This window comes from Varroa jacobsoni, unplaced genomic scaffold (genome assembly GCF_002532875.2).
Source record: "Varroa jacobsoni isolate VJ856 unplaced genomic scaffold, vjacob_1.0 scaffold_663, whole genome shotgun sequence".
Taxonomy (NCBI): domain Eukaryota; kingdom Metazoa; phylum Arthropoda; class Arachnida; order Mesostigmata; family Varroidae; genus Varroa; species Varroa jacobsoni.
This window is the reverse complement of record NW_019213565.1, coordinates 114616-258794: the sequence shown is the minus strand read 5'-3', so window position 1 is coordinate 258794 and position 144179 is coordinate 114616. Positions and strand designations below refer to the sequence as shown.

At 39.9% G+C, this 144179-nt stretch overlaps 7 protein-coding genes and 3 long non-coding RNA genes across 27 annotated transcripts; 4 read left to right on the top strand and 6 right to left on the bottom strand.

Moving 5' to 3' along the window:
• Positions 1 to 8228: 8228 nt before the first annotated feature.
• Positions 8229 to 12458, bottom strand: LOC111262437 (uncharacterized). Of its 5 annotated transcripts, none has more exons than XM_086969131.1 (5): positions 11476 to 12183; positions 10512 to 10530; positions 9379 to 9403; positions 9051 to 9062; positions 8229 to 8813 (listed from the first exon to the last, which is right to left on the bottom strand). In XM_086969131.1, the coding sequence occupies exons 1-5, from the start codon at positions 11574 to 11576 to the stop codon at positions 8437 to 8439; spliced, it is 534 nt and encodes a 177-aa protein (XP_086825257.1). In that variant the 5' UTR covers positions 11577 to 12183; the 3' UTR covers positions 8229 to 8436. The 5 variants fall into 5 exon arrangements, 4 of the variants coding, with proteins under 4 accessions (XP_086825257.1, XP_022692437.1, XP_022692438.1 ...); XM_022836702.2 differs by having other exon boundaries at positions 10512 to 10632; positions 11347 to 12182; XM_022836703.2 differs by having other exon boundaries at positions 10512 to 10632; positions 11897 to 12182.
• Positions 12459 to 25516: 13058 nt separating this feature from the next.
• On the top strand, positions 25517 to 29916 carry LOC111262424 (uncharacterized). 6 transcript variants are annotated; one of them, XR_015311911.1, is made up of 4 exons: positions 27208 to 27490; positions 27761 to 27854; positions 28524 to 28913; positions 29219 to 29916. XR_015311911.1 is itself a non-coding variant. In XM_022836671.2 (3 exons), the coding sequence occupies exons 1-3, from the start codon at positions 25704 to 25706 to the stop codon at positions 29239 to 29241; spliced, it is 540 nt and encodes a 179-aa protein (XP_022692406.1). In that variant the 5' UTR covers positions 25517 to 25703; the 3' UTR covers positions 29242 to 29916. The 6 variants fall into 6 exon arrangements, 3 of the variants coding, with proteins under 3 accessions (XP_022692406.1, XP_022692404.1, XP_022692405.1); XR_002681604.2 differs by having other exon boundaries at positions 27209 to 27490; positions 27761 to 27836; XM_022836671.2 differs by lacking the exons at positions 27208 to 27490; positions 27761 to 27854 and adding an exon at positions 25517 to 25795 and having other exon boundaries at positions 29184 to 29916.
• A 722-nt stretch (positions 29917 to 30638) lies between these two features.
• LOC147753200 (uncharacterized) lies at positions 30639 to 32678 on the bottom strand. The gene is made up of 3 exons (XR_015311913.1): positions 32306 to 32678; positions 31559 to 31664; positions 30639 to 30758 (listed from the first exon to the last, which is right to left on the bottom strand). It is a non-coding gene; the product is annotated as an uncharacterized LOC147753200 (long non-coding RNA).
• A 1891-nt stretch (positions 32679 to 34569) lies between these two features.
• LOC111262422 (DNA excision repair protein ERCC-6-like) lies at positions 34570 to 46167 on the top strand. Of its 2 annotated transcripts, none has more exons than XM_022836664.2 (15): positions 34570 to 34906; positions 36203 to 36317; positions 37669 to 37843; positions 38363 to 38520; positions 38782 to 38967; positions 39303 to 39430; positions 39559 to 39700; positions 39903 to 40095; positions 40467 to 40625; positions 40884 to 41065; positions 41678 to 41916; positions 42487 to 42727; positions 43049 to 43365; positions 44384 to 44468; positions 45042 to 46167. In XM_022836664.2, the coding sequence occupies exons 1-15, from the start codon at positions 34815 to 34817 to the stop codon at positions 46065 to 46067; spliced, it is 3438 nt and encodes a 1145-aa protein (XP_022692399.1). In that variant the 5' UTR covers positions 34570 to 34814; the 3' UTR covers positions 46068 to 46167. The 2 variants fall into 2 exon arrangements, with proteins under 2 accessions (XP_022692399.1, XP_086825260.1); XM_086969134.1 differs by lacking the exon at positions 34570 to 34906 and adding an exon at positions 35309 to 35391.
• On the bottom strand, positions 40473 to 50277 carry LOC147753199 (uncharacterized). Its single transcript, XR_015311912.1, has 3 exons — positions 49044 to 50277; positions 41589 to 41823; positions 40473 to 40561 (listed from the first exon to the last, which is right to left on the bottom strand). It is a non-coding gene; the product is annotated as an uncharacterized LOC147753199 (long non-coding RNA).
• A 408-nt stretch (positions 50278 to 50685) lies between these two features.
• On the top strand, positions 50686 to 64142 carry LOC111262423 (chondroitin sulfate synthase 1). 5 transcript variants are annotated; one of them, XM_022836666.2, is made up of 14 exons: positions 50686 to 51177; positions 52110 to 52207; positions 54742 to 54992; positions 55335 to 55450; positions 56197 to 56303; positions 56697 to 56910; positions 57509 to 57638; positions 58022 to 58092; positions 58604 to 58842; positions 59327 to 59527; positions 59914 to 60005; positions 60215 to 60377; positions 60613 to 60797; positions 61307 to 63095. In XM_022836666.2, the coding sequence occupies exons 3-14, from the start codon at positions 54841 to 54843 to the stop codon at positions 62112 to 62114; spliced, it is 2478 nt and encodes an 825-aa protein (XP_022692401.1). In that variant the 5' UTR covers positions 50686 to 51177; positions 52110 to 52207; positions 54742 to 54840; the 3' UTR covers positions 62115 to 63095. The 5 variants fall into 5 exon arrangements, 3 of the variants coding, with proteins under 3 accessions (XP_022692401.1, XP_022692400.1, XP_022692403.1); XR_002681602.2 differs by lacking the exon at positions 52110 to 52207 and adding an exon at positions 63304 to 64142 and having other exon boundaries at positions 50689 to 51177; positions 61307 to 62638; XR_002681601.2 differs by lacking the exon at positions 52110 to 52207 and adding an exon at positions 63218 to 64142 and having other exon boundaries at positions 50689 to 51177; positions 61307 to 62638.
• A 12549-nt stretch (positions 64143 to 76691) lies between these two features.
• LOC111262440 (mite group 2 allergen Tyr p 2) lies at positions 76692 to 83537 on the bottom strand. The gene is made up of 4 exons (XM_022836705.2): positions 82987 to 83537; positions 78404 to 78511; positions 77887 to 78068; positions 76692 to 77106 (listed from the first exon to the last, which is right to left on the bottom strand). The coding sequence occupies exons 1-4, from the start codon at positions 83069 to 83071 to the stop codon at positions 76951 to 76953; spliced, it is 531 nt and encodes a 176-aa protein (XP_022692440.1). The 5' UTR covers positions 83072 to 83537; the 3' UTR covers positions 76692 to 76950.
• Positions 83538 to 91125: 7588 nt separating this feature from the next.
• Positions 91126 to 100215, bottom strand: LOC111262450 (uncharacterized). Of its 3 annotated transcripts, none has more exons than XM_022836732.2 (10): positions 99122 to 100215; positions 97591 to 97889; positions 96658 to 96901; positions 96246 to 96488; positions 95712 to 95914; positions 95201 to 95430; positions 94325 to 94550; positions 93857 to 94111; positions 92973 to 93473; positions 91126 to 92639 (listed from the first exon to the last, which is right to left on the bottom strand). In XM_022836732.2, the coding sequence occupies exons 2-10, from the start codon at positions 97849 to 97851 to the stop codon at positions 92571 to 92573; spliced, it is 2232 nt and encodes a 743-aa protein (XP_022692467.1). In that variant the 5' UTR covers positions 97852 to 97889; positions 99122 to 100215; the 3' UTR covers positions 91126 to 92570. The 3 variants fall into 3 exon arrangements, with proteins under 3 accessions (XP_022692467.1, XP_022692469.1, XP_086825245.1); XM_022836734.2 differs by having other exon boundaries at positions 96357 to 96488; positions 99122 to 100209; XM_086969119.1 differs by lacking the exon at positions 97591 to 97889 and having other exon boundaries at positions 99122 to 100210.
• A 5787-nt stretch (positions 100216 to 106002) lies between these two features.
• Positions 106003 to 128470, bottom strand: LOC111262438 (run domain Beclin-1-interacting and cysteine-rich domain-containing protein). Its single transcript, XM_022836704.2, has 9 exons — positions 127991 to 128470; positions 113188 to 113356; positions 112728 to 112934; positions 112192 to 112534; positions 111752 to 111964; positions 111142 to 111321; positions 110717 to 110891; positions 109781 to 110025; positions 106003 to 107138 (listed from the first exon to the last, which is right to left on the bottom strand). Exons 1-9 carry the CDS (start codon positions 128018 to 128020, stop codon positions 107090 to 107092), a joined length of 1611 nt encoding a protein of 536 aa, XP_022692439.1. The 5' UTR covers positions 128021 to 128470; the 3' UTR covers positions 106003 to 107089.
• Positions 128471 to 128599: 129 nt separating this feature from the next.
• LOC111262439 (uncharacterized) lies at positions 128600 to 139362 on the top strand. 2 transcript variants are annotated; one of them, XR_015311908.1, is made up of 4 exons: positions 128600 to 128848; positions 129034 to 129355; positions 136469 to 136534; positions 138425 to 139362. It is a non-coding gene; the product is annotated as an uncharacterized LOC111262439 (long non-coding RNA). The 2 variants fall into 2 exon arrangements; XR_002681608.2 differs by having other exon boundaries at positions 128600 to 129355.
• The last annotated feature ends 4817 nt before the right edge of the window (positions 139363 to 144179 follow it).

Sequence of the window (144179 nt, the reverse complement as noted above, 5' to 3'; positions counted from 1 at the left end):
TCGAGTGCTTCGGCGATGCTAACTATTTTTCGGGGTTTCGATACTTCATTTATTATTATGTGCGTATCAAGCAACAAGGTGCCGGCAACCCCACAGAAATATTAACCAGTAACTTCTGTCGGTGCGGATGAGCGAACACGGGGTGGTCATCAACGCTCCTCGTGTGAGTAACCAGCAAATGCAAAGTAGTGAAATAGATCCGGGAAGACTGATATTAAGAGAGTACAAAATATCACATGAATGAACTGCAAATCGCTCATCCGACATTACTTTGCGTTCTAACAAATGGTTCCGATTAGTGCCCCTGCTCGATTGAAAACAATTAACGTATGAGCGATTAATGGAGGCACCTTGATCATCATTAGCGATGCGTAGCAGTAACTAAGATAACAAAAAAAAGAAACGGTCAGTAGTGGCATAACATCTAATGGCCGAAGTAATCAACTAATATTATAGCTGTTCCTAAACAGAAGTAAAGCGTTATAGCCTACACTTAAGTTTCCACCTTTTCGCACTACTAAACGCGAGCCGCGCGACGAAACGTTACAGATCATCAAAAGACTGTTTCCATCGGACCTTTACGGGCTTTGCAGTAGACCTAACGAATTCAGAGTGGCTAAAACAGTTGGGTCAAGATACGCAGGCGACGTTCTTTGAGCCAGTATGGTGGGCGGCAATTCTATCTGCTCATCGTCCAGTTCGTATATGCCGCTATGGGATGCCGTAGGTACACACAACTGCACCGCGTCAGAGAGTAGCCTCTTCGGATCGGATTGAGTTCCGATGGCTTAACGCGCGATGCGCTCGAGCTTTTCGTTCAACCTCAAGAGTCGTGCGAATTGAGGATATATCCTTCTCCATGGACTCAGCGCCGCGTCTTACTCTAGAGTGGTTCGGGAAATCTATAACAGTGTTTTACCAGTCGCCACAAAAGAAATGAGACTGTTAGTGCAGATTTTTACTCGTCGGCATCCTAGTTTGGTGTTTTCTGACAGGCAACAAAAAACGAAAACTAAAACAAAGTCCAATGGAGCATAAACGTAAGGGAGATAAAGCCATGCCGATGGAACTTTATTCTACATATAACGGCGTTCCGACATAAAGGACCTATTGACTTACATTCAATCCAATATCCGTTTGTGTACAATAGCATCATTAATTTTTATACGGGGTTCATCATAATGACACGCCGATCGAAAGCCAAACAGTACGTTAGCGCCTGACAGATTGTCTTAAAAGCGCGATCACAAAAACGTCACTTTTAAGTAAATGAAATGTCACGTATAATAACCTATTTACATTCATAGATGTATGTATCAATATCTATCTATAGATTGCGTATATGTTCACAGGGCTGTGCTTCTTTCATCGAGCCTGTGACTTATATGTTTTATAGGCGTTTCATTTGTCTATAAATATTGCTGCTATATTGTTGCTACGATAAATCTCAGCAACGACAACTACGCTTACTTGTTAGTACTTTTATAGGGTATTTTTTTTCTGATTAACTGAATCTGTTAGCGCCACAGGATTGGCCTTGTGCAAACGACCCGCTGTTACCGCTGCTGCTTCGTCTTCATTGGGTATCACCATTGCCTTAAGGGGCCCACAAATTCTAAAATTTCGAATTCCGCTAGGTACCTGTACGGCTAACCGCTGTTAAATTATAGCTCGACTTGAGCCGGCGTCTTGTTAGCGCGATCAAATATCTAACTATCTTAGACATCGGGAGCGTCAGTGACGCCTTCTTGTCGCCGTTCCCGGTGCCGTATGGAGTAAATCGAGCGAACGTCGAAGAATTGCGCCTGAGTTTCGCAGTCAACGGGACGTACAGCTGAGGCTGGTCGCGAGCCTCAGCAGGTGCTTCGCCAGTAGGTACTGGTTCGAATGCAACTACTGACATGAAAAACAGCGACCAGAACAGAAACGAAGAGGAAACAAGGTGTACTAAGGAAATGTGATGAAATCTTCACCCCACAAAATGAAGCTTAAGGCTTAAGTGATGTCGCCAATAATTTCACTGATAAATGATTCTTGGTCAATCCGTCGAAACAACGGTATTGTATTCACATTTCGGTCAGGGGGTTGCCGTAATTCTCATGTGATACAGTATTTGATACAAGAAATATGACGTATGATTTTGCCTTAATACGTCCTTAGACGTTGTTTTAATTCAGCGAACAAGGCACTATTGAGGTGGGTCGATGTTTTTATGGTGTGAATTTCATAAGGGGAATATTGTAAGCGTATGATTATTGCGGTATAGACTGCGGAAATCGCATACTTTTCCCATTGACTAACCTAGACACACTATATAAAATGTAATTGTCCTGATTAAAAAGAAAAGCCAACCAGAAGGAACAAAAACTCGGCGCCATTTTAATATTAACTGTGTCTTTCCTGTCCTACAATGCACATCTAGCACGACCAGGTTCACGTCTTACTGCCACTAAAAACGATTACTAAACATCATTATAATGAATCCTGCACGCATCGCTTTTGAGCTATTTCGCGCGTTCTTTTCCAAAATCGGTCTTCCAAATCAACTAGCTTTGTAAAAACACAGCCTTTTCTATAGCCTTTCTTTTCTAGAAGAGCGGATCTTCTATTGTTAGTGATTCTCGTAGTAAAATTTGCTTGATGGATGCGTATCGCATCGTAGACAAGGGCTGTTCTACGCATACTACCACATCTATCATCAGCTGATCTAAATCGACTACTTTACAATACTCCGAAACATTGAGAGCTGGCCACGTCCGCGGCCTCAATGGCACCACCACTACCTTTCTACGAGGTGTGTCGTCTGCTTTGAGTAAATTTTCACAGTTTTTAGTCCTTGACTTTCTTCACATGGCCAAGTACCAGTTTCGGCGAAGACTACGTTCTTACGTATGTATGTATTTCGTGCGAGATGATACGTCACTGGGCCGCGTACAGAATCCGTAGAGCGGTACGACACACGTTTGCTCAGTGAAGTAAAATGCCTCTTGCCCTTCCCCGTCCCAGAGAGCTCGCTTTAAACGCTACCTGTTTACTTACAATTAAGTGTTGACTTGGTTCCTTTGTTTTTCCAAATAGACCAACCTGCCGGATATCACCCAAAAGAGAAGAAAGAAGCTGACGCCGTGAAGACACTCTACGTACTACTTATTGTGCAAACGGTTAAGTCGCGTCATGTGCGTGCCGAACGACAGTAATGTCGGTGCGTTGACACTATTTCTGTTGTTGGTGGAGTCTAAGTAGGGAGCTGTCCCGGATACGTGTTTATGGTAGATTTTCGTTGATCTGTATATGTTTGCTGGCCATATAGCTTATGCTGGCTTAAGTTAGTTTCGAGGAGATAGATAGTTCGAGGAGGAGGAGGAGGCAGGGATCATCGATACGGCGCGAAGGACGTGTCGGACGTTGATCTACTTCTCGCGGTATATCGTATCATATTATACCGACATAAACAAATATGCAAAACTAACAAAGCTTAATGCAAATTGTCCTTCACTTATTGTGTTCGTATCCAGCGTTGCGTCAACAAACTTGCCGAATGTCTAGTTAAATTAAGCGTTAACTAATAACGCTTGGAGTGTTGAAACGACGACGTCCAACCAACTGAAGATTTTAAAACTAAGATGAAACGATTGCGTTCACGGGTTAACAATCGTTATTTAATTGGGTATAAATTATGGCAACTATCGACATGAATAGCGGTAATAGTTTTTTTTTTCTTTTTTTTTTTGATATATTTCTGTGTTTAGTTAGATCCCACAATGGGCTAGAAGCTGTTTCGGGTTAAGTCGAAATGGTCAAGAACTTTGCTTCGGTTTCAATGTTCAGCCAATACCCAGTTTTCTCTCTTTCTCGGAAGTACGCAAAGACCTTTTGATATATTGGCTGGACGCGCAATCCGCACGCTTGTTAACCGACGCTGGTCATTAATATGAAGACGTCGCTCTGCTAATCACTTCGCGTGTGTCGTTCCTGATAAAGCGTATTCGTTGAGGTGACGAACGATCGTCGATCTGTCTTGACAAGTTCAACATGTCGTTCAGTCGAGGCAGCGGACCGCCTCAATAACACACAATGTCGAAAAAAACAACAGAGGAAAAATTGCATCGATTCCTCTTCATGTGATTCGTACTAAATAGAAATTAAAACATTCTCGAGAATGGAGCCGCTCTTGGGCTACGTACAAGTGGTGATTGTTTGATGTCTTTGACCACGATACAGTACATTCTGCTCTGTGTGAAGGTAGCGTTGGTAAAGAGCTTATTGAAGGGAAACGATATCGGCGCCAAGGTCCAATAATGGGGTCGCCTAATAGGATACCCAGTCGCGTGAGGACACCCGACGCGTTACAAGCTCTTGAATGACAGTTAACGTTTCCGAGATGTCGTCGACAGTGAATCTGAAGTAGAAAACCGTCGTCAACATCTAAGGGCGTCAGTCCCTAGGTGCAGAAGTCAGATAAACGTATTCGACTAAGTTTATTTGGCCACAGATTATATATCATACTGCGCTCCTGCTATACTAGTCTATCCGTAACCTTTACTTTAGTACCGTTCCTTCAATAATAGAGGATCGCAAATAACGAAGGCCGGAATCGGTCGGCTTGTGCTGTCCTTCAACACCCGTTGCTGCCAAAAAATGGCACCAGCTCTTTTTACAGTGTTCGAAAGCTACGAGAATCTTTTTCTTTCCACAGCAATGCTTAACATTGGTTTTTTGCCGAAGCGCGTACGCCACCGTATGGAATGCATCGAGAGTGAGATCAACGTCCGGCAGACCGTAAGAGGCGCAGCGGTCAAGCAAAAAATAGTAGCAGGCACCCGCTGATCCTACGACCAGATAACCGTTCAGAATGGAGGCAAATCGCCAGCGGAAAATAACAGGTTCGAACATGGTTACGAGTGCAATGTTCTTGCAGCAAATGAAAACGACCGTCGATGTCGGCAAGGTTGTGGTTAGTAATGATGACGTTACTAATGAGGAACGAGACCGCTTTTTTGAGAAGAGAGCGATAGAAATCGATACGATTGGATCTAGTGATCACGATATGACCGCGTTATTTGAGGCTGACGAAAACGCTTGTTCGGTGAATGGCATCTTTCTCAGTGGCTGCAATCGGAGCACGGATGCCCCATGGGGGCAATAAATGCGGACAAGCTGATCTTTTTTTCAGTTAGCTTCTCAAATTGTCAGTCGGGCCAGTTTACTTCAGCCAAACAATTGTTGAGACCCTGATGAGAAAATACTATCCTCGTCGTATGTATCTATGCTATTGGTACCTGACAAAGGCAAATTTATGATAACAAGCCATTGCACAGATATATAAGTAACAGTATACATGGTGTATTGTAGGATGGTTAATAACCAAGCTCGATTTTAATGTGACATTTAATACAGGAGGCGAATATATCTACCTAAGCGTTTCTTTGAATAAACCCTATGTGCTTGAATATTTGCTGGATCAGCCATTTGGTTCAATACACGCTAACTCGGTCCATTCCTTAGTCATCAATGCATCTGTATCAATCTACATTTTTCAAAGTACTTTATGCAAGTCAAAATACTTCGATACTCAATGTCTCTAAGACCAGTTCCCTGTTCCGTTTTAGATCCGACGGCACAAATCTGTCTGTTACATCCATCTGACATGCACACATACCCCAGGCCCACAAGTCAAGTAATTCACTGTCAACAAGCACACCTAAGAAACATACCCCATTAACAGTAAACCAGAATACGCAGCTTCTTCGAATATGTAACATTCAAACAATTTTTCGACAAGCCAGTTTCCTTTTCGCACAGCCACTCTCGTTCTGTCCAATATATATATATATATATATATATATAGGTAAACGTTTACGCTATGGACGTCGCGTTACGACGCTCGCGTGGCCTAACGCCGCAGCTGCGCGCGTCCAGCTGTCTTCGTCAATAAGGCCTGCCTGTGTGCCTATTTGTCCGTTTGCGTTTTTGGACGCCGTAGTGGTCCAAGCCTACGCTGTTGTCGTCATCATCTGCAGCAGTAGCAGTCTATTCGGCCGCAAGCGGTGGAGGCTGCAACGTCTATCGACTCTAGCCAAGTGCCGCGAGCTGGCACACGCGCAAGATCGGCCCGACGCGAACATAGACGGAATAGTGCACAAAGCGGCACAAAAAGAAATATTCATTTATAAAACGACACCGGGCCCGCAGCTATCGACAAAATCGACGCACTGTCGGCCAGGGAGCTCAACGAACGGGTACATCGCGCCCGCTCGTGGATGATAGTAGTAACCGTAATGATAATGGGAGTAATGGCGGCAATGACTCATAATAAGATCGAAAATGTGCAACAGCCGAAGACAACGGCGGATACAAGAGACTATAAAAAAATCGAGATACTCTCGGTTTTCACGAGCATTTGATGAAGCAGGATTATTTTTGTGCCAGAAGTAAAAAATGCCGTTATCGAAGTACTGATATGCATTACTGTCAGGTGCGTGTGATGTACTATAGCTTAAAGTGTTTAAATCTAGGTTTCTGAATCAGATCCGTCGGCCAGCTGTAAAAGTCCGCCTATAAACTTTCGACAAGAGGATGTATCTAGTTGAAATTATAGAAAAATTATTAGTTCGTTAATGATATGAAAGTATTGTGTTATTGCCGATCTGGCAGACCGAAGTAGCACTTAATGGGAATCTTCGTCTTCACTACATCAAAGAAGCAGATTTCTGTCTTGTTGGCATACTTTTTGGAACCACAAATAAGCTGTTCGTTGGGTTGGTCAGAATGGTTTTGTCGTTACTAATTTCATTACTAAGATAGCGGGCCACGTAGTAGTAAACATAAGTCAAGGGTCTTTGCTACCTCCATAGCAAACGCCTTCGCGAAAATCTCGCTCCTCAGTAAACTGCTACCATAACAACAAGAAAGATCGATTTAACATTTGCTATGGGTGTTTCGTTAAACAATTTAACAACAGCTAGACCCATCTATGATTGTTGGCCTAATTATTAAAGGGCTTTCAAGCGGTGTTCAGATGTTTCTCCTATCCTCTTAATATTCCAGCCCATATGTGAGCCTTCTTCCCAGAGTCATTGCCTAGGTTTAAGGGCGTATCTTTTGCTTTTCAATAATAGCCGTCCGGTCACTCAGCTACTGAGTTGCGTACTCGTCGATGTACGTAACGCTCCTCTAAAAATACCGCTCCACAAAGACATTCTCTCGGTTCACCTCTTTCAACGAAATGCGCGCTCGCCATCGTCAGCCGAAACTCACTAGCTAGGACCACCCAGGCAGTACTGAAGGCGAAGACCAAACGAGACTTGACAGCAAGATTCTATTTCATCAGATTAGCACTCCGGTGAAGCTCGCCTTCAGGGTTCACTAGAGCTAACAACATAACTGTTGTCGACTGCTACTGGCAAAGACCTTATTGAGACATGGGCAGGACTCGACAACACGACGGTCCTATTGTTGTTAGTCCTAGTGTTAGGATTGCAGCCACCAGTGTGCCACCGACGACGTTAAGCATCTCGAAACATCCCGAAAAAACATCGAAATCTGCCATTATGTTAATGTGTGTTGATTGGATGTTGTCGTCGACAAGTTATGAAGTGGTGTCTTTTGTTGTGTCTTCAGTAACAAAAAATAACAATCACAGTAATAGGAACATAACTAGATGCGACACATAGACGCATGAAGAACAAACGAAAAGTAACATATATAAACATACAAAAGAATTTGAGCGAACGTTAGGCGATGCCGAGACTCTTAAGTCAGCGAATGTCATTAAATTGGATTGGTCACGAGTCGATAGAACGATATCGAACAGATACTTTGTTTTGGGTTAACGGCAAACTACTATATCTGAGCTACTGGCGACCTAGTTGCAACGAGTAACAACGTAAGTTCTTATAGCTTGTATATAGCTGGATATTTAAATAAAATGATATAAAAAGTGTGCTCCGCTTAATCTAACGCTGAAGCTTATTTATGATTTTATATATATATATATATATTATTAGATAGATCGCGGAGAGGACACCCATTTGTTTCGTCCATAGAATCAATGTGTCAGCTTTTTTTTGTAATTGTCACAGTTTGATATCTATCTATTGCTAATCTTATTGACTAGTTAGGTTACGTCCCCATATTTAAAAGTGAATTCTAGCACATAGTCTCAACCGGCGCCGACACAGATACGCTATCACCAATAACTAGACAATAAAACAAAGACAAATGCCGAGGAAGGTTGATAAGCCTTGAACGGACGCGTTTTTCTTGTTATTATTAGCAATAGTTGCGCGATTTGTTATGCGCCAACGAACTACCGACGCCGTATAGATCTTCAACGTATATCAACGTTGTAATTCTTCCTTCCGTTGAAGCTCGAAGTCAGATAGCTACATGAGCAAATTTTGTCTCTAGTCGAACGGTTCCGATGTTGGAGATCGATTACTGCTGGTAACCGCAGTCTTCTTCGCTACTTTGATCGACTGGAATAGGGGGCTGTGATTGTTGGACTGGCATGGGGCGCAACATGGGACCAGGTTTAGCTCGTTTTATACTCTGCTCGAGATTCGGTTTTGCAACAAGCTGCGAACTTTTGAGCCTGCCCAATTCACCCATACGGCACGCGCCCAACGTGCTGCCCATTAGTCGAGACCCTATCATATTAGCCTTCATCATTGAGCCTTGCAGGTTTGCCGTGCTAAGGACAGAACCACATGGGACAGAGCCTTTAAGACGTCTAGCCTCTTCGTGTGAGCTCCCGCTCAAAATAGACGCCACAGATTCATTTGATCTGGAGCCGCGAGTCGATTTTTTTTTGCCTAACCAAAAAACATGAACAGAAATTTATAATACAGTTATTAAGTATTAGGATTACAAATTGCTAGAATATGCATCTTCTACGAACGACAGAATGTTAATGAACAGTTGGAAAGAAGGATACTTCAGACCCTCGCGACCGTCTATAATTAATATCATATTAAGTAAAATAAAAAAAAAAAAGCATTATAACATTTGTGTTAACCTGGAAGATAAGGCATTGGTGGGAAATTACTAACCTTTCGATTTTCCTGTAGAAACAAATTCCCGTATCACGTTAGTACATACAAATACAGAAACGTAGTTAATAAGATCTACTCGGTTAAGTTAGGAACTCCTGATACGGCCTTCGCCGGGTCCAGCATAGAGAGCAGCGCGTCAAGGAAAGCACATGTTTCCTTCTATATCCTTAGCACAATACTAGAAAATCAATTGCTAAAATCGTCAAAGCTAACAAACATGTACAAATGTAGACTGTACAAAAAAAGCCAGGTTGGTCGTGTTATTTTTATTAAGTCGTTTGCACATCGTATATTCGTAGTCTGATCCGAACAAAATCTTTCCCACCTTTGCTGCTTTTCTTTTTCTTTTTCTGCAAAAGAGATCAATAAGAAAGAACCTCGTAAATAAAACAGTGTTTTGTTTCCTCTTTTAGTTTTCAGATATTTTTACTCCAATAATCCGTTTATAAGTTGTTTTCAGCTAAGTTGCCTTGTGTGTCTTTGGAATCAGCTTTTCGCCATTTTTATTGTTAAAATTGAAAAGCAAGGACACGCGATTCAGCACACCGCTGAACTGACATGATCCTTGCGGTCCTTGAACTAATACAGAACTCACGTTGTTATTTTTTTGGACCATGGTCTGATACAATGAGAAGGAAAGGGTACTTTTCTATTAAACTATTACACTAGTCCATTTTTTAGTACGGTTGCTAAAGACGTTTTTTTGCCAAATAAACTATTTGAAATGGATATACAATATGGGCAATAGGGAACCAGGTTAGGAGTCCAGCTAAATAAACTGAATCAAGAGCACAGGGACACACGCTTTTTTGTTTCCGAATCTCTCACACGGTACCGAACAACATGCAGCTACCATGACGGGCTTCAGAATGCTTACACTTTAAGTGAAGGGGTGTTTACGCCAATATAAGTAACGAAAAAGTAGTTTCGAGGGTATATTTGCTCCCGGAGTTATGACAAATCTCCGTTTTAAAACGACCATTTTTATGTATATCGCCCAATTCTATCGAACGAACGAAGCTATCCAACGGAAAGATACGAACAAGTAATCGGTTCCCACGACAACGCCAGATCACACGTAGAGAAAATCGCTAAAACAGCCACGCAGGATTTGGGTGAGACATTTTGTTGCACCCATCATATGCTTCAGACTACGGTCTGATGACATACCAATGGTATGTATACTTTTCCCAACTATTGACAAATTCGTAATCGTCCATCTTGCAATTAAAAAGCTGAATAATTTTTTTGGACGAGTTGCTTAACACCAAACCTGCAAATTTGTCGCGAAGTGGAGCAGATTGAACCCTAGAAAATCTAATTGGTCTCTATATAATAGAATTTTTTTTTTTAGTAGAAAGTGCTAAGCGGATAAAAATATATAAAGATAAAAAAAAGAAAAAAACAATTTGACCGGATGCGAAAATCACAGACGAATAGATTGATCTTTGCACTTACCTCTTTTTTGTCGCGACCCCTGCCCAAATAATACATAAAGAATCATATTAATACGGTTTCGAGTGCTGAGAACGCAACGCTGACTGCTTTAAAGTCATCAGCAAGTCATTGGTGTATCAATCTATAAGGGAATAATTGATTTTCATTATTTATAAACAGATCCCTAATGTATGTAAATGATGAACATTCTGATGTAAGGTCTATCAATAGAATAGTAACCCTTTCATTGCTAAGTTACGTCTAATAGTTATTTTTTGGAACCTCAAGGGTTGTACTTGGTGCCGCGAGCCCGGCACAATACCCATGAAAAATTATTCCGTGTCTTGCATACATGGCACATAATTTTCTAAGCATTTTTTTTATGCACATAATATCTTTATTGTCGTTTGTTTAGTCTGTCCTTGAGATGAACTAATGAATGATTTACCTAAATGATGAACAATATAGCAAGTATTACGATGCTCTTTAGTCCAAACGCTACATAGGACAACACTGGAAAAAAAAAAACGTCTCGAACGCTGTTTAATAAAATATTTCCACATCCGGTACTGCTGATAACAACATGAAACCCAAAGCATGATATTGAGATTTACGGCCAGATGTGAACCCGCACCCCTAAGTGTCATTTAGTTGACATTACTATCGCACCGTCACCCGAAGACACTGAGAGTCTCCCCACTTGATAATCATGCCGACGGCTTATAAATTAGTCGCGCGACGCATACGATGCAAGAACATAATAATACATAATAAATAACAACATAAAATAAAAAAACAGAACGAAGTTGGCCGTGTCACGTTAAAAAAAAAAAGACTATTCCTGATCGAGCATTACCTGTCAGCTAGTGTACTGGACACACCGATCGAGCGCCCCTTTTCCTTTTCACCACTGCTAATTCTGTACCCAGCTTTTGTGCCCCCCCGTAAGTGTTACAATTTCTCGTAGCAGTGTCAACTCGCTCACCAGCTAAGCGCTAAATCGCTCATCTTGGCAAGCGTTTGATCTTCTGTGGTACGCGTCAGCGTGAAAGTCTTGCCGTTCCCACTACAACTATTTACTGCCATTAAACACCTATAATCTGTACCAAAAGCTACACGCAACGACAGCGGCAGCAGCAGCAACAGCAACAACAACAACGGTAAAAGTGGAAGCCGCGTTAGCGGATCCTGAAAAGCCGACTTTCCCTACGAGTTTTCTCAAACTAGTTCTCTTCGGTTGCCATTTTGGTAGGACTGTTTCCTGCGAGAGCTTCACCAACGGTTCGAGACACACATCAGGGCTTCAGGTGACGTCCGCAGGCTGAACCGGAGTTTTCTAAAGAGATTTTGCATTACAAATTGTTAGACCACTTTCGTTGGCTACGTGCGCATTAGATAACACTTACTTGCTCCTTTTGGGCATCGCGCACCAGATGCTTCGTTTTCTCCCAGAGGTAAAGGTTATTCTAGCTGCAGGTGACCAGCATCGAGCAATTCCCAATTATGTTGCTCTTATCAGTAGAAAGCCTAATTCGAAGTAGGCATGCCAAATGCCTTCGTGATGGCACAAAGCTAACTTGTCTGTCTACAGAACATTGGGGACACTCATGGAGGGGTCATCTAGGTTCGAATTCGAGCGGAGACACGGTTTATTTGGTGCTGCTAGAAAGAGCCGCTGCGACCTGGGGCAATTACTAAGGCGAAAGTACCAAATTTCACTGGCAACTTTATTCAGTTTGATTTAGACAGACGTACATAGTTCAGGGGTGCGATCGTTTTAAAATTCCCCTTTTTCTGTTGTTCTCTTCCTAAAAGTAACACAGCCGTCCAGTAAGCAGCTCCGAAGGTTAACGAGTAGTTAGAAAACGTGTATTTTTAGCTAACCTAACCCCTGTCACAGCGAATTCACGTCGCAATAAAGGTGTTATTCTTTTGACGTCTATTCAAAGAGACGTTTGCAAGACAGCGGTGTTGTTGAAGTTGGCTGCTGGGTCCAGGAATGAAATGTGAAGATAGGTCAGTGTTGTGGGCCAGAGTTGACTGGCAGTCAGGGGTGTAAATTCTATTATAGGGGTTGAAGTATATGCTATAAATGCGTTTGGCACAAGGCTAGCCAGTGTAAGCAGAATTGCTAAAGGTATATGTCCCCGATACGTAGACAGCCTATACAAGCCTTTGCGGAAGTCATACATTAATATTGTTGATTCACGTTACTATTACCAATTATAGCGTTTCTAAGTAGTCGCCTGGTTCTAGGAATCCCTGGTTCAAGTCCCCAAACGACAAATCTTACGCAAGCTATGTGGATAAAAAAAAAAACAAAAAAACAAAACAACTTTCTTATATAAACAGTGGCCTACAAAGATTTGCCTGGACTAATTATGTTCGGTAATTCGTAATAATTTTTAGGCTTCTCATTATACCCCGTGTGGCTGTTGGTGTCATAATTTCGTATCAATAAACTTAGTCCCCCATGAGAAGAAGGATGGCAACACTCTGGATGGAACACTAACGATAAACATCTGTTTATTATTAGCTTGATCTTGTAAACATTTAATCTACTGGCTAGAGCATTGTTTAACAAGTGGCATATATGAACTGTATTTGTTATTTGTAGCGCTTTCTTTCTGTTTTAATGCAGACGACCTAAATGGCTTATGCCTTCGAATGCGATGCGACCGGAGTCGGTGATCTCTACCCCTGACCGCTTTTAGCGACGCGGCACCCGTGCAGGCTTACCTAGTTCTAACTTGCAGGGCCTAGTGCTATGACATGCAACCAGAGTTTTGTGTCGTCAGATACAGTGAGATTTAACTTTTTAAGCAAAGTTCATTTTTGCGAATGTTTAGTGTTGCTAGGGCAAGGCATGAGTATGGAATAGTGCGAGATGAATTTCGGTATCAAACACAGAAATTCCGTGGCACAATATTTAAAAGGGCCGTGAAAATAACTTTTTGGCTCAGGTTAGCGTAATTTATATCGCAAAAACTGTTTAGATAAAAAAATATAGATAGATTGTGTAGGAATATTGACGAACGTCAGTCGCATTTGGGGCAATTCGAGAGATGCTCGGAACTATTGTTAGATCCATTACATCCCAAACAGCTGTCAGCTACATCACCCAAGTTAGCACTAGGGCAAATGTAAGTTATCCTGTATTATTAGCGAGCTATTGTTAGCCGAAGACATTTCCAAACCTGTATATCGTGTATATATCAATACTGCAGACAGTGCTTGTGAGCTTTGTTCTTGTGAAGTAGAAATATCTCTATCGTTCTTGATCTCTACAAGATCTAAAACTTCATCATACACACCTGACGACAAGGGCTTCAATTTGATGAAAGTGTCATTCAAGATGTCTCAGATTTTGTCCTCGGGACAAATCTGTACTGTTCCATGGTTTCTGTTGCTCGTTTTTACCCCTACTTACTTATTTTTCTCGCAGTTTATTAAGATAATATCTAGCGAAATCTGTCATCAACGATTAGGCTGAAAATAGCATCAAACAATAATAGAAGCGACGCAACGTTAACGTATGTAGCACAACGTATCAATAATGTACAGTGCTTCGTCTCATTCATTTGCCAGCTGGGATATTCTCATGGCGTGAGTTTTACGTGACGTCAATTGCCGTGCGTAGCGGACGAAATGAGCAATCGTGGTCAGCACCTTTCAGTTGGGGCTTGGGCGTCACCTTCCGGCGTCTTTTTCACTCAGTACGGTCAAGGCTAGGGCGCCCTCTGTAGTCCGTGCGAGGACGCCACTGATGCCTAAAATGAACCCGGTACCAATCTAAACAAAGGTTAACCATAACACTTAACCAACCCAACGTCCACACTATACATGGGCATTGCCATGTTGTTCCACTAGCGAGAGGTAAAACTACGATGCATCAATTGCATCCGTGTTAGTCAAATGCATCGCTTGTTTTGGGCAGACGGTCAAGTACGTATCGTTACGATATATAGGACGCGACAGATATGATTAAACAAAAAAAAAAAGTATCCTTTGAATGTCTACAGGTTCCAGGCTAATTAGTGCTTATATTCGTTTGGAAGATGGTGTGTATTAGCTATGGGGCGTAAAAGCTGGCTTAAGTATCAGCTCAACGTTGCGAATGAGAAACACAAAGAAGGTCATCATATGCTTATTAACTATACACATGGTTTTCCAAAGGTTTTGACAACCTAGGCAAAACTGTACCAATTACATAGGTGCGACTAACTGATTGGAATGGCAGGTCAAGCTCAACAACCTCTGTGGTCGGCTACCTCAAACAGCTCTGAAATTAAACGACTGTTTCGACGCTCCTGCCTTAGCCGAACGTTCTAGCCTCAAATGGCTGGCGACGCTTTCAAGTACGAAATGGAGCCTCTTCATTTGCTTTCGTGGTGAGATCCCAGCGCAGTTGCTGTCCTTAAGTTCAACAGGCCAAGAAGTTACCACTGCGCCATAGCAATGATAATAGCAGAAAACATTATCTTATCTATTATTAGAAACTTCACCAGGCGTATTTAGCATCGTCCTGGCTGCTCTTTGCCATTGATGTAACGACAATGTCAGTTTGTTGACTTTAGTTCAGTTCCGCTGCAGGGAAGAGGGCATCCGTTAAGTAGTTAATGAAAAACAACTGTTCTTAGGGCGATAATATATGTACATATATTTGTCATTATAATACTGTAGCTTCAACGGCTTGCAAGCCCTTTGGATGAAAACCGTTTGTTTAGCTACCTTTGAGCAGTACGAAATATGCTTAATTAGTTAATATACTTATACAGATGACTCACGAGAAAAACAAACGTCTCTTGTTGTTTATATATCAGCGCTATACATTGTGTTACTTGTTATGCTATTAACTATATTATAATTGTTGACTGATGATATGTGGCTTCTTTCATTTTCATCCTCGTAACGAAAACCCGAATGAAGCTCGTTTCGCTGCGAAGCTCGAGACGGTCTGAAAAATTTTCGGCGATGGCCTCCAGAATGCGTGCGCAGTCTTTTCGGACGGCGAAAATGATACCGTTAATGCGAGCATAACTGATAGTGATTTGGATGATTCCAGATTTTCCGCTGAAACCCAAAAAAAAAAAGCAGAAAACACTTATGGCGAATACACTGGAGCTGACGAAAAAAATTCTCGAGGTAAATTAAGCTAAATGTAAATCTACATATGATGAAATATGTTGTTCAAGTTTTACTTGTACCAAGCTGGTACTCCTTTTTCCGTTCATGCAGTGCTAAGTGCAACAATGGCATGGATCTGTGGATTACCTAGCTCGAGTAACTTTCTGCGCAAGACCATGCCACAAATTCAGGAGCTGCATGTTCTACAAAATTGATCTTGTTTATTGCAATTTAGGAGGTTTGTTTAGGCGATCGCTGATTTCTAGTTCGAGACATGCTGGAGTTAATTAAGTGTTTTTTGAGGACACATAGTCAAGTTGAACGTAGAAAATTTAAGGGGGAAAATAAAAAAAAAGAAGGCCATCGTTCTATCTTTATTATCATAGTTTATTGCTTTCCAGTTTTTCAAAGGTTTTCGTTTGTCTAAGAAAATATACGAGGACCTCTGCAGCTACCAACGCGATGGACTTGCCTGGATGCACCTATCGTTCGGACGTAAATGCAAGGGCGGACTTCTATGCAACGAGACAGGTTTGGGTAAAACTATTAAAGTCATTATCTTCCTATAACTTTTTCTCTTTGTCTCTTGCTGCAGTTCAGAATTCGTAAAGTTTCGCATCTCATGGATGTAACGCGGTCCCGACGATGGGTGAAGCTGCAACAAAACTGGTATTTTAAGCCAGCTTTAGAGGAACCACGTAATTGAATTCGGCTATTCACTCCAGAGATCTTTTCAGAGATCGTTTTCTCAAAAAAGGTGTCTATTTGCACAGCGGAAATGATACCTATGACCTAAAAGGTCAGGTCGCTAAAAAGACCTATTTTGGAGTGTTGAGATGTTACCTAGAGGAAGAAAAATGCCACGATATGCAAACAATAAAGGTTGCATGGCTATGAAGCCAAGCACGTGCATCTCATGGTTCCGGTCGTAGTGAAGCCTGATATAATGCTACGACTAAAAGCTGTGAGATCCTAAGCTTAAGGTTGACTAAGGAAAAAAAACCCAATGCACACTGCTTGTGGAAGATCCTTAAACAATGTACACTATTAGAAAATGATATTCAGATCTATGACAACAAATTTAAGCTCGCCATATATCCTAAAATTTGTAACGTATAATTTTATTCATTTCTGTCAGTACATCCTGCTATATACCTATTTGCCATATATCCTATCAATTGAGAAGCTCGTTATTTAGCTATCTTTTTTAATGAATAGAACAATTAAATATATTGTTGTTTTTGGCCAGTTGACTTCTCATTAAGTTTATCATTATGATTATCATTTGACTTGGTCTTCTTAACGACTAATACGTTACTCATGGACAGGTTAACATGAATAGCATGCCCACATGTGTCGTTTATTTAACCGTTGGGGGCATCATTGATTGTTATGTCTCCTTCACTCATTTGATATTGAAGGACAGGGTTTAAACGGTGCGCCCCGCGCCTAAATAAATATCCTTGATTATCATCACGGAATGGAAAAAGAATGACAACTTGTTCTTGAAGAGGTTAGCTTTTTAGTTGTATCGTTTCAAAAGAAAAGAGCATGTTCCGACATTACATGCTCATTACTAATTAAACCTTACAGCTGGGACTTTTCCAGCTTAAATGCTCGCTTTAGTTCTATGGTATCCTAGGTTAACTCGACAGAATGTCGGCAACGGATTCGTGACTGATCATTTTTTTTTTTATGTATTGCCGAACAGTCATCGGTTGTCCAGAGGGTTCATTAGTTTGTATGGTGAGTCAAAAGAAACTCATCGTTTACTAGCACGTATTAGCACTGCACTTTAGTACCTGTGAAGGTTAACAAAGTGGAGACGATCCTAATCCTATTCACTTCTCACCAGCTAAATTGTAGGTCTACTCTTTGGTTTATATGTTTTTGACGATCTCCGAGCGATGAACGCCGATGGCACCATTGTTTTGAGATTGCTGGAGAATCGTGTGAATAATTTCATTATAAAAAATACCGAAATGTCTAGATGGGACCACGTGGTGCTCGACGAAGTTCAACAACTCAAGCACAGATCTATACGAAGTTCTTATAAACGTTGAGTCCTCAAATCGTCTCGTGAGTAGTTGTCTCTACAAAATTGTTGGCTTGGTGATTTCTTCATTTTCGGACAGAACTAATGAATAAGCTATAACCGTTCATATCTACTGATCAAAATAATTGTAGGATAACTGATGTAAAAATGACTTATTGCAACTGGTCTCCTCCAGATATTAGCGGACACTGACTTGCAAAATAACGTATCCGAAGTTTGAAGCTACATTAACTTAGCTCGAAAATTTGAAATTTAATAAACCGCGAAAATTCGGCCAGGTGCACCTCACAGCTCTCCACCTCATTCCGTACATCCTTATATACATAAAGTTTATCCTCATTATTGCGGGGACATTTCATATCAATCTAAGTAAATGGTTAAAGTTGTACGGCAGCTACCGCCGCTGTGTAAGCGGTGCTTCAGGCAGGCGGCTGGCGTTCCCCTCTAGCACGAACGAAGCCTGCGTCTACAGCAGGTTTCGAATCTAGACCCTTTACAACATCTTCTTGGATTTAATAGGTAAGTACGTTGTGAAAATTCTAAGGGGACTGCTGATATCTACTTAATGCTTTGTTTTCGATTCGAATCGTCGTGCCTACAATAGCTTCGTAATACTCGATACACGCCCGACGAGGTTCCCTTGTCGGGCCACAGTCGGGGAAATAACAAATGAACTTATTTCAAATGAGCCGAGAAAGAACTTGCTGCCTGCCGTCTGTTATCTGATCTACAAACAACTGCCAGTAATCAAGGGATAAAGCATGTGGCTACAAAGAAACAATACAATATTTATAAAGACGCTCTAATTATCGTTCTGAATCGAAAACCGATTACAAGACCTCTTCACAGACATCTTCATGCGTATATTTGTTCTATACTTTAGCATTGCTTTTGTTGGTAAGACGGATAAACTTTTTGAAGTTCGATATTATGCATCGCTTTGGACGGCTGTTGGCAGCGTAAAACAAACCATGTGTCTATGTATGTGCTATCCTAAATTAATACCTTCACCCTGACAACTAAGTTCGCCTAAGTGTACTAGGCAGGCACGTTACCCCTTCCGTTGTCGTTGTTGTTGGAGCAATTGTACTGAAGTTGTATTAAGACTGTAAACCTCTTTGTGTAAAATTAGCGATTCATTCGCAGGCACGATGGGTCAACAATCCGCAATGTCATCTTACCGAGAAAATTTTGTATACGTGTCACGCCATACAAAGGACAAAGTGCCCAATCACAAAGCTGGACCCAAATTTTAGACCAGTGGACCATTGACACGCTGTAAGTATGATTTTTGCACGATAAATATCGTTCTCGAGTCTGCTACTTTATTCATATCAGACTGATCTGTACATTAGCATCTGTTGGTTGTAGCTACGTAGGACTCGTCTCATGCTTGAAATTATCCGTTATGATATTTGTGGCCTTTGTACATGTAATTTACATTGCGGATGGTGTAAGATTTATACGGTGTATTCTATTATATAAGGCCATGTGAGTATACGTATAAAAACAGTTTGAATGTGTGTAACTTAAAAACGAGATGTGGTGATTTTGTGGACAACCCTCTCAGAATCACAGGAGCAGGCATATACGGATCAAACTATGGACGAAAGGCACCTTATGCATGATAAAGCCCTAAAAAGGATCGGCGACTATCCGCCATTCTTGTTTTTTGCCAGCAAAACAAAAATGGAGACCAGAATAAACCATACTTACACATCATTTTTCACCTATGTTTTCAGGTATCGCTAAACAAAGAGCAAAATAGCTTATGTTTGAATCACGAGTTCTTTTCTTCTATATCTAGAATGGAACTTGTGTATAAGTACTTCACTTGACCACTCTCCGTTTGTCAAGTGGCATCAACTTAATACGTCGTTGTCCACTGATAACTGCTAACAACGAATAGTTCCAGTGAATTTCTAATCAAAATGTTTAGATCGGCAAATTTACTGTTTAACCATGACGACAGTTTTTAGTTAATGGGGTTGTACAATGTAAATCAAAAGAAACACTTTAGGTAAAATGCTTCTTACCTAGATATGTGCGTTTGCCTTAGACTGCCTTAAGACATTGGCGTATTCGCCAAAGGTGATGGGAACCGGCGTAGGAGCAGAAACATTTGGCTTCTATCCCCAGCTAAAGCTGACAACCCCTTAGAATCATCAGAGTTGAACTGCATAACACCAACGCTTTGTGTAAGCATATATGGCGCATTGTACAGCGTATCTTGTATACGTCAATCTAGAAGGAATGGGGGTGTCACGTTCATAAGACCACCTACGTATCTTTCGTGCGTAACTATTGTTTATGAGAAACCTCTTTCATAGTGGCCTTAAGACCAACCTATGCACTCGCTACAAAGATGATTAGCTCTGAACCCAAAATGATGATCTATAGGATCAGTATTGTGCAGCTGGGCGAGGTCGACAGGCGATTCGTTTCGGTCCATTACCTAGTTTTTAGCCGAAAATAGAGTTATTGACGGTAGACAGCTTTGCTTATCGTTTAAGCGTCGGTTACATTTTATGTTCACAGATTCATTTGGATTACTCTCCACCAGTAATGAGGCCAACGACAGCGAGACCACCTCCGAAGACGCCCATGAAGGTAGTCTATTGTTTTTCTATGGCTTCAGCGTCGAGCGTCTCGTAGAGGAGTGCAGCAAACTGAGGACCTCTCCTCTTGACACTTCTTACTGATTTTGACGCAAACGGTAACTGGGATTTTCAAGTTTATGATTTGGCAGTGCGGCTGGATTATAAATTGCCTTATATATATGAGACCCACCGATGTTTATCGTCATTCAGTTTGCTAACCGCAGTAATACAATGGATCACCGACGGTTCTAAGCGGTAGGTTATATACGACACAGCTGGCTGTCACATAAACGTTGATTTTCAGCGAGCTGAACAAAATCAATGGACGGATCTTATCAGGACCAGATCGGTTCTTTTTGTTGTAGTATGTAAGTTCACTCAAAACGTATATAAGTTACGACGATGGCTAGAATGACGAATTTCCTACAGCAGTTACACAAGTATATTAGTACACTATTAATACAAACCCCGCATTTTAGGACACCTTGCGATTTGTTCGTCGGGCGTCGTCTTCGAAATTCTCGAACGTCTCATGAAAGGAAAAAATCCCTTGTGGACGCATAGATTCATCAAGCAAAGTCGCCGAGCGGGACGTAATAGCCGAAATGTTTCAAAATGACGTTGAATGACTGTTGAGCATGTTTCTAAGCAAGTACGCATGACCATTTATAACACTCGTGTATAATGCCGTTTGAATGGTTTAACTAGTAATCCTAATCGTGTGTTTCGATAATTGGTATCAATAACTGTTTATATACATTTGAAATACGACTATTACCCAAGGGCATTCCCGAGAATAAACTACTTAGCGGTTCGGAGCCCCATAAACAATGCCGTTCCATATGGTCATCGCTGCAATTTAGTGTGGAAGAAGATTATTTTGAAGATTTTGAAGAAAAGCCATCTCTGAAGTTTTTGTTGTATGTTTATACAATACATATACATACAGTGTACATACATCGAATATGACTGTCAAGAGACTTTTGTCCCGTCCTGTATATTAACTCATTGTTGCCCTTGCCAGCATTTTCTCAGTGCGTCATATTACAGATGATATCGGGTTCTATGCTCACAGCGGCTAATCACGCCATTATCTATGATCGGAGCTGGAACTCGGCAATAGACCTGAAGGTCGTCGAGACTGTGCGTGAAATCGACCAAAGAGATAACGTCCAAGTCTATTACCTCGTGACGTGTGGCACAGTCGAAGAAAAGATGTATGCGAACAATCACGGAAGGTAAACCAGCAGTAGAGCCAAAGCGGAGAACTCTTGCGAGGTACGAAATCTCAAAATGTCTCTGGTTAACCTACGTAAATATATTATTAAAACGGCACGTAAACGATGAGTCTTCCCATGTTGATCAGCGTTAGTGGATTCTCGTTTAAGTTGTTATCGGCACATAAGTTTACCTTTATAGTAGTCAATACATGTACGCTGTTGTTTTGTTGGAACTTTTCCAATTGATTTGCTTCTCTGCCTTTTCCCTTTAAAGGTCCATTGACATACCTATAGTACTTAAAACGGGCTTTCTCTTTGGAACTGCTCGTGCTTCTACGAAAATTAAGGACTTGTTGTATTATAATAAGCCTAGCTACGATCTTCCGTCGGTAATGCAGTCGTAACGTGTTCGACTGATAAACTTAGGACACTTACTCATGAGATGGCCTGGGCTCAAAACCAAGCGCAACACACTTTGTTTTGTGTTGTTAAAAGCTAATCATTTAAAGCAGTGCTTAAACAAATTAAAAATTGTGTTAAGCTTGGCCGAACCGATCAGGTGTAACCACGACTCTTCAAGACCTATTCGTAGCAAAAGACCTCCTGTTTCTATCTTGAAAGATATTTCAACGATGACGAATTAGAACAGTTGTTCCAGTTTGATTTTTCTTTGAAATCGAAAACGTTGGAGAAAACTAACCACTTAAAGGAGCCACGTGAGGTCCCTGATAATATTCGAACTCACATCGAGAGCTCGATGGCCGGCTCAACTGCCGGCCTATCAGTACTATAAATCTATGCTGTCCGTTTAGGAGCTCTCTTACACCTGTCGTAAACAGAATCTGTCATATAACAGCATGTAAGGTAAACATGAAATTTTTCCTTGAAAACTCTAATTGGAAAGGGCCGAAGCACTGCGTTGTAGCGATACAGATCAGATCCCTGCTGCAAACAAAGCAATAAACTTTGTCGTGTTTAGTGCAAGTACATTTTAATATACTCGACGATATATTAAACCCCTGTTATTAATCGGTAGAAGTCATATTACAGATTAACTGACTGGTAGATTCATTGATTGGGTGGTAAAAGCATGTAACGTCTTTAATTGTAAGGGCCAATACAACCAAATAACAACCGCAAACTACCATAACATGTTGTGTCCCCTTCATTAGCTCAGCAATGTGCATTCTCTTACGGCATGTCCTTTGTTTTCTGGATCAAAGGGGTCATTTTGCCTAAACCGCCTCTACAATAAATCAGCTTTTTTCCTTATTTAATTTCGGCACAATTCATTTTTCTTAGAAGCGCTGATGTTGTAGTATCGCTCTAAGTATTTTTAATCTCCGATTTTATACAGACGTACAATATTTATATAATATTCATTTACTCTACAACGTTGTATGTCTTTATGGGGCTACGAAACTTATACTATATGACAAGGACGAAAGGTGACTTCCGTTATTGCAGCGTTTCACAAAACAAAAACAACTAAAATATAAGTTAATTGTAGAAAATTACATGAAAATAACATGAAGAATGACTAACCGCTCAAGTTGCTTTGATCATATATATAACGAAAAAAATTACTTGTCGTCTGGCCGCAACACGATTCATCTCGGACGTCTTTTGTAAGTTATTTACTAATTGTCTTTGCTATTTGTGTACGTGGTTCGCGGTAATTATTAGATTGAGCACCTTATAAAAAAGATACCTGAATTGTGCACCGGCACAATTTCGAAACGTATTGTGGTATGCAATAGTGTTTTCAATGGGTGCTAGGTATTACTTTCGCCTAAATCATGAATTTCTTATTGTTTGATTAATAAAATTACAGATTCCTGAATTTATGCGAATGGAATATTTTCGAATAGTCGCTCTCATGTCCGGGTCAACGAAACGCCTTTGCCAATAAACAAACGTGTGTTACTGAGTGTAAATTGACCATAGCTATTATTATTCATCTGGCAAATCAATGATAATTTTGCTTTACAAAAATTCTATTTTGTGAAAACAGGTACCGGTAGATGAATCAGACATTATTATTTCATTAGTAATCCTTCGGCCGATTAACAGCGCGACGTCTACGGAGCGTTGAACGTCTGTTTTATTTAGAACAATGATTCCAGGGTCGGCTCAAATTCCCTTTATGTCACTTCATGAATAAATCCCATTGAGTCATTTAGATGCGTAACAATCGATCTATAGAACAGTTATAGTGGTAGCTGTCGCTTTCTTCCTTGGGACCTCTAAAAAGAATAAGCCCATAAATTACCTATGGAACGTTTAGCTGCAGCTCCAAATCGCCTCACTCAAGAGAGCTTAATTATGAGAGCAAATAATGATCCTGGATATTTTTTGCAACATACACCTGATGCAGCTGGAGCTAGGTTAGATTCAGCATTAGATTCTGTGCTCCTGGAAAAATTTAGCGAGTATCCTTCGGGCGTAAGTTTAAAAAAACTTCATCACAACATTTAAAAAAATGTTGTGATCCCGTTAGCTGTTACTTCACTGATACGCTAACAGCCGATAAAGCATGTTCTGTATACAATGAGATGATACACATTGTTTTTGCCACTATCACATGTTGTTAAGTGACATCAGTTCATCGATATTACGTAAGCCTCATATTCAGTAGAACGTCTGTATAGGTACGATTAACATTCTGAATCTGAGCCTACGGCAGTCGAAGGAGATACGTTACTGCTTTACCCGAGCTGTTTGAAGTTGTAACTCTTGCTCCAACAAAAATCTATAATATAAGCTGTACAATAGCGGTTTTTTTTTGTAATCCATGCTTCATATAGTGTTAGTGTTTTTTTTTTCAAATTACTTTAACTTAACGCTGACTATTTTATAGTAAAATCAGATGATGGGAAGAGGGCTAAAATTCACACCAAAGAGTGTGGCTTCTGTCAGATTGATTTACTCAGTTCCTGGCGCGATGAAATAGTAACGTGTCTACCTAAGGTAAACTTATAGAGACATATAGGCGGTGGTGGCCGGGATTTGAAAGCGGGCGTAGATGCACATTGTTTCGCGCTGAAGAGCGCAATACCATACAGCAGTATCGGTCGTAGAAGTCGAAACATTGATTTTTAGATTAACACCTCTGCATCCGTGGCCTTCCTAGCTAGCAGATTGCACATGGACACGGTAAATAACATTTACAAATGTGTGCTTAGCTCATCATCGATCTATCGTTTCCACATAACGTGAAGTTACCTATCTTGAATCGCAAAACAAATGTAGTTCCCTTCTCTTTGCCAATATGTCTATCACATATATATAGTTGGGATCAACCATTACACAATAGTTTGGGTTCTTTTATCATAAATTAAATACTCAGGAAGGTATTTTCCGTTGTTAAGGGGTCATTGTGCTTAGAGATGCCGAATTTTCTAGAAACGTAAACATATATTATATACCAGCACTCCTGCATGTCGCGCTTTTTTTGTTGTGCAAGTCAGTACAGGCATATATACATAGACCGAAGACGCATTAATAAGAGGTTATCTAACGATACATAGTACTTCCTCAAAACACATAGAAAGTCCCTAGAATCGACTAGAACGGTTTCGCGTCATCAAATTGAAAGCTTAGCAGATCTTTACAACGATTCTCCTGAGCCGACCTTACATATTTTTTTTGCTGTGCTTGGACATTAGTAAACCCTGGGTCCGGCCACCCATACCACAACGCCGGGTCAGAATTAAACTATAAGGAAAACCACAGAAGACGACGTTTATAACAGTCACAGTACAAACTGAAAATATATTCCATGTCAAACTTTTACACCAGGATAACTACAGATATAGAAGTACAGATGAGTGAATGAACAGCGTAACAAACCTACAGGGATAATTGCTTCTAGGGACCCATTTTTTACTCGTTTATAAGTCTAACTACAGCATATGGAAGCTTTTTTCAAAAATAGCGCGCTGTCGATTCTAACAAAGCGCCACTAAAAAACTAATCATAGAGGATATAAGATGCTGTTTTATTTGGCCAAAGCGCCTATCTAGCAAAAAAGCAAGTTATCGGGAACTGAGGAAACGATTGGGATCCTGTCTGCTACTGACACATATTGAGCGAAACGGCACAAACGATACAGGCGATTATGCTTGTGTTCTACAATTGTCTGATAGCCAGCATCGCCGATGACTAGGAACGTTCCTAGTCGCTGTATGCGTAAGCGAATTCGTTAACGATGGTCAACTGGATCATGAAGGATGGCAGGGACGAGAGAACACCGAACTCGATTGAACTCGACGAATTCTCCCGGATAATCGTAACGACCAGGTACTTCGCAATGTTATCTAGCATCTAAATATGGTAGCGCGACTGGGGGAACTTGCACGATATAATTTGTTACATAAATCTGCGTAAAGCACCTGTGCTATACATGCACGTCAGCTGTTACATGTTAAAAAGCCTATAGTGTATTCGTAATTACAATAGAAGATATTGTCGTTTTGCACTATCTTTTTTATTAACGATGATTCGAGGAGTTACTGGTTACGAGCGGTATTTTTCGTATCTTTTTGAGCATGCACCAGCGTTTGCCAAACAGCGTTCGTAGCTGTCGTTGTGCCGGACGGCACTTAGTAGAGGCTGGTCGCCCCTTGTCCATCTATGACATAATGAACATACAGCACGTGTTATTGAAGGCGATATTTCTACGTGTATGATAAAGTATTATCAATACTACATCATATGCTCTTGAAGTCATAAAGGACCAGCATGAAGTGTGCAAGAGGTTGCATCCTCTCAGTCCGGCCATCTGATCTTCGACAGCCATCGTACATTTCTGTTGTTTTGAGGTAGAATAAGTATGCCGAGATCTACTGTCAGTATGTACCGTATTGTCAGATAGACTTCGTTGGGCCTACGATCAGGCCACGCTCGTCGTATGAGCAATTGAAGAAATTACTCAACAATCAAGAATCTTAGCGTTGTGAAGATAGCTTCACAAGAAGCAATGTACCAGCCCAAGGCTAGTTATCGCATTGGGTATTAAATAATAGCACAATTATCAACGTAGATGTAAAGTACGTTATTCAATAGCTAGCCTTAGCCCAAACTCGTCCGCCGTGTAAGAGACACATGTAGGCCGCATAGCAGCCGAGCTGGATTTAAACATTTAAGCAGAATCAGCTGGTAAGTTAATACCAGTCGAACTGTTCTAGTTGTCTCTACCTGGAGAACCAATGAATTATACAACACAATTTCTGTCTGGGTGAACAAACGAGATTTATGCCGGTGTCAATATGACAATATCCTGTACCAACGTCCCGTATCATGATTTCAACGCATATTTATGCTTTAATTATAGAAAACAGAATGTGTGACAGACATTTTTGGGGAAAAGAACTGGTAAAAAGTTCACTGTCGTATTCTTTGCATCAAGAGCAGATGTCGGATAAGAATCTTCCCTATGGACCAGATACCCTGGGGACTCGAATTGCATGCAGTATTTTAGTAGCATTTAGGATCACAGTAAGAAAAGCAAAGCAGCCAGTTATATCACGTGAACGGCTTGTATAATATATCGAGTCGAATAGGTGCGCTGACACGCAATGCTTGAATGTGTTTTATGTTACGTGACGGTGTATTGGTTGAACATTCGAGACGTTAGATTACATTGTCTACCTAGCTAACATCGTCGTATCCACCAACGTATGTGACATTATGTGCTATAATATGATATGTGGTAGTTGGTAAACGCCAACGGACGTGGGGTGGACAGAAGCGACATTTGAATTCGTGGTAACTTCGTAGAAAAGTAAATATGCTCTTTTAGTGCGGTCTGCGTAGTAATATCAGATACGAGCTGACCCTGTCTCGTATATGGAAGTCCAACGATTTCTCACCGGCCTGTTACAGTTGTTAACTCCATTCTACTTTGTCGATGATAATCATGGAATAAAGTGACGCTTGTCAATATTTTGAACTTGGATTGGAATGGTGCAGGCTTAACTTCCGCAGTGGGCTAAAGTAAGTTCCGAATTTTTCACCGTATCAGTTTTGTTCATTTACACGTTCGGGCTTTGCAGTATCGTTTGTCTAATGCAGAAAGGCGTTTTATTAGCTTTTCTTTTGTGATCTAGACACGCTTGTAGTCGAATAAATGAATGCTTCCAGTTTTACGTCAGGTACTGCTTTAATTACGCATTGCTTCAAACGGCTGGCCTTTCCTAGGCCGACATGACGTATGTCGATACTCGTTTTAAATCCGAAAATCATTTTACGTTTCTTTAAGTTCAGCAGGAAAAGACGTTAACCTCGTACCACGGCTCCGAAATAGATTTGCATATACTGGCCAAATCCAAGGATCTTCTACGTAATTCTGAACTTGCGTGTAATATAGAGCGGGTTTATTTCTTGTTTAGGAAAAGTATTTAGATAAACTTCGCAATTGATCACGAGTGCGGAAAGCTCTTCGGCGGGTTCGATAGCCAGAAAATCTGAAAAAGGGAAAGGACAGAAAATGACGAATATACATATGGGCTTAAAACGCTTCATTGCAACGTAGGCATATTTAACAAATCAACAAATATTATAATCCTTTCGAAACGCAGATAAGCAAATGGCTTGAAAAGTAACACTATATTTGATTTTTTAAAATAGAAGTTGTTTTTTTTTCTTTTTAATAGGTTGTGCCACATATTGTCGCGTTTTTTGTGACTCGGAGGTCGTTAAAATGAGGCTTCACTTTGATTTACCGTATATGTTGAGATTCATTGACACAATTAGTCTTTTAAATTACCATTTTTTTCTAAGCAGACGTAATACTACATGTCATAAAAGGGAAAAAATCTTTAAGGATAAATTATTTATACTCGCCTAATTGTTTCGATTTAGCTCCGAGCAAAATGGAGATACACTGTACTAAGAATTTTCGCTATCGAGCAGTCGCAAATTATAAATTTCATTCAATGGGTTAAACAACATTAAATCTTGGACGTTTGAAACATATTATTACAATGTGTGTTCGCTAATATTTGAATATTGTTAATCATTCCTCAAGAACCCAGGACATCAACAAAGGTCATTGTACAAACGATCCGGATGGAGCACATCGCGCGGAAAGAGCTGTGGACATCAGCGAGGTCCCCTTGATAGGGAAAACGATTTCTGAGACAAAAAAAGAGGAAAGCGAGTATTGCGAAGAACTCGATGGGTCTTACGACAAGGTATATAGTGCTCTCAAGCAGAAAGATAAAGTTCAGGGCATCAAAGTAAAAAGCCCTGATTCAACTGACAAACAAACTGATTTAAAAGTTGTGTATGATTCTAGAAGTTTGAATCTATCGGATAGGCAGGAGTCCTACTTAGATCTTGCCGTCGACATCGACTACGAGAGTGCACTGGATCAAAAAACTATCGAAGAACTCTGCCAAAAATTCAAAGGATTGAGGTACGCGAGCAGTTCACGCAATGTATGATTTGGGCAAATGTTTATTAACACTGATAGGTGCGTAAAGCGTTTTGTGGAAATATTGCTATTGCGTATCAGTGAAGAAAAAACGCTCAACGCAGGAGCCTTTGATTGTTTCCTTTTTCATTGTAGGCTGATACAACAGGCAGATTTAGCCATTTGCACTAGGACACCTCTATACCCTATCGTGAGAAAGATAACGACGTATGATTAAGAACAATAAAACATAACTTCGTCTATTTATTCCAGTTGTTTAATATCTAAAAGCCATTGTACATGTTCAGTTTCAAGTCGAATGAGGAAGTGACCTATCCAGATGTTAACACCTCATTGAATCTAAAGGCGACGGAAGGCGCTCGGTATAGTCTGACCTCCGAAGCTCCCAAGGACACCTGTTGCGTCTACAATATCGACGTGGAAATCAGGTCGGACAGCAGTCAGGCTGGTGGAAACTGCTATGATCATATTATCTATTCGATTGCCATAGTGCTAATCGTACTGATATTATTATCAGTTACAGTAGTGTTTCTGGAGTTGCGATGAAGCCGAAATTTTCAGCTATCACAGTAAATACAGAGCACAGCTGAACAAATGCATCGGTTCATTTGTAGCAGACGCGCTTAATTTTGTTCTTCGTAATACTAATGCCACTATTGTTTACCCCAGACAGAGCTCTGAGAAAACTACATTAAGTCGTATTTGTAATGCTGTAACATTTGCCAGTTGTATCTGTTGACATTGTACTGCTCTCAGTGAGATGAATACGCAAGCTGACCATTATCAGACCGTGGAACGTATTAAAAGAGCTTTCATCTTGTGCTCCTGGAAATCCTGACTACTGACATATTCCATAAGGATAATAACATCCGTTGATACCTAAAGCTTTCATTTTAAATCGTTGTAGATCAATTTATGTCGATATGTCTTTAAGATTAAAAATAATAAAAGATATTGTCGGTTAGACATTCGCACAAACGAAGAACGTAGTCATTGAAAATTACCATAGGTCAGGCGCGAAAATTTGAAATGCAATACTGACCTAGGACCGGATTTGGCCATAACGATCGTGACACGCTTCGTCTGGTCAAGATCGTGATTTGTGCGTGAAACTACTAAGCGCATGTATGAGAATGCCGTGTAAAAATCTGCTGATCGCTTTTTTGACGATCCGCCATGAGTGCCCATCGTTCATCCCAACGTCTATGCCAGAGGGTAACTGAACAGATTGTCTGAGTTGCTTCTCGAAAGCAACACATGTTTCTAAGCGCCCATCGCGTGTAAGCATTTCAACAGGATAATGCATCTTACAACACTCACTGTTAAGACAATAGCTTTCCCTTGCTTTGCCTCCCATAGGACGATTACTCCTCTATTAGGTTACAGTTACCCACTTGCATTTCCTGTTAGGAACTTATTTAGGTGTTTATATATTTATTATATTGATTGCTAAAATATGTAGTCATGTCGACAAAGCTTAGAATAGACCGAGTAGAGTCTATTATAGGTCAAAAGCAAACGTACTGTATCTGTTATCTTGTTGAGGGGCAACTAGAAGAAATTCATGATTCATGAAAGATTATCATTAGTAATGACTTCATACGCGATCTATCGTCTACTTAACTGGAAATAAATATTCTTGTAGTGGTTCGCTATTATGGCAACAGACCATCGTACCTCGATGTTTTCTTATTCGCTGCGCGTATTAAATATTGCCGAGCGAATCTTCAAGGGCCGAATCAGGTTTTCCGTGGCGCGTCCAAGTTAAAACGATCGAGTGAAGCCAAATAGTCAAGAGTTTCCAGGACGTCGTATAGTTTTTGCTAACTAGAAAAGTATGATATCTTTATTTACATCTAGCTACGTATCGCTTTTGTTAGCCAATGTAATGAAATAGAACAGTTTTACGTAACACTGTATAGTTATGTAGTACTTCGTTGTACGGTAGTGAATATAGCCGTTGCGTTTCATGGATTTGACAGAAATGTACTGCACATGCATATACTTTGTTTAATGCTAACAGCCAGTCATCCGAAGTAATACCCAGCGGCAATGCTATACGTTTGTATTGTTGCAACTTGTCATCTTAAGCATATGATGTATAGATAGCGAAAACGGCACAAGTTCAAAAGGGACTGGTAGAGAAAGGGCTAAGGTCTGGGGAATGATATAGTCACTAGCGGGCCTATTACCGTTCTGCTGCACGAAATAAACGAAGGGCTGTCACCTTTGTCTCTCACGGGTAAAATGCATGTAATGAACTAAGTGAAGTTTTTTGCTGGCGATTCACAGAAAGTTGCCCTAAGTTATTTTATATTCGTGCCAAGCCACGTTGTCAAGCCGAACAGCGACAATGGCTAACTTAGGTAATGTATCTCTTTAGAATTTTGACTTTTTCAAGTTATTTCTGGGTACATCCCGTTTGACGCAGGAGAAATTGGCTATGCTATTTACCTTATATTGCTAAGAGATAGCTTGCTCATACATGACCAAGTGAATGAATTATTAGTAATAAATAATGTACCTGCTAAAAAAGTAAATAATATATAAATCATTAATATTTTTTAGTAATTAAATAATCTACTAATCATTCATCTACTGATTTTTACTGTCCTGAAAATATTTACCCAAAAAAGATTTGCAGCTTGGTTGAATTCAGCAACCCACGAACAATTGACGCGGATGCCCCTTGAAACCTTGTTGAAAATGCATCAAGGACAGTTACCAAATGATCTGAAAAAAATTAATTAAGTTGGGAAAGATAAATGAGTTTAGGTATTAGCTTAGTGCGTAACGTATTTTTCCGCTAAGCTAAAAATACGTTGTGGTCTAGGTTCGAATCCGGGCGTAGACACGCTTCGTTTCGTGCTGGGACCCAGCTATCTGATGGAATACGGGACGTGTAATTTGAAATGTGCTGGTATAAAGCGAAGTCCGACGCAGAGGAATATATTCTCTATAACCGTTTAACTCTGGTCATCACACTAATTGTTCATTGGGCTTATCATACCTAATATAGATGTGGGAAAGCGGATCGTAGTTTCAGTCTAACAGCGATAATCTTTCCAGAAATAATAGGCTTTTATTGGCCAATCTCCAGTTTGTTATAAGATTCTTACCTATAATTTTCTAATGATTTTGTGGATGTGACGTATCGAAAATCCTTTCGAAACTGAAGTTGAAAACGATCTGTAACTAGAGTGGAACTTGGAATTTCGTTCAAAATGCTTTGTGCAAAGGAAGATAATTCCGACGACGTCGGTACCTAAAAGGGCTGAATTCACTGACAGACAAATAGACTGACACGTGGAACAAGTTCGCGCATGCAGTGTCACAATAACGTGCCCGAAGCGTCACCCGATATATCTACCAACCTTTAAAAACATACTATTTCATGTCGTTATCAGATAGCGATCTTCTTTGAATGAACTTGATTGGCTGTCCTAGAGACTGGCCCGATTTCTCCTAAACGAGTGGCTGATTTTCCATGAACCGACAGTTTAACCGCGATTATGATAGATAGTGACCTGTTATTAGTACACCTCGGAGAAAACGTTTTCAAGCCGTCAACGTAAGCCGACTTACGCGTCACTTCAAAATGCACGCACAGTTTTATAAATAAATGTAAATAAGAATGCCGATGCCGTATTTTTTCCATACCAACTCAGTGTTACGAAAACTAATTTAAAAAAATGCTTCCGAACGAATTTCGTAGTACTAGAAAGTCAAAAAATTGGGCAAATGACAAACGTGTAATGCCGATTTTTTTAAGTTATTTTTTGTAAAACGCACCTTGATGCTGTTCTGATCACAACACAATGCACACGGTTCCTATACGACGAGAATCGTCTATATACTAACTGAAGCTCTATGCTTTTGCTTAGAATAGCCTCTATAAAGTCGAACACAAACATACACGTTGGCTTAGACCAAAACCCTAATCAATTCGGGGCTTCAGAATCAAGATTATTTTTTTATTTCTATATGCTTCACACGACAAATCGGTGACATCGTTCATTTTATTCCTAAATTAAAGCCACCTGAAGTGGCTGTTTTTCTTGCGTTTTCGTTAGCGTGAGAGGCGTTTTGCTCTTTCAGACTTCTGTTAATATCTAGTTCAATTGAAAAATGGTACAAAAACCAGGTAAAGCTTAAAGAGTGGCCTGCAAAAGAAGTCGATCGATTATTTTTACAAGTTATCAATATATGCTGCGAATGTTATAGCTTAGCGGATCGTTATTGAAAACTTCGCTGCAAGTTTTAACCCACTTTATAGCATATCCAGTGGCGCTTGGTCTGGAGGATATAGTGAAAACGTGCAAAAACGTCTAGTTTTTAGGCTTTATTTAAGGTCAAAACCAACATCGTGGCTTAGATGAAAAAGCAGCTGTTTGGAAAACGAAGAAGCTGGCCACACCTGTGCGATATATCGTCACGTATATTATCATTATGCAAGTAGAAATGTCGGGGTCGCTATGGGCGTACCAGCAAAATTTTGGAGAAAATGGCTAATAATATTACGGCAGCAGGTATCAGGTGTGCTGTCATTTAACCAAGCAACATATCGCCGAAGCACACGAAGGGCGCTTTTGAATGAAAGGAGTCTTCGAGGCGCGACTTCCCATGCGATGCATCTGAAAAGGAGAGTATCCGGAACGAAAGCAGCATTGCTGGCTATGCCAAAATATCAGCCGTTATGGAGAGAGCTAGACAAAAAAGAACATCATGGCGGCGATTGATCGATACCTGATGGCGAAAAGTTAAAAAGCTCAAGCTAACAATATAATAGCCTGTAGTGGTCAGATTGAATTTGCAAGAAAAAGAGTTCTTTGCATATGGTAGTGTTGCATTCTTATTATTCGAATTATTTAAAACATCGCATTACATTTACGAAACAACCGCGAAAAGAGGTACATTGATCATACGCAGTATTTTAGATATATAAGTACAGGACATTTAAAAAGGTGCCACCGCAAACCGTATGGAAAAGTAAGCAAAGTTTGACACTTTTGTTAATTGCAGTTTTTGTTCTATGAATGTATAGTCAAACAGTAAAGTTTTCAAAAATGTCGTAAACATCATTGACAGTTTATTTTATAGCGAAAAAAGAAAATGGATTTTATACCAGGTCAAGCTTCATTTAATAAGTGTTATGTTATTTAGTATGTGACGTTCGCCGAAATATATTTCTCGGCTTTAGTGTCGATCCTGTTTTGTTCTAAAGTAAACGTATAATATTCAAAGAGCGAAAAGCGCACTTGAATTTCGCAAAGAATTACCTTTAAAAGAGTCAAACTTTGATTAATCTCCAATTGATTTGCATAACTTCTTAAGCAACTTGCACTAAGAGCATCAAAAACTGAACTAACTTTGTTTTATGTTCGCTCTTGTGCCATATCTCGACGTACGACGTGCTGCAAGCTTCTTTTTTATTGTTTAGTATTCAAAAATTAACATGTATCTTTTAGGAAAAATGCAGAAAACCGATATGTTTTGCCTTTAAATATTTCGACTTTTTTTTGTGAAAGATTCAAAAATGCCGCGCAGAAGCTCCTGAGCAGTTCTTCGAAAGAGTTCTTATCTGTGCAGAATGAAAGCTTGGCGTTGTGTTTATGGGGCCGTGTTAAATAGCCATCCGTTCCGAAATTCGTGTGGCGCCAGTCGATGTTCAGTGTGGACCAAGTTAACTTCCATTTGTTGCTCAAAAAATGCTAAATCAAATCAAAACTATACAACTTTTTAGCATAACTGTGTCGTATAACGCTCCATGTTTTCTTTAGTGTTAAATTATTATTAACAAAGGACCGTTGTGGGTTAGATTGAGTTTAGCACAAAGAGTGCGCGAGCATTAAACGGTTTTTGGACCAATTACCAGTTGTGACCATGGACTACACGGAGCTGAAAAGGAAGGGTCGGAAGCTACTGGAGGCTGGGGAACTCGAAAAATGCTACCAGATGTTTGAAGAAGCGTTAAGGTATCCTGGGAGCTGGGCAGGTTGTTTAGATATAATTGAATATTCGCTAATACTTCTATGTAAAAAAGTTGTGACATTTGGAGAAAGAGTTACAAAGTGAGAAGGATTTATGTACAGTCTCTAATGCGCGTTCCTACAATCTATACCTATATCTACTAATCAGAATTTCGTACTGTAGCGTCATTGGCTTTAAGATCACTCTATTGGCTTATGCTCATGATAAATGCATCTCCCGGAAGTCTGTGCAGTTATAAATGAAAATATAGTAGTTACAAATGCTTTAGATGTCGTACTTTAACCGTTGACAGGGTACACATGTATTGCCGTAGCTAAGAACTACAGCCAGAAGCCGAGCGTACGCACCTCTCGGTTTCCATAATAGTGTTTCGTACGTAAGAGTCGTTAGAGCAGGAGCCTATGAGGCACAGCGGACCGACTGTCAGCAAAGATCCAAAAACTTACAGAAGCTACAGCAGTGGGATAAGGTTTGCACCATGATATATCCGAAATGTGCATTTCGCTGTGTCACCGTTCAGCTAATCGCGCCGGGACATTTACAGACATATATAAAGGCATATCTCCCCGTAGAGTGAGCCTATTTACGCACACACAAAAATATCCGCCTAGAAAAATTGTTTTACGGTGAACAAGTACTGTGAAATCGAGTAATGGCGTCTTGTAATGGATTTTGTTCTAACTCAGTTCGGTTGGCGCTTGGCAACTATTCGTTCAGTTGATTAACGTATAATATAAACTGTTCTTTTACTTCCTGCAAGCGTAAACTGAAGAAGCAGAAAACCCTTGATATGTTTCGTAACATCGTTCACGCATTTAGTTGTTGGGTTAAATTTATTGCTTTTCGTTAGTTGCATTAATTTTCTTAAATACCCTCGCTCATTCAACTGGTGATTATTCTAAACCTGATTTCGCTGTCAAGTAGTGGTCAAGATGCTTCATATGGGACGCCTTCTTAATATTTATCATATACGATATCGTTACAAGAAGCAAAATATTTCATTATTAAAAAAGTAACTAGACATTGGTAAGTCATCTTCGTCGAAGAATTAAAATCAATATAATTTGCTGCTCAGTTTCTAATGGCAACGTAATTTCAGCCTGAACGTTTAAACATTTTAGAGTTGTATTACTATTAAAGCGCTTCACATTGCGATCCTTTTATTCAACTACTGGCATATCTTTCTGAACGTAAAACACGAAACATTGATATATCTGCTTGAATATTACTTACATTAGGAGCTAAGTTTATTTGGATCGTGCTTTGAACTTCTCGTACAGATTAAACCCATCCGATGTTCGGATACGCCAAAAGGTTGAAACGTTACGCGAAGCTTTAGACGAACAGACATGCGAGGAAGACGACTCCGATGCGCAACAGCAGGAAAACTCAGAGGTATTTATTATGTCGGTTACTAATAAGATGGGATCGTCAAAATCGAATGTACAAATGTTCTCATCCGGAGACAGCTAATCAGAGTATTTGAAAATGGTATGTTTTACCACCTTTAGTTTGTGTTATCATTTTTATATGGTATATATGTAGAGTCTTTGGGTGTCATGTATGAAGATTTTTTGATCGAAATCGCCATGCGTCATGTGCATACAGTTCATTCCAGTTAAATAAGTTTGGTGTTATTTGTACTATTATACACTATATTTAACAAGAAAAACGCGAACACTCTTAAGTAACTGATTATTTTTTTGTAGAACGGTCGTGTCCCTAAATAGCACCGAAGTAATAGAATTGCTTTTACAAATGCTTTTTTATGCTATTCTGATACTGAGATATACGATTTTTTGAAAGTTTAATCAAAATATTGTTTTTCTTTAACCTCTTCAGAGTAAATTAATGGGCTCAGCATGAAAATTATGTATTTCAATAAATAAGTACTGTTCACTGGCACCTAAACGGACTTAGAGATTTGAAAACATCCAACTTCCGGTTCGAATTTTATCTGCGCTATGTAAAACATGCATACTTCAGATGATCACCCATGTCGTTATCATCGAATACGTCAGCCTGTTCTTTTAGCTATTATTTCATGTGTAGAAAACTCACATGACCTCGACATCCGTACTGATGCAGCAATGTCCTCTAAGCCCCTATTTCACCGAGAATTTTGCCCAGGGGCTATCCTGATTACACCGCCGCCTCGCCTTATGATTCATAAGTAGTATTTACGTTATGTTCGTAGAATTTTTTTGTTAAAGTGGTCTCTATTTGACTAAAAAATTATTCTAAAGTAACAAGACACAAATATTATTATCGGTTTCTGTATAGTACGAACGGAGATATTCGACTTATACTAAAACTATTGTTCATAAGAACTTTCTATCGAATTAAACTTTATCTGAACCTCACGAGGTCATCTATTTTGACTACCATGAGTTTACCAAACCAACCCTATTACCCGGGTAGTACTAAGAGTGCCACCTATCTCTAAGAGCCAAATACGGGTTTTTCTTGCAACTTATGTTGAGTATTCAATTCAAGCCTGTTATTCTGTAAGAAGGCAAAATAGGATATCTACCAATGTCAGACGAGAAATCCATTTATGCGTTCCACTGCCTAGTGCAACCTTACAGCAGTCGTACAGAATTCCACCGGGGCATCCGTATGCTCTTTTTCACACTAAAAGCTAATCTAAAATTTATTGAAAAAAGAATGATAGTTATTGCTGCAGGATAAATTACCCATGATTAACTATCGTTTGATGCGATTTTGATTTATTATGGTAATTTAGATGGTGGAGCTGTGCCCTGATTACTATCTCCACAATAAAATATATTCGAAATTGTTTGAATATCAACGCGAAGGTTTGAAGTGGATGTATTCCTTGTTCAAACGGAAAAGAGGTGGCGTACTCGGTGATGATATGGGCCTGGGTAAGACCGTACAGGTCATATCATTTTTAGCGGGTAAGTTTCGTACCAAGAGGATTTTTAGTTAGAATACAATTGGCGGTTGTGAAAGCAACTATAATTACGATTATTATAATTACGGTTTAAGTAAAACTAGAGTACAACAGGTATACCAGTACGGAAGTGTGTTGTGGGCTAGAACAAACAAATTAGCCCCAGAAGCTATAGCTTGGTGGCGTTATTTAAGTCAGATAAAAAAAAATTGTTATCAATATGTTGAAAAAAAAATTATGAGCACATAAACAATTCTACAAATCGTTTGGTCGTATTTCGGGGACCTGACGAAATAACCTTTGTGCACCTACATATAATTTAAGGTTTAGGGGTAGAATAGTAAAATGTTATGAGCCAATTTTGTCCGACTAACATTTGATATCAGCCGTATTATTGCCTAAACGCAGGCGTGCAGTCAACTAAAGTTAGTTCAGCAAATTTTCTTTCTAAAAGAGCGTATTTCATTCGTTTGAAGCCGAATCTCAATGCGACTGAACCTATTTCGTCCCGTATTTATAAAAGGTCTGTACGACATGGAAAAGATATCGTCAGTGTTATTGGTCATGCCAGTCTCGCTCATTGGTAACTGGATGACAGAATTCGAAAAATGGGCACCCGGCATAAAAGTGTTCGACCATCATGCTGGCACCAACAAGGAGAAAGAAGTCGTCCTTCGGAAGGTACGTCATCAGCTACAAACATTTGACACACTTTTATCTTATTGAGTATTATAGCGTATAATTCTTAAATAGTATTTGCTTATAGGTATTTTCTAATGACTTCGGAAATTTCTCCTTGTATAATAGTTGTAGTATCTTGCTCCTAAGGCATGTGCTGCGCGTATTCGTCGTCAACGAGGCTTATTTAGTTAGCACACGATTTTGGCCACGAAACTGAATATACGGCTGTTAACAATGCGATTTACGCAATGTGCGAACCAGGTGATGAATCGCGGTGGCGTAATATTGACAACCTATGGAATGGTAACAACTCGTCATGAGGAGCTGTGCCAAAAGAACGGTCGAAATTTTGTCTGGGACTACATTATTCTCGATGAGGGTCACCGCATTAAAAATCCTACAAAGACACAGAAGGCCGTATTTGGCCTATTGGCTAAACATCGATTAGTAAGTCAAAAATAACAAGAACGTTTGCATTGATTAACTTTAACACTGAAATACCAATGCTCGTATTTAATCTAAAACTAAATGATAATAAAGTAATAATTTTTTCCAATTAGTGCGAAGTTAATACTGGAGTCGACGCAAGCCTAATATATTAGAATTCTAACGTAATTTCTGAAACGCTTAAATCCATATTCAATAAATCAATAAACATACTTTGGAAACATTCTGGTTACATGCTTCTTCAAATTCTTAATTCTAGCTTTTCCTTTTTAAAAATGCTGGCATTTGATGAACTTCAAACATTTTTGTCGCTTGTACTTCCCTTACCCAACTAGGTTCTTACGGGAACAGCTGTTCAAAATAATCTCCGTGAACTCTGGAGCCTGTTCCATTTCACGCATCAAGGGATGCTATTTGGAAACCTTGCCGGATTCAAGCAAGACTTCGAGGGACCTATTAATAGGTACGTTGAAAGCCGCTAATGTGTATCAAGCCTATTCAAAGTCGACTTGTTGAAGGAAAGTTTCGAGCTAACGAAAGATGAACATTTATATTTTGGTCAATTGAAATATAATATTTTTTTCCGTTTAGGGGCCGCGAGAAGGACGCAAAAGCAGGTGAACGCGAGATGGGTGTTCAGTTGGCTATACAATTAAAGAGAATGATTCAACCATTCTTTTTGCGTCGTACTAAAGCAGAGGTGTTTCGGTCAGGTCAGGGGATGAAAGTTCAGGTAAGCATAGTTACCAAATGATTCCTACAGCTTTTTCCAGTTATTAAATTTAGACTAGTAATATACTTCATACGGGGTTAAATTGAATGCCACTAGCCAAAAAATGAGTAAAAATTTGACTCGTGTTAACGCTAGGCGATGTGTTAATAGCGTTTGATTACTTAACGGTTGAGCATTTTTTAATTGCGAATATTTCATTCAGGCAAATAAAGAGGATTTGGTTCTATGGACATTTCTATCTGAGACTCAACAGCAGCTCTATCAGGACTTTCTACAATCGGAGAGCGTTAAGGATATTCTGATGTCCTCAAAGTCGCCTTTGTTGCAACTGAATATCTTGAAAAAGATTTGCGATCACCCGCGTCTTCTTCCTAAGAAAGCTTGCGTACAGCTCGGTACGTTTACTTACAAAAAACAATTATGGTTGTGTAAATTTTTATTATTGTAAGTAACGATTGGAATTTTTTATGGATTAATCTAACGATTTTTAATACTTGGATAGCGCTGTGGTCTTTGTGCGGATACTTTGACCTTATATAAATTTAGTTATATATATTAAAGGACATCTGCATGGTTATGCATTTGGTACAGTTCTGCTGAGTGAGTGCATTGCTTTAGTTGAGAAGTCATAACTCTGTTTCGATTTATTTTCTATTCAAAGTCTACTTTACTGTACCAATAAGTGGCTAATTACAATTAGCAAAATGTAAGTTAATACACGATTCCACAACATAACATTTACGGTAATATTCATCATATTCCATAGGCCTTTGCGATACGATGAGCGAAGATGAGATTCGTGAGTTCCTCGAAGACAATAAACACTGTCCGTTCTCAATCGATGATGTTAGTGATGAAGACCTACTGAACGAAAGTGGCAAGATGAGGCTCACTCTTGAACTCACGGTGCATTTGCGTGAACAGGGTAGGGGTTTTACTATTGACATAACTAATCATTATAACTAAAGCTCTATATATCGAGTGCCGCTGCGAAACCGTTAAATTTTCTGCGAAATTATTTTCAAAACGCGTATCGACGTGCGGACGAAGGTTAACTTGTTAACAGCGAAAAAATACGCCGTAACGTAAAATCATTACGTATATGACGAAGTCTGTTTTTATTAGCTTTAGTCTTTATTTGTTATTGAATGTACATGTATATATATCCCTGAGTATCTTGCAGGACATCGTACGCTAATATTCTCCACATCGAGACGTATTCTTGACATGATTCAACGAATTTTGCGAATGCGAAAATTCACGATAGCTCGTTTGGACGGTACAATTACCAAGCCCAGTGAAAGAAATGAGATTGTGAATGATTTCCAAAAACGTGGTAAAGATGTGTTTCTGCTTACCACACAGGTATGAAGCTTCTATAGGTTTAGTTGTTGACATTTAGTTGTCCATTGTAATTCAATAGCTCTATTATTATAGGAAATATGGTCCGCATATTCAGTATTCTCACTCAAATTTTATTTTTACGTCCGGTACATGGGCCATTAGGTATTGCCTCAGACAGCATCTGCTGTGTTTATCTGGCTTTTTCTCTAACGTAACTATGAGGCGGCAATGCAGCAGTACATCATAGTTGCCTTAAACAGGACCTTTTTTTGCAAAGCGTCTACAGATATATTTATGAATCGTTACGTTTTTCGTTATCGAAGTACGTTAACGTTTTTTTTTAATCGGCACATGGCAGTCAAGAGAGAAAGAAGTAAACGCTTAGGTAATGCCTAACCTTTGCCGATTAAATTGTAACGAACCACCAAGAGTTTACATTTCTATCTCGATTTTCCACTGCACGTGGTATTTTCTATGATAGTTATACAATTATTGCCTTATAAAATCAGAATTAAGTTGATGCGAATTTATAATAAATCATTACCTGTTTAGCTCCTTCGGGGCATTGGGCGTTAGTTAACAAGGCTCATTTTTTTTTGCTCTATGTTTGCTTGGGGCTTTGTACTCGTACAGGTCGGTGGGGTTGGTCTTACATTGACCAATGCCGATCGCGTCATTATATATGATCCCAATTGGAATCCGGCTACAGATGCCCAGGCCGTCGATCGAGTGTTCCGAATTGGGCAAACAAAGGACGTGTTCGTATATCGACTGATCACCTGTGGCACAATCGAGGAGAAGATATACTCCAGACAGATCTTCAAGGATTCCATTATAAAGCAAACAACTGGAAAACACTCCGATCCTACGAGGTGAGTGAACGTCTCCTTTTATTGGGTTATATATTGAGCTCTTTATATTTCATTAATTCTAGACAAGCGATCACAAAATGTGGATGACTCCATCTTGCTTCTAATCTTGTCTGATGGGTCTTCGTTTCTTGAATTTCGAAATTTTCAATTCTTTTACGCTTAAGTTGAGCCTTTCTTTTTTCGCTTCATTTAACCTAATGTCTCCATGCATACGATCAATATTATACTTATGTGCAATCCCCCTTTTGCCCTACGTATGCGCACAAAGGCACCTTGTAGTCTGATGAAAATAATCTGACACTGTATAGAAATCACATATGATTTAAAAAAATACAGCAGAAACGGAAAGAGTGCACCGAAATACCCATACGAGGGGTAACTAGGCCACAGGTTAACTGCACCGTACACCTACATTGAGATACGCCTTTGCAAAAGTGTTTTTCCGCTGCAATCACAAAATCGACAAATAATACCTTCGTATAATATGAATGGTATCAGTATCATTGCTTACTAACTAAGACGACCGAAATTAAACGTTTGTGTACATCGTATTTCGGTTCGAGTTAACAGGTACTTCACACGTAGCCAATTGCGTGAACTTTTCATACTTAACGACCCTCTTCGATCAGAAACTCAAGAAAAGCTAGCCGAGATGCATGAGAAACTTTTGTCAAACGAAGCTAAGGCCCACATTGACTTTCTGATGGCCAGCAAAATGGTCTATGGAGTGTCACACCATGACCTTTTATTTTCCACCGAAGAGGAGAAAGAGGAGGTGTCTGAAGATCAGCGAAGATTTATCAGCCAACAGGTGACAATCTTAGTTTTAAAATATTTGAAATAAAAAAAAATATTTGAAATGTCAGCGATGCAATCGAATATCGATGCCTGTACTGACATTTAACGTTTGTACTATTTACTTGCAAGGAAGCAACTTATGCCAATCGCAAGGGTCGTCTGTTTTTGGCGACAATAACAAAAAATTACGATTTGCCGTCAATAAAACCATCTTTTCACAAAAGATTTTTTTTTGTTGCTCTCTTTTGACATATCCAAGTAATTTTTAAGGATTTTCTTTTTAACTTAATGAGATTAATGATTCATATCTAATCAAGCGTTTTCTATTGTATAGGTGGAACGGGCCCGGGTCATTCGTGAAAGAGAAGCCGACGTCGTTGCTGTGGACCTGCGGCGGAACCCGCACGTGGTACCCAACCTTGACATGGCGAGCGCGTCGGCACGTAATAGGGCTGCGTCAATGCCATCAACAATCAATCCTGAAAACCTGCGCAACCGGCCACCGCTACCACGGAAAGTTGAGAATTTTAGCGGTGATTCCTACAATTCACTGAATCGAAGCAGCAATACGACGACGAACGAGACTTTCATTGACCTCTCACAGGATGACTTCCAAGACCAGCAGTTTCCAAAACATCTCCACAGTACAATGTAAGTTACATGAGTGAGGAGATGGAGACACAGCGCTGTAGTGACTAGATTATCTATTTGTTCTAAATGAGCCGATCATAGGCTATTTTCGGAGAACAACGATCTAATTAGTTTCGTAGAACGTTAAAGCCGTAGTCGGAGTGCCGAAGCGGTAAGTTCAGGGAATTCAATTAGTAAATACTGTTTTGAGTTACATGAGCTTTTACACTTGATTCTTATGTTCCGCTTTGCAACACCGATTATGAATTAACAACAAGGTTACAACCAGGTAATAAACTTTATTGGTAACTTTGCATACGAGGGATCGTACGGTGCATGATAAGTAAGTTTTCAGGCTTTCTGCTCTGAAGTTCGTTGAAAATGAGCTCTGCAAAAACAGTATATTGCTACATTGAAACGATCCACTAAAGGGGTTAAAGATGTTTCGGAGGAAAATACCACGAACATACGGAATTCGTTTTAGTTATCCTAGTGGTAAATCGTGGCTGTAATATGGGTCTCTCATATAACATTTCCCTACAGCTGCCTAAAACAGCTAGGCGATGTAATACAAACAGGGACAAACTACACACCCTGTGGGTGTGAATTCTTAGGACTTGAAGTAAGCAAGAATGGTCAATCTATAAGCATGATCACATTTGGTATTTTACTTTCTTAGAAACCATAGCATACAAGCAAATAAAGGCCGTTTAAATGGGCACATAAAGATCTGCTTTATGTGTCCATTTAAACTTAAATTTATATTTATTAAATATAAAAGCAAATCTCAGTTTGTTTATTAGCTAAGTGGATCGGTTGATTTTTAAACATGCTAATGTTCTAGTACAGAATTCCTTATTTAAAGAGAAAAATGCTTTATTTCAGTTAGCTATTCAGTTTGCTATTGTGGGTGTATTCTTACACTTTTTACAAAAAATACACTGCATCTATTATGTTCGTAACAGTTGTACGACTATAACGAACGTTATACGTATTGTACGACGATTGCATACGATTAATAAAATTCGTTAAATTGCAGAATTGAAGACGGCAGCCGGACGGGCGAGCTCATCATTGTGGACGACGACGACGACGACGACGATGATGACATACACATCATAAAAGTCAGTTTTGGTTTCTCTTTAGTATTTTGCGAATTCGCTGTACTATTTAGAAGCGTATAGCGTAATCTGCTCTACAATTTCATATTAGGCGTGGATCAGCTTAGCTCATACCGACATTAAGCACCGCTCAAGGCGTGTACAGCGCCCTGTAATTGTATGGCCAACTCTTGCAGTGGCCGATTCGATTGTAAATCGAACGTTGTCTAACGTGGGCGAAATCTCACCTTAATGCTGATATAACGAGTTTCCTACAATGTCATTCATTGGTAGAGCAACGGGGTCACGGTTACCAGTCAACGTCATGGTGACAGAAAGTTGCAGAAGTTCCGCATAAAATTAACATCAATTATGATACTCGCCATAGTAGAGGTTACAATACTTTCTGCCTTTGCAACTCGCTCGTAGAAATATTCGCGAAACAACGTTGAGATTTTCTACCTACGTTTACGCTATACAAGAATTCCGATGTGACGCGTAGTGACAGCTAGTGCTACATTCAATTTGTTGCTCTTGCTTCGAGATCCAAACATCAACCCATTTATAAATTAACTCTTGCAATTTTTTTATTTGTAGGAGACGATACGCGAGCGCGAAGTAACAATAATTAAGGACTCGGATGACGACGAGTTCAAGATCGAAGATGTCACCCCTAACAAACTGACCAGTGGTACTGGCAATCATAGCATTACAAGGTCGCCCGCGACCCGCATTAGGACGGAAGAACAACACAGTCACCACTTAAGTTCACGCTTGCCATCTCAATCACCCGCTCGACCGCGACGGAGCGTCAACGACCGTGGTGACGACGTCAGCGAGGATGAGGACAGCAGTCCCATTGTACCATATGGACGTGCGAGGCGACTTGTAATCGTCTCGGATCAAGAGGATGACAGTGAAGATCTTGCTCTAGAAAACAAAACGCGCCCTGAAGTTTCAAATCCAGAAGATGATATTAAAGATTTTGGTCTTGTTGCAAACACTGAAGAGACTTTGACGCTCAAGAGCCCTAACATCGTATCGAACGAAAGTAATGTGAGCTTTGAAAGAGCGAATGATTTGGCTTGCAGAAGTGGCCTTTTGCCTTCAGCAGGAAAAAAGGCCAAACGTCGTTCAGTGGCCGTGATCCAGCGAGCATCGCCTGAACCTGGTGATCATGAAGATGATTCGATGGACACGACTGAAGGCAATAACAGACCTGGTGTTTCATCTAGTAAAAATAAAACTGATGAGCAGGAGGAGCGTCTAAGAGCAGCCGAAGAAGCCGCTTATGACGAGGCCTTCGAGATAGATGATATTGATGAGAGCATCATCGAAAAGACAATTCTTGAGGCTTCAACGACGGCGTCCGATACTGATGGTGGTCACAATTCAAGTAGCGCTGCTGAAAAATCTTGGAACGGGACTTCGAGCATATCAGTGGGCCGGGGGACTGAGTCGGCTGAAAATGACATCAGCATGATGGTCGAAGAGAGCATTATTGACGAGGACGACGACTATCATTTAATGGAAGTAAAAAATGGCCAGCAACAAAGGACCGACGTATCAGTGACACAAGATGAAGATGAGGTCGTTGCCGATAGCTCAGATGAAGACTTGTAAATAGATATCGGGTGCGTAGGTCCGTCCTAGCCAACGTGGGTGTCCACCAAAAAACTTGACTTGTTCAGTAGTTTTTTAATAATAAATGGATTAACAATAATTTCAGTAGTGCTTTTATTCATAGCAAATCCAGGGAGTTTTTTCAGCTCTTTTTATAATGATTTTTTACTTGTGCTGTTGTTGCAAAGAACAAGCGAAATTTTGTTATTTAAATTTGCTTCACTGATTTTATAAAGAACTTTTTACTTCAGTAGCTAATTGTATTGAACTCAATAAAATGTAGATCTTTTGTCAAGTACGATATTAATAATGCGTTGCTTTCGCAGACAAATTCGTCTTATCTTAAATTTAGAGCTACTAACTTGCACGTTACCAAAAGAATAGGGAACTAATACCACTATTTTTGATAGCAGATGGTACATCACCGTAATAATATAGGACCAAATGGAGAGAGTATTTACGAATAGGTTAAGTAAATTTTTTTTCTAATAACATGATAAGAGGAGTAAAATACGAGCTAAACATAACTTTTATAGAATAAATAAGCAGACACTGAACAAACAATGAGCAAGCGAAAACTAAAAAATAGATTAAAAAAAAAAGTAATAACAGAGCTCTACGAATTCACCAGCGTTGTAGTAATCCATCTAGGACTGGAGACTGTGAACAAAACATTTAAATCCAACATCTCTTCTTAGTTTTGTCAGCCCTCAAACCCATACACCGCAAAGTAGCTTTAAAAGCATGATGTTTCGACTCTGCATAAAAGACCGAGTTGCGTGACGAAGATCATCCCTTTTTTGAATGAACCTTGGGTCAACTTGGATAAAACTATTAATTAATACATGTCAACAGTTTTTACAACAGGCACAGCTATAACAGTACGATACAGTGATAAGCTCTCCACGGTTGCGTCGTGGACGACAAAACGTACCTGATGCAAAATTAAATAAAATGCAAATAGGTTATTTTCTGATCAATAAAACCACTGCTGGCGTTCGCAGCCGAAAACTTTTAGATTGGGATTTTCATATTAGGTATCTCATGTCTGGTTTCGACATACAGACGTTTCACTTACGCCTTGCACTCGTTGCACACTATTTCAAATTGTTAGATTAGGATAGCCGTTGCTAAGCTGATCGTATCGAAATTACTGATAACCTACATTAACATGACTTATCATGAGAAACAGATTTTTTTTTATGGAACCAATATGGATAGTATCCAGCAAAAGCGTCATGTCATATTCGTGTTCGGTCGTCTTAAAAATATTTTAAAATATGAACAACAGATTAAACTATTTTAAAAACAATTGTATATTTAGTGTATACCTCAGTTTGATTGTGCATAACAAGAGAAACTATGATATCTACCAATTAATGTGTGATAAAGTCAGTATCGGAAGCAACATTCTTTTTGATCGAAAGAGAAAATCAAAAACAGAGCAAAGTGACCTGATTATTCCCTGACGCGTCTTTCCGTCGTGAGAACTTGGTTGCAAATAATTTTTCAGTTACAGATTTCGCCATATTGGGTACGTTTATGCGCGTCTCTAGTCATTCAAAAAAATCGAAAAATACAATTTCTAGATGTGGAAACTGATGCTCTCCGCCAATTTGACGTGATGGTGTGGCACCGGGCTAAAGACAATTGATTCTACTATTCATTATATTTCTTCGTTATTAATTTATTTCTTACTTTTGATGTAATTACAATACGAATACGTGTATAAGATACAGATATAAGAAATAAGAATAATGGATATAAGGAATAATAATAATAACCAATATTTTAATGATACATCCTAAAAGAGAAAAGATAACAAGGTATGTAATAATGGCATAAGCTCGACAGCGTGACATTTGCTGTTGGTTAAAAGTGAGGTGACAAAATGATGAAGTGATCCTATTTGACACCTTTGAGACTCATCACCACAGTATTTCGCTTGTAAGTGCTGTTCGCCTAACAAAAACTTTATGTACAGTAAAGTAAATGATGGAATCCGTGTACCGTAATGATGGAACCAACGTCTAGCGTTACCTTGTGTCTGTTCATTTGGTTTACTTCCTTCCGTTATTAGTGGCGGTTCTAAATAAAAATATGCCAATATCGTTTTTCTTTTTGCTTCTGTATTTCGACATGGGCAACGCTACACTTTACTAGGTGCATGTAGTAAAAATATCTTTAGAATACCCAGCCCTTGTTCTGAAAGAAGGTGACGTTTTTTTGTCTGCAACCTGGGTTTCTTTAGCGCCCTAGGAGTTTTCGGAGAGAAATGTAATAGAGAAAATTTCAAAAAACGTCTGTTGGGTCTGTAGGTTAATTACCCTTATATTAGACGTGCTCCACCGTTGGCTACTGTTATTGGTGGACTGTGAGAACAAACACTCTAATATCAAGCGCCGATGAATAGAACTATAAACTCCTAGCCATGCAATGTCATTGTTCCTAAGAATACTCGTTTTTTAATAAAAAATTCAAAGAAATATGTCTAATGAGAGAATTACGTGGGAATCAAACTAAGATGACAAAACAGTATAACGAGGAAGCATGCATTGCTTTAATTCAAGCAAATGTCTGCTGAAAGTAATACTTCCAAAAATCTAGCTTTTCCTTTTTTTTTATAATAATCCTTCTATTGTCACTTACCATGCTAGGCATTGTAATTATAAATCAGGTACAGAATTAATTTGCTAGACTATTTTTAGAAAAGTGCGTCTTGTTAGCTATTTATAAAGATCATGAAGTTCAAAGTTGGCATATGACCAGCTCCTTCAGCATACGACAATTGCTGAAATACTATATATATTATTTTCAATTTTCTTCCTAACTAGTTTCATTGCAAAAAAATCTAAAATTGTACATCTCAATAATTTCCGAAGGCCCAGTCCCGTCGCGATTTTATGTTAGGTAATTGCACTTATTTAAATCACCTTCGCCGCTATAATGGCTTGTGCAACTTGAGTAGTACTTTACCGTTCTCCTAACTTGCTTCGACTGGTTAGCAAATTGCATGAGTAACCGACATTCCGTGGTGCAACCGAAAATCACACAGCTATTTCCAAAATCCACCCCCATAGTCTCGCACATCAAATCAGTACAATCAAAGGATCTCGCGTCGAGAGTTCTTCTCGATAAAATATGTGTCCACCTCTACCATTCGATACATTTTCGTTTTTCTTTTGTTTTTCTCAGCCCGTATACAGGATGTTTAGCGCGTCCATTTCACGCGTACACTCTACCGCCACGTTGTCAACGTCGCGCATGCATCGCGCACTGCGTAATGTTACGCTTGCTCAAGTTATCAACAGCTGACCACCCATCGGCGATTGCATGCCCCATGCGCTTTGATGACGACGGGCTCCATCGTTCGACCATTTCTATTATCGCCCGTATCGTTCCGGGGAGATGCACACGCCGATCGACACACAGACAAATAGGCGCGAAAGCGCTATATGGGGGTATAGCCTTTGCAAGCGGCTATTAAAGATTCGGTTCTGGTGGAGAGAACACAAGGAAATGCTACCCTGAGCCGGCTGCTACGGGAGCCAGTCAGAATAATGCTAACGTTCATCGTAACAGAAGCGCAAAAGTATTGGCGCGCAATGGCAAACGGTGCAATCACACCGTGGCCAAAAAAATATAGTGGTAGTTCTACTTAAAGCTGTCGTTGGCAGCTGGTTTCTCTGGCACCCACGGTCAGAAAAAAATATCCAGCTAACCCAGTGCAGTGATGCTCTCGATATAGTTCATTTTCTCACTCGTTCTTTTTCTGCTGATATTTTCACTTAAGGGAGATCTTCCGTCCTATACGACTCGTGTTGCCGAATGTTCGTGCCTAGCTAGTGTTGCCCATCCGGCTCAGCGGTGAAAGAGTAAGCTCCGCGATATTTATAGTAACTTCTACGCACTCCTTCAAGCTGCCTGCTTGGCCAGTCCGCCCGTCGGAGTTTGTTGGGTGACAGAGTTGTTTTGTCGAGTGTTCTGGTTGACTGGCTGCTAGCTGGCCGGCCAGCCGCCAGCGTTTCTGCTGTATGCGAGAATCAAGCCCGCCAGGCCAATTGGCGAAAACTATCTTAGTGGACTAAACGGATCCAGAAGGATCTACGGAGACACGGCCGAGTACGCAGTTTTATGGCCGATCTGAAGGTGCGGATAGCAGGGCGCTCTCTCTCTGCGTCCAGCTCGGACAGAGAAGGAAACATCTATCCGAAAAGAAAGAGATCTGTCGACATCATGCGGAAAGTGGAAGGACCCTCGAAAACAGCAGTTTACTGAGTGTGCCCGTCGTCCCTTGAGTGATTCCGTCTTCATCTTCGCTAGTGATTGCCAGTCTCGATTGTATGGGAGGCCCGCTAGAGAATCACTTGGCCTCGGCGACATTCTCGCCGGCTAGGGTCAGAGAATTAACGCACTGTCAATGGCTTTCTTGATCTATAACGGCGCTTGCTTAAGCGACACTGTGGGCTGATGATCCTCGAATCGGCGCCTAGCCAATTTGGTGATGCGTTACGTGGCGTACCGTGCGACTGTAAAAATTAAACGGTGATTGGAGACGGGAAAGCGTGCAATCTAATTATCTAGATCTTTCTATATGGTTAGTAAGGTACCGATAGAAGCATGAAAGAGCATTAGAACTACTAGAACGTATTGGAAAGTATCAGAGTTGAATCTACTTGTAGTGTGTATTTTTTGTTCATACACAACAAGGTGTATTGCCGGTGAATGGAAAGGGAACTCCCACCATAAGGTAGCTAATTACAATAACCTATGAGCCGAAGCGGCCACTCCGCCATAAAAAAAACTCTATTTAAAGCCGGGCATCTATTCGCTGGAACGAATGAGCTATTGGCATCATTAGTAAATGTGAACATAGAATGTTGTAGTAATATAAGTTAGCAGAGTATGCCTCCTGCGTCGTGGTCCGCGAAGTTTATAAGTTATTGTCCCGTAAACAAATTTCGGGGAACGAAAGCTTCAGTGGAACAGTGAACGTCAATTGAAGTTTAACACCATGATCAGAGATTCGTGTAGTCGCTGCGTCCAGGTTTAATGGCAGCACTGAACCCGAAAGAATTCTGCAGAAATCAAATAAAAGAGTCCCTATCAGGTAAGTGTTAGATCTTGTGCATACGATTAACATATTTAGCATGTAAGTTCAAGTAGCATTTTTTTTTTTAACTATTAAAGGAAAATGCTCGCCGAAATCCTCGTAGTGAAATTTTATATGTAATGTAAATGGACGTAAAAGGTTATTCTCAGCTTGTGAGAACTGATTCAATAGAGTGATTCCACTCAATAGAGTGATTCAAATAACCCGTAGTTTACACGTGGAATATCTCTCTAAAATGTTATTTGCTGCGTTAAACTCTGACGCGTGTTGTCTCTCGCTGTTATCAGGTTTGTGTTTTTCGTTATGGCAATTCCAGTGCCACACTCAGCCTAGTAAGGTTAAACACGTTAACTAATGATAACGTTAATGCATATTTCGATCTTGGGAACAAAGCCTAGATTAAAAAAGTTTAATAGAAGCAGGTTTTTCTTCCAAATGATTGCTTCATTCCACAACATAATAATATTTGCTTCTAATTGAAGCTGCATAAAGGCTGTATATTGTTTGCATTTAAGAAGATTTCAAAGTGATTATGTTTTTAAAAATTGTTTACCTAAAGTATGAGAATTGTTAGGATACATGTTGCCGCAGCACAAAGCTTGGGAGATCAGGTAACTTCGTAGCGATAGAGTGGGCGCCTCTTTTCCGTGCGCATGAAGTGAAATAGTAAGGATTTTACTTTTCGTTCTGGGGTGATAATTCGCTTGATGTTACCAACCGGATATATAGTAACGGGCTCGCCGGTCCAATCTAATAAAGAACACGAAACATAAAGCTCTGTTTAATTTGACCTGTTGTATAGTATGTCATTCACGAACCTTGGACCCCTGGGTTTTATACCAGTCGTTTAGGCTACTGCATTAACGGCAAGACAAAAAATATCGAGTTTCCTAACACGATATTTCTGACGCTGAATGTGTTGATTTCAGCTGGTTACGGCTTTGAGAGTACCTGGTTGACCCAGCATGGAGTCAATATACGGTCAAAGAGAGCCGGCTTTTGTGACGCTCCGTACCAGAACTTTTCGGTAAAAATTATTTAATAAGTTCTCCATTAATCTGCCATGTGGCGGGCTTAAGCCTTGTGCTTCTGCAATGTTTAGATTTTACGCGAAGTTTAGGAACTTCCGAGTACTACAGTTACGTTGATGTACCAAAGACCGATAATATTTTTCCAAAGACACCTTCCTGGGGTCAAACTGTGCTCTACGAGAACATCAATGCGCCTCTAGAAACAAGCTGCCCTGAGATGGATTCCCGAAGAGTTTTGGCATGGCAAAGTGTCCGTATATTTTGCCAAGGCTGCTTATTTATGAAGTGTATTTTCTATATGGTGTGTTTAGGCGCAATAGAGAAATGTCCCGCAGGCCGTGTTGACTTTTCTTAAAAAATCTCCATAATGAAGCGAAATTTCATGAAAGAACAGAGGACAGTTAGATAAGTCCGGTTCTAATGCTTTTTTGTCTCAATCTTCCTGTAACAACACCAATATGATTCAATGGTATTATTTTTCAGATACAATTTAGCTTACTAGCTAATCCTAACCCATTGCAACAGTTAGAGGCCAAGCCATTGAGGACATTTAGATCTGACGACTAGCACTTCCGTCTACCGTCACTTTAATTACACATATACGCACACACACACACACACACACACACACACACACATACACACATACACACACACACAACCACGTCAGAACCGTCGATGTTGGATCACGCATCGTTTTATGGGCCGTCGGAAAACAACCAAATGGAGCTCAGCATGCCACCCAGATGACGCTGGTTATGACATGCCGGTTGTCCTCACTGCTTCACGCGTAAGCAAGGCTGGTTCCTTATTCCATTATTCGATAAGATCCAATCTACAACCCTATGATTTCCACCTGGCCACCATTACGTTCCGCCGCGCAAAGCACGCATGGGTCGAATTGGTAAACATGTCCTGCGAAAGAGGAGGCAGTTTTGTCTTTCTCCCTATAAAACCACATGGTCGCGGGGAAATTAAGCGGCACACACCCACGGGTTCCGGCAACCGGATACCGCGCTGTCAGAACTGTGGCCGCTGTTCTTGCTGCAGTTGTTGTTTAGCCGCCATTGGTACCCAGTAGGCGTGAATAATAGGACGTCGAACTTCCATGACGACAGCCGTAACAGCCACAGAAGTATAGGACTAAACTAGCACACAGTAGTTTTGAATGAGCAGTGCTTCCGTGCATACGGCCAAAGCTGCCAGTGCGTGATTAGAACGCTCGAATTCCCCCTTTGTCCAGTGAAAGGTGGTACACAACATTCAAAGAGGTGTCGACAATTTTGCTGCTGACTGATGGAACTACTCATAGAACAACAAAGATATTTCCTTCATTCTGGATTCTGGGGGATGATTGCTGAATAACGAAATAATAAATTAATAATGAAACTGATAATAAAATTATTGAACGGGACGCTGAAAGAAGAACGATCAACACGACGCAACCGATATTCATTCAGACGGCAGAACGTACACTGATGGAGTAGATGCCCGAATGAGCTTACTGCTTTGTTGTAGGTCCTGTATGAGTAATTAAATCTTATTAAAAAGCATTAGTTATAACTTATTGTATGTGCAGAATCGGATTGACGCTTAACGATGAAGTTAATAGTTGTGTATGGATATGCATATATATAAGCATAAAATTACCATGTGATTGCACTGAAACATCGAGAACATTTGCAATAGGTTTTTTTTTTATGGTGCTGTTTGCGTCGATGTTCGTCGCCTGATAAAGTGAGGAAGACTATAAGCATACAAACTTTCCTTATCCCACGTAAGATCATTAGGGAAAGCTACCAGTATACGAGAGCAAATTCGATATGATTACAATTACATTTAGTGGTCGAAAATTATCTGCGTAAATGACCAGTGAAAGAAAACCGAACAAGAGTTTTACTCGGTAAGCAACAGTGATATTTTCGAAAAAATTATACGAATTGATTTTTCCTGTGAAAACATCAACCAGCGCTAATTTCTAATTGAGAGCATGCCACGACTTTACACATTTTTGTGTTTCCTGTGGATAGCTAAACAAGGACAAGAAATATCGCCCTAGCTTGCTGTAAGACAATGTCTAGGTATCACTCCTGGGCTTAGCGTTTTTACGAGAATGCGTTAATGGCATTGGATGCCACAGCTATAAAAGAGCATCAATCAGTGTTTTATGAAGCAGTCTCACTGGCTTTCTGGTTACGCCGTCGTAAACTTTGTCAACGCAATACACATTACCGGTGTCCATTGACCAATACGCGTGCTGATAACGAGGTTAGCAAATAGTCGAGGTTTTGCTCGTCTTGAGTTAATGCTATGTACATGCACGAACACGTTTATAACAGCATTTTTCGAAATAATCTCACAGTTTCGAAATCTTGAGAAAACATTACTCAGCCCTTAGATGAATGGTCGATATATATCTTATAATTGAATGCGTGGAGAAGGTGGATAAAGATGGCAAAATATACCATCAGTAATGTCGAATCGAACCATTTAATATGATGGAACTGTGATGTCCTCGGAATTCTTTCAGGATGATCCTATTCTGTCGCTAACCCTCCTCTGGGGGTCCCACAGGGCGAGGCCTTTCCTTGTTATTTCGAGGTAAAAGCGTCCGAGTATTACCGTCACGATGAGTATTTGGCAGCCGTTGCTGATTGCCCCAGATTTATCTAAACGGGGTGTGGGTAAACTACGGCGATCGCAGGCGGCGAACCTGTTCAGTCTCATGATCGGGTGCCTCCTTGGCTTTCTGGTCACATCACAGTTCCTCCTTTGGATCAGGTATATTTTAAAGACTTTGAACTATGCATTCTAAAAACTTACGTATCATCAACATGTATAATATATATATATATATCAGAATATTAATAGAATTATTGCAATAATATATATATGTAATAAGCATGTGCACAGCAGATAAACCAGTTTTACTGTGAACAAATGAACATTGTTAACTGTAGGACTTGCACATAAAACAAATAACTGTAGATATTAGGAACGTTACAAATTATCCTCAAGCACGCAACATATCGTGGCGAATTGACCAAGGCAATATTTCACCTGTAGCAAATATTGAATCCAATATAATAACATGAAAATCTAACGTTTGTTTATCGAATACAGATATAATAGCAGTTGTGATAACGGTCTATGGGAAGTGGCTCGTAGGACGTCCAGGAGACTAGCTCAGAAACTGGTTAGCGCGGATATCATCGGTGAGAGTGGCCTATTATTTACAGGTATGTAGAACTGCATACCTAAATGGTTATGCAGAATATTTTAATCATATATATACACATACATATATGGCTATCTAAAGCACTACTACCTTTTTGTATTCAACTTGTATACGTATCGAACAAAGGTATCAGTATGTGATAATTTATAGCTGTATAGGTTTATGTATATGTGTAGATTTGACAAGGAACGGGCCACAGCGCTGTTGAAAGAGACCGGGGGCCGCTGATTCAAATGTTGTCAGCGACACATATATTATGTAACTGGCGAAAGTCGTCTAGTGTAGCGAGATACAGGCCATAACAAGGGCCTGTAACTGAATGAGAAAATTAGGGTAAAATTCAGCAACGAAAGTCGCAAAGTGTTTTTTCCTTTTCAAAAAATGGTTCTGTCCTGGTTATATATGCGGCGCTATAGGTGCACAAAAACAGTTTTATATACATATATATTTAAATGAGTATACTTTCCTCCTAAGTGTTTCCATATCGAACAAATAGATAGCGCAGTCCTTGATAACTGGGTAGAGGGTAGGGGGTGAACTGCATATTTTTTTCGAGTCCGGTATTGAAGCCATTAGGTTTGCCAGCGGGTTTGCTGGAGTTATCTGGGTGTTTCTACGAGAGATCGATGAAACGGCATAATAACAATGTGGCGGAGTAACTATATGCCAATACCGTCCGGTCGTAAATTACGGATAAATTACGTATTGTCAATCGTTTACTAATTAGTCTCATCTGAACTCACTTAGGTGTGATGACCGCACAAAGATATATTGATTCCCGAGCAGTGGCCATTTACGATACGTGGGGTCAAGGAGCTCCCGGGGGACTCCTCTTCTTTTCATCTGATGGAACTGTACGTCATATAGATTTTGAGTGATGATGGAATTTTCCTGAATGAATGACGTTATCCTTTTTTACACTGAACAAGTGAAAAGGAACTTGTTTATGTTTGTTGTTAATTCAAGCTTTTGTTGACTTTATTTTCACAGAAATTCTGTAATTTCGGAACGCTAATATCCACATAATAAATTCCAAAAACCATTAGATGTTCTCGTATACTGTGACACGATGACGCTTAGATAGTTGTTCTACGTGAAAACTTAGAGTTGTTTGATCGGTATCTGCCGATTCCTTAATTTGGTTCAATATCTTAGGTATACAAGAGGACTATACGCTACGCATAAAGCTCAATGCACACATTTAACACGAAAGCTTTCGTTGCCACCGTTTGCCTACTCATTTACAGACATCAAAACATGGCTTACCATTAGTGGCACTAAGATCGGTGGATGATTCCTATCCTCCGCAGAAGAAATCATTCATGATGCTTAAATATATGTACGATAATCTGCTCGACAAATACGATTGGTTTATGCGCTGTGATGATGACGTGTACGTGCATACGGAAAGATTAGAGCTGTTCTTGAGATCAATTAACTCCACGAAGGCGCATTTTTTAGGTAAGCACCTAAGTCACACTATAGGTTGAAGTCCCGCCAAAGACATGCACGGTACGACAGGTGCGATTGCGTCAAGATACACAGCAGAGCGTATGATTGGAATAAGAACCGTATGAGAATTAGTGGGCTTAAGCTGGTTTTTGACGGGTAATAATAATAAATATATACAAATATGATTTATGTACTGTTTCCTTTGATTGACATTGGTGTAGGAATCGCAGGTACAGCTCTAACACATTTTACTTCATTTTTGGCCAGTTTAGCCTAGTACAAATTATATTTATATAGAAAAAATGTTTTGTTTATTTTTTCTTAATAGGTCATAACGGTGACACTATATATGGGTAACTCTTACCAGCTTATATAGCACAAGTATAAAAGAAAAGCCCATTATGCAGTTATTTGGTAAGTGGCTGTATCCTTTTAATGGTCCTTGGTTTCGTCGCGTACTTCCTATCGAAAACACCTATTCTGCGGTGGGTCACTCGAACAGGCAAAGATGACTAGAATGATATATTTACTATTTAGTGGCTTGATTGTAACAGCAGTCTGCGTTATTTGTTCAATTTGGCTGCAACTTTGCGACGACTCCATGCAGGTCAGGCGGGACTGGGTAATAAGGCCGAACACGGTCAACTAAATCTTGGTCCAAATCAAAACTTCTGCATGGGTGGACCCGGGATGATTATGAGCAGGAAGACGCTCTCGCTTATAGGACCACATATCAAGTACGACATAAAGTTACTATTCAATTAAGTATAAAGCAATCTTGATCTAAACGTTCTTGCTAGATTAGCGAATTGCTGCATTTAAAGCTTCTATGCTAACACATTCATTGATTGATTTATCGCAAGTCTTTCTTCTTACTCACATAAAGCTCTTTAATTATAAAAATCTCACGCGCGTAGTCCAGTTTCTCAGCACTCAAGCTATCAAAAACGGAATCGCAAAAAAATATACATATATGTATAAATATTTATAGATAAATAACATAGAAGGAGGCTGTAAATAATATAAATGTATTTAGTAGATGTTTGATCTGCAAGCCGTCTGGAAATCTGATAACGACCATGATGTCGATAGCTTAAAAGCCCTCGAATTCCTTGTTCAGGTATTGTCTTGAACATCTGTATTCAACACACGAAGACGTCGAAGTGGGGCGATGCGTCCACAAGTTCGCAGGTAAACGGGATTCCAAGTGTAATTAGGCTTTGCCGACAATTAAATAAATCTATCTATTAAATAAATCTACTATTCAGTTTTTTCGTTTATTTCTAGTTCAATAGTTATCTACTTTAGTACCTTCTAGAGTTAGACGTAACGCCAGGGTACGGCTGGCGGTTTGCCAGATACAAAATATGATTAGGTCTTCATTACTTTGACGCCAACGCAAAAAGCTGGGCGTTCTGCGTCCGGCCCACTCAGCTGAGTTCGTTATTTCGAGATGTCAAACATATAAGTTTAATGTAACGGCTGACAAATAAGAGCTGCACTTTGCTTCTTTGTGCAGACTAAATTACTAGTCTAATTTCATTAATCCTTATATACGGCATATAGTGCTAATCCATAAGCGGAAGGGAGCTTTAGCGAATTGTCATGTTAAATGTTAAAAGTATGTTTTTTTCTTTAAAAAAAGAGGAAAGAGACATAACATTATGTCGTGTTCTGAATTTACGTTCAACGACCATCGCAGGTATTCCATGCACATGGTCATATGAGATGCAGTCAATATTCCACAACAACTTTGGAGGCGAAATAGAGGCCGAAGCTCTAAGCAAGAATGTACTCCAGAAAGTCATCACATTGCATCCAATCAAACGACCCCGGCAAATGTACCTCATGCATCGAGTATTTTTAAGGTTGAAGAGCGCAGAACTTAGACATCAGCTCATTGAACTCGAGAGAGATGCCAGGCAAATGCTTTATTATCAAGTAAGCAGTATCACTTGGTAGCATATGGTGTGATACATAAAGTGTTTGCGCAATCGTTACTACACCGCACCTATCATACAGTGAAGCGTACCAGATAACCCATGCTACTTAATCTTGTCATTATTTTTAGAAATCATTAGGTAGGAAACATGGATCATCAAATACAAAGAACTATTTCCTACGAAGCTTAATAGTTATCAACCCAGCGTTATTAAAGAAATCACGTTACGTATCTATTTAGATGCATGCAATACGAGAATATAGGTGATTCTAAAAATTCTAAGGGTAAATGATCTTTTCGCCAAGGCTGCAAAATGGCATTTTTATATTTCAATGATGTGGAGTGAAACTTATAGTTCAGGTCTCTACTTTTTTTTTTTATTGTCTCATCATTTTTGTCTCAAAAAAAGTTACCGTTTCAATTTCCCTGTCCCTTTTTAATCGATAAAATTGCATTGCTGGGTCTCACTTGACGGCTTTCTAGGGAGACCACTGTCAATTACTGGACGGCGATGAGTGCCCTTCGTTTGATCGATCCGTACTTCAGCATCCACTAAAACAGTTCAAACCTGTTTCTCTTCATGACATTCAGACATGGGACTTCTTCTCGAAAAATTTATACAGTCCAGCAAGTTCCAACCCTCGAAGACGAATTGAAGAGTTTAATGAGATTGCCATCAATGAGGTTCGTTATTTACTAATGCATTTTGATGCACAGTTGAAGTTGAACTACCTATGCGACAGCAACAAAAAAAACCTAAAGAAATTATGAAGAGGCCAAATCAAAAGTCTTGGCGACCTGAACACCTGGGAATTCACTTGACAGGCCCCAGACAATGGTGTCCTGGTAAGGAAAGTGTTTCTAATTTGGTTTCGGACCATTGCTGTTGGCTAAAAACACAGTGATGTGCAAATTAAGTATTTGGTTACTACTCCAAAAACATTAGTATGCGTCTGTTTGTCTTTATATGACCTAATGTATATATACATATACACACAGACACACATATATATATATATATATATATATATAGAAATTAATAGGGCCTACTTTTGACACGATAACTCTAGGTGATATCGGATCTAATGGCAATGATAAATCGATATTCTAAACAGAGAGGACGCGTCATTGATTATCGGGACGTCGTATATGGATACATGAGGTGGGTATCTAATGTAGACTCGAATAAAAAGCGCACGAATGGTCGGACATCAGTATTAAAATTATGATTGTTCCAACTGAAAACCTTATTTCAGCCCCGAATGGACCAGAAAAAGACCAGTGAATCAGGTGACTGGCTCTCTACATCGATTAGCTACGTGCTCATGCACCAATGACAAATAATGATACAAATATAACTGGTAACTGCAGGTATACCCCGACGCAAGGCATGGACTTTGTCCTCGATTTGTTGTTAAGCTATCGAAAATTTCGGGGCAGAAGAATGAGTATACCTGTTCGTAGACACGCCTACCTTCGGCGGAGTTTTGCTAGCCCTCTCGTGCGGCTTGTCGAAGAAAACGACCTTAAAAAGGTAACCACGAAAGAAAAAGTTGTTGTCGCGTATAGATCGTTTTTAAAGAAATCGCATTCACTGGTCCATTTTCTACCAACGACACGAACTATACAACCCACGCGAACGAAGTACACATGTTTATAGTTCGGCGCAATAGTTTTGGGTTACTTAAGCTTACCATGTGAATTAATTGAAAAAAGAGTCTTTATCGGTTTCGCAATGGTTTTCAAACAACTGCAGGTACTTGTTTTAGGTGCACTTTATCGTGCCGCTGGCTGGCCGCTCCGAGGCGTTCAAGCGATTTCTGCAAACGTACGAAGCGAACTGCGTCCTCCAGAAACATTTTACGGCATTAGCTGTAGTGTACTTCCAAAATTCGGACGCTAGACCTGCTGAAGAGGAAGACCCAAAACTTCTTCTTGAAGCTTTTAGAATTAAGTACGTGCAATAGATTTTTATTGTTAGATAGAAACAGAGTGTTTTTTTTTTTGTATTATATGCATAAGTAAATGAAAAGTTTCAATGGGAACTCGGACGCGGCAACCCATTGAATATGCATTCTCGGCTAATGCTTGGGTCACACAAATTAAGCCTATAACAACGACTAATTTGGTGAGGATTTAATGATGATTTTTCGGACTAAACGACGGCGTGCTCAACGGATCACGATTCTATATGAAAAACAAACGATGCACGTGACCTGCTTGATCCCCTTATGAGCGTTCAGGGCTGTGATCTTGAACCGTCGCGACCTAGGATGCAGCCAAGACCTGCGGCCCTCTACGTAGTATATAGGAAGCATTTTTGCTACCAGTAAGAAGAAATAAAAGCTCTACCTTTTCAAAGGCCTGCGCAAGATCTATCGTCAGCTAGATATATTTAATTGATTGGGAAGCGTTGTATTTTTTGAATCTGATTATTTCATTCAAATTTTCCTGCTTTTTTAGGTACAAAAATCACGATGTGCGCCTTGTCGAGGCCAGCGGCCAGTTCTCCCGTGCACAGGCGTTGGAAATTGGCGCTAAATTGTTTTCGCTGGATGCTCTCCTGTTTTTCGTGGACGTCGATATGATTTTCGACGACGGCCTGGTGCGCCGTATTGCCTGGAATACACAACAAGGCCGGAGCGTCTATTTTCCGATTGTGTTCAGTCAATATGACCCTGCACAGATCGCCGGTTCCGAGAAAATCGTTCCAACGATATCGTTTAGCAAAAAATTCCCGATTTATGATAATGCTAGTAATAAAAATAGCGAAACTCGAAGTTTTGTTGCTTCAGGTCAAACAGAATCGGCAAACAACGCGGTTGGACAACAGACGCTACGTGCTTCATTAAACAACTCCTCTACATTGACGTCTGATGGGATTAGACTAGAGTCACCGTTAGAGCTAGCCGCCTCGGCTGCCAAACGAGCGGTCACCGATGATCGACACGGATATTGGCGTCATTTTGGTTTCGGCATCGTCGGCATCTACCACTCGGACCTAATGCTCGTTGGAGGTCTTGACACAACGATTGAGGGTTGGGGTAAAGAGGATGTAGAGCTGTTTGACAAGATTGTCGCTTCAAACTTGACCGTATTCCGAGCGCCTGACCCCGGACTTATCCACGTATTTCATCCGATTCATTGTGCGCTTTCACTGTCAAAAGAACAGGCCGAAATGTGTCGCGGAACCAAACTTGCCTCAACTGCTTCCTGGGATGACCTTGGCGCTCGGGTGGAAAGACAGTTTCCTGATTTGCTCAGCGATTGAGTTGGGAAATGTATGATTACCGCTACTGTGCCTTAAGTTTAGTCAGACCCCTGCGCTAGTGCTTTTTCCTTTAGTAGATTTGGATAACATTGAAATCACATTTAGCTTACTTAAGGTTGAGGGAATGTGGAAACGTACGACTTACAATGTTTTTTTTTGACTGTGTTGTACATTGAGCCTGTAGATAAAAACAAAAAACGGTAGAAGGTTTGTTTGAAACGGGTACAGCGGTAGTCATATCTTTTTCGTGTAAAAAGCATAGTTACTTAATCATCATAATCATCATCACCATCATCATGTCGTCGTCATTGTTCGGTAACAAATATAGAATTGTGCTAAAAATTGAATTTTGAAGCTAGAGCTGTCAGCGGTTCCATAGGTACCCGCCGATAGCGCAGTCCGTATAATAGTGCAGTCACCAGGAGGTGTCTCAAAACGTTCTCACTATGCCTCGACTTCCACGAGATCTGTCACGCTACAATAATGATTCAAGAAATATGATGATTTGAGTGCGCCAGTGTAAGGTGAATATAGGCTGAGGCCACCGGATGGCTATTGGAAACAAATCAATACCGTACTTCCATACTTGTGGGTATAGCGTTATTATTAAATTCAATTGAATACCGTTTAGTTGTTTCATATAAAAAAAAACAAACAGTTGCGAACTGGTCAGTCAAATTGCTTTGTGCTCACATTGCAAACACTAGTACCGCATTTATCTATTATTTTATCTAGCAATATTTTTAATTATATATCATATTAGCTTTTATGAGCGAGTGAGAAATGTAAATAACCACCTAATGAATATACCTATACCTTTTTTGTGGCCTGCTATAATTTTCTTACGTGATTATGAATTAATGTGTATGTAAATACATTATGCTTGCTCTGACAGGGTACGTAAGTCTATCAAGCGATGTGTGTCGCTAAATAAAATGATTCGAAAAATAAATCAAAACGAGATAATACACTGGTTTCAAAGCAGGCGTCTCATTGTCGCGTATGATAGATACTTATATTGTTGTTGCGGCCTGGACAATAATTTGTGGTTCAAATGAAGGAAGCCAGTGGCTATATTACTCGTGTTCTTCGTTGTCACACAGGCCACTCTAACTGCTCGCTGCGAACGCCATCGGCTTCAAATGACTGACATTGCATTGTTGACAAATGATTCTTCTTCATTAAACAGATCTCCACAGATCATGGGACCATAACTAATACGGTTCAGCTTTCAATGGACAGTTGTGTCACTCGTTGTCCCGCAAGCGTTCGGAGCCACTGTTTGCCTGATAGAAACGGTACAGACGTCAACACAGTGCTATACGTGCATGCCCGACTAAATACACGCTGTGATAGTGGCAAGCCAAGCGCGTTGGCGAACTCGACCTTCCGGATACGAAGCTGCGTGTCCGAATGATAACGTAGCGGTGACGTTAAATCTTCGGACACTCGATGAAGGGTGGTCTAGGTTCGACCCTGAGTGTAGACACACATCGTTTCGCTGCTTCAGCCGGCCGTCTAAAGCAACGCTAAGATAGGGTCGGATGTGTGCATACTATAGATAAAAAGTTAGATAAAAATAAATTATTTTTTAATGACTTGTAATTGTGGTCGTATTACAGCAGGCGCGTAAAATACCATAGACAAAACGTTCTAACGTATCTGTCGAAGAAACAAGGCATATAAAGCTTTGCTTGTGCTTTTCCGCCGCTTGCCAACCTATTAGAGTTTCACATGAACAAACGCCAGCTTGATCTGGCGTTACACATCATCCAATACGGAACACAGGCTTCTAAGGATGACAACGGCAGCAATAAATACTAATCACTACAATATAGACATTTCAAACTAATTTACTCTACGCTAATTAGCATCAACGGTGTATAGCGCCTTCACGACGTGGCCTGCACGAGTGGCCGGAACAGTAAGAAGGATACTAAAAACGGGAACGTCTTCATAAGGAATCGCCGAATTAGCCCGGCCGATAACCAGCTGGTCAACGCAATTAATAAACTTGATGGCTCTTAACTCTAAGGTTTGTTCGTTTTGCTAATGGTGCATTTGTTTCCCTTGACGTCAAAGAACAATTGATACAGCAACGCTCCTAAGCCTTACTGCGTACAAACAGGTAAATACGGACCTGAAAATCGTGATCCGAATAGGCCATTTCGTGGTCGAACGTCATTAGTGCACTTATTTCGATATCGGTGTCCCTACCTACGTGTGGCTAACCCATATTGAACTTCTGAACCAACTATTCTGATTTTTGCTGTTTGCAAAGATGGTTTACTGTTGTCCGTTTATCTTTGTTCCGTACCTCCATGGGAAGATTGCACTGATTTAGTTTTTCTAGGCTCGTCGATTATAGTCTGGCTTGCTTCAAGGTTAATGCCTCGACGAATACGTCTGGATTCTAAGGAACTAGGTACTGCATTGTGTATTCATATAGAAGTAATATATCTATAGAGGGACACAAAGTGATTTAGGTTTAGGCCTGGGAACAGACATACAGTAGGTTGCGTACTGGTAGAAGCCGGCTATCTAGAGCACCGTTTAGCCAAGATAGTAGCATGAAATAGACAATACGACATATTTGTAGAAAGTTATTGCTGAGTGCCAGGCTGAACAAGACTGATAAACTTTTTTTGTTAGGTGTCAGTAACTATTGCATCTTATATGGCTGACACCGAGTGTACCTTTTATCCTGCGGCCGGTTAAACGATTTTGTGATTGTGCTATATTGCAAAGTTTTTATCCTTGGGTACTTCTAAAACAAGGACGAAGTATATAGAGACGCTTGCCTAGCTGGAGGATCATTGAGCATTTTACTTAAATAGTGCATCCGCCGATACGCACATAAGTACCAATAACAGCTGTCATCGATTCGATCAGTTACAAATAACCATACTCCGAAAGATCAGTTTTAAGTCATTATTTTGCATAGAAAAGTCCAGTTTTGTTTACCATTTTGAGTATGTTTGATAAGACCACGCCATGCATGGGTTAGGCTGGGTTAATCCTCATCCAAAATAAGTTTTTGTTTGTTTGAACCATATATACGTACCTGCTAGTTGGTACAATGACGACATGAGGTAAAAAATATAATTTCTTTAACAAAGTCGTTATTTACATAAACATAGTTATGTTCTTAAACACAATAATCCGCTAAGACTTGACCATATTGAGCAATAAAGACGTACAGGCACTGGGGATTTTTCCCATTTAACATATCTAAGTAAGCGTGTAATGATGAATTACCATTGAGGGCCACATATTGTCGGGTGTGGTGGCTTAGCCGACAGAAAAAGCTGCATGCATCAATGGTCCAAGTTCCTGTAACGACCTGTATAACACGCGATTTGTGATCAAATAGATAAACATAATAAATCGAGCTAACGTGGCCAGTTGATATGAAACAAACGATTGCTGTAACACCTAAACACACAATTCTACCCCCAGTCGATAAACATATCCCTTTCCTACGTATATATATACACACACGTACACATAAATTTTGACGTTGTTCAGAAATCTAACATTCCCTTTAGTACACAGCCATAGAATAGAGAAAAATTAAAAATCGGCAGGAAATTGCATGCAGTACACGCTTTCTGAAAGCTCACCTGCCCTTATATGTAGGTTCATTGTTCATGTCGTGACACAGCCAAGTACGTACATTTATCTCCCCATTTTCAATAACATCTGCCAACATTGTCAACCGTAGACACACGCCTGCATAATAATAATAATAACAATGGTACCTCAAAATATCTGTTCAGCAATTGTCTTCTCATACGAAGAAAATCGTACACGTCTACCCGTCGAAGCCGTTGTTGTATCTAAGAGAAATAAGCAGTATTAATCAACGCATGACTTCGACATTACGACAGGATATCGCGATATACAAACGAGATCCCTCTTTTCCGCGAAACAAAAGCTGGACGCCCAATTCAAAATGAAATTCACCACGCAACACAATTCATTAAAGAATTGGCTTCTACGCAGTAGAAAAAAGTTGTCCTGTAATTAATGTCCGCGAAGTGGTTAGTTTTCAATGTAGGAATAGAAATGAAAAAAGAATCAATGCATCCTACTATAATAGATAAAGTAAAGTCTCGTAGCATAAAAGATCTGTCGAAAGAAGTGAAGATCGGTCGGAAATCTGCTAGGAACTCGCGCGTTCTTCGGCGTGGCGTAATTTGAAAATAATTAAATTATTCCCTAAATACGGTCACGGTGCGGCGATTCGAGGTTTCGCCTGCCGTGCAAAAACGACAGAATTATGGGGCAGAGACGAAGGAGCAGCATAAGACATTAGTAGTTCGCCTCCCGACCAATCGCCGGCTGAAGTCTACAGTTTGGAGTCCCTATTCTTGTCTTGCAATGACTACTCGATACAAGCTGAAATTGAGAAACAGAAGAGAGATGGAGCAAAGCATTTGGAAGCCTGCATTGAGTTGCGCGATCCAGTCTGCCAGTTCGATTCGCTTATGCCAGGGGAGTTCGTCTTGTGGGCGTCTAATACAGACGGCCGACCGTGGATTGCCAGTCAGTGAACGTCGATGATGCCGAGGGGGACGTTATGAGCTGCAGTCACGAACAGAATCACAACCGATTCATAAACACAGAGAGTCATATATTATTAGCATATTTAATTTGAGTACGTTCCATTTTGCTAACCATTATAAACGGTGTGTAAGACAGTTAAAATATATTGGGTATAAAATTAATATTTTCTATCTAAGCTACTTAGTGTGTAGGCACTAGTTATTGACGTATATTTCCGTAAACTTAGATCAGGGTCCGTACACAATTCACTGTGCAAGAAAGCTCTTAGCAATATTGCGGGTTACAAAAATGTTTATACAGTCTTCACGGACATGCGTGCTACACTACCCTAAACGATTACTAGCTAACTATCAGCTGTAACAAATTTAGCGAAAAGACAGAACCTAAAGAGACGCCCGACTATACTCTATCAAAGACCTATCACATCGTTCGTACGATAGTCTCTTACAATGCTTTCCAGTTATTTCGCTCTCTCTGTGTAAACTTTTAAGCCATGAGGCCTTTTAGCTGACCGCTTTGTACGCGAACCCAAGTGACCAGAAGTGCAAGGGCACGGGTCTACTACCCGACTATCCCGTAGTCCTTTTAATGATAGTTTCCGTTGGCTACCGACCGCCGCCGTGTTCTCGGTTGATTATCACACCCACGCGATAACCCGTACCGGGCAACATGGCTTTGCACCGGCTAGGTATGGGATACCCCACGCATTTCGATTATCATTCCTTTTATCTCGTATTGACCGTTGGTTATTGTTATTCAGTTGGCGTTTAGTTGTATCGTAGCAGAAGCAACGACGTCGATTGCTTTCGTAAGTCCACATTCAGATTTCGGCCGAAATCTAGTTTTTTGCTTAATGGTATTATTGGCCTGTTTTGCTGATCAACGCGTACCTTCAGGCTATAGCCATATAGCTGTCGAAGTTGATGCCCACAGCGGTTATCCAGGATTGATCATCTTTACACGCTCAATCACTAACTGGTTACTTATCGACAGTAGTCAGTGAGGACTGAAGTCGAATGATTGTTCTTTTTAGTTAGCGTAGCTTGGCTTATAGAGAACCGCTCATACCAAGCCGGCTTCACCTTGTCCAACAGCGTCAGTGACCACCAAACGGTCATACTCACTTTTCTTGCCCATCTATATAGAATACAGTACGAATATATGTGGTAGTCGGACATTCGTCGTTGTCGATAAGCTCGCGGCCACATCCGCATTCATCCGCCGCTTCAGACGCACCTGCCGAAACGGCCGCGGACACCCGGTACAATTACGGCGCCGGCAGAAAGTCAAACAGGAACGTTGCTTCTTCGTGCTCGTTGCTACCAAAGTGCCCCGAGCGATCCTCACTCGAATACAGAAAGGCCTAACAACGCAATCAGATATGATTATTTACTGTCTGAGCGTACGATTGAGCAGTTCGTTCCAGCCGACCGGACCGTATCATCAGCTACTATTGCCATTATTATAGAAGTGTGTGCTCGATCGTGCTGCTTGGAATGATTGGGTTTTTGCAGCCATTACTACTGTCGCTATCATAGGCGACACCGCGCAATGAGTAAATACATATGGACATGCACATATACAGATGCATCTAGACTTGAGAAAATAAGGGAAACTGAAGATTAAGAATAGCAGCCAGAACCATGCCTACAATAAGCTAACGAGTGTAGAGCGCTAACGATAGGTTAGGTGTCACTGTTAACGCCACCCTGTGCTTTAAATCTTGTACCAGCGAGGCTAAACGGCGACCGATCGCGTAAAGCAGATATGTAAAGAATATGGCATATTAACGGCAATGGCAACCGGATATACTAGGAGCTGACACTGCTTTTTTACTGTTGTTGAACGCTTAAGCGATACCCAGTATCACAGGGCGACCCGGGAGGTACTGCACGTGTACATAGATACACAAACAAATGCACAGTCATCCATACATATATACGTAGTATTTTAGTGTGGAAGTGTAGAAGTGGCGAGTCTCTTTTGTTTCTCTTCCCTCCTACATCTGGCTGATGGAACGGGCGAACGAACGCGGCTACTGAACTGCGAGTTCTTGCCTTGTGCACGAAAGACAGATGCGTGCTGGTGTGATCCTGAACAGGCAGCTCGCGTCGAAGGCAGAAACGATATCGACTATGGACGGCGGAAGGACAATGTCGTTGAGAAGGTCTAAGTGTGAATGATGTTTCTTTTTTTTTGTTAATCACAAAGATTTCACATCTCGACAATGTGTCGATGAACACGATTGCGACGAGCCATAATCAGGATCCCGATAAGACGTCATTTGGTGTAGATATTTGCTTTTTTCGTTAAAATGTGGCTTTTGTCACAGTAGGGGAAATGAGACATCCATAGAAGTCGTGTGTACGTGAAACTTTACGGGGTAGATAAACTTCAATAGAGGTCGATATTTATATTTGCTTAGGTCTCAAGCTTACTTCGAGGTGAAGTCGACAGCATAAGAAAGTGGTAGACCTTCTGTGCGGTTTGCGCGCCTAAGGCCTTGCAGTTTTTCCGGGACGCAAAAGTTAGAGGACGACAAAAAATGGCTAGTATTCTTCGATGGACTAATTATTCATTCATCGTTGCATGCGGATATTGTGGCTAAAGCTGACCATTACATCTGCCAAGTTTGATATAGTGATATAGTTGTGCTAATTAATACAGCGAACGTGAATAGGATGGCAAGGTGTTGATGACCTCTGTGTCTCAGTGCCGGATCCGAAAAACCACAGATGTTTAACAAATGCCCACGTACTTGAAGAGATGCCTGTGATTAGCACCGTACAGGTTACCAGCTATGTGCAATTCGATGGTGATGAAACCACAGCTGTTCATACGAGGACTGTTGTGGAGATCTTGGAGGATGGAGATGTTCTCATCGAGGACTCGGCCGAAATTGATAATGCCGCCAATGCTATCTGCGTTCGACAGAGCGCTCAAGTCGACACGGAATGTTCGCAGATGTTGTTACATTCAGAAACCCAACAGGACCGTCCTGAGTTTGATCCCAAAGCGCCTCCAAGTGATGTCACCGTCGAGCAATGCAGCGACCTAGTTGAAAATAAAGAGCGGAAGGAAGCTAGGACCCATGTCACGATCAGCCCGAACGTGAAGCAGGCCCATGAGGACTCTGCTGGAAAAACGGCTCAAAACGGAGCCCATGACGGCAACGAAAATAGCGGAAACTCGAAACGAAAAAGCATCACTGATTATTCCAGCCTTACTCAGGTGTCGGACCTAGAAAAAGGTCTTGACGAGGAATCGGCGCAAAGCAAAGCTGAACACACCTTTACACCATCCAGTACAACAGCAGTGTCAAAACAAACGAAGCCATTACCAGCCCTCCCAGTAACGACGGAGATCCCTGTCAAGGTTGTCGTGCAACCCAAAAAAAGCCCACCTCAAGAGGATAAAGGCGCATTTCAGAGACCTACAGAGGAGCACAAAGTAGCCGGATCATCGGCGGAAAGGAAAAAAGCACTCCGAAGATCTACGAAGTTTGGTTTAGATGACGTAGAAGCTACTAATTACGAGGCATGTACAGAACAAGGGCCTGAATCGAAAGGAGCACAAGAACACGAGGTGGATATAACGCGCATTAATCTGCCGAGGGTAGTAGATCTCTTAGGTACTATTCGAAAGAAACCTGAAGAAAGTTCCTCGCAAGCCATTGTACGTCCTGCAGAAGCAGGAGATTCACAGGGCGCCCCAGAGCAGATCCATCACTCGAAGGTTGAACCGCCCTCTTTTCAAGCATCAGAGGATTACAATCTAACTGAAGATGATCGTCTCTCTTCTGAGTCTATTCGCCGAAGATCTCTAAGCCAGCTTGGTGTTCGGCCAAAGTTTTCAACACTAGATCTGCTCACTGAGGATATGTCCGATATACGCCTTGCAACCCGAAGGACGTCCCTTGATTTATGCCCGTCCCCTCCACAGAGACAAGCTTCATTAGATACCCAAGACCGGCCAGCAGAGCCTCGTAAAGTCTCTTTTGAGGTCCAGCCTAAGGGCACAACAACACATCGTTCTGAGGGTAGATCTAGGCCATCGAAGGAGCGACGGTTTATAATAGGATCCCCGGAGGATAACTCAGATAACGAAGAACCCCACACGAGCTCGAAGGATTCAATCTTCCCTAAATCCACGGAGGATACCCCTAAAAAAGCAACGAAGCTTATTCGAAAGCAGATTAAACCATCACTGGCCCTCCGCGCAAGGATTCGAAGGCCTTCACGAAATTTCGAAGAAGAACTAACAAAATCCAGCCCACGAGCCGCTCGAGCTCGTAAGCCCAAGACATCGTCCGTTGCACCGGATAGCTCTCCTGTACCGCGAAAAAGTGTTACCAAAGAAACTGTCCAGAAATACACTACTAAGGAATAAGGCAGACCAATGGCATACGAATGCTGTCGTAAGGAAAACCTTCGCGTGCGCATGAAAACCAATTAAGCAGAATATCAGAACATTGTTCTGGCAATAGACTGTGTTTGTGTGAATGCCACTATATCGTATTCACGACTTAATGATTCTTAATTTGCCCTTCAGCTGCATATCGTGACCGCGTAGTAGCCAATGAAGAAACCAACCATAAGCATCGTTTCAATGTGCAGTGATGAATAGCGTACATAAACGCCGACAGTGTATAAACTCAATATTATTACGATAATTTAATTATCCTTATTATTCTAATTTTAATATATATTTTTTGTGTATTAATTTCGATTACTTAACATATAGGTACCTGCTCGCTTTCGTTAAACCTCATTGTTAGTTCGCCCCACAATTAGTTGCATGCAGCTAAAATTCTCTGAATAATATCGGACATGAAGGTGTTTTACTATAATTAGTAATAATTATCATTTAATTCGTCTAGCTGGGTCGAATCTGAAGTGAGCTGTTTCATGCATGTCAAAGAATCTGCTTGTTATTTAAGTATTGAATGTATTCCGTTGAAGAAAGTTGATATACTTGTTTTGATGTATTATTTAGCTCTCAGTTCAATATTATATATGATACTTGATTCATCATTCGAACGGGTAAAGCTGGCCTTGTTAGGGCCTTAAAATTATTCATGTGTAAAAGTCGATCTGATTTCTTTGAATCAAGGCGCCTTACATGCTCAACACCGGTACTTGATTGTCTAGATTGCTCATACGAAATTAAGTATCCAACAAAAAAATCAAGCTGACTATAAACTGAAATACGATATAGTAAAGGTGGCGTACACGTACAGATACGAGCCAGTGGAAATAGGGAGTATGTAAGAAACTAATTTATTTTTGAGAACAATTTGGGGCAACCACGATGTGGAGGTTGCACCATGTAAATGTAGTTACAACGGGGGCATCTCTTCACGGCCAACGAAGCTGAAGCATTTTTAGATGAGATACTGTCAACACTATTATAAGCAATACGGCCTTAAAAACCCCGCAATCATTATGTAGTTCTATTATCATTCAGCAGATTCTAGCTGACACGCACATATGTACAGATAATCAAGAGCAATAAATAATTATTAAGGCGAACTTGTTTTGCATATGAATGAAGTTTGTACTCGTATCACCCATCCGCATAGCCAACAAGGACCAACTGTCATGCCATGTGCCTTTCTCGATGGTCCTACAATTTTCGAAGTGTATCTATCTGATTGAGATCCTTTTAATGGAGGTTATATTTCGTCTATATTCGGTTTCGTCGTAAATGTTAGTGAATTTGGTAAGCATATATAGGGATCGTATATCCTACACGAAATTCCAGCAGGGATTTCCAGCAGAGCGCATAAGCTATACGACTTAAGACTTGGCGGAGTTTGCACAGTTCAAAGCGTTCTTTTACGCTAGCTACCTAGCGGTTGTATTTTTGATATTATCACACCTGTCATACACTAAAATAAACGTTTCAAAGATTACGTCTGGTACTTTAGCCGTTAGGTACTGTTTCAGATGGCAGTCTGGATGAAACGCGTCTATGTTCGGGTTCGAATCCCGTCGCTCGTAAGCTTATTATACAGACTGGTTACTACTGCCCCATCGTAACCGTATCGAAATTCATCAATAAAAACATAACGAGAACGAATAGAATTTGAAAAGGCATGAGATAAGAAATGTACAGTCGATTAAAGCCTGAGATTTTACTTTTACACTGGCCTAACGCATTGCAGACAAATTTGGGACTGTCTAAACTTACTTAAACTTCTGTCATTTTGTTCCTTCGTTCCAATAATCTAAAAGGGTAGCAGTACGTCGGCAGTGCATCAGATCTTCATCGTATAAATCATATATTATCGCAGGTGTATTTTGATTGTTGAACTAGAATAGCTCGCTGGCCTGAGTTTTGGGCCACTTTTTGTTTTATACTTTGAATATTTCTCAGGAAAGATTTGAAAAATTTAATTAGAAACTAATTTTGTCAGAATATATCCTCCACTAACAACTGCATAATGTATCGATAATAATCGAGCGTTGAGTCGGCCAGCATTGAATAAAAATTAATTTGATTTAAAGGTAGGCTATTGTAGCTAAGTTACTAGCTAACAAGTTACTAAGCTGAGAAATACTTATATACTTTATTATTATTGCTAATCTTCGTAAATGAAATTTAGTTCATTTTCTAAGCAACTCCTAAGGAATGAGCTCTAATGAGAGGGTATGGTGTATGGCGGCAAACAAGACGCGCCCATTATGCGTAAGTTTCACAGCGTTTGCCCTCACTAACGGCCGTTTAGTATATTCCATGTTTTCTAAAAATTTGAATGAAATAACCATTCTGCGAAATTCAGAGGTTCCGTCGTTTGCTTTTTCAGAATACGCTCGTAAATAACCCTCTCTATTCGTTTTTACGATGAGATTTTTATCTGAAACGATGCCGATGACTGTAAATCGATCAGTCAAACCTGCTGGAAACGGTATCAAACGAGCGCCGATTTGCTCCGGTAAACCAAGACCAAACCTACGAAACTGCATACATATACATATGTGATGATTGTTTAGGATGCTGTCAGTAAGCGGGATTATTCGCAAGAAGATAAACAAATGATTGAATAGCTCTTCTCTAATGGTCTCAAGCGATTACTTCAGTTACAGAAATGTACTAGATTTGATTTTACACCAAAGTAACACACTTTTTCTGTATAATGACAGCGCGGGGCTCGCCTAAGCTGTTACACGTATGGCCTTCGTCTATCTTCGATTCAATTTCTACTTATACTTCAGGCTAATAAGTGTTACTATTATTACGAGAAATAAAACATAAAGAGGTACAAACTATACCAGAGATCAGTAGCGAGCGCTCATGTTAGCGCACACTGCTTAAACGAAACCTCTATATCATTCAGACTATAATTAGTAACATTTTGCCATTTTGATTTAACAGAGAGACACACAGGATTTCAAGTTACCTTCAGACATTTGCTACTATAGATTTTGCCGAACTTAGCTCAGATTAATAACGAAATGCAGCTAGCACGATTACCTTTGGAAACTCTTGAATTGTATGTAGCTTACGAAAAGCAGAATTAATTCGAAATGTTCCACGCTGCAGTTGTCTCATTAAGCGGTAGCTCGAGCGAGTTGTTTTTTTTGACCGAAATAGTTTAATTCACTCTATTGAAAGCATTAAAAATCGGGAGTATACATAGTAAAATACACATTTACCATTGCATTTTGTTCCTCAATATGGGTCGTCCTTCTGTATACTAGGTTCTATCCGTGGATCTCAGTTATTACGCATGATTGAAAAACTTTGCAAGTGGTTTACAGTGATTTTATCGAACAAGAAGCAAAGCTGTGAGCGCTTAGTTTATGCAAGCTTTCTCGCTTTCTTCAAGCACAAGCGTAATTAATAATACATTGAATAGGCCTAGGACTACGGCATCCTGATGTGAACATTTTAATAAGCTCGACTGCATATGGGACCGTTATAAACGATCAGGCGAGACGCAGCGTTTCTAGAGGCAGGATCGTACCCCATCGACTTCAATGCATCAAGCGTTACACGAACCTAGGGCTATATCTATATCTAGGACTAGGGGAGACGCGTCCGAACCGACGGAGGAAACAGTATTGAAGAAAACCACACGTTTTCCGTGAACGATTAGTGCAACAGCATCTTCATTGCTTTCAGTACATCTAGTTGCATAGTTCAAAAAGGCAGTAGTCTTGAAAGGTGCTGTTCATCTAAAGGACGCTGTTTTACAGCAGTCCTAGCCTGCAGACTGTGCAGAAAGACTTTCACCTCAAGACTCAAACATGTTGAGTCGGTCGTTTTGCATTGTTTAGCACAAATACCGAAACGTTCGGGCCGTGCTTCGAAATTTATGGGGTCTTTGCGGATACGTCGCTGAGCAGAACGATATAAGGCTCTGCTGTATTCCACGAACACAATATGCGTGCTATTAACGCGCGCTAAGTCTCGCTTCCATCGAATGTGGACCCCATAGCCCCCAGGAGTCGCCGAAATGGAAATATCTTCGTTCGTGGGGATTTATTTTATCGATCTTTTTTTCTTATTAAATCTAATCGCTATATGATCAGATAAAATTAACTTATCAGACTGAATTTGTTAGCTTTGAAGACCTAGTAATAAGTTCAGATAGTCTGCTACTGATGCTGAAATGGTTTAATATTTACTCTATTGCAGATCTAATAGAAAGGCAAATTTTGATTCGTTTACCCACGCAAATTGAAATCACCCGCAACAAAAGCCATTAAATCAGTGTCTTCCACTTGCCCTTTACGTACGTTTCCGCTTTCTGCATTTGCGACCTAGTACCGAAGCATACCGAAGCAGAGTTAATCGGCATCGAGCAAACCAAACATTTGTTTCAGAGAGACCTTCGTCCTCAAAAACACACCAGGTCGGCAATTATACTGCTCTAATGTACGTCACGATTTACCTCGGCCAAGGAAACAGCTGAAAACAGCTGAACCACACTTCTAATAGATTGAAAATAATATACGATTAATATGCTTTAAGTTAAAGTTGAAAAGCATTTTAAAAAGGATTTTAAGTTAGTTGAGGACTACTACAACCGATCGCTGACCTGATAATCGAAGTTTCGCATTTGTTAGTGGAATGAAACGCGACTACAATGAGCACCAAGAGATGGGGGTCACATTTACATTGGAGCGATTGGGAGCGAACATGGAGAATGAGCATTCATAATGTAGGAAAAATTTTATGCGTCTACGGTGGCGATCTACGGTGGGCAGTCCGCTGGAATTTGGCTGCCTCCGTCGGTCTACCTCCAGGGGCCCTGCGTTCAGAAAGGTTGGAGAAGGAGAGTATTCTCGATTGAAGTTTGACGCTGGAGCCCTTGGTAAAGCCTGCGAGATACGGCACAAGACCGCGGCACCTGGTGACAGGCTAACCTTCAAGTGTCGTCTATATTGTGGCAGCTGAAACGATTTCAAGCGGTACGTTTATACGTGGAACCGTACATCTTTTTTAGTGGTGAGCAAAGCCTTTCTTTTTTCCTTACTTTCGTTAATCATAGGCATAAGCTGTAACAAGTACCGTTTATATTTATTAGTCAAAACTCAGCATGTTATGATAGATTCGTCGTTTAATGACAGTTCACGCTCTTTAAATTGCTAACCTGCTATGATAAACTGCGTTGAATGAGATGAGCGTTGCTACTTTTTATAAATCGATCATCAGTAATATATAAAGTTTACCGACCTGAGTCCGATTACATAAAATAATCAAAATCTTATTGGAATCAGAAGGTGTTATAAGCTTTGTTCAATCATTTTGAATTTGCTTAACTGTTGACAGGAAAAATTCATTAAAAAAATACATTAGATTTATAATAATCTCTTTAGCGCTTACGAGGGGTTGCGGTAAAGAGATTATTATAAATTGTGCTGAGATAGTTAACAATTAAATAACGTATTCTATATAATTAAAGAAATATATTTCTATAAAGTTAGATACAAATATAGTTATGAAGTTAGTAGTTGTTAACACTTCATTTCCACTGCAGGAATATTTAATATGCATATATTAGAAGTATTATTTTTGCTACCAGCAGTTGATACTTTTTATTCGGAAATGATGAAATGAAGCATTGCCACGTTATCATTCGTACAGATTCATGCATGCTTTTGTATAGTTAATGCATATTACAGTAACAGATTTTTGTCCTGTACGTTGCTCTTCTATACTCACGGCCTGCGTCAGGCCGAGATAAGTACATAAAATATATCCGAAAGATTTAATCAAAGAATTTTTCTTAGAAAATTAAATTTGTCGACCCAATCGCCTATTCGTCATCCTCTTGATTGTCTACGTTGGCTGGTTCCGTTGAGGCGTTAGGGTCATCGATAAGTCTAATCTTCATCGAGAAGCAACCTAGCTTTTCTTCGGCCTCGGACTTCGCGTCATCGTCGATGAAGCGGACGAAGGCCGTAGTCTCAATCTGTAAGTACAGCAAGATTTTTTTAGTATAAAAAACACCAGAACGTAATAACGACGGAAATATGTAAACCGAATTGATCTTGTGCCACAGAATCTGTTAATATGGCAAAATTTTTTGGATGGATAAATAAATAACACGAATGTAGAAATATTAACGGGAAGATACAGAGACGGAGTTTGTCCTTATGGCATAATCTGTAAAAATAGCGCAAAACTTTTCAAACGTATGAGACAAATGAAGCGTATGTAGACACGATAAACATAATGGTAAGATATAACAACAGAACTTATGTCGATACGACACAGAACCTGTAAATACAGCAAGGTCTTTTTGGGCGGATAAATAAATCCAGGAATCACCTAAAACTAAATATGAAATGATACCAAGAACAAATCTGTGTCGTTTTGACAGAGAACAGAAACAGGTCTGTTTAACGCCTTTATGATTCACATTTGTTTGTACGATCATCACGACGTGAAGGACAAATTTGTCCTAAGAATAATGATAATACTAGGTAATGTTGAGCATGCACTAACTGAAAATAGACGCGAAAAAATAAAAAAAAAAAAAACTGTTGGTCACTGTAGCCTGATACTGCCCTTGACAAATTTCAGTAATACGAAAAACGAAGCAAACAATTATCTAGTTTACGCACTCGCCCAAATAATTCCTCAAAAATCCTTAATTTCCAAATGTTCTGCAGATATGTTTTTATTATTTTCCTTTAACCCTGCTGTCTATGATATATCACGGTCTGCTTTCATTTCTGTACTGACATACATTTGGGAACACGCTGAGAATTGGTAGAACCATTGTGGTGGTGTACTCTTGGCCGGCTGTCTGCGGACAGAAATTTTCATTGCCAGGGGTTTTGCACACATAACGCTTAAATCCTGGGAAGGGTAACTCTGCTTCGCCAACGAATCCAGTGATTAGCACCTTAACCACTTGGGCGCTTCGTGCTGTTATAAGATAACAACGTATACAAGGTGTTAGCTTATGCAACTAGACGCTGATGCGCGCCACAATTCAACATGTTAGATTTCAAATTTTTTTTTTTTTAATGTGTATTTTACCCACATCGTAAAAGCTAAATTTATTATTAAATCATTAAAACATTTACCCGGTAAACGAATGTGTTAATATCGTAGTAAATGACCGCGCAAACATGACTCTGAGTATATATGATATATCTGATACATGTTATGTAAACATAAGTTATTTCACTTCAAATTAGAAACGACCGAATAAACTTCAATAGTATGGATATCTACAAAGCCTGTAAACTTTTACTTACGTGGAACATAAGTGACTCTTAGGAGATGATTGTGTCCCCGGATCAACTCACAGAGGTCCTCTTTTGTACAGTTTTCTACTTCAACAGACTTGATTGTCGATAAACCATCTAGTGGGCATAATAGCAACGCATCAATAATAACAATAATATATATATATTAAAAAAACATTTACTCTCTGAGTAAAAGCTGAGATCGCATCATGTGAACAAATACTAACGAACACGTTATGCTAGCTATGTGACTCGTAATGATTAATATTAAAAATGAGGTGTTGTCGAAACGCCATTCACTTTCTAAGTAGCAAAATTGGGAAAAAAAACCACATAGAGCTCGCGTTACTTAGCGTCTGGATGCATGATTAGTTAGAATATAATGTAAATAGTAGTATTTCCTGCTAACTATTCTCATATGTAAATAAATAAAAAAAATATAACTTTTTTTTAAATATATAATCTATTTATTTATTTGTTTTTATTTTTCTTATTTAAATAAAAAAATAAGTTAAATGTTAACATAATAATGATTATTCACTCGCAAATAGTTTTGTCAGGTAGCGGTCGAAATATTGACATACGACAACGAGGAAAAATATTATGTACTTTTCATTGCACGTAAGTACCTGTAATCTATTTTCCTACTTCCTTAAATGAACGCTTGAGTAAAGCGAAAGACGAATAGAACTATTATCGGAAAAAAAAAACAGAAATTCTATTGAAGGAATCTTATTATTACTTGACAAAATGTAATTGAAATGGAAGATCGGTGCCCTAGAGGGACGCGGCCAATGCATGGTCAATCCGTTCGTTTCATCCAGTCGTATACGTTGCTTATCAGCTTTGAGAGCTAACACGAATTTGTATAGTGTACAGGTCACAGAAGCAACGAGTAATACTCGACGATACTCAACAAAGCAAATGACCTTCATTATAACTAACCATGGTAATCATTTGTTACTACGATAAGTTGGTTGGCTAAGGTCCTATAATAATAATAATAACTGCAACTGGTACGGTTTTTGATTGGGTCCTCTGTTTGGTTTCGCTAAAAAATGTAAAAAGCGCCTCCAGCATTGGCAGCAGGTGGTTTTCCATAGAATCAGTTAGGACACAGACTAATTTCATTTTAATGACAGATATAAAACAACGTGAATTATCCGCAGTGGATAATGATCGGATTTTTGAGTAACGAATGAAGCAAAAAATCGTTTTTAGCCAAACCTCTAGACAGGTACGCAGCAGCCGTGTTGCACCTGTCGCTCACAAAGCTTTAAGGGGTTGATTCGGGTATCTTGTACATTATGCATTTTGTAAGCCTGACAACACGCAGGAAACTATTTAGGCACACTCGCTACCTTTCGCCTACAAAAATAAGTAACTAAACGGATAGCATCAAAATCATTTGTTCAATTCGACCCACTTTAATGTGTGGCACTGTTCGGAACAAATTTACCATTACGGTACAGCGCACTGTTGTGCTCCAAAATAATGTGATGGTCATTAGCAAATGTTCTGGGCTTTATGGTGGAATTATTATTCACCCCATACCCACCGACCATAAGTAAGTGTCAGCTGGGTCGCAATTGCGAGCGCACTCGTTTCACATCATTCTGTTTCTAATGTAAGAGCTTAACATCTAGTTATGTTGACTATTGCTGTTTGAGACAGAGGGTCCTTTCCTCACAAAACCAACCGGGCTCTGTTTGGAACCTAGACTCCAGACGGCCCTCGCAAACGTTTCGACCAGTACTCTGCGGAAACCTCTATACTTGAGATAATGAGATATCGATTTTGGTATTGGTGCTTGCAAATGAACTTTCTGTTAACTGGAATTTTATCCTCCGCTAAGATATCGGTGACACACCGGTGTCATACGAGATGATTACGTAATTGGCGATGATATAGCCTACACAACTAATTTTCGACTGCCAAATTGTAAATTCCTAAGTTAAACCTAGCTATAAGAAATACCCGCATGGGCTTGTGGTCTCTTCGTTTATGTTTGGCCGATTCTTTAGAGGGGGCTAGGTCCGTGAAAGCGCAAAGGCAGAAAATGCTCCGATCTAGCATGGCGTTCTGCTCATTCAAGTGTAGCTTATAATGAAAATTTATATTTATTAGTTGTTTATAGTAAAAGGCAAAGCAACAACACTTCTCAAACGCTGAGTTTCCCTAATTTATAACAGTAACATAATCAATTTTCAATTACATAGACGTGATCCCCTTAGAATTCGAACGGAAGTAACTGCAGATCGTTTATTTATAAGAAATTTGGTTACTGTTTCAGCTACTATCTAATTATTTTACGTTAACTTTCTTCTGCTGTGTCTTCTGCTGGAGCTGGAGACCTTCAAAAGGCCAATCTGAATTTTTGCATTTCTCATGCGTAGTCAGTTAGCTCCGTTTCGCAGTGCAACAAGCAGATGTATCGAAGCAACAATCATCGATCATCGTGATGATAATAATAAGCAGCAATTTAGTCAGGAGGCCTCTGGGATAACATCAATGAATTTCGTGCTTGCTTTTGGCTTGTCAGTCCTCTCCGTCCTTGTTTATTGCAGAAATAACCGGAAAGCCGTAAAGTACTCCATAGCAGAAGCTGGCCAAGCAGAAACTCCTCCTATATTTTGTCCCTTTGCTAACTATATAGATTACGGCTCATATTATATTCCAGTTACAAAAGGAGTTCATCGACTGTTTCCGCTAAGCATAATAGAGTCACTCTGACACTATGGCTAATTCCCCGCTAGTCGATATCGAACTTTTTACATGACGCTAAATGATACCACTCTCAGAACATCGTTTAAGTGCTACTCATTCGCTAATCTTATCGGCCTTTTCGGTGGCCTACCCAACGCCATAGATTATCAACAAGACGAATGATCTCGACCCGGGCATTTGTGGGACGTCTCTGGAAATAACGTTTTTCGATCTGCGTCATCACTGTAGGGCCACTGTGGTGGTTTATCGAATAGTACGCAAATTATTCTATAACACGGCGGTGTCTATCAAGACAAATCTCACTAGATATCGTACCAGCATGCTGCCGATTCCGCAGCTAGGACTCAACTTTCTTAGACCACGAGAATTTCTTTCTTTATCCTTTACTGGTTTTCCTTTTGTAGGACATCGAATTAGCGCCGTTTTGTTTGCGAAAAGTGCCTTACATTAAGCAGGTCCAAAAGTGGCTTTGCGGTCGCTAATGGTTTAGAAGACGTTGCCCAGTATGATCCTGTTTGGCGTTCACTAATGCGTGCAAGTTCCATGACGAAGGATATCTGCTAATGTAACTGTGTTTAGTAATGTTGTTGCTTGTCCTATGCTCTGATTTTCGTCGTGTTAGATTTCTTGTAGGAATTTCCTACAGAGACAGTCACGCTGAAGTGGTTAAAAATTCAAATGCAGATTATCATTGGTCCTTCTTTAAAAAAAAAACGCATAATTTAACTTAATAATCAGTTTAATAACAATAGATACTAATAGTGAAAAAGAAACACCGAAACCCCTCACCACCAGTTCGTTATCTCTGGATCAGAGTTCATCTAGGAACAAACGAAAAATCAACGAAATCCACTGTATCTTCGCCTAACTCTTTATCTGATGAAACCTTCGACCTTTCAGGTATAGGATATACTTGCGTTTCATCAGGTTAATGACCAGCCAATGACCTCTATGATTACGAGCTTGCGTTTCGCTGTTCGCAAAATGTGTCTTATTGACACAACTGTGCTTTCGAGAGTTATCAATCTCATAATTTGATATACCCCGCTAGCGACACTATTTTTTGGTCGGCATCAAAAAGCTTCAAGGTACTCATATTTTTGTTCGAGAGACCAATCTCAGTCAACTTGTAGGCTTGTTCCTCATATAAATAATCATAAGTGTTTCGGGTCATAACTCGCATTCTGCTAGTATCTTTGACCACAATGACCGCGGCTGTAATTCCTCGTAATCTCAAATTCGGATCTCTATTTCAATTCTCCGTACGGGGCGATCTTGAGTGAACGCTTGCCGTCTTTAAAAATGGAGGACTACGTTCGGTTTTAGATGCCTTTAGTATATGCGAGGTTTCCACGATGACTGGAAAGCATCACACGATAGTCTTCGTTAGATTCACTGTTCAAACTAATTATTAATGAACAAAATCGAAGGCATTTATTGTGTACAATATTTTACTAGACGGTGATCGATCTTGATAATTCACAGCGATAACGTGTCTAGCTAGCACGTTTTGATAGGAAAGTCTGCCCAGTTGACGAAATTACCATCCAATAAACAGGGTTACAAACACAGCGAAACAACGTACCTTTTTGCCCTAATTTGGCACATTTTTTTCGCAGCTGCTTATTTACTTTCAACCTTTATGCTTATTCGATTATTTATTAGGCTGGTTAGTGCTTGTCGTTTATATGAACAATCGTCTATACAAGCTAGCTGGAGGAATTTCGGCCAAATTCATATTCGTTACACGCAGCTTTTGTGCCCATGATATCGAACATGTATACAAACTGACTGGCCTTCATCAGGCCCCATCGTGTCTAATATATATATATATACCAAATCTAAACAAGTCCTTATTTACTTACCGCACTGCTGTACGTTCTGGACCTTGTAGAGTTCTCCGGCATACGCCGCAGAGGCTATTGCAGCCAGCATGACAAATCTAAGCATTTTGTTAATTAATGATTTGTTCGTCAAAAGAACGCTAACTCAATTAATGACAACAGAGATCCTCTCTCAAGTCAAATTGAATGAAGGCGTTTAACAGGTAACTTCAGTAACGACGATAATCATAGCAGCACCAGCAGCAATCTACAAATGGCCGAGCTGTCGACGATGGACGTCACTTTCACACGCGAAGAGAACGCCTGGCTCACCAGTAACCGTGTACTATATAAGCCGCTGCGGCAATACCCTTCGCTGTTCGCTGCAGACGCACGACGTCGTGTTTTGACACTTTTGACCGCGATGGTAGCAGCGTCATCCCTCGATTAGACACGCGGCCATGTCCACTTTACGGGATTCATTGATGGCAAAAAACAGAAAGGCGAAAAAGAAACGGTTATCGATTCTCTATCGTTGCTTCTGCTACGAGCAGACGGATATTCAGCGAACTGCGAAAGTGAATTAGTAGCGTCGAGCAAGCAAATCGATAGCTTGAGCATTGGTGATACGCCAAACGGAGAGGGGGGCAACTTGAAGCAGTCGAGAGAAAGGAGTCTATGTGACAATATTAAGGGGAGTCGAGTCCGTTGATCGAAGCCGGCGTCGTTGGAGGCGAGGGCGCGTACATACATTCACGATGAACCAACAGTAATAGCGATCGGTCGAAGACAACGAGATCACTCGATCATTTAAAAAGAATTAGATGAACAGAGTCTTAATACAGAGTTACGATTCAGTCAGAAAGTGATGGGCGACAAACGTACAGATAGATTCTTGCCTATTAAGGGCCTCGAGAACCGAGCAAGAAACGGAACGATTTAAAGAAGATTATACTGCTAACACAACGTTGAGGGCGCTTAGGAACGGTTAGGATGGACGGGCTTTCGCGGAGTAGTAACACGATTGATAATATGGAATGTCCAGAAAATAATATAGTATGTTACAGGGAAAACAAAGTCGAAAAAAAGACCTGTCGTTACGTAATGTTATTGTCGATAATGTTAACACAGTTTCGGAGATGAAGTTACAAATTTCACAATTTCAAAACAATACTTTGGTGATATTATTAGCTGTAGAAAATTCATACGCGCGAACTAGGACTTGATAACGCGATCATAACGTCCGATATGTTAAGCGAGGCATACATGTAGTATCAGGTAGATATATTTCACTTCAATGAGCGATAATTAGAGCAATCCGATAGTGGATGCTGATAATTAACACTACTGACGCTTGACGTGTAATTATTGAGCTCTGATAATATATATTTCGAGTCTTACGTTTGGTACGTCCTGGGTTAAGCCTTTGTTTGAATGTCTGGTTCCCGACCGTGTATCTAAGCCAGGCTTTGAACCTGAACCCCACATTATTAAGTGTCCCTATGTTTAGTACGCAGGGTCAAATCAACGCCTTTTTTTTAGAGCATCGCGAGTGAAAGCTATTGTACAGGTGTGTCCTTAATATCTAGTAACGAACCAGCTGTATAGAAAAGTGCTACAGATCAATAACCGTAGTGTAAGTTGAGAAGTTCGTTGTAGACCGAAGTGATCATCGGTAGCTGATATCGACAAAGTTCCTTCGGTTTGCAGAGAATGTGTGAACGCTGTTTAGCCTCGAAGAATCGTAGTTTTATCCATGTGTGCTGCTCGTAAAGGCCTAATAATAGTTGATGAACTCGTCAGCGAGGCTTTTGCACAGATACGGTTGGCTTTTTGGTGTTAGCCAGGGCAATCTATAATATATTGTAAGTATAAAAACGCTAAATTGTTTATATAATAGCCTTCTCAATAAAAAAAACAATGCTGTCTTAGTCGCCCATTTACTAAATTACACTTTGTTCAGGTCTAGCAGAAATAATATAAAAACACAATCCTGTTAGTCTTGTCCTGCGCATCAGCCGCGGTATAAGAACAGCGTCGAGCTGTAGAACGATTCACAAAAAGAGTACTAGTATTATTAGACTAGTCCTCTTTCCACATAAAGCGTTGTTCCGCTCCTTGATGTCCAAAAAATAATGAGGCGTACGATGCGGGGTTAACATGTCGACAACAATGGACCTCGTGAGGTATAGTGCCGCTAAAACAATTTCATTGCGGCTCAGTGTGTGGAGGATGCGCGACGGTCATGCTATTGTAGTTACAACTACAATTAACTTATTAACTGGTTTAGGAACTCGTACTCCTTTGGTTGGCTCGGTCACACTCTAGACGTACATAATATCGGGAAAAACTTATCTCTAAGTTTGCTGTGCGCAGAGGAAAAAAAATCATGAGAATTGGCAAAACGGCAGTCAATACGCGAATGCTATTCTAAATAATTTCATATCGACAAGTTAACGAAGTCGATCGATCTATTAATTCAGCTGTATAAATAAGATATCATATTATTATTTTATCAAGTTACATAAATCAGTTCACGAATAGGATAGCAATAATTTCATAAAAAAAGCCTGTATTTCGTGGCTCCACAAACGTCTTCAATGATACCAGTACCATGCGTTTCAGTGCAGGCCCCTTTACAAGAAACGTTTATGTTTGAGAAATATTTTTATGCTCAATACTGGTTTTCACCATGGTAGAGTTATTCTTCGCTTTTGTTGAGTAGCTAATCGGCTAAGTAATAATTTTCTTTATGACCCTGCAAATGACACACATGTACAAAAATACCTGCATAAATAGGCAAACGTAAATACAACATGGGCAGGAGTCTATAAAGCCACTAAACAATTTCTTGAAAAATGACCCATATCATACGTTCAGTATTTTAAATTGATATCGGCAAGCCGGCACAGCAAATAGCGAATACTTGATTGTAATTGTGTCTAATCTTTAACTCATGCGGGTAAAACGTACGTGTTTCTTAAAACTTTTTTTTAGACATAACTTACGTATTCAAAGGGCTACTATATTCGTTTGTTTGCTTCTAACAACGCAGGTACTAACACCAATGAAGATTGCTCTATGACGCAGACACATATCTGACAGCATCATCAGTGCACCTTCACATATATATATATATATGCAATCAGCTAAGTCAAGTTAGAACACGCCGTTGAACGGTGCTTAAGTCCACTTCGCTTCCTTTTAGTTCGCATACAACACCCGTGATACGACTGAACGGCAGCTAAAATAAATATATCGAGTAATCCCTTTCAGATAGCAAGCCATCTATTGTAAGCTTAGGGACTTACCTGCGTGTACGAAAAAATAACCGCACTGCTAATCAGGCACCGTGTTAGAAATAAGCGTTTAACAATGGACGTCACAGTGGAATCTATTGACGAGGGCCTTGGGTAACGTTCATCGCTTACGCAGCCAAATAAACACAAAAGTCAGCCTTGTTATATTCTTTCTTAAGAAGCCTCATTCAGCTAAAAATAACAATAATTAAAATGAATTTTTATTATGGAAATGCCTAATTACTAGGGGACGTATGGAGATGGCATAAATGAGAAACTTTAGTACTGCATCGTCCATTCACTGCAGAAGGGTATAACACACCAACGTTGACAATCGTACTTTGGTCCCTGCAATTATATATATATATTTATATATATAATTTAGCTTTAATAAGTTCTTTAATGGGCATGCGGCCTAAAATACTGTCTAGATCGTTTTTGCGAAAATCACATCAGCTATGATTTGACAACAGATACTAAACTTTTCAGTTTAGAAATATTTCCCTATTTAGAACAAACCCTGTTAAGTTCCACAGCTCCTCCTTTGAATCATAGCTCGTTGATTTACTTCTTGGTAGAATGTTGTATACAATATACGTAGGGTTCATTAAACTAAGCTACATATGAAGCGTATAAAATCAGACTCAGCCCTTAAATCAAAGATTTGGATACGATCGGTGATTCGGAGACAGAACGCAACTTGCAGTAAGGGCCCACGCTTTACTTTTGTTTTCTTGTTTGACATAAATGTACTGTCATATGTCCTCGTACGCTATCGCCTGACTCATACCAAATCCTATTGATTATCCTCGCTTTAATCTGATAAACCATGTCCTCTTAGGTGTAATTTTTACAGGAAGATATTACTCCATATCCGGGGGTCTTTGCGCCGGCACCTACCAGCATCGTTGACAGATGACGACATGTTATAACAGTACTTACAGCAACAGCGGCTTATCGGTGCCAAGAAAAATCCATCGCTCCTTTCCTAACAAGAATAGTTACGATATTACTCAACCATTAGTAACTGTTCAACGTAACCGGGATCGATTGCTTTTATAGTACGTTACAACACAAATGGCATTTCGAAAGACTATACTCGTGGGGTAAATAAATATCGATGATGATGCTTTTATAGTCATGACTGCTTAGTATTACCGAACTATAAATAGGCCAACTGAGAAAAGATGTCCACTGGTGCTCGAAAAAGATACTTTCAGGGGCTGGAAAAAGAGAGCTTTATAATTTACTGTAACAATCTATTGGAAAAGATTTAAGACATTGCAATGGTTCGATCTGAGTAATATCGTATCTCACGCTGGGTCAGTGAGTTTCCAAACAAAAAGTTCATTTAAATAAACAGAATTTTGGGATTTGCTCTTAGAAACCAGGAAAATGTACTTTTGTTAAAGGAGTTTCTTTAAATTAAAAGGACTGCCCGGGGTGGTTTCTAGAGAACACATTTACCAAATAATTCTTGCATCCTTCCAGCGAAATTTCATTGACACCATTAAGTGAGTTTTACAGAGATCCAGACAGATAATAGTTTAATGGTGTAATATCTGGGCTATACAGTGGCCGTTGAATGCGTTGAATTTGTCTATCCTAATTTTTTAAATTTTTGCCGGGTAGCTAAAGATGTATGAAGTATGGCATTGTCACGGTGCCAGACGACGCATTTTCCGTTCGTTAATTTTTAATTGATTTTTTTTTGCGTCAACCCGGCCATTACTACATATTGTGAAGCACATTTTTCTATTTTTTTCTGCACATTATTGTCGCATGTGATCTACTTTTCATAAAACTCACCCACTGGCTTAGAAATGGCTCAATTTCGTAGTTTCGCGGATAGAATTGCGATCGAGTAAATTCTCATGAATCAACTCGTGTGGTGCTCGAATATCGAGCTTCGTTCCTTGTCGCTAGCATTCTTCGAAAAGATTAGGATTTCTTGCTAATGGATGTTCAGTAACTTGGCGACCTCATGGCGACTCGTAAATCGGTCTCTCTTAACTTCCGCAATGATTTAGTCAACTTTTTCTGGTTGGTTGATGGCTATTGAAAGCATCTTTCATATCGAATTTCTAAAATAAAAGCGAAAAAAACATCTTTAGGTCGTTTCTGATAAGGCATTTTAGCTGTTTTTTTTTATGGCGCCTTTATCATCACAGAATTGAAAAATATAGCGATTTCTTGCAGACATTTTGCTAATCTTCACAGTGCTCTATCTTGAATCTAAATAAATTTCAACAGTTTTAACTCATCTATTACTGTCAGCTCTGAGCTTCCAGAAAATACCAACACTAACCTTATGCGACACATCTTACCTAAGATATGTGCAAACCGTCTATTTATTTTCGGTAACCGAATATATATTGTTACAAGCAAATCGGGCGGACATTAAAATAGAAGAACCTTTTAATTAGTTAGGTTAGAACTACTACTTTTAATACCTGTTAGAGTAATACCTGTCCTAATGACGTATTTTTTACACACTTCTCCCAGCATTTGGGGTGCTTTTGGACAGCCATATATTCACAATTCGTGTTTCCATATGTAATTTTTTATTCTATGGCTCCTCGAAGTAAATTGATAATCAGATACGCTTATGCAGCAATTGTTTATTTTAGAGCATGGGAAGCCCCGTAATCCACGGATTTAGATCGGGAGAACAAGCCGATTGAAGCTAACGTTAAATATTTCTTTGCTTAATCCAGACGCAGTTTAGGTATGGTGATGAAGTATGGCGTTCGTCAAGTAAGTAGACCGGGTGCTTCCGCTTGCCATACCAACAGTTCATGGGTCTCTTAAGGAATTCAAGACAGCGCGCATTCATTGTTTTATTTCCAGCAAGTATCTCGTACCAGCAGATGCCCCTTGGTATCTATTACAAGTACTGCCAACCCCTTATGTCCGAATCTACTCAATACTGCCACCGAACTCGATTTCTCTCCAAGATGACGTTATTCTACAGCCTTTTTACTCTCCAGTTGGCTGCAGGTACTGAACTCCGCCTCTACGGCAACCATCTATTTCAAGCAGGTTTTTTTTTTATTAACTAAAAATGCATGTAAAATACATTATGCGAATAATTCTACTGACCTGGAGTCGATTCCGCATTTTCAGTCTAAAATTTTGTAACACATTATATCGGCAATACCAGTTCTGGCCGACAGAGCCCTAAAAACTCCAAGTTCTGCTTTCGTAAAAAGCCTCCTCAATTGCGACGATGCTTTCCTTGTTACCTTTTTGTTGTCCTTCAAGACTCTGATCTCCGTTTTTGAAATGTTTGCACCGCTCACGTACTGCGTCCTTTTTGCCGCATTTTTGCACCAATATTCGATGAATTTCCGCAGCACTGTGATCTTCAAGTAATAAGAATTTCCCCACTGACCGTTGATCGTTGAAATTAAAAGGTATTTTTCCCGAACTATTTTCTCCAAAAAAAACTGTTTTCATTTTTAGAAGACAATTACATTTCTCATTAAATTCCGTCTGCTGGCGGCGCGTAGTTCAAAAGCTGTTAGATTTTAAAGTCTACCGAAATCGCTTGCGACAGCCTGATATGTATGTTATTTGGCCAATCTCTTGCATGTCCTTATGGACGGTAAAATCATTAACACATGTGACCCGTGAACATCCCCGGTGGTAATATCCCATGTGGAAGTAACAAATTGTATTGCGCTAACATGCTCCACGAAATGGATAGAGTTATAAGAGTTACACGTTGTGTGAAGCTACAAATCTGACTAAAAAAAAGCACTTTGTTATAAAAATGCCTTACATAACCAAAACACTTTTCTGCAATGACAATACTGTACAGAATTATTCTAAGTAATGTTAACCTATCCCAGAGGCAAAGCGTAGCTGCCTAAATTAAAAATCCGCTCGAACGCGATTACACCGATGCGTTTTCTAAGGACGTTTAGCGGGATGATCTGGGTTCGAAGGCGAGCGTTCTGATATCCTCTAAAATATAGTTCAATAATTATTCATTTCCAGCCTTCTCAAGGGCAGACTTCTCAAAATTAAGGTTCCTTTGTTATGGAATTTTTATGCCTATGTAGCTGATACCGTATCAAATCAATTTCTTCCGACATTTAAGACTGTAATGTGCCGCTTCTGAAATAAGCTTGTTAGATTATGTTCATTGCCTGCCTCTAGTTGTTATCAAAGTAAATTATAATATAGTGATAGCTTTGCCAATTACGGAAACTTGGCCAAACGCATCAATGAAGTGAGCATGCAAAATCTACAGGAACTTCTGATTTTGTCATTTTCTAATGCCACTAAGTAGTACCGGGCATACTAACGAATTCTAGGATAAAGTTGTTTTCCATATAGAGAGCCTGATTTCGTAAATTCGTACTTTTCAGGCAGTATGAATGCCTAGAATCCATGGCGTCATTTAAACAGGATAAAAACAATCGTCTCTGCTGGGCACATTAAAAGCGTATTACCAATTGCACAGCAAATAAAATCAAATCAAGTGAACAAAAGCAGATTCGATTTTAGCTTTGCTCGGCACGTTGTAGTGAGATAAAGTTAAGCTATCTTTAGCCTTACAAAAATACCAAAAGGTTTGGCTTATATATACCAATTACAATTTTAGAAGTAAAAAAGAATTTTAGAAGTAAAAAATATTATAAAGTTTTATATACCAATTACAATTTTAGAAAAATTGTAATTGGTATATAAAACTTCTTAGCATTTTTTACGGTGAAAAACTAACCTGCATTTTCATTGGGAGGTATAGTAACCGTTTTCGAACAAGAATGCAATGCCCACTTCTATGACTCTATTATTTCTATTTGTTTATTATATTATTATTATATATATTACTATTGTTTCACGTTTTTCTGTGGTTCACAGATAAGACAAGTTTTTCTTCGTTGAAAAAGTTCCAGTTTATTATTAAATCGTCTCAAAACTAACCTGTTCGTATACAACTTTCGATGCGTGTCACGTTTACTGATTAGGCGAACTGAACAAGCGATCAGGGAGTAGCTATAAACAAATAGAGTCGTTCTATACGATACAAAATGTGTTTGTTGTTGAATAAATTTCTCTATTCACACAGAATGGGTAGTTATGCATCCTTGGTCGGACTCAATACAGCAGCCCCTGGTCTCTATCACTCGTAGGCACTTCGCCGTCTAAAGTAGCACGTAAAAATATTCAAAGCGGTTAACGATCTGTCGGCGTAAGTTTGATATTAAACGCTTACAGGTCCGTCGGCAAATTTCCTGACCGAAAAGGATGCGCAAGTGAAACGCTTATTGTGTTCCAGCTGTTCAAATGTTAAAAAGAATGAGAGAGTACAGGGTAAAAAACGCAGTGTAGGAAGGCATTGACTTAGCAACACAGCTAAATTACATACATTTACAATTATCTTCAGAAATTGTTATCATTATGTGAACCAAAGCAATATGTCCGTATTATGTTCAAAACATTGCAAACAATACATTTCTTATTAAAACTAATGTGTAGTGTTTATCTCTCGTGGATTCGTCCTTCTATTGTTCCTAAGTTGACTATTCTTTACCAGCAAATGAAGCGCAAATCATACACAATTATCCGTTCTATATAATTGTAACCGTAATATATTTTTAATCATATTCTTCTAATAATTTTTTGTTTGTTTTTTTACATGTTTTCACCCCTGCATTTTCAGCAAGTGCAACCAGATGGAAATACGAGCAGAAATCAGACTTCTACTGTCTTGTCTTAATTGAAAATAAATACATACGTAATTAATTAAAAGGTAATTAAATACAAATGACAATGAACGCTATTATGGATGAACTAAATAGCGATTTCGTTATGATCGTGATGGTTTTGCCTTATTGTCACGTACGTGTCTATAATAGATTTGATTTAATGTAGATAAGTTAATTATTGTTTCCTTAGTAAACTGTACACTGTTTCTACCGTTTTCATTATTTTTTCTTTTGTTTGTACTTAACAACCTGGTGAACACCACAGCTTTTTGTCCACTCGATTTGACTGCATTCCTTTGTAACCTACGAGCTCTGCCTCTTAATCAGCTTGCGTCCTAGAAAATTGGGGTAAATTCGTAAAAAATTATACCGTTTCCTCTAAATTGTTACCTGCAGCCGTTGAATTCGCGACTGATTTCACTACCTTCTCCATAATAGAAACCACAGAACATATTTGTCTCGTCGACCTTCTCTTACATCTGCCACACCTTCCTTGGCTTTCTTATCTCTCATTCGGTACAGATTAGCTTATTAATCGAGGAGTTGTAGGAGTCTTGACTCAAAGGCTCCTTGTTTGGTCATCCTTGATCCCCAAAGGATCCCTGGTTTAATGTCTTTTCTTGTTCTTTTTCTTAGCATCTTTCTTACTGGAACCGCTGTTTGCTTGCTGCGCCTCCTGAAGTGGACAAATCAGAATCTTGTTAAAATTTACACTACTTCTTTAGACTTAATTTTCGCTTGATTTACATTAATTTTAGTTTTTATAGTAAATATTAAAAAACGTTTACCTTTATGATCACTAAGATGATTTTGATATAATGAAATGAAATGAACAGATGCAAGATGAAATGATAAAAGAAACAGATAACAACGACTAACTAACGCGCTAACAACGACTGCCAGATTTTACCCAATTTATTGTCCTGAAAAAAAGTGGTAAGCAATATCAACAAATTAAGAATACTGACAAACTGAAAACAAAAATAGAGGTCTAGCATAATTCCCATGCCTGGCTTTCTTCCGGCAAAATTCCGGTATCCGTATTGTCATCGTTTATTGTGACAGCCTCAGGTACCGGCCCCTCAGCTATTCCTTCGGGGGTTTGCTCAATATCTTGCGAAACTTTCTGTGCAACTTCAGTACTTCCGGCTAACTCTGATTGAACTTCCTTTTGTCGAACCTTCAATGCATGCTTATGCTGTTCGATCTCCCTTTGTTTTCTGAGTAGCTCTTCCTCGAGTTTGATTTTCTCTTCCGTAACGACTTGGCTGGCGACACTTGACTCAAGTTCGGCCATATCCTTGTTTGTGATTCGTAATTTATCTTGTAGTGAACGGCAAAGTCGTGAAAGAGTTTCAACTTTGAAATCACTTTTGGTCTTTTCTTGGAACACTCGAGCCGTTGCGAGATTGGCCTCTTCCCACCGTTGTTTCCATTGAAGAGCTTCTTTTTCAAATTTGCGAGTCTGTTTACCCATCGATTCGACTTCGCCCTTGAAATCAGTGAACATCTGTAATCGGAAGTAATAGATTACGTCCTTGTTAAGCACATGTCTCAAGATATTGGTTTGTCGAGCTCTGTTGGGTTGAACCAGATGGCAGATCTAGATCAATTTTAACCTCAATATTTCACGTCCAGCACCTTCTTTAAAAACTGCTTTAAACAGCTGCAACGCTTTTTTTTTTGGATTGTCATGCTGCAACTTTGTAATTCCTTACAAAAATGCATTGGTATCAACTCATAACGTAAGTAAATTTAATCAGAACACTGAGTGAGATGTTATTATTGCTAGTACCTGACGTGCAAGTTTCAACCGGCGCTGTTTCGGCCACTTTAAGAGATACAACAATAACAACTGAGGTGCAAAATTCACGGTTACAGTTCATTATGTACCTTATTGCTGGACACGATCGCCTCCTGGAACTCTTCGTACTTGTCGTTGTGCAGTTTTAACTGTTCTCGAAGTAGAATTTCGTTTCGGAGCGAAGCCTTAAGTTGCAATTGCATCTCCTTTGTGGCGGTCTCAAGCAATTTTCTTGAGTGCTCCACTTCCGTCACGTCTTTTTCACGAAGAAGTTGCGCTTCGCGAAGTTTGGCCATTGCGAGGTCAGCTTCGATAGTTTTCTGTTTTAGCATATTTTCCGAGTGCTGCATGAATAGCAGATGTATATAAGTATATATTCATAAAAATATGGGCAATGGAAAGGTTCGTCAGCTTCTAATAAAGAAACATTACAGGGCAAAGCTCTTACAGCATTTACTAATATGTATGCATTGTACATACGGTAAGAAAGACCCACTAATGAACCTCTTATTTTGCAGACAGCTTTTTGGGTTTCTTCCTTCTTTCAGCTCGCTTACCTTCTCCCAGATATCGTAATGATTAACAAGCGTCCGAAGCTTGCCAGCCAACTGAGCATTGTCTTGCCGCAATTTAGCAGAAGTCTCTTGAGTATCGGCCATCAGGGTGGAAATATCAGTCAAGGTCGCTTGGAATTTCGCAGCAATATGCTTCCGCTTCTCTTCTTCCTCGCGGCGACGTAAAGCCGATTCCTCCTTGATGGCATTATTATGTTTTTGCAGCTCTCTATAAAAGCGGGAACAAGAACCGAACAGCGAAGCATTTCCCAGCTTAATATAGAGTGTATGAGTAAATACGCAGATCATGGTAAGCTCGTCACAATGGTTTCTATATATTCGTGATGGTCGAAAGAAGGCGCTTACTACGTGTTTACCCTCGAAAACATTTTTTTTAATTCATTAGAACACCTGTTAGTAATCTAATAACATTATCATTCGCGCTTAACGTAAGAGGAGTCTTTGGCTCAACGAGCTTTAGTGATGACTGCAACGATAATATAGTGAACTTGTCTTGTTTGTAGAAAAGGGAGCTGTATGGCACAGGAAAAGGGCACCGTGTGTATATATATACATATATATGAACACAACGTTAATATATTTTTTAAATAAACGCTCCACGAAACGCACTTATACCAAAGTGTGTTTCATGTCTACATATACAATATTTGTGCATTGTTTTTCTTACAAGCGGAGCTGACTAGCATAGCACTATCTAGAAGATAGAAAACAACCTACCTACACTTAAAATTATCAAAGACTAATAGAAAATAACCTGCCTACACTTAAAATTATCAAAGACTAATAGAAAATAACCTGCCTACACTTAAAATTACCAAAGACTAATAATACCATCATCTGTAATCATCGTTAACGTACCGACAAAGCCCTTCAAGGCGATCCCTCGCCAACAACGAGCGGTTGTTCTCTTTCTGACTTGCCTGGAATTGCTTTTTCCACTTTTCTGCAGTGGCCTGCGTTTCCCTGAGCTGCTCTAACGTCTCATAGTGCAGTTCGCATAGAGCGCGGAGTTTACTCTCGACTGTATCAATATCGCCAAGGCTACGCAATACGCTCTCAACAGCCTTTTTTTTTGAACTTGCCGATAACTGAAAACAGACGGAATTTGATTACAGTAAAAAAATGTAATCGTCATCTGCACTAAATAATTTGTTTGGAAAATCGCGTAGTGAAGCTGCGTACGATAATCACTCATTTGTTAATTATACTCAATTTAGATGCGCTTTATCCTGAATAAAGTACGTGCTTAGGAATAGGAGTTAATAGCATTATATATTGAGAACAACCGATTGCCCTGCTCCGTACCCCATGTAGATAGATTAATACTAACAAAAAAAATCTGAATCTAACATGTCGAAAGGTCTATTACCTTTTTTGCAGGTTCCTGTTTGCTGAGATCGCAGATTCGATCTTGCAAAGCGCGGTCCTTGTCCTGGCCAGATAAACCAGAGGGAGGTGGCGTAGCGCTCTTTGAATTCGCGCGTTTTTCCCGTTTTCCGGCGGTTCCCAAGGACGAACCGCTTCCTACAGGAATAGGGGTTCGGGCCTCGGGTTCAACTTCTTCGGTCATACCTAACATAAGCGTTTATATTATTTCATGCGGTGCATGCCTTCCGACATGAGTTATGCGCCATTCGATAGGTATAAATGTAGCAGATGCGGGGAGCTGTGTGACGGATACCCCGCCAGTGTACTAATTTGACCTTACAAAAAAAGAATCATCTTAACTGTCTTAAAAATGTCTCAATTTACAATTTTAAATTCGTTTATGGAACTTTTTAATAGGAAACGTCGTTGCGCAATAGTTGTTTTCATCTAACTCGAATTTTATCGAGCTGAATTGAATTGAAATGAAATAACTATTATTTCTTAGGAACCACAGTTAAATTATTCCTTAACTTACAGTACCTATAAAATGTAGATAGAAAGCGGCGATGTACAACATCATAATATTGCATGTTAAAATGGTAGCCATACGAAAAAAGAACGAGGGCAGGTGACTTATTGTCCATACACTCTTTCGTTGACCTGTGAACTTCTGCAGTAAGCGCTGCCAGCTTCTCGCCAATGTTTTTTTCGATTTTGAGGCATTCTTCCTCGCACAGTCGGCGCTCTTGAAGCACCTTAAGTACATCGCCCTTAACGCCTGTACGAGAGACAATTAACGACATAATACAATTGTATCCTTAGAAAAAGTTCAACTAGTAAAAGGTCGGAATATTTTGCTAAGAATATTTATCCGTTCGTGGCTTGTTTTTAATTTTGAATATTACTACAATTATTTTAAGCAGTAAAATACCTAACATAAAACATACCCTGTGCACTGCCTCTGCATTCAAAGAGGATCTTATTTAGTCCGCGAATTTCTTTTTCTGATAATCGCTGTTTCTCCAGCGCGTCCTTTTTCTGTGTCACTGAAGCTAGTTCCTCGGCTGGCGTAAGACCTGAAGTAGCCTGATTTTTTGCAAGTGTTTCTTGCTCAATAAATCCGTCCTGTTTTTCGGCGACATCTAGCTTCAAATCGTCTGGGCTTGATTTGGGTTCACCCGAACCGATTTTCTGAAAGTAAAATGTATGAAATAAATTGTACCAATTAATCTTTGAATTTTTTACTGTGATGACTATCCCAACGGCTGGTTTACGTTGAAACAAAAAAGGCTGCCAGTACCAATCAGATCCACAAAGATCCAGATATTGGAGGCGAATAATTTCTGGCCATATTATGCATTCTAATCTCCCATTATCGTAAATCCTCTTTTGCACTTTATGACTGTGTACTTAAATTCGGTTGGTGCATAAACAGATAGAGTCCATTCACGTAGTTTGCCATATAAAGTAGTAACAGGGAGTAAGTACACAATTGGTAAACAAAAATTTTTAATACATCATTAAGCTACTAGTAGCAAACAGTCAAACTGCATAAATAATCCGTGTATTAACTGCGCACTTGCTAGCATCTCTTAGACGGTAATCTGGCTGACCCTACGCCGCAATTCGATTTGCAAAACATTGTTTATTTAAACGTTCGTCAACAATAATCTGACTGAACCCTAAATGCAGATTCTACGTTTACGTAATAGAGGAGTTCGATTACTGAACTTAGGAACACATGGTGGTCTGGGTTCAAAGCCCGGGGTGGAAACACTTTGTTTATGTCGGAAGGGGCCGTCAACTCTCTGAAGCAATACTCAACTAACACAATGCTGTACGTATAGTTCGAAACATTTACTTAGGTCCTCTGATTATACCTGCTCTTTCGCTGCTGGCCAAGGAGTGCTCAGTTCCATAACGCCGATCGCAGTTTCCTGCGCTTTCGAGATAACCTTGACGACGTCAGCTACAATAGCTTCTGTTACTAGAGGTTTCTCGGATTCAGATATTTGGGCCTCTAACTGGTGCTGTTCTGGTGTTTGTTCATGATTTTGTTTCTGGCTCGGTGTGCTTTTGTTTTTTTCGTCATCTTTGCCTCCCAGTCCACTTGACGGAATGGGTGAAATTACATCAGACATAACAATATTAAAATTGTCTCACTTGGCGCAAACTATTTCTGAAAATAAAAATGAAAATAGTATATCAACAATAAGACAAACGAGAAAATTGTTATAAACCGTTGGATTTGTAAGTAGGTCCTAGCGGTACATATGGTAATCGATTATGATCACCATAGACTCTGATATCCATGAATGTGTCCTAGGCGAAAAAGGCAGTCACTCGTTTCTCAAAGCATGACTGAGTCTCTAAGTAAAATATAGTGTTTCCAAAAGAACATTACCAAAGAACACAGCCGCGATTTAGTGGTATAACGTTATATGATATTCGTAAACCTATAGAAGACACAGCTATAACGGGCATTTGAACTGGAAATAAAAATACTTCAGTATACGAAACAGATCCGCAGGGTATGTCTTTTTTCTATTAACATAACTAGTTCTTATTACCCTATGGCATGACATGTCGTTTGCCAGCGTCGTGGTTAACATTTTCTTTATGACGTCTAGTTTGCAATCCCTCTAATTTATAATCTATAATAACAATAAACACGAGGTCTCTGCATAGTAGTAGTAGTTTACGCAAGTAAAGCCTGTATAAGCACCCATTTGTTATACTATATCTAATGCAATAGACTTTAATAAAAAGAAAACTGAATTTAAATAGCTTTTATAAATCAATTGCAACATTAAGGAACAACGTATACTAAATATCTTAAGCCTAAACATCTGAGATCGCCAGCTAATCTTTTCGATTATGTTTATCTGTAATATATGTATAGACGATGATGTTTTGCATTTATTTCGTTTGATTCTATTGGTCATATTAAAAGCACGTACGAAACTTTGCTAACTGTAATTTATCCCCGATAAAAATAAAAAGTTAAGGCAGAACAAAGCAATGTACGTTCCTGTCAACAAATTGGACGTAAAATGTAGGTAGTCTAAAAAGTTACCCTCTTTAGTTTCGACAAACATTACTCTAACTGACACGCTTAGCGCTTGTGGTTGAATCCTGATTATTAGAACGTGGTGCCGGCAATATGCAGCTTCTATACCGCAGAGTCACAGGCACGTTTGTTGGAAAATGTCCAGAGATATCCATATTCTCAGTTTCAAACTCGACGCACACGCGGTGCTCGCGAACGAACTTTACGAGGTTACCAGCTCAAGCACGTCGATTAGTTCAGCTTTGGAATTATATTCAGGTTAGTTATCTATACTATCAAACTGTAGTACCAAAAAAAAGCTGTTGATGGAGGCAAAAACGGTAGACAGCGCTTCTACTTACCTTAGTCATGCAGCAAAAGATGCAAGGAGAGGATATTTAGAACGAGGCACTCCTTTTTCAGTACTAGCTTGGTATTAGTAGCGGCACCAACGAAACTGCCGCTACCGAGAGCAGCTGCAACCCTGACAGGGTTTAGGTTTCCACCCTCCGCGTAACAGTCACAGACGACGTGATTCTTTAGCACGCGAAATGCCAAGCGGTCAACCGTAGCACAATAGTACGTTACATCAGATCTTGTCTGACTCCTGGTTTGGTTTGTCTAACTGAGTGCGTCCAAGTATACACCGTATACTCTAATCTGATCTGACTCCTAAACTGGTCACTAAGAAGCATTCGACTGCCACGGCGGTAAGGGCGCGAGGCGCAAGAGTGTAGAGTGGGTGAACTATACGGAAGTGCACAGAGACCACAACATCGACCAACAGATCTCTACCGCGGAACAGGTTCGAGCAGACTATCGGTCCAGCTGGAGGCTGTGTAAGCAAATGGCCGTCGGTTAGGTAGTGCTTTCGGGTAAAGCCGTCGGACTCTGTGGAACAGGCTATCGCCGGGTTGAAATATCGATACTGCATAGTGAACGAAGCCGGGACTGGTGTTGTAGCAGACCACCTCGCTAGCGGCTCACACGGCATAAAATTCATTGTGATGATTTTAAACAAGAATGCGCGCGAATGGGCAGTATTGATTGAGATGGAATAAAACAGCATGTTTGTAAAACACTTGTTTTACAACACACGAAGACTTGTTACATGGCGCAATGTTTGACGTCCGAACTTACGACCAAAGTGAGGTAGTCCAAGACACTTCCTACGACACAGTCACTTTAAGCCGTGACTAACAGCAGCACCGAATGTGAAACCTGAAACAATCATTTAACTTGTGGAAAGTGTTTCCATGTTTTTCATGTGGACTGAAGTTACGTCAGAAAATCAGTTTGAGCAAACTACCCTATTATTCGTATTTCGAAACGATTGAATTTAAACATTTGCTTAAGAATTGATAAATCGAAGACAGACATGTCAGTATGAACCAGACAATGATCATAAGCACAATGGCGTGTTGATATGTTATTCCCTTATCTGTAGTGTTGTTTATTCCTAATTTATTAAAGTGTTATTACAATTATTTATTGTATACATCGATATAATAAACAAATTTGATTGGGAAATGAATAAAATGGACAATAAGGTTCGGTCCAAATAAGCTAAGGATAGGATTTCGGAGCAGGGGGTCCTCAACTTAATCTCAATTTATGGTACTGCCGCGGGGACAACCGAAACGACGAGGCTTGTAAAACCCAACCTAAAATGCAGTTCATCTCCACTTGTAGCAATTATAGTTCGAATAAGAAAAAACCTATTAACTTCCTTATGTTTTCTTCGTATGGAAAAAAGATCTCGATTTTCACAATTTTAGCCAATGTATATTTAGGCCCGAAAGCACTTTATACAACAAAATATAGAAGTAAACATTGTCTCAGTAGCTTTGTTAACAACGGAACGGGACGTTTTCACAGCCATTTCCGGCTGACGAGACACAGATGCCATCGACGAGCTACGCTAGAATTTATAACTAGTATTCATACATGTTATTTCATATGACGTATTTATCAAATATGATGAGAAAAGCGCCTGACTTCGAGTGGCCAATATTACGCTTTGCAGTTATTCATTTGCAGCACAAGACTTCTCTTAAAGGACACAGTTCTATAAGAAAATTTAAAAAATTCGAACATAACAATTGTAGTGATATGATCAGTAATAATAATTCGAATATAATAAGTATAATATAAATAGTCGCTAAAAAGCAGCCTCGATTAGGGCAGCATTCTGCTCAGCTGTTTAGGCAGCCAAAATGGCGGCGAGACTGAAGCCTTCACAAAAATTAATATTTACCATAATGCATACTGCGCCTTCAAATGGCAGACTTTATTAGCTATGAGTTTGACGACAATCGTTTGCCGAAGTATGCGGTAAAGGCGAAAGCCGAATGCATGATCCTTATATTGTAAATAAATAAATTAAGCATAATACGTGTCTCAGTCGATTCGAAACTCAGAGTACGAAAATCGACAACACGAGTCCTATCAGCCGCCGCTACGACCTAATAAATTCGCGTCATTCGCCCTTGCGAACAAAATGTGGGAACGTAATTGCTATATATACATATATATATATATATATATATATATATATATATATATCTTGCAAACGGTTTATAGTTACAAATTACACACTAGTTTTTGCTTACAAATGGCAAATTAATCTATAAAAAAAGTTTATTATTGATTTAATAAGTTGCTGATAACAGTGGGCTATTTGGGGATAAACCTCAACGGGTATTTCACTCTAGTTACGGTTACCAAATTTTCATACATCGTCGGTTTTCTGGTGTGGACTTTATCTATAGAACATTTAGTTAAGGAAAAGTTCATTGGCGTCGTGTCTAGCAGACGGAAAGAGCATTTGATGGGACGTATTCGTCCAACCAATCCGGTTGAAGGATTCTTATCAAGATGTGCTTCTATGACAATGGTATACAATAGTATATAAGGCATGATTATGATGATGACGCTGGTAGAATGCAAGTGTTCGCTCTTGCTGGAAGCAAAATTCAATCTTCACTAAAGTCTTTCCAAACGTGTAGAAAAACTGGTTCTTGTATAAATACAAGTGCACATGTCTACATAGTCTCTTGGGATATTGTTTTGCATATATAAAAATATGAGATCTGTTTATAAGTAGGCGGAGCGAGGTCGGAGCTCTATGCGAAGTCTGCATGTAAAGCTTTAGGACATAGTATTAATACTACTGGAATGACTAGAAGCAGCGAGCGATACTGTTACACTGTGAAATGGTAGGAAACAGAAAAAAATAGGAAAACGATAATGTATGAGTTTGGCCACCTTTATGAGAACTTCATAGAAGAAAATAGAGATTTGAAAATGGCTAGGCAGCTGTTCTAACAGCAACTTGAAATAACCGTCTTTTCGGTTAGATGCGCCCTGTTTGCTCTTTTACCCTAGTGCCGGTTTTGAACAAAAAGCCACAACGGAGATCTATAGGGTACTTTCTAGCCTTAACTTATTCTGCTAGCATTCGCTATACTAGAGAACTTTTTACTGGCCTTTTTACATTTATCGGCTTACTTCATCATTCGGTCCGGGCCGAATTAGATGCGCAAATATGCCTCGACCCTCGTGACATCTGAGATGGTTCAGGTTCAAGACCGTATCCCTGTGTGGATGTAAAAACAGCGGGTTTGAGATTGGGCATAGGCGTTCTTTGATTCTTGTTAAAAGAGTGTACCGTCTAAAACGATGCCTCAAAGTAGTAGTGAACGTGAAATTCGAATGTAAAACCCAGGCCATCAAGCAATTTCCGCCTATAGGGTATAATTAGACGGGCTATAGGTACTTCACGCACTCAATGGATGAACAGCTGGACATAAGGGATCGTGACCGATTATTTAGTCCAATGAGGCCTGATGAGTCCTTCACATACTCAGCGTCATAATACATACGCTCGTAATATGCTTATTGCTGCGTCAAAGCTGTACGAATTCAATGGATATAGATAGTGCCTGTGCTAATACCACATAACGGGAAAGAGAAGCCGAACATATGGATTTAGACTTAAAGTCGGGGTAGAAACAAACAAAAAAAATGGGCATCCGAGGAATCGTTAGAAGGCATGTTGTCCCTTCTATAAGCCTACAAACTTCCTGAGGTAATGGATGTTAAACGAGGAGTTTATCTACTAGATACTAATAATTATCATCATCGCCGTCATACATTAATAAATTGGTAGAGGTGATTCTAAAAGGAAAAACTGAAACCTACAATAAAAAGGGTAAAAAGATTGTGCGACAGGCATAAAAGCCAATTTCCGATGGGAATTTTTTAAGTATTCTAGTAAAAAGCTTATATCACTCCCTTGAATTGTGATGCGAATGGTCTCCTAGTAGAAACGGAGCAGATCCGAGTTTGGCGACTGGCGGTTTGGGTTTAGTCGGCGCAAATCGAACATTATAAGGAAATTTTAATTGTGGAGCGTGAGGGCTAATGCATTATAAAATGTTTCATGCGCTAGTTTCACAGCACGCTGCAGTATGTCGAGGGTATTAAACACGGAATCAGGGGATTTATTCGTGAAAGAGGTTTTCACCAATATTAGGTCAGTCTGTAACAGGTAGAGTATTGACGAATCGACAAACGAGCTATGTGCGGGAGTCATGTGCTTGCAGCGACAGTCTGGGTGTAGAAACATTCGAAGATTGCGCAATGCATATGTCAAAAAAAGAACAACAACATTAATAACGAAGAGAACGACAATTATGTCAACAAATCTCCACAATGAGATCTAAACAGAGTTCGGATCTACATTTTTATGTACTATTCCCTGTCCAGGAATAACAATAACAACACAACAATCGTGTCTTCGTATTTGAATCGAATGCTGTAAGCAGTAGCTAATTAGGGATTATACATGTATAACTAAGGCTATTCATTTGGCACTTATAACATATATTCACTGTTGTGACGTAATGCAGAACCTGGACCAGGAGGAATATAGACTGGAAGTGACACACGGCTTTGACACAACGGTGAAATCAGTGCACGTATTGATCAATCAGGTATAATAAAGCTGCCCTGACCCGAGAGCTGTGCGGACATGAAATGGCTGGCAGCACGTTCGGCATTACTTGTAAGGATGTTGTGTCTATTGTAAGTAAGAGGTATTATATACTGCACTGGAGAAAGTTTAGCAATAACCCCGGTTAGTCGCCCTAAAAGTTAAAGGATTTCCAAGGGGCGGATACGGCGAATCATTATGTCGGGAACTCGACGCGTGTAGAAAGAACCCAATGTACAAGCAATTGCAAGCACTGTACTCATATGTCCCCAGTTACCACTATAGAAACGGCTCATGCATTATCGAAAAATTATTTAGTTTTGCAGGTGCTCTTACCGTGATAGCCAAACAAAGATGTTAAACTATTATCAAGACTGTGTATTATCCCAAAAAAAAATGTAAGGAGGTAACTTCGAAGTTCGTAGAAATAACCTGTATAAACAGTGCCGGGGACGTATGCGCTCTCAGTCGTCTTAGCTTGAATAGGATACCGTCGCAGAATAATCTGGACAAGCTCGTCGATCAATGTTCATAAAGCGTTCATTACAACCTTGTGTGTATGTTTATTGCATAATGTTCCTTTGAGTAAGAGTGCTTTATAGTAGTAAGTCGTGAACAAGCGTTCGGCACAGGAAAATCCACTAGTTCAGACAAGTCGAAACTCACGAAACGGAATAAGCAATACAGAAACTGTGTCTGTGGTAGTCGTTACGGCTTGATTTAACTGCGTCTCGTATCATAATGGCCACTTGCTTTAAAAATCTGGCCAACGAAATTTACCAATTTAAGAAATCGCGGAGTCATACCAAAAGTGACGCACATCTTAGATCAAGCCATTGGCAAAAAAAAGTTCGGTTTCAAAAAACTCTCTGCAATCACGTAGGTACGGTTCAGGAAATGAACAACTGCAGATCTCGAAGATGACGTCTTAGCGGGAACTGAGAATAAAACTTCAGCGTATTTTATTTCAGAGATTAGAGATAGAAGCGAGGCTATCCAATTGTATGAACGTACGCTAAGACAGAACGGCTCAGGCGTTCGCCGAGCAGAGTGCTTAGTTGTAGAGTAGTTGTTTGCCCAGTTTCCAGGTTAATCAACAAGCATCTTCCTTTGACCAGTAACGAAGACCTATAATATTTTGTTAAACTTGCACAACCCTTTAATATTGTACCAGTTCAGTAAATAAACATTATAATAAATACTACATTAATGCACAGATGCAATTCTGCACCGTGTAGATTTGTCAACAATTTGATTAAATTAATGAGATTATATATTGTATATCTCGTCGCGCAGACACATTTCGTATCGCACTGCTGGAAGCTAACTGTATGAAGCAACGCTTGACGACATTGCCGACCAGTCTAGTTTATGTCCAGCTGATCCCACTGAACGTCACAGATGTAGTCAGGTGCTTAAGTTATCCAACTGCAGTGGATGGAAAGAGTCCGTAAATAGACTTCATTCAGTTGTATATGTTAATCTGTCTTAACTTGCACGGCGGTAAAATCTAGCCGCCCAGTTGTTAATTAGTAAAAATCACTGTTGACGCAAAATAAATGATCATTTAAAACTGAAGATAATGCTGGAATAACTTTTAATACTCGTAAATAAAGTTAAAAGCCAGAGGTCGCTGGTACAAAGCCTATCAATGCCACATATTACACGAAAAGTGGGATTAAATAATTTGTAAAGAAAACTCGAATAGCTTCCAATACTTACACGCCCCTTATATGCATAACCTACGTCATAAAAAAAGTATGTTTTTCTTTAATTAGTAAAACATTAGCTACTTCTTGTTTTTTTTCTTTAATCGAGACCCCGCCGTCCATAGTGTTCCATGCGGCTATTCGCAGTTTATTTCTTCCCAGAATTAGTACGTCCCACCATGAACTCATCTCAACTAGTTGCTCAACTAAAACGATTTGGCAATAAGCGCACTCGTTCAAGCCATAAACATTCCTTTCGAAACTATACAGGGCAAGGCAACGGTCACTTGAAAAAGCAAATAACTTTGATAGTTTGGAAGTACTTACTTAACTTGCTTAATTTTTTTTATTTTTGCTCGCTTTTTCTTACTGTACATAGAAAATCCTTTGATCGGCGAAAATGATACCCACCATGTCGAAGCTGCGGTCAAATCATTCATTATGCACAACGATATTCTAGGCAGGCTAGGTAGCTCTTAACTGAAGAAATTGTTACCGATTTTCGAGCACATCAACGTATTGAAAATAACAATACCGGTATGTTTGATTTTTTATTTGACCAACAAGTATTTTCTCATTTTTATTCATTTCTCCATTATTCGAGTTTCACCGAGAACATGTAAAAACGGACAGCCGCAGGCAAACCATGGATCTAGGAGTAGAGTAATTCATACGAATATTGCTTTTATATTATATCACTGCATTCGTGTACACTATATATATATACTTCAAGTCACGCATTTATTTCTTATAAATAGATCTATGTGCCTAACCTTGACAAGCTAGTAAAGCGCACATATACATCGCTATGTAATAAATTATTATCAAAATTTTTACTAGTTATTGCTATCGTAAGTTAAAATATATTGATAATAGCAGTCATCGGTCATTAAATTAACAATAATAAAAACGACAATAGTGATGATAGCAACAAAAAAAGCTAGCGTCAATCGAAGATTCGTTTGTAACAGCAGAAGCTGAGAGATACGATGTTTCTATTCGCATATCCAAGGGTGGTTCAGTTCAATCAATGTATGTAAGTTCGTGCTTGCTTGCTGATAATGAGTAATAGTGACATCCGTTATATTACCCCAGACACAAACTGAAGGTGACGAGAGACAAAAGACCTTTGACAAATGAGGCCAACTGTTGTGACACTGTTCTGGGTTATTATATACATCGTAATGGCAAGGGTCTCTGCCACCGTCTTATTAGTGGCAGCGTCATGGTGATTATTTCACGACGTCCTAGGCCTTTAGTCAAAGAACTACTAAAATAAACGTGTGTTGGACGCCTGATGTGCGCATGCATCTATTCGTAATAATGTAAAGTACCAGTGTTGGGCGCCTTGTTCAGAGTCACTAATGAATTGTAGTCCATATTGATTATTTGTCTGACGAATTCGGTGAACTGGCGCAACTTGTACCCGACATGAGACCCACTCCTACTTGGCTACCGGTTTTCACGTCTACCGGTGACTAAGAGAATTAATTGATAATGTCGTTAAATCTATATGTATAGCTTCAATGTAATGTAGCCATGTTGAGACCCCCTACCCGCCTGATACAATATGATTGAGCTCTGAGTGACTCGGAAAAGAAGTATATTCGCATTACTATTTAAAGCTAGCATTCTTTGGCTTCTTCTGCCTCGTAGATGGTGTCGGATGTTCGCCTGAAACGACCGAGGGGAAAATACATTGAAATTAAATAGGAGCCCATTTGCTATTGCACGTATGCACGCCCTATGTTCGATGAACCTGTTGTTTCAAGAATAAAATTGTGTAGTACATAACATAAAACGACTTTTTCGCTTCAAGAGCGCTGTGGCAACTACTTCCTGTATAGGGAAACTTGAAGATTAATAATTATATGCAAATAATGAGGTAATCTGCTCTGCCGGAAATTAGAATCGGCCTTTCGATGCGAACAGACGCACTTGATTGTAGTGTAACCTAACTTGACTGATATGTTTTCAAACGTGAGGTTTTGAGGTTGAATGGTTTTCATAAGGTTAATTCAAGGAGTAGTGAATATAAGCTGCGAGCGCAGTCGACTACCATAGACCTCACCTGTTAGAAATGGTCGGTTTACATGCTTATCCGCAAGGTTAAAAACACACCGAAATACCCACGACCTTTGTGACCCCAATTTTTCAGGCCGGAAACTTTTTCTAGTCATATAGCGATATGCTGTATTCTAGTCATACAATACACCTTAAAACATATATTCAATCGTTTTATAACAAGGGTTATATTGCAAATGTATATGCTACATAGCCTAGAACCAGAGCACGTCAAACAGTGATGTCCGTCTCCGATGCGGTGAAATTTTTGACGATTTGTCGATATCATTTGCTGAGTAACTACGAAAGATTTTACCGGTAGATGCACGGAAACGAACAAGACTAGTAAGAGTAAACACATTTGCTTAGGGGCCAAGTTATTCATCTGAACTAAACGCACGGAGGGCCGGACGGTGAGAGAATGTGTCGCAGATTGTATGTTATAGCTTTGCTGAAAAATTTACTATACTGATTGTCGAACATAGAATGAACTTTCTTCGTGCTCAAGCCATAATCTAAACGTATAGAATCATCTCGCTATAAATCTCGCCTATAGTGAAGCAATCGGTATAGAATAGGCAGCTGTAGAAGGCTGTATTCTACACCAGGACAAAATTAACAATTTGCATCAGACAACACTATTCCCTGCTTGTGTGATACCTAAAAGGTAACAATATATATATATACGTACATACACAGATATGATCTAAGGACTGCTCGTAGCCTATCCGATATTTCGTGTGGTAAAATTCGAGCATGTTCCATACAGCAGACGTGTAACATCATTTTTCCACACAATCATATGGTTTAAGAACATATTACTCCTTCAAACACAAATTGAGTAGCAAGCCTCCTTATTTATCGCAGCGTACTTGGTTAAAATAAATAATAATGGGAAAATCACACGCTCCTTGTCATATTTCATGAGAAAGATTCACGTTGATATCGTTACCTAACCACAATGGCATCTCGCTCTGAACTTCAACTTAGGATGTAACTCATAAGATTACCAAATAAAGAAATACTATAAACACGAACATTCAACGCGGAACCAGATTCTACGGAAGTGGTATCAAAATTCTCCAAAAAAAATAACCCTCCACTGACCCGGATTTTTTTCGCCGACAACCTAATGTCAACGACAATTTTCGTTTCGAGGAAATTAGCCCAGCATTTTAGATGCACGGTCCCCTATTTCAAAATCTGATTGGCGATCTTGCCAGAGAAACTTGTGCATCAGCTGTAGGATTCTAATAAAGCTAATTTATGTTATTGAGTACAAACTTGCATAGTACTCCTTTGTATGTAAAGTTGAAATAATAGATCTATTCATTTCAGTTGTCCTCTTTTGAGCAGTGCGCAGTGGAAGCTTTCATCGCTGAGCGTTAATTCAGTGTCTTCTTGGCTAGAAATATATTTGTTAGGCGACCATTCCTGTCGACGTTGCCGCAAGTACCGACGACTATTTCGACTCACCGAATTGTAAATTAATGCGCCCATTTAATCAACTTAAACACACTTAATAACATATTCGAAACCGGCGTACGTTGTTTCGCTTAGAAGCGATGGTAGCATCACACGTAAAAAATAGAAACATTTTTTTTATTCAGTCATAAGTGGTGTCCTCACAAAGTCTATCATATGTATGCATGTGCAGAAATTGAGATAATAAAAACATGGCTGATAGTAATTTGCTCATATTGCTAGTAAGTTGGAAAAGTTTATGGTCCATATTGATGCCCGGGGATGACCGCGTTTTGTTAGATTATTCGTAGAGGGTGTCCTAGTTGATAGTACGAACTATACTCCACGATGCTTCCATTTTGTTTGACGTTATGAGCTGGACCTAGATGATGACCTTCGTTTGTTTTTGAAATCATGCAGCATTAACCAGAATTTTATTGAACTTTCCTACAGTTGACTCCTATATGATATATCCTCTAGTAAGTCGTGTCAACTGTGTTGATCTGTCCAACAGTAAGTTTATGATCACTAATCAGATATATTGCTTAGTTAATCCATTGGTAGATTGTGAATAGAATTAGCCATTGTTCGGACGCCTTTTAGTACATCGCACTTTACTCAACAGCATACATCATGGTATCAGGCAGCTGTTGTGGTAAAGGTAACGGTCCGTATTATATATAGATGTGACGCAGTTCCCTTGTGCTTGCTCATGTTTTGCGCTTCTCGTGTGTGACTTGTAAGAAAGCAGCTTCTGCTGCACGGGAGGATTGAAGTGCAGTGCTCACCTCTGCCGAATTCGTTCGCATTTCCCACAGCTGAACGGGCCCTTCATAACGCATGTAAGATGAAAACAAGCGTTACAGGCTTGACATTGGACAACGGTCTGGGTGTCAAATGGGAAGATGGCGTCGCCTCGACGACAGTACTCACACACAAAACCCTGACCCCGACAGAGTTGGCACGTACGGACGTGGTTTACGCAGGCCTCATGTGTCTGCTGTAGCGCACGAAGCAATTCGCCGTTGCGGGCCTAAAAGGTTAAGCTTATAAAGTTAGAAAAAAACAGGTTCACAGGTTGAAACAACATTTATGTATTAACTAGATGTCTAGTTCTTTTTCTGCAGTCCACTTTTTCCTACTTTACACTTTATTCACATGAATCTTTCACCCTAGAGATAAAATAAAGTTTTGTGTTTTTTCGTTACACGAGCCTCACAATTTACTACTTCAGTATTTGTTGTTCGGATTTACTAATAGAAAATTTTTTTTCAGACCGGTTCCACGTTAGTAAATTGTTTACAGCCATTAATACCGTCAATAGATGTGCGATTTGGTATGTCCGTCATACCTGCAAACTATTTGCTAATATATTGCTCAATTATATCTATGTTACATTTTTTACATTATAGAAAATGTGTGTATTTATATATATATATACATAAGTAATTAACGTAATATTACATTCGTGTAGCGTCGTTTAAATTGCTGAATTCAGCATAGAGCTGCTACGTATCAACAGGAACTTCGCCTTTGCATTTGCTCCTCTTATTTGATGTCGTAGGCTGAGTTTTCAATAGGATATTTATAGGAGCAACAAAAAAAAAGATTTTGCGCATATTGTATCATGATTTATATATGTATGTGGCGGCCCAACTATTTGTTGGGCCTTTTAACAAGTAAGTACAATCACTACATATACGATAAAAAGATAACAGACATACCTGTATGAAGTCATCCAGTGAATATTTAAATTGATCCGTGTAAAGGTGAATGGGTATCCGAAGCAAACGTGTTTTATTTGCATTCTTGCAGCTTTTGACGTACTGAGCAGACTTCATTAGTGTTCCACGAAGCTCCGTGACTTTAGCTAACATACGCGATTTCTTGAGTACGGTCCTGAGTGATAAAACGATAAAATAGTTATCAGAAAGCTAAATATTACAAGCATATCGTGATGAAGTTCTTAATAGTTGAAACACATTGTTGTGGAAATACTTTGCCTTTCTTTTACATAACAATGTATTTGTTTCCTAGTAGTATAATCCGACATTTCCGTCTTTTCCCACTCCGTACTTTCTTAAAATGATACAACATCTTTCTGATTAAAGCAAAAATGACGTTTACAAACATTCAATTTGTTACTTACCGGTGGTATTCGTACAATTCGAAGACAGGATCACAGTACAATGACTCGAGAAGGTTCTTAGCGAAGTCCGATACAGGACACTGCGTGAAGTCCCACTTCAGCACGATTCGCGCTGGTATGACAGATTTGTAGTTATGATGACATGTTTGACAAAAGTGTTTGCCTAAGTAGTGACAAAGTCTGATAGTCCGGTTGGGAAGCCCAAAGGGTAAGAAGCACAAATGCATAGTGTTATAATACAGAAACGAATGTTTCTAACTTCTAGAAAACTAGAAATTTTTCTGCACAGATTCTTTGTGTTTAGAATACAAATCGAGACTGCTGAAAAGAAAAATTCTTGAAGCTAACAAGTAAGCTTATATATGGATTTTGGAGGGATCTTTCTTTTCAAAACAATTTTTGTTAGAACTCTCATATAGGTCAACAATGTTCTGGCAATCACCGTAAATCAATATATTGATTTTCGTGAAAAAAATGCCGAGTGAGACAAAATTTTCTGGATAGCTCGAGAAATCCACAAGCTTTGTTTTTACATCTGTACAATATATATGATATTGTAAATAGTTATGTACTTCACACTGTAAGCATATATATGCAAATACTGTCCCACCTTGGCCGACTTGTTTTCGGAAGCATTTTCATTCCGCAGCCGGCACAACGTAAATTTTGTTTTTCGAGAGCGATCTTCACAGTGCTTTCAGCGAAGATCTTATTGAATATGATCTGCTTTCTGGGTGGGGCCCAGAACTCACTGCCACGTTTACGGATGTTATTAGAGCTATCATCCGGTGAAACAGCCCAGCTATCGGGCAAAACGATCATCCTAACAAAATCACACAGAAATCACAGAGCGTTACAATTTTTTTTTTTTTGCTAACGGAAGCATCATCAACCACTATTTCTGTTATTAAAAATATTCATGTTATAATAATATAATGTACTCAGCACCCTCGGCAAAAGCAGGTTAATACAACATAATGTTATTTCTTGAGTGCTGCATGCAAGCGCATGTGAGAGGAAAATTTTGCATAAGACGAAACAAATACATACTGTTGAGGCGTTTCATCATTACCGACAATCCACTTTAAATCGCTAGCTTTTAGCAAAGGTTTGTCCCGAAAATTTCGAAGTAGACAAAGTGCAGTTCTCTCAGCGGACATTGGCGCTTGAGATTCGATCGATCTAAGGGAAGCCTTAGATATGGAGTCGAATTCGCCTTCATCGTGATCCGAGCTCGAAAGGCTAAGCGAAGCCGTGCAGTCCTTATTAGAAGCGGTCATGTCTTCACTGACAGACAGTTGCATTCTGCAAGATTCTCGTCGTTTTCGGCGAGTCCGAAGGCAGGCTTCTGGCGTGGACTCACGCTCAAATTCAGATTTGCTAATATTTCGAGCTATAGAGATTGACAGAGGTAAATACATAAAAACGTGACCACATTATTAATTAGGTCGCACGTCGATCTTAGCAAAGGACCGGCCTTTGGTAACAATCGGTTCATTTGACAACAGTAAGTAAGATTAACTAGAGTAGCAGAACTTAACTGGCTGTTGATTTAACATCTGAAAGCTCGCGTTCGATCTACTTACCAGTAACATTTTTTCGACTCCGTTTCCAGCATTGAAAATGCTCCATCGCTTGAATTACGACTTCTGCAATATAGAAATGGGCGTTTTCTTTGTCGAGGGGCGACATGAAGGAATTGAAATCGCTAGATGATAAAAAATCGTAGAGCGTTTGACCCTTTTTTGGTACTGGAAAGCCGCATTCGGTCGGTGCAAGAACATCCCGAGCGCCTACAAAAGTTAACGGAATCTTCGTATAGAATCAATTAAGACATCGGCTTCTAGTGAACTAAATACAATAGCGTTGAGACGCCACGTCTAAACAGTAGGGTAGTAAACTATAGGTACCTTCTGCTACTGCGCATAAACTCTCAAACTAAATCACCTATATTTTAATGAAATATAAGATAAACAAATTATCTTTTCCCGCGCGCACCTTTGCTCCTATTCCCCAGTGCTCGGAAACTCCTCTGCAACAACTTACCGCCATCAAGAAAGCTGGAGTTCTTACGCAGACTCGAATTGCTCGAGAAGGCGCTACTTCGTCCGCCGCTGCTGGATATTAGAGGCGAAGTAGATGCGGAACTGTCCACCTGTGACTCGGTTGGAGATCGATGGGTGGATGGAACCGTGCACGGTATCGTAGTCACCACCTGCAGCAAAAACAGCAAAAACAATATTAGCAATAGCGAAGATGATCCACCGAGTTATAGTAAATTAGAAACAGCCAATTAGCTCAAAAAAATACTATGTAGTATAACAGGAGGGAATGTGAGGAGAACAGCTTAAATTTGTCTTTTGATCCAACTGGGTCCATCCCCACGTTATTACGTTTGTGCCAATTAGTTCACATGAGGTGATGCGGTCAAACGAACTTTATCCATGCATTATTTGCTATATACAAACTTTCGTAGAAAACATTATTAATTACAAAATGAAGAACTGCATTGTTGACTATCTTCCACGCGTAATGATAGGATGGAAATATTAGATTGTACCTGTCTTAAATCCTGACATGGAAACGAAGACGCTTAAACTCGTAAATGTGCTAGTGACAAAAGCCGGATTAGTCCCTTCGGAATATTATAGACACTCATTAACCTGAAGGCCATCGGTGGCCAGCAGAAGCAAATGTGGCGACACAAGTACGCCCTTATAATCATAACTTACCGTTATTCACTTCGACCAATACGCTGGGCAAACAATACAGGCGATTCCTACAGGGGACACAAACGGCCTTCAGAAGCTACGTGTATACGGTGGCCCGAAAACGTCAAAGCACTTTGAATGACCAGTGTTCAATTACATAAATAATAATAATTAATATTTCAATTTTACAAAAATCTACATAAGCTGACAACGACGGGCTCTTGATTCACATGTCTTCAAATCTTTCAGTGCCGTCAATTTAGTCGTGTAAGCTTTATTATTACGGTACTTCCACAAGAACAAATCCATTGGCGTTAAGGCTGGGGAACGAACCTCTTCAAACTCTTCTGTTTAAAAGGTCCTCACTAAGATATATTCCCATATAACAATGGTAATACGCAGTCGCTTTGTGCGATTATAAATGAAACTCCCTACCTCCACCAAAGTCCTTCCGAATGCGTGGTAAAAATAGTTCTTGCAGTACATTCAAGTACTGCTGTGCTGTTATAAAATAATACTTCAAATGAAGTACAGTGTATTTTTCAAGAACACTGTATATATATATATACACCAGCAGCTCAAGACGCGAATAGATCTTGTTTCTTTCGCTAATAGTTAGGAAGCCCCTATAAGATAATAGCCTGGGGCAATATTGTTTAGTTGCCGCAGTCTATTCACTAATCCAACAGCGAAATGCCGTTGTTAGTTTGTTGTGGCAAATTCAAATTCCATTTCCAGTGTGTCACATATTTCCAGAAGTAAGGGTTGTTTCCGGGATTTATATCGACTTAGTCCACGAACGGATGTCGTATGATAATCAGCGGCACAAACTGAACGTAGCACGCTTTATCGACGATTAGTTGCCATTCGAAACGGACACGCTTTACTAGATCTATTAATAAGGTGCTAAACGTACATTTTACTCAAACTCACAGGTTACCCGTGCAATGGGAGCGTGTTTAACTTCAATATTTCAGGAAGCATAAGGTGGTCGATAGTGATATAAAATTGAGCCTAGATAGGCCATTCGTTTTATGCTGAAAGGGGTTATTAGCTGTTTAGAGCAATATCTAACAGTATTACCTAAAGTGAAAACCCGACGCACTTATTTTGCTTGTAAGAGAAGAAGCTGAGATCAGTTTATTATAGTTTTGTACCTATTAGCCATTGTTGCAAGTTATTAGGGGGAGACAACGTGTAGAAGAGGAGATAAAACTTCAACGTCATTAGAACGTCCACTTTTATAGTCATTTTTGCGGTCATGAAACCCGTTTCGAAAAGATCAAACAAATGCGGGGCAAAAAAAAGGACGAAAATCGAAAGAATACATCATAAATCTAAAGTTCGAACCCCGAAATTACTTCGGCGCGCAGAACTTTTTTTTAGCAGAATCTTTTCCTCCTGAAGAGGTACCTCCGTAGTAGGAGAGAAAATGGAACAAGACCAATGGGGCGACACATCTATATATATGTGTATATATATATATATATTACTAATGTTTTGAGGCATGCCGGGGCCGAAAACTGTAAGTTGGAAAATCGGCCAAGAATAAGAAAATAAATACTAACTACAAACAAGACGTGAAATAGGCATCTTCTAGGCACTCCAACTTCTCCATTACGGTAGGTGCCATACAATCTACAGCTCATAGGGCGCTAATCCTGTTTAATAAATATAACTTATGAGAATTCTATGCAAATAAAAATTTTTGGATTAAATTTAAGAACGTGGTCGATACTTATAGAGAGACCAATTATGTTCAGGGTTGATGTATTGAGTTATTAAAAAAATATTAACCCCTAACTTTTGCTGAATAGCCTTCAACTTTAAGGGCGCCTTTAACATATTAAGAACTAATACATTTCTCTTTTTCCCTCGAGTAAAAGAGGTTCGATTAATAATGATCATAAACACATTTTAGTCTTAGCCTAACGCTCGTTTGTTTTTTCGATCAAATGAACGATTTCGATTAAATGAATGATTTCAATAGACGAGCATTGTAAAGAGCTGCAACGACTGTAACGGTACTCGTGCGAGTAGATTTAACTCTCGCGGGGATTTCTGTACACGGAACCTCCCGTCTCAAGAAATTCCACTTTTAATCAAGCGATCGCGGTATGATGAGCTGCTAATTGCTTGTCAGGATGCCCCTTGGTACCGTTTCGTGGAATTCATAGTTTCAAGCCTAATCACTTTGGGTGTTTTTTCTCAAGATAACATGAAACCTTACACTAATGATAACGTATGCTTGGCATATTTTGAGCTACCTGCGCCTCAACGTGTTTTTTTTTTGAAAATCAATCAAACGTCGTCTGCAAACATCGACAAAATCCCCAAATCGTATTTTCTTCGCACTTTAGCTGTTAGCATACGTCGAATCGTAAACTTAACTCATAGAAACTATTGTGTATACTTAGAAAATGATTACCACATATAAAGTGCATCTTTTAAAATTGTATTAAACGCTTTCTATAAGTCCCCTATAGGCTTGCGCGTCTACATGTCAAATTTTTCTGATCTGTCGTTTCTTTTGCGTGGATTACAAATGCCACTTCTGGCAAGCATGCTTATTCAATATAAACACAATCCACAACGATTATAGCTTTACTTGAGACCTTAACTGCTAGCTAGTCTGCCTTCTCTAATCTGCCGGCAGCTTTTCTTATATTAACCAAGCTCTAACTTATACTAACCAAGCTATATCGGTAAGGGTAACCTCGTTAAAGTGTAGCTCAAATGCGCCACAAAACAAAAATTCCAGCGGGTTTGAATTTTCGGATAACAGCAGGGCAAAGGTTGCAAAAATTGCGAAGGTTCAATATAGCAAAAAAACCCAAGAAGAAGTGGAAAAAAACACATTCGTTCACCGTTGCAGTTTAGCTGGACGGTGCTATTAGCAATTGATATTCTCTGCATACATTTCGCCATTTTATTTTAGAACAAACTGGCTTTCGGCTGGTATCAAGAGTAGCGAATACATGTTATGACAAATAGTCTGGCAAGTTTTTCCCCAGTTTGAACGCGCCATATGCTTTCGTTTGCCATTAAATAACATTCGGCAGCATGTTTGAAGCGTAACAATCTCTGAGGACTTATACTTAGCCCTTCCACACTCTCGGAAACTACGAAAAACGCTCTTTACGGCCCGTCTGAAAAAATTCGTTTGTCAAAACAATTCGACTCTGCTAACCTCAAATAGATATCGTATGCGCTTCTAGATGGCTGCGGTCAACTAGTATTAAAATGGCGTTTCATAGAGTACACGATCACGATAAGTCCATCCTCATTTGATTATCCCTTAGAATGACACCGTTCGCTGAAAGCCTCAAGACATCAATTAAGACCTAAATAAAGTATTCTGGTAAAGTAGTTTCCATCTTTGATTGATTTTATACATCACTGATCGTAAAATAGTTTCTAGATATTAGCCGGCATCTATAAATCAAAATGTGTGGGTGCACGATAAGTACATACCTAGTGAATGCACCATCCATACAATTTACATATGTTCTAGATCAATATGTTCCAGGTAGCCCCGTACATTAGAAGTGCAGCAGCTGAAGAAACCCCGTGCTTTGGTGGTATCACAACCCTAACAAAATCGACGGTGCTCGTTAGCTCTCGTCTAGATGCTACCCGCGTACTCTGGTCATCGCTATCCTGCGACTACTAAACCAACGGGGAACACGGAGATTCAGTGCCTACGTCCGAGTCGGGGGAGGCGACAATCATTCTACGATTACCCCCTCATCTGACAACAAGCCGATTCTCGGATCGTTTACCGACGGGCCTTGGCAAAGAAAAATGCCAGAAGTCGTGTTAAATACAACGCGTCTCATTGTGCAATGAACAGTGACGCCAAATTGTACGGGTGCACAGCGTGAGCCTTTAAATGTTCGTCCGATCGACGTTTTTTCCCAGGGAATTAGTTGTATTACAGGCCAACCATAATATTTGTAGTTGCGGTTCAATTCGCTTCAACGACATCATAAATAATGGTCATTCCAGATCCACAACGCAGTTCTAGACGTATCTTATGTTCATGGGGCTTTAGTGCTTTCTACCTAAGTCACAATCAAACAGTGCCCTTTCTTTCCCTTCAAACGTCAACGCTTCTTCGTCGCAGTAACATCGTTATAGACTAGCGCTCCGTCATCACTTTTTGTTTTCTGCATTCTCTTTTCCGGTATAACTTGATTCGCGAATGTGCTACTCTATAATCCACTCTGTTTTCCTCACTGACTGGAGACCTTTTACAATTGAAACTTCTGAACAACTGTGAAGCAATTGGCTAGCCCTCCAGCGCTTTCCGAACGAGTTCTGTCGGCAAATATAAGACGTCCATCAGTGTTGCATATATACACACAAAACAACCGTGGTTTTTGTTGCTGTTGTTTCTATCTATGGTAGAACTAACTATAGAGCAAACCATCAATATCAGTTGGTCGACTGATAGTGACTTGCCACTCGTCGGGCTCGCCGTACTTGAAACGTTGTACGCGGGGGAGCCGGAGCCAGCCCCGATAAGTGGGTAGGCTGTGGGAGCCACTAGTTTCAGCCTAGCGGAAAAGGGACGCAACCAAGGACCCCGTCTATACTGCAAAGAGTAGAACATGTCAAATGCGCACTAACAACCCCGAATGAAGCCCTAAAAGTAGCTTTCAAAATGGTATTAAGACAACATAGATTCACCGACGTCAGCTTCATAAGAAGACTCCAGTAAGAAGCGCCGCGAGGCCGAGGGTACCTAAATCGTAGCGGTTTCGAGCCTATATTGCCGGAATTGCAACAAAGAGTTAGATAAAACAAAAACAAAAAGACACCGTCAATATCAAGAGCTAGTTGATGACCAGTAAAGGAAGTTCGACAACAGACTTCCGGTCTACGTGGATTCCCTTGACTAATAGGAAGCAGTACAAACGAAATAACGTTGTGGCTAAGTAAATTAATGAACAATTTCTATGTAAAACCCGGCTGACGATACTGCTATGAGAGAACGAGTTAAACCGATATTGTCTTAGAGGGTACCTTTTAGCATAGGAAACAACATCTCAGTTGACGAAACGTTAGTGTTGTCGCAATAGATATGCTGATTTCTATTCGGTGATCTATAAGGACAAAATTTCCTGACAACTGGAGAGTTATTATTTTTTTTAAAAAAGTCGATAAGTAAATCTCATCTATGGACACCATCTAGGCGTATTTGCCTCCGTAGCGGGGACTTCAAACAGCATTCTCCATATTACATCCTTACTAAACTCATGAGTCTTCTATACCTACTTCTGGATAGTAATTAAGCATTATATATGGATCATCATTATTATTCAATAATGCGAAACAAAGTTAAAGGGATTACTGCGTTTTGTGCTATAACGAAGCAAATCGCGAATCGGTCGAAACCTCCCGTTAAAAAAAAACGATTAACACTACGCATGCACGCGGATAGCATTTATAACATGATCCCGCCTTGTCAGCGGCTGGTAGCGCCACTGGAAATAAATAGTGGTATAGTTGGCATAATTCGATCTGATGACTCCTCTAACAAATAGCCATTGGTCCCGTCCAGTTCCCTAGAGCTAGAGATCTCTCGCTGACAGAGTCGGAAGTCACCCATCCAAGCGGCATTTGATATCGACATTCACCCTACGACAGGAACAAACAATACAAGCATTCTAGCGAACCAAATATTTACGAATACATTAGAGTGTTTCTTTATGTAGAGGATAACGAGTAATTCGTATAGAACAGTATCGATTAATCGCGCTCGGATCAAACCCACATTGATTTTTATTAAAATCAAGTACTCCCAGACGTTCACGCCGTTCTGCTGCAGATGTGTGCCAGCGGCACTGCCATTAGAAGATCAAAGTTCGTCGCAGGCGTGGGCACTTTCTACGCACCGTTCCATTAACACTAATCGAACACCGAATACGATTTGAGAAATCGTATTCTACGGCCGACTGGTCTTCGCGATATATGAGTTTTAGAGGAATGCGCAGGATAATTATGAAATCGCAACGGCACGTTATTGACTCGCACACATAAAATCGGCCCCAACAGCACAAAAACAACGCGTGTACAAAATACATTGTATTAATTCAATAATGGATTACTTGGTTTTTACGCCGCTTCTTCATGATGGCCACGACATGTTTAGTGATTAGCTTGATCGAGGCTGAGAATTCCGTCGTTGTTTGACATTATTGACGGCACTTTTTTCTTTAAATATACAACAAAAGTGTTGGCAGACGGTATACGACGCACATAACCGTAGAAACTTGCATGTGACTTAACCTACCGCGTTAAAGCCTCCATGCAGATATCCACTGCTGTCTTGTCGACTCCATACGATACATGGGGTAAGTGGCCACTGGTGAATGATGTCGTAGTGCATCGATAGACTGAGCCCGTTATATGAAAGGTGCCACATCTAAATATGTGTTTAGCAAATTATCTCGTTGCTACAGGAGTTGATATGGACAATCAGCTCGATTTAAGCCTAACCTACTTTTTGCAATTCTGCTGCTGGCGCTATACTAATTGCTGACTAATAGTGATGGCTGTGTGATGAAGTTTTTCCTGCGAATATGTTGGCTGAACCGAAGCTCGGTGCAACTGTGCATCGGTAACGCCAGTGCTTGATCAAATTAAAGGTCGGTTCTTCGACTCGGTAGGTATTGTGTAAGACAACAATGGTAAGTTATCAAAGCACCGTGGAAAGTAAGTGAGCTACACTGCATATTTTGAGCTCTTTCTTAATACGGGATTAAAAAATACGGTGAAAGGTCTCGTATCTTTGTGCAGAGTAATTAAAATCTTTGACTATGATAAAATGCCAATTAAACGTTTTTTAGGAGGAATTAGGAGATAGATAGCTAGCAAATAAAGGTAAAAACTTGTAAACTACCAAAAAACGCTACGTTTTTTCCCCGAACTGAACGCCGCAGATTTCACGCAAATCACATAATGCAGCTCATCTGTTCTATGCCTACTGATTGCACGATTTTAACAAGCTCAAGGCGCCTTAGCAGTTTTCTTAGGACATTAGCAGCCGCCACTAAATTTGCGCCCTTTTCGGCGGCCTGAGAAACACGTCAGGCAGCTAGCCATACGCCTGCGCTGGCAAAGAGAAATAAATGCTACCGAGGTGCCACAGCTCTTTGGTCCTCGTCAAGTCACGCACTTACTGCCTGCCGCAGTTCAAATTTAGCCAAAGAATCATAAACATAGTTAACAGTCGTCCTTATCAATAGAATGACGCTCCGAATTGGGTTAGCGCGCGTAGGTAAGCACGCAAGCTAAACGGGCTCTTCAGTGCCATCTGCTTCTTGGCGCATTTGAATATCTAGGTTATACATCAAAAAAAGTAGGCAAAGACAGAGCTACGCGAGAAGGAACAAACGTGACTGGCGAATAGGGAGTGTGGTAAAAATTTGCCTACAATGCCAACTGTATTGGCTTTGCCAGTGTATCCTGATTACAACACAAATGCGCCTATTAGCTTGAGATAGATATTTTCCTTTAATTTGTTACATTTCAAATTTAAATAATGTATCAATAACGTTACTAAATAATTTGCTTACAAGAAAAATAATTCCTCATGCCCGTGTCTATTCCGTAAATGGTCTTTCCCGTGATGACGTAGACTTTCACTTGTAATAGAAAAGAAACACCTAAATAGGGTATTCTGGTGACAAGTTCAGCGCCCTATTCTTTTTTTGTCGTTTCAAAATTTCTATTAATTCCATCCAATATTTACATAGATTGTTCAACAAGTCGCCGTGATAGCTTAATAGATAACGTATTTGCCTGCTGATTTTAGAGATACATTGTATTCCATGTTCGAACCCGGTCGTAGATAGACAGACCTCGTTTCGCGCTTGGAACCGGCCTACTGATGGAATGCCTAACGACGATACCTGTCGTTAAATTCGGAACATATAGAGATGCTCAACAGCCTTTATAATATTACCGAACCAAAATCATTAACGATCATTCACTCTACAATCATAGACATTTCCTCCAATTGCCGATAATATGCTAAAATTCGATGCTTTTTGCTGTTACTGGAAAACGGCACACACGGAGTATAAATCGTATTTGTTCCCTGACTAGAATTCGGTCCGAACCCCATCGATGCGTCGAATTTAGTCAGCTGTCGTTGATCACCTTATGAACAGGTCGAGTCGACATTATTAACCGGCGCAAAAACCGGCGTCACACGTTCTCTACTACCTAGGCAAAACAACTGGCTGCCATAGCGGTACATGAGAGCTGGTGGAAACAAACAGTGCAATCCTTATCTTGAATCAAAACCGAAATATCGCGCCTTATCGCCTATGAAAACGTTGCTGAGTTATTTCCATCCTCGAATTTTCCAAGCCACCGTTTAGACTGCGCTCACAGTCTGCCCTGTGCGTCTACTCGTCATAATGGTAACACCTAACAATAAAATGGCAATACCTAACATGCTTCTTTCTTTAACCTCATTCGGCTGGCAACATAGTTCAATCACATCGAAGCCTCGAAATATTTTGTTCTAGTCCGCACAGGGGCCATGTGTACTTAACACATAGACGCATACGCGATAAGAAGTTAGCGATCCCCCTTATGGGCTTCTGTAATGGGCAGCCTTTTGATAGAGTCTATAAATGCCGTTGTTTAACTTACGGACGACGTACGAAATCCGACTATTTCGGAACTCCTTCCAGCAGAGATCTGTAGGTGAATTACTGTGCTACAACCTTTGTTACCCAAAAAGTGGTATCAACGTACTAGCCATTAATGATCCTCTTATATCTATTTTAATCCAGTTGTAGTTAAGCCCCGCTTTAATGAGGGTTTTACATAAGTATATTATTTCAGTTATGCTAATAACTAAATAATGTATTTATATATTATATAAAAAATAAATAATAACTAAATAAAAGCTAGCTAACAGTGTATCGACGTAAAGCGATTAGCATAGTTTTATGACAGCAAAGGCATTTTATTGGACTCATTCTCGCAAAGCAACGTAAAAAACGACCCCGCAGGGTGGTCTGCAGTAGCAAACTTTGCCGTAGCGAATCATGAGAAATGACTATCTTTGGACGGATCGTTCTTTGATAATGTTAATAAGATTAGATTAGCGCAAGATGTCTGGGCAGGCTGAAATTGAAAAATTAAGTTTTGCCAAGGATCTGGTCGTTTTATCGATACTGGACGAAACGCATTCACGATTGATGAAAAAGATTTTAACAGCAGCATCACTTAATGGTTAGTTATAGGTATTGTGCGTTTGAATAAATTTCATATTCAGTAAAACTACCTGTCTTCTCAATACCTTATTGGCAAGAGAACTGCATAGCAATAGCAAAACTTTCGCTATCTTTACAGTCATATATTTCTCGGATCACTTCTATGCCGCTTCCATTTACTAATTCTCGCTCGTATCATCTAAATACGTTGTAATCCTTCAATGAACCAGTGAGGTGATTGGAAGTTGGAGCAAACGTACAAGCATGTAAAAAGTTGTTTAACTCGCAATAATTTTCCGATGAGCCGAGGCTGACCAAAAAGCGTAGCGATGAGATCAACAGTGACGACCAGCATTTTACTTCATCTGCATTTAGCCTTTGGCTAGACGCAAGGAAGTTTTTCTGCTGGCTAATCTTTCCTATTATGCTTCTTAGCCAGTATAATAAGCTTTGATCAATTAGTTGAAATAAACACTGCTCGAACTGTCCAATTCAACGTTTTTAGAGACCTCCGTTTCTCAAACATACATTATCACCTGCATGATTATCTACGTCTTTCTGTGGTAAATGACGTCATACCAAGGCTTCGACTAAACCACAGTAAGGTTTCACTATTCCACCAGTATCTTCGATATGCATTACACAATGTAAGCGGTACAGTATTGATAAGCGAAGTCTTACGCGACAGACGAACCATATCACAGCTGGGAAACCAGTTCAGACTGATGAGTACATCATGATTGGTCATCTGAGCCGCTTGTATGCCGTTGATTCGAGAGGCTGTCAATTGGCTGGCCAATGTATTGTCGACCGAATAAAGCCTTCATCACATCAAATACATTCTGTTATCAACTTTCCCATGCTACCCTATAATGCGATAGAGGTAATGTTGTTTACCGCAGAATATTACTGAATATATAGATATCTTTATTATCTCTCGTGTGATGCATGTCGTATACTTACTGACTCTTGCAAATTTTGTGTGGCATATATGCACCTTATATGTATATATATATGGTGCATATAATCACCAAAGTATATATATATTGTGGATATGGAATGAAATGTTTACGGCACGAAAGCGTAATTGCATATGGGCTTGTAGGGTTGACGCCATATAAAATTTTTAAGTCAACTAAACGCTTTGTTTCAATAATATTCTATCTGCGTAGTTACATTAGTGATGGTCGCCAGATTTGCGGATTAGCATATTTTGATGTAATTAAACAGATAAGTTAAGAGTCATAGAAGGCCGGAAGTATCAAACATAGACAAAGAAAATAGACTTATTCAAAATTATTACGAATATTAATCTCAAAATCTGCATAATTCCCAATGCATATATTTGTAAAGACTACATACAGCTGATGTGGCATCGACAAGATAAGCGGACGGGCATCAACCATTACTATTTAAACCGTAATCGACGAAGATTATAGGCGGTATAAGGTTTATTCGTATCGATTTGTTTGTCTAATCAATGGGTTTGTCATTGTTGTAACAAAAAATCAAATACCTAGCAAGTCTAAATAAAACGATCGGTCAAGTGATCAACGATGTTTGACTAAGTTATAATGGGATGAAAAGTCTGCCAAGGACGTTTGTCTAGCTGAACTGATAGATTTAAGAAAATATATAAGAATTGCGTATGTTTCTGCGCACATAACTTGGAACAGTCGTGACATCAACAAGTAGAAGCTGAAAAAATATGCGACATGCAGGGCAGAAAAGCGCCTCCAGTAATGAACTCACTAACAGAGAGGTCTCATTGTGTTTATAATAGTTAATAAATGAGCATATATGTATACGTAGGTAGAATTCGTTCAAAAACAACAGTTCCTAGAATATGCAGTGATTACATAAGCGTTTCTGTACTAGCGTATAACAATCATATAACGAATGCTAAAGTAACATCTATTCCATGACTGCTCGTCCCTGTTCGCATTCAATGTTCGATATAAAACGGTCGAACAAAATAAAAGTTTATCGTGGCACGGATTTTAAAGGATTCACAATCACAGATAAGTATCACCTTACGATAAGTAATATTGCATATTGTATGAAATTACATTCAACTATAAAAGAAACTAAAAAAATTACGTACGAGAGCCCACGATGACACTAATTACGATGCGGATTATATTTAGTGATAAAAATATTTCATGCGAAATTTTCCACGCGTTTCCGCATAAAAAATGCGTAACAAAATGGAATGGAAATCTACACGATCCCATACACTAGGATGTTACTATATGGAACAACAAGTATAGGGCTGATTTTCTTGGTCCAGGACCTGTGTTCTAAGCCAAAGGTGAGCGATAAAGTGATAGATACTTTTTCAATTGCTGAAAAGGCGGGAACTGAGTAAAAAATGGGTACTCCGTGAATTAATTTTAGGCTAGTTGGAAATACATGCAGTGTATTCCACGTGCAACTTGCGGAAATCCAATAAGAAAAAACCAGCTTGAAGGGTACGGTCATCATAGACGAAACATAATGTCAATCTTTACAGACAATCGAAGACAGACCAGATGAAAGAATGGCGTCGCTCTAGAGAGAAGTCGAGTTCGGTGGCAGCGCCATGTAGATTCGGCATAAGATGATGGTAGTTCCTACAATCTTCATAGTTCAAAAGGTATTATATTTGAAAGGCCGCTGGATTCGTTTGTGCTAACTGCTATACATTGGCAGTGTCATGTTTTGTAAGTTCTTAATCGATGCTATATATATATATATATATATATATAGCATACATTTGTTTCATGTCTTTTTATCATAACATTACGTTTAAAAACAGTTCTGTGAATAAACCGAAGCTTTGCATTGTATTAGAAATGATAAGATGGGTAGATCACGCTGTGCAGTAGTTAAGCTGGGGTTTTTAAGGAGTTTACTAGACTTGCTGCAAAAAACACCTGGGGGCAGTTGTTATATCGATCAAGTTAGTTCAACCACTGTCTATTCTATTACCCATGATGATTTTAACGTACCCCGGATAATGCATATCGTTCTATTAAGTACATTTCCCGCTACAAGCACGCGTGCCGCCGTGCACCACGCACGAGCACCCATAGATAGTATCGACACAACAAGTGTCAAGACTCTGTAATTTTCGCATGAACTATGAGCAACACTAGTTTAGGCCTTTTTTTGTGTTCAAAATGTTGTATTATGACTAGACTAAACTGTGGCCAGCCCCGACAACCATTGCGTTGCACTAGCTATATTCATCAATTAGATTTACTAAAACCAGAATGGAAACGGGATAGTCGTCAGGTTGTATGTGGCTGTTGCACTACAACCATTGCATATTGGTACCTCGACTGAGCTTTTCCGCTCATATTACTCCCGTTTTTTTAGCCTAGTCCCGTCTCCATCACACGCGCATGATGTTGGCTAATCCCAGCATACCAGCATCAGCAGCACCCAATATGCATTAATATGATGGCTCCAGAAGCAGAAGGAAGGTTGGCAGTGTACACGTGCCATTAATACCAACGGAAAATTATCGAAAAATCGCATCGTAAAGCTAACACATAGCTCCTACTAACTTTCGCCCGAGACAGTTCGGTGACGACGCGTTTATTCTCCAGACGCATGTCGAAGGTTTGCTGGGCAATCCCAGACTGTTCTAATCCCGCCGTATCCATTCCTAATGTCAACCCCTTGTACAGGGTCAAAAAAATGTCTCAGTATTACTATTGCAAAGGTGAATTCGTGTGTTCACGGATTTTTGTGTGTTTTTGCTGCTGTTATTTTTGTGACTCAAGTGAATCCGCGCACCTGTATACCGCCACACTAGGCAGTCTGTATTGTAAAATAATGCCGTATATACAGGTATGCCGGATAGGGCCAGTTTATTACTTGAATTTGCGCTCAACAGAGTCGATGCATCGGCGACGCGCGCAGTTAACGGAGGTCATCGCTTTCTGGAGACAATGGGGTAGCCCCTATGACCTGCCAATTAAGTAGAAGTCAGTGCTGAGTCCATCGCTGATGTTACTGCTACTGCAAGCTATCGCATTTATTTGTTATATTTGCTTCACTAATGAATCGTTTCACTCGACTTGGAATTGTTTGCTGGGACTAAATACAATGCCACGGTAAAACTGGCTGTCTGGCCGTTTAACGTTAGGTTCGGACGTAACAGTTGGCTAACTTTAACTCTAGCTGCGTGGCAGGGTAAACTATTTTGACGTATTCTGAATAATACCGAGTATCGGTGAAAATTAGTAAATTTGCAGTGCAAAAAAGCTATTCGAGATGGTTTAAACGTTGCCCTTAAGTAATTAAATCAGACAAGCCGCATATGCTCACTTCAGTAACTGAGTAACCTCTTAATCCGTAAAAGACTTTTCGGGGACAGACGCGACCAGTAGAACGAGAGGCCAGCTTAAACAGGAATGGTGCTATACCTTAAAAGATTAAGGATCCTTTCATGCCAAATGCGATCATATGTACATTCTAAAAAAGGTCTAACCGCCTGCGGCGCAGCTCAGTCTGCAATGTATCTCCTTTCGAAAGTACACCTGTACACTCGTGTCGTAATTGTAATCGGTAACGGAACAGCTAAAATAACATAAATTCGGGAAAAAAGTCCCGCTTGCGCAGGCTAATTCACACGTATTTCAAAAACCAATACGGTCTATGATGTTTGCATTTGAATTAGGTACGGAGTTGGTGATCCCGGCTACCCAACCATCTCAGGATTAACCCGCCTCTTCTGTTTCTAACAGCTGACACGCTCGACCCGCACGTGACGGTGCTATACGAAAGTGACGATTAATTAATCGCTTATATGACGAAAATTATTACATAGATTAAATAAACTCGACCTTTAATGTCCGTCTTAAGAACATTTCTATATACGGATTACGGCATTTACGGATGGTCACTCACCATTGATGAAGGACTCGACTCCTCTGACATCACAGCAAATTGAAAGCATTTAATGTACAAATAAGCTTAGATAATGTTAAAAATCAATCGGTATCACGCAGCTACTGCTACTGGCACGCCTCTTCATTTGGTAAAGCACATCGCTCTTTTTATAGTTTCGTAAGAGAAAGAACGTCACGTCACCGCTTACTCATTGGCATGTTAATAGTGTAGAATGGAGCAAGCAAAGAAAATTGCTGAAAGGAAGGAACAGTTGTTGTGCACATTGCTTCGACAGGTGGTTTGTGCTGCGTGTTTCAACAGCTGCTGCACACATAGCAGGTGGTTACTGTATGATCGTCAGCCGCCAATGACACTGACTGTCGTGTCAATAAGACAAAGCACAAAAGGCTCTTAGTATCATCGGCTTGTCTCTGTAGGCATTGCCTCCGGCAAACAGCATAATCCACATAGAACGACTACCGAACATAATAACAACGACACGCTCCCGTCGAATCAATAAATGACCGTATTTACATTCGAGGAGATGATAAAGTGATCTGTGCTTTGTCGTGTTTGGGCTCTGAAGGCGGGCGGTGTAAAGTGGGAGCCGTGCATGGCTGTAATTCTGCAGCATAACAAGGGTGATACGGTAAAGAAAATACTATTTACAGAAAATGCAAACTGAGCTATTAGTACGGTGGTAAGAATGAGATATAGCAACTTAACGTGCGTACGTAGTCTGCGGGAACTGCGGACTGGGATTTGCCTTTTGCAGGAACAGCTGACAGAAGTGAGGTGACTAGCAGCGCCGCTAGTGCTGTGGCTTGTGTACTATCAGAAACAAAAAGAAAGAAACTTTCCATTATTTAGAACCCTGTAAGGCTTGAAACCAAAGAACTCGATGGAATTTGTATGTTTATATTGTGTAGCCATAAAACTTGAAATATACGTGTTACGTTTATATATTCATTGCTAAATTCGTAGGAAAACTATAGTTAATAGGTCAGAAAAGAAAACGTTTGGTGCTACTAATAAACGTGTATATGTCCGATCGAAAACAGAGTATGCGCACGTCTCGGTCGAGCGTTGTTGATTACGTTTGAATCCACAAAAAAGGATCCCAGAAAAGCCATACAATGCACTAGCTGAATCACCATTCCGCGCACGTTAACTAGCATCTGCATATATAGGGTTAGCAGAAAATGGATAGTTCTACTAAATATACAATAGTCCAACTAACGTTCCTGGACAAAACAATTGGCTAGACATTTCTATCGCGCGGACAATAAAACATTGCGGTCATCATATGAGGGTTTGAACAAGCAACGTGCTAAATGGCCTTTCAGAGTATAGCGGTTACAACCAAATCCTAATTTTGGTCAGGTAAGTAGCGTTGCCTCGCTGTTGCTAAGCTTGGCTACAATATTTATGGGGTCTATTTTCGATTTAGGGAGCCTAACATTTGCAAGCTCCTGATTTATTTGAAAGTTTCGTTGGTGTAAATCATCCTTTTACCTGCATCGCCAGAGCAAAACATACATCCTTCATATGGGCCGAAAGTAGAACTCAACCGAAAGTAGAAAAGATGGTATAGAATATGATGTCGTAACACTGAATCCATTGTGATCTTTGAAAAAAAATATGCAGCATTCCTTTATTGACGTGTATGCGCATTAACGCGCGGCTAGCTATAGGTGGTAGGTAGCTGAAAGTAAACCCTACATGGGATTACTCTGAACTTACTGAGGATTTCATTAATAAAGTGTCCGGGTGGCCGAACGCTTAACTGGAAACTTGGCGGAGCCGTTTCGGCACGCTTCGCGAAGTTGATTTCGCAGCACGCAGCTCCTTGCACCAGCTTTGTCATAAGAGCGTCTTTATGCAGGGTCACCATTGGTAAAGCGATGTCATCGCAATGCTCAAGGTGCACTATTAGGCCTATATAGATCCAATAACTGCACGACCTTCTCCACATGCAGGGTTCTATTTTCGTGTAATTCGTGCTACCTTATTCATAACGCAATAGCAAGTATTGTGGCCTTTTTTTTAAGAAAAAAAAAAAAACGGTCAAACTTACTGACCGTCTCGGTGAGAAAAGTTGCCTTTTTCAGAGCCTAGTTTAAAAGTAGCATTTATAATTCAAGCACCATCGACAGCCAGTTTCGAGGCACAACTTACAGCAGACAGCTTCTGGTTAAGCTAAGCTCAAAGTCGCTATGGACGCGAAAACTAGTGAAAACCGAATCACGATCCGCCGAAAAGAGCCATCAAGGATATTTGATACAGCCTTTTGTGGACGGAAGGCCATGGTGCGCCCAGCCCGCATTACTTGCTCTATAAGGAACTGCGTTAAGTAAGCTCCGCAACTCTCTTAGATGAACGGTGCCAGCATTTGATTTGTGCATTCGTTTTTACGCACATCTGGTTTATGAGTGATTTAGAGAGCTTCTCAAGCATTGCAGCATTCAGTAAAGTTTGAATATCTTTTTCTAGTTCGAGGTAGACTCCACATTTAGCTGTGACTACCGACGCAGTGCTTGCCAAGCGATCAAATACTTTCCAGGTCGACGAACGTAGACTACGAATCATTGCAAAGGATCTGTTGACTCCTTGATTGGTAGCTAGATTAAGCGTGATTTTGCCATAATCCAAAGCATTGCTTCACGATTAAGTAACAAGGCCAGCCAAAACCAGTTCTCGAAGGACACCGCCCACCACAGAACGATGCCCCCATTTATTTCGTCTTCAAGACTTGTCTTGTAACTCTGTATGCATTGTGGTGGCCGCTCAACTGTAGGCGACCCCGGGGAGGTGCGTCCTTTATGTAACCATACACCCCCTGATCTCTAGCTACGAAGGCTACTATTGTCGTTTGAATTAGCCCAATCAGGTGAAAAAAAGCGGATTATAATGATACAAAACGTATGCTTTACTGGGCTCCCTCTTTGTGTTATATCTTGGTATTTAAAGTGAGTAAATTTTAATATTTGTGTATAATTGTAATTAACTATATCGTCTGCTCTGAGAGTTTCTCTACGTTGGGGATCAGTCAACAATTGAACGGGACTGATCATGCCACTGGCTAACTGACGATAGAAGTCGCTAATGGCTATATAAAGCACAGCGAACAAGTCGGCTAGTTCGTTCCAGCAGCGACCGCTACGAGCACCGGCACACAAACGCGACAAAGTTATAAGTTCTATGGCCAGTTGTGTGACAATAAACATATTATATATGTTAACACATATATATGTTATAACATTATATATATATATATATATATATATATTCGCTGGCAGGCATGTTGTAACTATTCTACATGACTAGGGAGGTATTTAACGTTTCCCGATATTTTTTACCGTGTGAGCCGGGTGAAATTTTCCGAATGGTACACTTATTCAGCGATGGTCGTATGCTCATGGCTACTGCGGCAGCGGCCTTTCGGAAGAAGGATACCGATTGTTCGTATTTCTGCCGCTAAAAAGATCGGTCACTTTGCCACCTGTCCTTTATACGATAGTAGGCATAGCTGTAACCTTCCACTTAGTTGAGCCTGTTTTGCTTGACAGGTGACTAGTTATTGATTAGGTTTCGATCTGTATGTAGCTTCTATATGATATGCTGCACAAGAAGTAGATAAGATAAACAAGTAAAGGAATAACTAAAAATACTAGGCATCTATTACTTGTTTAATAACAAATAACCTACAATCATCACATGACAATTTACAAATATCCAAACTCTGGACTCGGTGCTTACACTTGAGATCACTCGTGAAAGTATTTAGATATTTACTGTTATAATGGTAAGGGTAGAACTTTTCACTTGTTTTCATATATAGATTTTGAGATATTATCTCAGGTTGTGTCTTTTGTACACAGAAAGTGGGCCGTTAACTTCGCCTTATTTAGCCTATTACACTGCAGAGCCCAAATTGAATTAATTATTACCGTTGAGCTGGGGGACAATGCGTAGTCGTGTTCTTGTAAACGCTTCTCTAGAGTACCTCATAACCTCCGCCGGCTGTGAAGTCTTTTTAGACTTGATCACCAAGGAAGCCGTGAGGTACGTGACAAATTCGACCTGGTAGCCGCCAGCATCCAAACGCGTCTTTCTATAGGGAACTGTGAGGCGTCCCATTGTTGTTTGTAGTCTCTTTACTGGGAATAGATAATACCGTTTCGTTTCGAATCTGAAATTTTGGAGATGTCCCTTTCTTTACTATGCTGCCAACTTGATTTCGAGCTTTTCCAGCTTAAGCTTATTGGAAGTTGTTTTTTGATTAGGTGAACTTTGGAAGATTGCCATAATTTTAGGCAAGCCATCATTAGGATGATTGTCTTCTTTATTTACGTGTTAATCTTTTGCACTATTAGAACGTTTGCACTTCACTTGAATACATATTTAATACTGAAAATTAGTGTGATGGTTTTCCTGTTCATTTAAACACAACAAGCTAGTAGTTAACAATCTTAACCTAACCTATCAACGTCTCAAGACTTTGGTTGAACGTAGTGTCGCTGGAAGGGTTTATAAACGGTACATTTCTAATGGCGATCAGTTCTCTCGGAAATGCGGATATGAATCAAACGTCGTTCTCGAACATTTCTCCCTGACGACTTGTAACCAAGAACAACATTCGGAGAGATCGAATAAGCCGATGCGTCATAAAGACAAAACAAAAGCTAGTCAGACATAACTGGTTCCAAAAAAATGAAAGCTCTTCCGATTTTATTATCGTTTCTGATCAAGTGTTATCAACGCGAACGTCTTCCCGGAATTTTCCAACAGTAATACTTTCTGGAAGAACTTATCTGATCGTTATGGAGGAGCGTTGTCTATTGTTACACCTTCCGGTTGGGTTCAACCAAAAAACTGATAATAAGAAGTTTTACTAGTGAAGATATCTTTAGTCGAGTATAAATATTCTTGGTAATTCGCGAATAACAGAATTATTAACCACAATTCCATAAACAAGATTAGCTACGTATCTGTGATCTGGTAACGCGTTAATGTTGCATGATGCTAAGTGTGTGACTATATTTGGCGCGCCGTATAGGCTCCCCATACAGAAACATTATTCGTAACAGCAAGAAGCGGTAGCACTGAGTAATAATTTGTTCCTTTTCCGCCACGACTACAGGATGACACAAAGGTCATTTGACAACCATTGTCGTTCTAAAGGATCAACTTAGATAATAACATTAGGTAGCAAAAGAGTACAATGTAATGAAAATTGGAGGTCAAAGACAAGGTGGACTATAGATTGCTGAAGGATTTAGTGATTTTTTCCTCACTTCTACCTCACTAGGTATAGCATCCCCTTTATTTGTATATCTTGTTCTATCTTTTTAAACAGAATCGTTGGTACTATTACAGTGTACTACAATAGAATACACGTAGCAATAGCTCCTTTGGTGCTTTTCAGAAGAGCTTATATCGATCTATTTACTGTAGCAGTTAGCGGAGAAGCCAATTTCTTCTAGAACAAGTGATCCTCAATGCACAGTTCGTGCACAGTTGTGATCACAGTGTACAGACTCTGTGTGCACCAACGATAATAATAGTAGTAAACTACCAATTTTTCTTTTTTTTTTTTTTTTTTTTTGTGTACTATAGAATACTTGTGGACTGCTTGTTTTTATATTGTTGTAGCTCTCTGGATACTGAATATGACAAATTTGCTTGTCCATAGATTCAGTGCTCTGAAAATTTATTGATGAAACCGTGTGATAATGACGCTTATAGTGCGTTATCTCTAGCACTGAATGAAGCTTTTTGCTCTGAATTTACAATTACAATGCCGGCTTAATACTGAATAATAAATCGTATTAGAAGATATGTGACCCAACGGACAACTAAGACAAACTGTCATAAATAATATTAGCGGGATTATAACTGTGCAATCCATTGATAGACACATCTTGTAATCCGATTTTTTCTATTGCAATTCCTTCCCTAGCATTAGTGTCGCCACAGCATGTCGGCTTAATGGCTACACTCAACGAATGATCCGTAGAAGACCTCAATCAATTAGTGTTGTCTATTTCGAACTGCTGTTGTTGAAACAGGGAATGTAAAACCAACGACGAATCAACTTTACACAGATGATATGAGAACCTCTTCCTGTGCGCGCCATGTCCCCATGCATCCAGCTATTGGCGATGCACGAGCTAGGTCCTTTGGTATAACGTTCAACGACGAACAAATTCGTATTAGTGGCTATAAGATCAAGGCCGATCACAGAGTCACACGTGACTCGTCTACTGCGTGTTGAAGCCAATCCTCTGAAGAAATAGAATTCTACACGCTTTCTTCATGGCTCGCAAAGGAACAAAATGCGGAAACGTTATTTATCCAGGGTCTGATTATCTACCGCAATTTGCCATTATATTGACTGATTAAACAGGACGACAGACATGCGAAAGCATATACAGAGGCGCTAACTTAGCGAGCTGTTAATCGGTGCATGCTAATGTAATGTCAAATAATGCGTTATATAGAACGGACTGGTTCTATATATAAGGGAAAACAAGCAAAACAAACCCATATAGCGCCTGTTACGAGCATAGAGCCTTAACCGATGTATCGTTGCCGCGTCCTGGAAACAGCGCCCCTCGAAGTTATAGCGGAAAACATCTGTGCTAGACCGCCAAATGGACACTGAGTTTTTGCAGCTATACATCTTGAAGTGGCGTTTTATCGGTATCAAAGGTGATTGTCTGCGGTGATCATATAATAGGAAATTTATTTTTCACTACAAGTGACGGTTCGATAGGCTTACTAAGTTGCCAGCTATAGTTAGCTTGAAGACAAAGAGAAGCGCACGTCGCTAGGTTAATCTTCCTTTAAGAGAAGCGGCATGCATTTTTTCAATTTTGTTACCGTGTCAAGTTGATGGAGGCGAGCAAGTATGGTACTTCGAAATACTCCAAATTTTAGCTAACGAGCTAACGCTCGTGCTCTTTGAATTGAATCGCCTTCAGCTACAGTTCTTAAGACTTGGATATTCACTTCACTGGAAAGACTCATTTTTTTACGAGATGGACTTTACGCGAATTTGAGAGAGTACGTTTTGTGCAGGGTTGGATCTTACTACTTTACCTCACTGCAGGACGCAATAGGAAATGCTGTCCCACAAATAAATATCATTATTCCTGAATAATAATGGGCCTACTGGTTGGCACAGCTATAAAATCTTTATCAAATCGTAGATTTTTTTCCCTAGTGGTTTACCCTAATTAACATATCGAATGACTCCGTGTTTGTCTATGTTATTGACAATCATAATACTTACGATCATGATAATGACAGTACGAGGACGAGGCGGCAACCCAGAAACCACAGGCCAAGTCACCGATAGTGGGAGGCCATCTGATGGACAAATCATCGTACGAGGCAAGCCACTTCCAGGAGGACCGCTAATATGGCTAATGAAGACGGAAATGAAGGCTCGGTCGCACCGGATTCGTGTCTACGGAGAAAAACATAAAGTATAAGGGACATCATGCCAATGCTGTACGGAGGTAAGCAGGTTTGTGCCCTGCACAAACTTGCCGGGTTCGGACAGTAAAAACTTTTAAAGCGGCAGGCGCCGCAGACATGATGCAACGATGGCCGGGAATACGGTATGCACAAAAACTGTTAAAAGACTGTCATGACGGCACGCACCCATTATTGGGGTGGGCCACTGGGAGGCGTTATAGCGAGGACGTTAGATCGTTCGAACGTCACATTGAATCTATTCGCTGATGGCGGGGACTTTTCACCCTAATTGTTTCAAAAATTAGGAACTGTTTATTGTTGATTGTTACGACGTACGGGGTAGGGCAGATACATACTATATGTGTACCCTGTTAAGAAACCTTTGCCCTGTACTGATTAATATACATGTATATATATATAACATTAAAAGTTGTTTTTAATAAAATAATGAAACTTTCAGACGCTACAAGCCAACTTACATTTGCTCTCAAACAGATGGTAAATACCGCTAATCGTTCAGGATTATATAGAGCCAGGTATTTCGATACGGAACACTAGACACCACAGACGGAATTCCGCTACGTCCCGTCGTTCCTCCTATGACTGAGCAAACGGCAGATATACTTGACAATGAAGTCTAAAGCCTTCATCGAGTCGTTCAGCTAGTATTACTCCTTCGTTCTGTTCGAACGATGGTGTTCTACTATACAGGCAAGCCAGTCGGAGCATTCATTTTGATCTTATTATGGACAGCATCTCCGACAAGCGGCCAGACACGGCGGCTCTAGCAGCGATTTATTCAAGCTTGTCCGGCTAAGCTCTCTCTAGCTGAAGACACGACCATAAAATATCGTATCGTAAAAGATGTTTTTTGCATCATTACGCGTCTTTCATGCGCGTATTTTGGCAGTAACTCACTACAATGTTTTCTCGTACAGCCCGTATGACAGTAATTTTCAATCAAATAAGTACAAAAACAATAGAGTTTTCATTGTGCGTTTGTTATTGCAGACGGGCTTCAAGCGATGTGGTGTTAGCGTCAAGCGATGAAGGTCGGCGTTGAATCTCCACGGAAAGGTACTAGAATTTCATTTTCAGTCACGGTGTCGTCGGTTGGATGCTGAGGCCCCTGATCGATTGAAAGACATATGGTAGATTCAATGTGATTGTCGATAATGTCGCTAGTAACCCCCTATAAATCAACACTTCTGTTCATCGACAGGTTGGAAGCGCCTTAGAAACGTATTTCCTCGCTACCCTTCAAATCGTTGTCTCTCGTTGTCTCCCAATTCGAAGGCCACGATCTTAACTTACAATTGAATCCCATAGGCCTTATACTAGACGGATACATACGAGGGCGTCTGCCTTTTGAAAATCTCACAAAGTATGGCTTAATCGCTCTCTCTCCAAAAAATTGTCATAGCGTGTTGCGTCGATACAGCTGAATAGATGGGCGGACGTCGGTCACCTTGCATCATGTCCAAGGTGGAATCTACATCCAGTGAAAAATAAGCGTGGCACCCGTTAGGCTGAATGATTCAGCTATCTCTATGGATGTGGTTCTCAACAGTTTCCGAAAAAATTCTATATGAAGCTACTCATTTTGCCTGCTTTATAATAAGCAATGTCAGGCGAAGAGAGCGTTCGAACGAACCTTTCGGTCCTTACATTTGTTCACTTGTAGTGTTTCTTGTATTTATACTATTTAAAAAAGTGTAATACTCAATACTTGTTATACTGTTCTTATTTTTGTTCAGCGATGCCCTGATTATATATTTTAAAGCGAACAAGTGCGGCGTATTTTACCACTTCTGAGAGACTCCGATTGTTTTCGGCTTTTGCAAAAGCCGTGAAGTTCGAATCTCGTTAGTCTTATTACTTGCAATTTTTTAAATACTTAATTTAATAACCGTTGTCGACAATAATTAATCCGTGGCGGTCTGTCATACTGCACTGTAAGGCCGATGAGCAAGATTAAGGGCAAATGTTCGTTGGGCTCTTCACTTTTGCGGTGGACAGGGCAGAATGAAAATTTCTAATTCACAACCGGCTATTCCCCTAAATAAGGCTAATAAAGCTAAATGGCTAAATAAGGTTGCCATTTGATATGTTATAAATAGATATTTGTAATCGTACGGTGAGAACGTGTTGGCTCAGGTGATCCAGGCTCGAGACGAAACGTAGACACACGTATGTGCGTCAGGCGTCCGCGGCTATGCTTAGCGCGGTACCTGACAAGAAACTCGAGGAAATATTTATTTAAAAAAAAAAATACGATAAAAAGAGATCTCAAATGTGAATATTTGAAATAATATTTGTGTTGGGTTGGAGATTTTATGCTCATAAACAACATGTTTTGTCTATCCCGTATCGCTTCGTGTTGTGTGATAGCTATAAATTTGTGATAGAATTCGGATCTCGATCAAACTGACTAGGCGGCCTGTACAAGCGGCAGAACTCCTAAATGGATATTTCGAGATTCGTGATCAACATTGCGCCTAAGTATTGCTCCAAACTCTCTTAACACTGACCGAATCCTGCCCAGGTCAGGTTTACAGTCGAAGGCAAAACGATTTAATGCACTACATGCTGAGAAGCCCGTCGTTTTGTGTCACCATCGAAACTAACCATGCGTATTGGCGTTACGATGGTTGGAAATCTCGACTGCATACTTATTGACTATACTCGACGAAATAAAAGCTTACTTAAACAAACCCCTTGAGTGGCATGTAATATTAAGCAACTATTTGAGGGTCATTTCATCATGATTGAAACAGTTGGGCATAATCTCATTCTTGTCTCCCCCCAGTATATCAAATGCAGGATGCTTTGGGCCAGGGAATTTTACTTCCAACTGCAGCAGAACACCCTAAATTCGAAGGTGCTTTCGTAACCGGTACTAGGAGGATATTTGTTTTTAATAAGCCATGATGTTATTTCCCGATGCTTGTTGCTGTCCCTGTTCAGGTTCAACGAGGGGTGTCCGACCTTCGGCACACCGACCAGAATATGATAGTGAATTGTGGACATTTAGGACACGTCGACACATCTTAGGGGTACGTTGTGGTCTAGGTTCGAATCTGAACTTAGGTAGACAGACTTCGCTTCGTGCCGGGAGCCTGGCGATCCTGAACGTAAAATTTGAAACATAGAGAACATGTTGGCACAGATATGAGTGAACCTCTTAGTCTGCTAACATCATGTAAACGAATAATAATAAATAAATTCGTCTGTTTATCTTACCCTGCTCCCATTAGGCGCTTTAGATCTTTCAAAACCGGGATGTGATTCTCCCGCACAAATTGTTGACTCGGACAATTTCCTAGTCGTTTAACATATATCTCTCAAATAGATAATCATCACTGTCCTTCTGAAACTAACGTAAGTACCTGTTTTCTTTCAAGTACATTCATTTAAATTTCTGTAAGGAGGTGCCGTTATATAAATATAAAGGAAATCAATTGCTGAATTTCATTATATAATGGGCTTATTTTTGCCGTTGCCGTTTTAAGATAGTAAAACTTTTCGCATCTGCCAAGTTCACTCCAAGTACTTTAATAATCCTAAATGTTTTGGAGCTTTACGTCTAGGCATACGTGATAGGCATCCCATTAAACGGCACTGTAATAACCCAAATCTGATCAGCCCATCTACCAAGATTTGCGCTTTTTGCCAACTCGCGTTTTTTAGTTCTGCCTGCCCCCGTGGAAATCGTGAGAGCTCACAGTATCGCTATACACTATTTGGGCGGTAAATAAATGTATTTGAAACATATTTTAAATCTCGGTGACTATAAATAACTATTCTGAATTAGGTCTCGTGAAACCCTATCGCGACAAGCGGAAGCAACTGGTACGGACGTATTCACTAACTCAGACAACAGACAGTTCCTCTAGGACGTCGGATATGGTAGGGATATAGTTATAGAATTCAATAAAATCGATTGACGACATTTACCGTTGCTCTATTTCCTCATAGCACTAATAGGTCCGGCCTATTATCGTTATCTATTAGATCGAGCCTCACCTTTTTACTCGTTTAGGCTAATCCGAAGGATGACTAATATAACCCAATACAATCGTTTGTTTTGCCATACAAGAAACAGATGATACCGACTGGGTTGATATATCAGGTGAGTTGCTGGCGAAAAACGATGTTCCTTAGCGCCGATTGTTGTGAGTGGTGTGGGTTCGAATTCGGGCATAGGCCTTTTGGTTTCGTGGTGGAAGCCGGCCGCCTTAAATACGAGAGATAAACCTGGGCGCGTTTATTCTGGCTCTATTCAATCACTCGGTTTAGTATTTCCTGGTGAAACTTATTAGTTGCGGGGAATGTCTGTTTTATTGGATTGATATCTGCATATGTATGTATTGGCTTGTCGAAAAATTGCGAACCGTTTTTAAGCCAAAACTGGAGCAGATATTGTTCTTTAGAAAAATATGACCAAACTAAATATGCGCCATCAATGACCTTCTGTCATTTCTCCGGTGCCATCATGATCTTATTACTGTAGGACTTCTGTGATTTCAGAACGAGGAATTGTGGCAAATATCTTCCGCAGCCCTCTATTGAAACTAAATTAAGATTATTAAAAGTGTTCTGCAAAAACTGAAACAGATGATACTTTGGCAGAACAGGATCCGAGCTATATGGCGTATGCATTGACATTTCTCATTCAGGTCGTGTTAATTTTTCCGGGTAGCTAAAAATATATATCGCCTGGCAATACCATAGTGAAAGACGACGTTTTTTCTATTTATTTAGTTCCGCACAATTTTTTTCAGTGGCTCGTTGTAATCCTAAGAGTCGTTGACAGGCCTAATCAATCCTTTTCCTAGGCGGTGGCGGCGGCAGCAACCCGTATTGTACGATTCCTTTCCATTTCCACCGAATACGTAGCACCAGTACATTTCTCGACGTCAGTCTCGGCCTTGCCGTAGATTATTTGCGTACGTGGCCCATTGCTTTAAAATTGGCCCGATTTAGCTGCTTTTTCCGTAGGATCTCACAGATAAAAGTACGATCAAGTAAACTTTTTTGGGTCAATTTGGGTGTGGCCCCCAAACGTGGAACTTTTTTCTTACTTATTCAAACAGTTTCGAACTGTTTCTAGGTGAGTGTTGTTTTCTTGGTAATTCCATGACCACTCACGTGTTGGTCTCAAATTTGGCAATAATGTCGTCAACGTTCTCCGTAATTGGGCGACCCCTATGAGGAATAGCTTTCACGTTGATATTTACAAAATAGACGCCACAGAGCCTTTTTTAAATCATTTCCTTTAATAACGCTTCTTGACCATAAGCATCACAAATTTTTTCATGGGTCTGAGCAGCATTTGTGCCTTCATCGTAACAAAATAGAAAACGACGCGATTTTTTACAAGAAAAAATTATTTACCTTCTATTCTAAGTCTAGAAAGGCATTTTGACAATTTTAGCACGTCTAGTTTTTAACTAAGGCCAACAGCGACTCGACACGACGCATAATACTTAGAAGGTGTGAATTTCAAGTTACCTGACTAGAAAAGAATCACTACCTTTTTACGTAGAGATATTTTATACGCATATATAATGTAGTTTGATAAATTAGTTTACTTAAATAAAAATTGTTTAAAAAATAAGTAAAACAACCCAGCAGACAAACTGTAATAACGTTATTTATGTGTGTACCTGTATCTGAAGTTAGCCTTGTCGTTAGAAACGCCTCCTCACACGTTAGAAGCGTCCAATAAAATGCGCAATTTTTTGTTTGCTACATAGCGGATTGTTTTTTGTATTATCACCAAAGGGATATCCGTCTACAGCAGCGTTTTTACACGTTAGACGTATGTTTCGGTCGAAGTAAATTATAAAGTATTTCACATCGTAGCTTTTCTTTTTTTTTTTTTTTGTTTACAAAACACGATGTCCCAATTGTGAATCGTGAGGCAGATAAATAATGCAAAATTTCGCTCATGTTATTCATCTTACAATGGGTTTACATTTACGGCAAATGGTTATCAGGGCTAGTAATAGGGTTTTGTTACGGGACGGTCATAATGCACTCTCCTGTCAACCGCTTGGCGGCACTCGGAGTGGACACATTGGTTCGTTTCGTCATGGAAAGAGCCATGAAGCAGTGAAGTGCAGGACACGAAATTCGAAACAATCATAGGTTACTGAAGCCTATGAGTAGTTGGCCCACTTTGGCAATGGCCTCGCTTGCACTCAATTCGACATGGTAGAAACCACCTAAAAATTAGTTCAAAATTAATAATATGGAATATCTGTGTTCAAACACGATTCAACCTGTCTATTAGGACACCTAACTGATCAGGTGGAGTATGACAATAGCAAGAAAGGATGTCTTGAAAGATGGTTTTCCACAAATACCCGTGGAAGCCGCGTATACTGGCCACGACATAATTTCTTGTGTCCTACGTCAGTGTTAACTGATTCGTCGCTTTCTAACGTGTATTCTAACGTGTAACATGTACGCCCTAACGGGTATACAAATCCACGGGACTCCGACGGCTCGCGTGCCTACATACATTAAATATCTGCCGGTCATCTGAAAATCAGGACCATACAATGAACGAGCACTGCGCTAACTAAACCAGAAATTTTTCGCCCGCTTACCATACACATGCGCCGAAAAAATCTCCTGCGAACACCGGAAAGATCATTCTTATATATAACTATACTATAGTTTATAACCTGTGGTAGATCGTCACAAGCTACGGGCACCAATAGCCTGAGTCATCTTTGTATTCTGTGATTATCGTCGATTACGTCGCCGTGTTACAAAACTTTTGACGACGTGTCGTCGTGGCGTCGCTGTTGGCAGAGGCGACGGTTACTGACCGACATTAGGGCTTCGTTATGTCTCGAATACATACGGATAGATAAAAGCGCACGAATTCCTTTTTCCTTCAGTTACAGATCAGCCAATCAGCTTCTCCCATTACCCATCAGCATAATTTTTTGCCGTTATAGTCTGATTATTATGTATAAACTACCGCCTCGATAACTATTATTGCTACTCGATTAGGTAGAAACGCGTGTCTGGCAAGACGAAGATGTTTGTTTTGAATCCTTCGTCTAATTGTTTTGGTCTTTTTCATTTCGCTTCGAAATACTCTTCGTTGTTCTCGTGCTCTTTGTGCAGTCCGGATGAAGAAGGCGGCTTTCGGCACGTGGAAGGTATTTACTCCCGACCATTTTTCTCCCCGAATCTCGTCTTTGGGCGACAGCAGCAGGAGCAGGAGTCGCAACGTCAGCTACGGTGATGATAGCGTGTGGGTTAACAATCATGCATGGCAATCATGTTTTGAAGAGGGATAGGCGCGGAAGCCTTTGTTCCTTTTTTATGCTCGCACTGTCGAGGAAATGTTCTGTGCTCGTTTTTACGCGAAACTTCCATCTTTTACGCTACGCGCGGATAGACCAGTGAAAAGACAAGTCACCCAACAATCTCTGCGGTAACGTACAACAACAGAAAGTTCTGCAGTTGTACCAACGTAGACAATGGGCAGGCACCCCAAGCTCATGATTACGACGAATCGACAGCTGCAACAGGCAGAATTTTCAGCTCTCGCCCTGACGCTTAAGCTTGCGCAAACGGCTGTACATGTATGTATATTTACCGAAGATGTTTGTTCGCCCTTAAGTTAAAGTTTCCTCGATTTATTTTCCAGCGGCGAAGATACCTGAAATTACTGCTTACGCTCGAGCTACTCTAATTATAACGATTTCGTTGATATAGCATTACTACCATTGGAGATTCGTCCATCGACCGCGGGCCTGGATGATCTCGTGAGAATGGCGTGTGCAGCTATTCGCTCGACGACGGAAACAATACGTGTAACGAGGCATTTGTAGGAAAAAGAGCTGGCTCGCTCCGTCTGGGCAGGAACCTCAGCCGCTGTGCAGGCGCCCTGATCACGAGGTACTGCTTCAGACGAAGCAGATCGTCCAAACATTGGTTCACCTCTTACTGTTACGGGTGACGGGAGATTTGACTGTGGTAACGGCTGGCATATCAAGCCAAAAACTATGATAGTTTGAACAAGAATATTTGCTTTCCCGATCGTAAGAGTAACATATGATAGGCCCAGGTACTCAAACTTTCATAAGCATAGGTGGTTGTAGTAAATAGATGTATTTAAAATCATGTCGTTCATCAGATGCAAACATCAGCTATCTAATATTCGCAAGCGGATATCAAAGACAAACAAAAAAATCGCTACAAAATAAAGAAAAACAAACAATACGAGAAATTGCAATTTTGATGACGCTTACGTTCGCGCAAGACAAAATGACTAAAAAAAAAAAACTGTCACATATTTTAGGCCACCATTATTATTATTGAACTATACTTTTATAACAACGCCATAGTTGTTAGCGATAACTGAAAATATTTACACTTATTGTTTCACATACTTACCCAAGTTACATCTCAATTATATGCTCTAGTCTTTTATATGTCATGGATTGGTAAAGGAATATGATTTTGTGTGATTTCTATGGACATGAGCTCTTCCGTGCATTGAAATACGTCTGTAGCATAAAACGTAAAGTAAAGATGATTAAATCAATATGAATAATCCAAATTTGTTGAAAGATATTGAATCTAGTGTAAATAGTTTAAATTTAAAAGTACTACATGATAACTGTGTACGTAAGGGCGCTGTAACTTCTGTAAAACATCCAGTGGACACATTAGGCTATACCTTAAAAAAGGC

Coding starts and splice junctions, on each gene's coding strand:
- LOC111262437 (XM_086969131.1), bottom strand. CDS start 11,576: ATGGCAGTAAATAGTTGTAGTGGGAACGGCAAGACTTTCACGCTGACG.
- LOC111262424 (XM_022836669.2), top strand. CDS start 25,704: ATGGTCAACTGGATCATGAAGGATGGCAGGGACGAGAGAACACCGAAC. Junction 25,796..28,523: donor CGGATAATCGTAACGACCAG/GTACTTCGCAAT, acceptor TCATTCCTCAAG/AACCCAGGACATCAACAAAG. Junction 28,914..29,218: donor CAAAAATTCAAAGGATTGAG/GTACGCGAGCAG, acceptor GTACATGTTCAG/TTTCAAGTCGAATGAGGAAG.
- LOC111262422 (XM_022836664.2), top strand. CDS start 34,815: ATGGACTACACGGAGCTGAAAAGGAAGGGTCGGAAGCTACTGGAGGCT. Junction 37,844..38,362: donor GGTCATATCATTTTTAGCGG/GTAAGTTTCGTA, acceptor TATTTATAAAAG/GTCTGTACGACATGGAAAAG. Junction 40,626..40,883: donor GGTGCATTTGCGTGAACAGG/GTAGGGGTTTTA, acceptor AGTATCTTGCAG/GACATCGTACGCTAATATTC.
- LOC111262423 (XM_022836666.2), top strand. CDS start 54,841: ATGAGTATTTGGCAGCCGTTGCTGATTGCCCCAGATTTATCTAAACGG. Junction 58,093..58,603: donor ATGCGTCCACAAGTTCGCAG/GTAAACGGGATT, acceptor CGACCATCGCAG/GTATTCCATGCACATGGTCA. Junction 60,006..60,214: donor GTCGTATATGGATACATGAG/GTGGGTATCTAA, acceptor TGGTAACTGCAG/GTATACCCCGACGCAAGGCA.
- LOC111262440 (XM_022836705.2), bottom strand. CDS start 83,071: ATGCTTAGATTTGTCATGCTGGCTGCAATAGCCTCTGCGGCGTATGCC. Junction 78,512..82,986: donor CCAGAACGTACAGCAGTGCG/GTAAGTAAATAA, acceptor TATGCCCACTAG/ATGGTTTATCGACAATCAAG. Junction 78,069..78,403: donor AAGAGTCACTTATGTTCCAC/GTAAGTAAAAGT, acceptor ATCTTATAACAG/CACGAAGCGCCCAAGTGGTT.
- LOC111262450 (XM_022836732.2), bottom strand. CDS start 97,851: ATGTCTGATGTAATTTCACCCATTCCGTCAAGTGGACTGGGAGGCAAA. Junction 96,489..96,657: donor ATGCAGAGGCAGTGCACAGG/GTATGTTTTATG, acceptor TCTCTCGTACAG/GCGTTAAGGGCGATGTACTT. Junction 93,474..93,856: donor CGATCGTGTCCAGCAATAAG/GTACATAATGAA, acceptor TTCCGATTACAG/ATGTTCACTGATTTCAAGGG.
- LOC111262438 (XM_022836704.2), bottom strand. CDS start 128,020: ATGTCAGAGGAGTCGAGTCCTTCATCAATG. Junction 112,535..112,727: donor GAGTCGAAAAAATGTTACTG/GTAAGTAGATCG, acceptor CAATCTCTATAG/CTCGAAATATTAGCAAATCT. Junction 107,139..109,780: donor TGCGAACGAATTCGGCAGAG/GTGAGCACTGCA, acceptor CGGTCGTTTCAG/GCGAACATCCGACACCATCT.